At 42.0% G+C, this 144,179-nt stretch overlaps 2 protein-coding genes across 2 annotated transcripts; one reads left to right on the top strand and one right to left on the bottom strand.

Moving 5' to 3' along the window:
• Positions 1-42,371: 42,371 nt before the first annotated feature.
• On the top strand, positions 42,372-71,562 carry gtpbp4 (GTP binding protein 4). The gene is made up of 17 exons (XM_063044390.1): positions 42,372-42,505; positions 46,393-46,563; positions 48,641-48,744; positions 49,566-49,702; positions 50,504-50,604; positions 52,982-53,074; positions 53,764-53,955; positions 54,764-54,829; positions 55,091-55,180; positions 55,991-56,101; positions 58,574-58,648; positions 58,726-58,777; positions 59,653-59,753; positions 61,073-61,273; positions 61,530-61,595; positions 65,633-65,776; positions 67,084-71,562. Exons 1-17 carry the CDS (start codon positions 42,458-42,460, stop codon positions 67,234-67,236), a joined length of 1,905 nt encoding a protein of 634 aa, XP_062900460.1. The 5' UTR covers positions 42,372-42,457; the 3' UTR covers positions 67,237-71,562.
• Positions 71,563-71,779: 217 nt separating this feature from the next.
• idi1 (isopentenyl-diphosphate delta isomerase 1) lies at positions 71,780-86,612 on the bottom strand. The gene is made up of 5 exons (XM_063044391.1): positions 86,139-86,612; positions 84,955-85,121; positions 83,015-83,107; positions 75,421-75,551; positions 71,780-72,504 (listed from the first exon to the last, which is right to left on the bottom strand). Exons 1-5 carry the CDS (start codon positions 86,294-86,296, stop codon positions 72,187-72,189), a joined length of 867 nt encoding a protein of 288 aa, XP_062900461.1. The 5' UTR covers positions 86,297-86,612; the 3' UTR covers positions 71,780-72,186.
• Between the last annotated feature and the right edge of the window lie 57,567 nt (positions 86,613-144,179).

Raw genomic sequence — 144,179 nt, 5'->3', positions numbered from 1 at the left:
TATTTCTGTTTTTGCACATTTTTTAATAATCTATTCAATATACGTAATTGATTTACTTGTTTACTATTATGTTTTATTTCATTTATTATTTTCTCTCTCTCTGCTAGATTATGTATTGCATTGAACTGCTGCTGCTGCTAAGTAAACAAATTTCATGTCACATGCTGGCGATAATAAACCTGATTCTGATTCTGAAATATCCACTCCCTTCATTGGTGGTTATGAGTAATATCGTTTAAAAATGCATTGCAAGCAAATCAAGAAAGCACTGACTTTACTTGTTCCCGCTCTGCTCTCTATATTTCAGAAGGAGCATTACAAGCAAATCAAGAAAGCATTGACTTTACCTGTTCCTGCTCTGTTCTCTACATTTCAGAAGAAGCAATGCAAGATGGCCGTGGAAATCATTTGCTTCTTCGCACATTTCACTGAGGATTGCAAGTCCCTTGACTTCTCCATTCCAGAGCAGGGGTTCCCAACTTTTTTAATGCCATGGACCAATACCATTAGTCAAGGGCTCCATCAATCCCAGGTCGGGAACGCCCGTTCTAGAGTGTTGTGGAGGAAAAATCATTGGAGATAGTGAAAGGAGGAGCTGATACATTCTTGAAGAATCTGAGAATGTGTTAATTATTAGGCTAGTGTGCTGCCCATTGGGCTTTTGTCCATAAGTTCTTCTTGATCTAAGATAAATGAAGGGAACAAAATCAATCTATCTTGTCTCCATTGAATGATCCAGATTCATTAAATCATGAATTGCTGAGATTTAACATCCAGTCACCCTTCATCCGGTAAGATGGTGGAGCACTCAAACGCAGTGGCCACTCTGGGTTCAATCAAATGTGTATTTGTTCATTTTTGTAAGTCTTTCCTACAATTGCAAGTCACTGCTGCGAGTTTATCCACATTGATGGAGCTGGACTTATTGCGTATCTTTATCCGGTTGTCGCCTGGACTTGTTGAATACTGTTGTGCCGAGATGGTGTGCATTCCAACAAATGGAGTGAGTGATTGTCTTGGACATCTTTATTCAGATCACAAGACTCTGTTGGACATTGATAATGCAGAATACCACAAGTGGAGTTCTCTGGGTCATTGGTGAGACCCAATGGCAGGGAAGCTGCATTGCCTTGGTTGTGGCAAGGACTAGGCCGAGGCTGCAGGGTTGCCTCTTGCAGCCATCCAGGAGGTGAGCCGAGGCACGCCGGAACCCATACTGGGTTAGGGGCTGGCCCCTCCCATTGGTGCTGCCCTCTGGTGTTCGTTCAGTGGGAGGACAGGCTGGACCAGGAAGATCGACAGTCCTGCCACTCAGGAACTTGGGCTATGTATTTTTTTTTGGTGACTGCATGTTTTAGTGAAACTGTAACCACGTGCTATGTGTTGTTGGTCATGTGTTTTGCACCTTGGCCCAGGAGGAATGCTTGGTTATATTCATGTATGGTTGAATGATAATTAAACTTGAACATATTAATAATCTGCAAAATGGTGTCAAATTGCTGAGACCTCTGCAGGCCTATATGAATTCCGGTGCCCTGAGTGGAAGGTGCAAGAATGTTGCCTTCTATACCTGGACTGCAGTCAAACGAGTTTGCACGATCTCCCCTATCTTGTTCACCATAGTAATCCAATATCAACATCATAATGATGCTTTTTTACAATGGAAAATTTTCAAATCTTTGTCATTTCTGGGTTAAAATAAAACATCATTAATGATAGCCAGATGTCTGCCATGTGATGGTTCACTCTGCTCAGAGATATTAGATGTCTTCAATATCTGTCTTTGCAAACCTGCCCTAGGCCTGCCGAACTTCTCTCTTGCCATCCATATAGATTGACGTTGGCGTAACAATTATGGTAAGGAGCTTTATTTGTCACTTGTGCACTGAAACATCAAAACTTCAAGTTCAAGGTCAAGTTATTGTTGTCTTACTGTACATATATACAACCAGACGAAACAATGTTACAAACAAGAGAAAATCTGCAGATGCTGGAAATCCTGATGAAGCGTCTCGGCCTGAATCGTCAACTATTAACACTTTTCCATAGATGCTGCCTGGCCTTCTAAGTTTCTCTAGTATTTTGTGTGTGTTGCTCTGAAACAATGTTACTCCAGACTATGGTGCACCCACACAACATACATCACACACAACACAGAAACCAATATATTATAAATATGAATAAATATAATTCAAAATGCATTAGCACAGCACAAGTAAACAGTAAACAGCTCACTGTCCTTGTGATGAGATCTCAGTGATGGCAGGGTAGTCATTAGTCTCACAGCCTGAGGGAAGAAGCTGTTACCCAGTCTGGCTGTCCTAGTCCTGATGTCCTGAGGCTTCTGTACCTTCTTCCTTACGCTAACGGATCAAAGGGGTTGTGGGATGTGTGCTACGGATCCTCAACAATGCTTTGGTCTTTTCATCTGCAACAGTCCTGGTAAATGTCACAAATGGGGGCAGGGGTGGGAGGGCAACCCCGATGATCATTTTGGCCTCCTTTACTGTCCTCTGAAGGGTCTTGTGTTCCGATGCCTTGCAGCTTCCATACCGCACAATGATGCAGCCAGACAAGACACTCTCAATCTGCTCCTGTAGAAATCTGTTAAAATGGGGGAGGGGAGTCTTGCACGCCTCGATCAGGTCAAGAACATGGAATTTTAGACTTTACAATATGTACTTATAGTATAATTGGAGTTGAGAGGGATAATAAAGCAGCAATGATCAAATGGTGGAGAAGAGTCGATGGCCCAAATGACATAATGCTGCTTCTATGTGTTATGGTCTTATGGTCTAAAACAACTGCAATGGTCAGAGAGTGTCTCACCACCACCTTCTCAAGGACAATCTCCTGCAAGTATTAAACACGAGCATCTGCAAATGCTGAAAATCCACAGCAACACGCAAAATGGTGGGGGAATTCAGCAGGTTTGACTTGCCAGGTACAAGTATTGAATGCTGACCAAACATGTCTGCAAAACAGAGATAAGTAATATAATAATACTTTTCAAAGGGTTGCATACAACATGTTAAACAAGATCCTGATTACTTATTCTGAAAATAATTAACCGAACAACAACTAAATGGGGTATATAGATAGGGTAAATGCAAGCAGGTTTTTCTCACTGAGGTTGGGTGACTCTAAAACTAGAGGTCATGGATTAAGGGTGATAGGTGAAATATTCAAGGGGAACATAAGGGGCAACTTCTTCACTCAAGGGGTGGTGAGAGTGTGGAATGAGCTGCTAGCAGACGTGTTGGATGCGGGTTTGATGTCAATATTTAAGAGAAATCTGGATGGGTACATGGTTGGCAGGGATATGGAGGGCTATGGTCCAGGAGCAGGTGGATGGGACTAGGCAGATTAATAGTTCAGCACACACTAGATGGGCTGAATGTTCTGTTTCTGAGCTGTAGTGTTAGCTTTCACTAAAAACATTTTTTGTTCATATCTTTGTCATAACTGTAACAAATACTTTTTTCATTTGAAATGTCACATTGAAATATCCAAAAGCTCTTCACACTACTTTTCCAAGAAAAGTGATGGTTACTTTTAACCTTGAAATCCCTCAATAACTCAGGACACTAGTTCTAGACTTTTGTTCCAAGTTTTCTCTTCTCAAATGCATAAATACACTCCAGACATATTTTAGTTGGTATTTTTGCAGACTGCTGGTAAGTGTGCAGACAAAGTGAGCTTGCTTGGCATATCCTTCTATCCATTTTGTCCAGGGTCGTGGAGTCAGATGTTAGGCTCATTAAAATTCAGCAAGAATGCCAGTTAGAAGTGGCTGCCAGACTGTCTAACTATTGCCAAAGAATGTGGTATAGAAAACACACATTGGATATTGTTCTGGTGCAGCTTAAAATTAATGGTTTCAAAACTCTACCTGTACCCTGCTCAAACACCCTACCCCCTACACCTGCACTTTGCAATCCAAATGTTTGTGCCATCTTCACTGTAAATGAGATAAATTAGATTTGAAAGAAACATGATTGGTCCATTAGCTTCTGTATCTGGATTCCTATTCATGGGAATAGTGTACGAAGAATGCTAAGTCTGAAAGCTCATTTTGCTCTGAAGTTGTTCGTCTTTTGAATGAGATAGGCTGAACACATTTCATTGCAACTAAAAGAATCACTAGGAAGGAAAAGAAGAAATATGAAAGTGAGCTAGCAAACAATATCAAGGTGAACAGAAAAAGCATTTTCAAGTATGTAAAAAATAAAAGAGACATGAGAATGGACATGGGGCCGCTAGAAAATGAGGTCGGAGAAATAATAACGGGGGACAAAGAGATGGCAAATGAACTAAATCTGTGTGCCAGATGTCGAAGAGTGTGAGGGAAGAGAGAGTGCAGTTACTATTACAAGGGAGAAGGTGCTCAAAAAGCTGAAAGACCTAAAGGTGCATAAGTCACCCAGACAGATGAACTGTACCCTAGGGTTCTGAAAGAGGTAGCGGTAGAGATTGTGGAGGCGTTAGAAATGATCTTTCAAAAATCATTGGACTCTGGCATGGTTCCAGAGGACTGGAAAATTGCAAATGTCTCTCCACTCTTTAAGAAAGGAGGGAGGCAGCAGAAAGGAAGTTATAGACCAGTTAGCCTGACCTCAGTGGTTGGGAAGATGTTGGAGTCATTTGTTATGGATGAGGTTATGACATACTTTGTGACACAGGACAAGATAGGACAAAGTCAGCTTGGTTTTCTTAAGGGAAAATCTTGCCTGATGAACCTGTTGGAAATCTTTGAGGAAATTATAAATAGGATAGATAAAGGGGATGCAGTGGATGTTGTATATTTAGATATTCAGAAGGCCTTTGACAAGGGGCCACAGATGAGGCTGTTTACCAAGTTAAGAGCCCATGGTTACTAGCATGGTTAGAGTATTTAGCTGATTGGTAGGAGGCAGCAAGTGGGAATAAAGGGATCCTTTTCTGGTTGGCTACCAGTGACTAATGATGTTTCACAGGGAACGGTGTTGGGACAGCCTCTTTTTATGCTGTATATCAGTGATTTATATGATGGAATAGATGGCTTTGTTGCCAAGTTTGCAGATGATAAGAAGATAGTATTGAGGAAACAGGAAGGCTGCAGAAGAACTTAGATTAGGAGAATGGGCAAGAAAGTGGCAAATGAAATATAATATTGGAAAATGCATGGTCATGCACTTTAGTAGAAGAAATAAATGTGCAGTGTATTTTCTAAATGGGAAAAAATCCAAAAATCTGAGATGCAAAGGGACTTGGGAGTCCTTGTGCAGAACACCCTAAATGCAAGTTGAGTCATTGCTGAGGAAGGCAAATGCAAAGTTAGCATCCATTTAAAGAGGTCTAGGTTATAAGAGCAGGAATATGATGCTGAGGCTTTATAAGGCACTGGTGAAGCCTCACCTTGAGTATTGTGAACAATTTTGGGCTTCTTATCCAAAAAAAGATGTGTTGGCATTGGGGAGGGTTCAGAGGAGGTTCACAAGGATGATTCTGGGAATGAAAAGGTTATCGTATGAGGAGCATTTAATAACTCTGTGCCTGTACTCACTGGAATTTAGAAGGATGGGAGGGGGGATCTCATTGAAACCTTTCAAATGTTGAAAGGCCTAGACAGAGTAGAAGTGGAAAGGATATTTTCCATGGAGGGGGAGTCAAGGACAAGAGGGCACAGACTCAGTATAGAGGTGTGTCCATTTAAAACTGAGATGTGGAGAAATTTCTTTAGCCAAAGGGTGGTGAATTTGTGGAATTTGTTACCACAGGGAGCTGTGGAGGCCAGGTCGTGGGGTGTATTTAAGGTGGAGATTGATGGGTTCTTGATTAGCCATGTTTGCGGGGAGAAGGCTGGGGAGTGCAGCTGAGGAGGGGAAAAAAGATCAACCATGATTGAATGGTGGAGAAGACTTGATGGACCAAAGGCCTAGTTCAGCTCCTATGTCTTATGGTCTTATCATTGATGTAAAAGGACGCAGATCAATTTCAGTTAGAGTGGAACTACCTTCCAGCAATAACTGGTGAATGAGGTAATGTTAATCTATAAAACCCTGGTTAGACCACTCTTGGAGTATTGTGTTTAGTTCTGATCTTTCATTATAGGAGGGAGGTGGAAGCTTTAGAAAGGGTGCTGAGACTTACTGGGATGCTGTCTGGGTTAGAGAGCATGTCTTATGAGGATAGGCTGAGGAAACCAGGGGTTGTCTCTTTCGAGAGGAGGAGGCTGAGAGTTGACTTGATAGAAGTGTACAAGATGAAAAGAGAAGGAGGTGGAGTGGACAGCTGGAGGTTTTTTCTTCGGGCAGAAATGGCCAGTACAGGAGGACATAACTTTAAGATGTTGGGAGGAAAGTATAGGGGCAATTTCAAAGGTAATATTTTTTTTACAGAGAGAGTTACATAGCAAGTGCATGGAATATAATTCCAGGGGTGGGGGTAGAGGCAGATACATTAAGGACATTAAAGAGACTCTCAGCTAGGCACATGGATAAAAGAAAAATGGGGGTCTATGTCGGAAGGAAGGAATAGATTGATCCTTGCACACTTTAAAGGGTTGATACAACATTATGAGCCTGTACTGTGCTGTTCTAAGTTCTATGTTTAACCAGTGAATATTCATTCATAACTCAGATCCTCAAGGTCCACAATTACAATTCTCCTGAATTTAACTGTTTCTTTAGGACAGTTGTGTTAAACATGGGAACAGTGGACTAAATAGTATTTGCAACTTGAGCAATCTGATTGGAGGTGTATTTATTCCAATCATACCTAATTACTGAGGCTAATGAGAATAAAGAAGTATCACAGGTCCAAAATGCAACACATGGACTTCAGTTTCTATCTACACTTCCATAATAAACAACAAAATAATCATTTTGTAGTGTTTGGTGTGAACACACTTAGTTGAACTGAAACCATTCTTCTGATGAAGGGGGAGGGTGGGGAGAGGGTTGCGTTTCTAGGAAAAGTTCAGTATCAGGTTTTTCCGTAACACAAAGCTGCCACATCTGCGCATGCATCAAGAAATGTGATTGGGGAAATTGTGTTTTTTTTATTTAATTGCTTATTGTATGTTTTTTCAAAGACATAAATTCAGTGAGAGAGAAGTTTCTCCATATCTCAAATTTTTGGATTTGTGACTTCTGTAAGGGCAAGTTTCTATGACCGGAAATGTCACAAAGTGGTGGGTTCACTGATACTCACACAATGCTGTTGAGCAAGGAGTTCCGGAGATATGAACCAGTGCATCAGTACATCCGCATTCAATACTATCATCCCGTTAAAACTAATCAATAAGCACCAAGACCTAGCCCTTAATATTTCCTTGTGCAACTGGATCCTCGATTTCCTCACTTGCAGACCCCAGTCATTTCAGACTGGCAACAGCATCTCCTCGGCAATTACCGACAGTACGGGTGCACAAGACTGTGTACTCAGCCTCCTGCCCAACTCGCTTTATGCTTATGATTGTGAAGCTAAGAACAGCTTCAAAGCCACACTTAAGATTGCTGGCAACACTACTGTTGTTGGCCGAATCAAAGGTGGTGACAAATCAGCATCTAGGAGGGAGATCGAAAATCTGGTTGAATGGTGCCACAGCAACCTCCTCTCACTCAATGTCAGCAAAACAAAACAGGGGATTATTGTCCAAAGGAAGAGGAAACCAGAAGTCCATGAGCCAGACCTCATCGAGGGATCACAGGTGGAGAGGGTCAACAACTTTAAATTCCTCTGTGTTACCATTTCAGAGAATCAGTCCTGGGCCCAGCACATAAGTGCCATTACACAGCAGTGCCCTGACTTTCTTTGAAGTTTATGAAGATCCAGCATGTCATATAAAACCTTGACAAGCTTCTATAGACGTGTGGTGGAGCGTATACCGACAGGTTGCATCTGGTATGGAGACACCAATACCCTTGAACAGAAAGGCCTACAAAAAATGGCATGTACAGCCCAGTCTATCAGAGGTAAAGCCCTCCCCACCATTGAGCACATCTACAAGTCATACTGCTACAAGAAAACAGCATCCATCATCAAAGACCCCCCACCATCCAGGTCATGTTCTCTTCTCAGTCTGCCATCAGGAAGAAGGTACAGTAGCTTCATGTTCCACACCACCAGGTTTAGAAACAGTTATTGCCCCTCAGTCATCAGGCTCTTGAACCAGAAGGGATAACATCACTCACCTAACACTGAACTGATTCCACAACCAAGGGACTCGCTTTCAAGAAATCTACAACTCAGATTCTCAAAATGTATGCAACACACATCAAAGTTGCTGGTGAACGCAGCAGGCCAGGCAGCATCTATAGGAAGAGGCGCAGTCGACGTTTCAGGCCGAGACCCTTCGTCAGGACTAACTGAAGGAAGAGTGAGTAAGGGATTTGAAAGTGGGAGGGGGAGGGGGAGATCCAAAATGATAGGAGAAGACAGGAGGGGGAGGGATGGAGCCAAGAGCTGGACAGGTGATTGGCAAAAGGGATATGAGAGGATCATGGGACAGAAGGCCCAGGGAGAAGGAAAAGGGGGAGGGGGGAAACCCAGAGGTTGGGCAAGGGGTATAGTGAGAGGGACAGAGGGAGAAAAAGGCGAGTGAGAGAAAGACTGTGTGTATAAAAATAAGTAACGGATGGGGTACGAGGGGGAGGAGGGGCATTAGCGGAAGTTAGAGAAGTCAATGTTCATGCCATCAGGTTGGAGTCTACCCAGACAGAATATAAGGTGTTGTTCCTCCAACCTGAGTGTGGCTTCATCTTTACAATAGAGGAGGCCGTGGATAGACATGTCAGAATGGGAATGGGATGTGGAATTCAAATGTGTGGCCACTGGGAGATCCTGCTTTCTCTGGCGGACAGAGCATATCCCCTTTGCCAATCACCTGTCCAGCTCTTGGCTCCATCCCTCCCCTCCTGTCTTCTCCTATCATTTTGGATCTCTCCCTCCCCCTCCCACTTTCAAATCTCTTACTAACTTTTCCTTCAGTTAGTCCTGACGAAGGGTCTCGGCCCGAAACGTCGACTGTACCTCTTCCTAGAGATGCTGCTTGGCCTGCTGCATTCACCAGCAACTTTGATGTGTGTTGCTTGAATTTCCAGCATCTGCAGAATTCCTGTTGTTTGCGTTTTTAAATTCTCAAAATGTGTTACTTATTTATTTTGTATTATTATTATTTTGCTTTCCTTTCCCTTTTGTGTATTTGTACAATTTGTCCTCTCTTGCACATTGGTTGTTTGTCCATCTTTGTTGTGAACAGTTTTTCACTGATTTTACTGTGTTTCTTTCTGATTACCCTGAATACCCACAAGATTAATCTCACGGTAGTATATGGTGACATATATGTACTTTGATAATAAATTTACTTTGATCCAGTGACAATGAAGGTTTGCCGATATATATTTCCAGGTTGGGATGATGTGTGGTGTGGAGAGGAATCCGCAGGTGGTGGTGGGCCTATGTGTCTGCTGCCATTGTTCTTCTCAGTTGTAGGGGATGTGGGTTTGGGAGGAGTTGCCGGTAGTCAAATAAGTAACTGCAATGCATTTCATAGATATTAACAATTGTGCATTAGTTGTGGAGTGATCGAATGTTGTTGGGTGTTGGATGGGATGCCAGACAACTAGATTCTTTTGTCTTGACTGGTATTGAGTACCACTGAATTTGTTGCAACTGTATTTATCCACGCAAATGAGAAATAGTCCATTACTCTCCTGAACTAGGCTTTATATATGGTGGAAAATTTGTAGGGTCTTTACAGGGTTCTAGCCCCATTTCTGCTTTGGTAGCCAGATGATTTGTGCAGATGCCAAGGTGAATTTCTGATCAATGATGACTACAAAGTTGTTGATGGTGGGGAGCTTTGTAATGGTCGTGCTATTGAATGTCAAGGCTTGGTGTCTGGACTTTCCTTTGTTGCTATTGCCTGACTCTTTTTTAATTTAAACTTTTTTTTTGCAAATTCTCCACACAAGCTGGTATATTTGCTAGGTTTTTCTGCATATAGGCTTCATTCTCTGAAGAGTTATTCAGCAAGTTGAGTACTACACAATAATTAGTGAAGCTCCCGTTTTGGCCTTATGATGGAAGAAAGTTGTTGCCCTGTGCAATTCCTGCGGTATTGTCATGGGGCTGGAATGATTGACTTCCAACAACCACAACCACCTTCCTTTTTGCCAGGTAGGATGTTTATTGACTTCAGTTTGCCGGGTCTGCTTGATGCCTTCGTCACCATATGCTTCCTTGATGTCACTCTCAGGTCATCCCTGGAATTAGAGTCTTTGGTCCATGTTCAGATCAAGATCGCAATGAGGTTTGGAAGCAAATGGCATTTTGATGAATGTGTACTTATTGATAGCACAGTGAAATCTGCCGTGCATTACTCTCTTGATGTTTGAAAACACATTGATTAGACTGGATTTATCCTGTTTTTTTGGTAGTGGTGACGTGGTAACTTAGTGGTTAACTATTAACACTATTGCAGTACAAACAACCAGAGTTCAATCCTGCTGCTCTTCGTAAGGAGTTTGATATGTTCTCCTCATGACCATGTGGGTACTGTGCTCTGGTTTCCAAAGATGTACAGGTTAATTGGTCACATGAGTAAAATTGGGTGGCCTGGTCTCATTGAGCCAGAAGGTCTTGTCGCCATGGTGTATTTCTAAATAAAATTAAAAATAATAAACAAACAAGGACATATCTGACACTTTTCCATGTTGTTAAGTAGACACCAGCTTTATAACAATGCTGAAACTTGGTTAGATGCACGGTTAGTTCTGGTGTTCAGGTCTTAAAGTGCTACAGCCTAAATGTTTTCTGGCCCCATGGCCTTTGCTGTACCCAGTTCTCTCAGCTCTTTCATGATATCACAAAAATGAATCTAACTGCCTGAGGATTCCCTTCTGTGACACGGTGACTTTTGGAAGAAAACAAGATGGTTCATCTATTTGCTTCTGGCCGAACATCGTTACTAAAGATTTGCGTTCAGCTGGTGAGCCTCACTGCCTCGTCCTCTAGTTGGCTGTTTGTTTATCCACTATCATTCTCAACAAGACCAGGTGTTTATTTTAACAGAGATACAAGAGACTGCAGATGCTGGAAATGTGGAGCAACATACAAAACCCTGGAGGAAATTAATGGGTCAGGCAGCATCTAGGAAGGGAAATGGTCAGTTAATGGTCAGAGGGAGGAGAAGATGGCGGCGCAACGCAGCTCGCAGCAGCCACTCCAGTGGTGATGTCTGTTATCTGTCAAGTAGGGTGCTGTGCACGATCCTGATTTGATGGAGAGAGACGTGAGAGAACGGAGGAACATCTGGTGAAACTTCTGAAATGCCTGCTTCACTGCCGCTGCTACTGTGTGATCCAGAATCTCCGGAGGGGAAGGCCCCGAGTCCTCGGCTTTGCTTGTTGCTCGGCAACTGCGGCGAGGTCAAAGCACTTGGCAGAGGATGGTGCTCGGTGCTCGGTATCGGAGCGCTGGTAGGAGGCTCGAAGTTTTCGGACGGACTCAGAGTCGGCTGCGGTCGGGTGCTTCCAATGGTGCTGCATCGGCAAATTTGCGGCGCTTGGGGGTTCACGGCAAGGAGAGTTTCTCCCTTCTACCGTCTGCGTGAGATGATGGGGCTATCGGGATTTGAGACTTTTTCTTTACCGTGCCCATGGTCTGCTCTTTATCAAATTACGGTATTGCTTTGCACAGTTGTAATTATATGTTATAATTATGTGGTTTTGTCAGTTTTAGTCTTGGTTTGTCCTGTGTTTCTGCGAAATCTTTCTGGAGGAACATTGTATCATTTTTTAATGCATGCATTTCTAAATGACAATAAACGAGGACTGAGTGTCCGCATAATCTAATCTAATCTAAAAAATCTAAGCAACACACATCAAAGTTGCTGGTGAACGCAGCAGGCCAAGCAGCATCAATAGGAAGAGGTGCAGTCGACGTTTCAGGCCGAGACCCTTCGTCAGGACTATAATGTTTTTGGTGGAGTCCTGATGAAGGGTCTTGACCCGAAGCATTTTTGCTTCTGATTCAGAATTTGTGAGTGTAAGAGCGACTTGAACACAGAAATCCCCACTGGTAATGCAGTCCAACATTTGAGATGTTAAAGCGAGGCCTCATCTATCTTGTTAGCTGAATGTAAAAAAATCTGTAAGACTTATTTAAAAGAAGTGCTAGTGACATTATTCCTTGGCTAATAATTTCCTCTCTATCATCATCACAATTGTTTGTGAAAAGTTTGTGTAGGTTGCATGTTCTTTAGAATACAACAGCAAATCACACTTCAAATGTCCTTCAGTGGCCGTGAAGCACATCGGGATAGCTGAAAGTGATGAAAGGCCCTATCTATGCAAGTCTTTTTAGCACTGTTACTGTGTCAAAGGCAAGCTGCAGTGTGAATGGTATTTATCACTGGAAGGTTAACTGAGGACTTTGTCAGCTGAATGAATTAAACCCTGACCTTGTCAGTGTATTCACTGCGAATGCCAGAACTACAATGTATCTTTGTTTATTGCTTTGTGTTTTTGTACAACTATCCAGAGCACAGGCCATTGGTTGTTTTAAAGCTAATTTAAGTGAATAGCAACGTAAAAGCCAAGGGCAAAATTAAACTGCTCAATTAACTCAGCAGGTCAAGCAGCATCTGTGGAGACAAAGGGAAGGTCAATATTTTGGGTCGAGACTCTGCATCGGGACTGTATCGTAGTGAGAAGGAGGGGTCGGAAAAAGGCTGGTGAGTAATAGGTGGAACCTCTACTAGCCTCTGCATTGAGCAATTTGCCATTTACTCCACTTACTATGGGATCCTACCAGCACTCACATCTTCCCCTCTCTGCTTACCGCAAGAAACATTCTCTCCATGAATCCTTAGTTTACTCTTCCCTTCTCGGCCACCCTTCCCCGTACGACACAGCATTTCAAATTCTGCTTGTGTAGCCTACCACCCAAGGGTACCAAATGCACATTGAGTTTTCCATTTTCTGGGAATCCTGGGTTCCCTTCCCACTGCCACTGTAGGTTTTCGCGAATAAAACAAAGTGAGGAGATTTGTGTTTAATGAAACGCATAACACATTTTACTGAACTCCGAAATCTAAACACAAAAGCAGGCTAAGATTCCTTACAAAACAATGTCATCACATCAGACCAGCCTCCTGGAGCGAAACCCCAACTCCATGTTGGTGGTTGTGAACTAAGTACATTTCTCCCAATTACATTACCCGACACCATTAGTTCACCTACTCCCTCTCTGCTTCTTCACCTTTTCCACTCATCCATGGATGAACTACAACAATTGTTCATCCCAGTTTGGCAAAAGAATAAATCAGGGAAGGTAGTGCACCCGTGGCTGACAAGGGAAATTAGGGATAGTATCAATTCCAAAGAAGAAGCATACAAATTAGCCAGAGAAAGTGGCTCACCTGAGGACTGGGAGAAATTCAGAGTCCAGCAGAGGAAGACAAAGGGCTTAACTAGGAAGGGGAAAAAAGATAATGAGAGAAAACTGGCATGGAACACAAAAACTGACAGTAAAAGCTTTTATAGATATGTAAAAAGGAAAAGACTGGTAAAGACAAATGTAGGTCCACTACACACAGAAACAGGTGAATTGATTATGGGGAGCAAGGACATGGCAGACCAACTGAATAACTACTTTGGTTCTGTCTTCACCAAGGAGGACATAAATAATCTTCCGGAAATAGTAGGGGACATAGGGTCCAGTGAGATGGAGGAACTGAGGGAATTACTTGTTAGTAGGGAAGTGGTGTTAGGTAAATTGTAGGGATTAAAGGCAGATAAATCCCCAGGGCCAGGTGGTCTGCATCCCAGAGTGCTTAAGGAAGTAGCCCAAGAAATAGTGGATGCATTAGTGATAATTTTTCAAAACTCTTTAGATTCTGGACTAGTTCCTGAGGATTGGAGGGTGGCTAATGTAACCCCACCTTTTAAAAAAGGAGGGAGAGAGAAACCGGGGATTATAGACCGGTTAGCCTGACATCGGTGGTGGGGAAAATGCTAGAATCAGTTATCAAAGATGTGATAACAGCACATTTGGAAAGCGGTGAAATCATCGGGCAAAGTCAGCATGGATTTGTGAAAGGAAAATCATGTCTGACGAATCTCATAGAATTTTTTGAGGATGTAACTAACAGAGTGGATAGGGGAGAACCAGTGGATGTGGTATAATTGGATTTTCAAAAGGCTTTTGACAAGGTCCCACACAGGAGATTAGTGTGCAAACTTAAAGCACATGGTATTGGGGGTAAGGTATTGATGTGGATAGAGAATTGGTTGGCAGACAGGAAGCAAAGAGTGGGAATAAACAGGACCTTTTCAGAATGGCAGGCAGTGACTAGTGGGGTACCGCAAGGCTCAGTGCTGGGACCCCAGTTGTTTACAATATATATTAATGACTTGGATGAGGGAATTAAATGCAGCATCTCCAAGTTTGCGGATGACACGAAGCTGGGTGGCAGTGTTAGCTGTGAGGAGGATGCTAAGAGGATGCAGAGTGACTTGGATAGGTTGAGTGAGTGGGCAAATTCATGGCAGATGCAATTTAATGTGGATAAATGTGAAGTTATCCACTTTGGTGGCAAAAATAGGAAAACAGATTATTATCTGAATGGTGGCCGATTAGGAAAAGGGGAGGTGCAACGAGACCTGGGTGTCATTATACACCAGTCATTGAAAGTGGGCATGCAGGTACAGCAGGCGGTGAAAAAGGCGAATGGTATGCTGGCATTTATAGCGAGAGGATTCGAGTACAGGAGCAGGGAGGTACTACTGCAGTTGTACAAGGCCTTGGTGAGACCACACCTTGAGTATTGTTGCAGTTTTGGTCCCCTAATCTGAGGAAAGACATCCTTGCCATAGAGGGAGTACAAAGAAGGTTCACCAGATTGATTCCTGGGATGGCAGGACTTTCATATGACGAAAGACTGGATCGACTAGGCTTATACTCGTTGGAATTTAGAAGATTGAGGGGGATCTTATTGAAACATATAAAATCCTAAAGGGATTGGACAGGCTAGATGCAGGAAGATTGTTCCCGATGTTGGAGAAGTCCAGAACGAGGGGTCACAGTTTGAGGATAAAGGGGAAGCCTTTTAGGACCGAGATTAGGAAAAACTTCTTTACCCAGAAAGTGGTGAATCTGTGGAATTCTCTGCCACAGGAAACAGTTGAGGCCAGTTCATTGGCTATATTTAAGAGGGAGTTAGATATGGCCCTTGTGACTAAAGGGATCGGGGGTATGAGGGGAAGGCTGGTACAGGGTCTGAGTTGGATGATCAGCCATGATCATACTGAATGGAGATGCAGGCTCGAAGGGCCGAATGGCCTACTCCTGCACCTATTTTCTATGTTTCTATGTTTCTGTCCTTCTCACCAACAAGACCTCTGCCACTCGGTTACCTCTCCACTCTCAGCCCTGAAGCAAGGTGTCGACCTGATACACAGATGCTGCCTGACCCGTTGAGACCTTCTAGCAGTTTGTTCTCTTTTGCTCCAGATTCCGGCATCTGCAATCTCTTGAGTCCCTTGGCATTTTTAACCCCATAAGACCATAAGACAAAGGAGCAGAATTAGGAAATTTAGTACATCGAATCTGCTGCGCTATTTGATCATGGCTGATCCATTTCCCTCTCAAACCCATTCACATATCTTCTCCTTGTAAGCTTTCACATGCCATGGTATGTGCTGGCAATTATGGAACACAGGTGCAGGGGAAAGACAGACACCCACTTAGAGGCCTTCTGAAAATCCAAGAGCATCCAGTGATTCTCCTTTGTCTATCCCGCTTGTTATTTCCTCAAAAGTATTCCAACAGATTTGTCAGGCAAGATTTTCCTTTAAAGAAACCATGCTGACTGTGGTCTGTTTTATCAAGAGCCTCCAAGTACCCCAAGACCTCATTCTTCACAATTATATCCAACATCTTCCCAACCAATGAGGTCAGGCACTGGCCTATAATTTCCTTCCTTCTGCCTTGCCCCCTTCTTAAAGAGCTGGAGAATGATAAAGTGTGATATGCAATTTTCCAGTCCTTCAGAGCCATGCCAGAATCTAATGATTCTTGAAAAATCATTATTAATGCCTCCACATTCCACCTTTTCCCTTCTCTGGGCTTTTTTGTTGACTTTTGTTGGTTTTTAAAAGCTTCTCAATCCTCTAACCTGCCACTAATTTTTGCTCTATTATATATCATCTCTTTTGCTTTTATGTTGCCTTTGACTTCCCTTGTCAACCACAGTTTTGTCATCCTGCCTTTAAAATACTTCTTCTTCTTTGTGATGTATCTATCCTGTGCCTTCTGAGTTACTCCCAGAACCTCCAGCAATTGCTGCTCTACCGTCATCCCTGCTAGTGTCCCCTGCCAACCAACTTTGGCCAACTGCGCTCTCATGTCTCTATAATTCCCTTTATTCCACTGTAACATTTGACTTTAGCCTCTCCCTCTCCAATTGCAGGGTGAATTCTATCATATTATGATCACTGTCTCCTAAGGGTTCCTTTACTTAAGATCCCTAATCAAATCCATCTCATTACACAACAACCACAAGCTACTCAAGAAAACATCTCACAGGTACTTTTCAAATTCTTTCTCTTGGGATCCGAAATCAGCACCAACCTTATTTTTCCAATCTACCTGCATATTTGTATCCTTCATCACTACCATAACATTGCCCTTTTAACACGCATTTTCATTCTTGTATTGTAATTTTTCGCCCACATTCTGGCTACTGTTTGGAGGCCTGTATATAACTTCCATCAGGGTCTTTTTACCCTTGGAGTTCCTTAACTCTACACACAAGGATTCTACATCTTCCCATTGTGTGTCACCTCTTTCTCAGGCTTTGATTATTCTTTACAGACAGAGCCATGCCACCCCCTCTGCCTACCTGCCTGTCCTTTCGATACAAGGTATATCCTTGGATGTTAAGCTCCCAACTATAATCTTCATTCAGCCATGGCTCAGTGAAGCCCATGTCATACCTGGCAATCTCGAATTGCACTGCATGATCATCTACCTTATTACGTACCCTGTGTGCATTGAAAAATAACACCTTCAGTCACCCTTTTTGATATTGTCCCCCGTTACACTGCAACTCATCCCACTGACTGAAATTTTGCCCTGTCATCTGCCTGTCCTTCCTGACAGTCTCACTACACTCTGCTTCTGCTTGTATACCAATTGCCCATTCTCAGCTCGAGCACTCAGTTTCCCAACCCCTACCAAATTAGTTTAAACCCTCCCCAACAGCTCTAGCAATCATGCCGGCAAGGATATTTGTTCTCTTGGAGTTCAGGTGTAACTCATCCCTTTTGTACTGGTCATAGCTTCCCCAGAAGAGATCCCAATGATCCAGAAATCTGAACCCCCTAACTGCTGCACCAGTTCCTCAGTCCCACATTCATCTGCAAAATCATCCTATACTTACCCGGACTGGCAGCATCCAGAGATTACTACCCCTGGAGGTCCTGCTTTTTCACTTTCCATCAAGCTCCTTAAATTCTCTCTTCAGGACCTACTTCCTTTTCCTACCTATATCATTGGTGCCAATATGTACCAAGACCACTGGCTGCTCACCATCCCCCTTTAGAATGCTGTGTCCCTGACCCTGGCATCTGGGAGGCAACATATCATCTGGGTGTCCCTATCGCATCCACAGAATTTTGTGTATACTCCCCTAACTATGGAATCCCCTACCACTACTGCAGTCTTCTTCTTTCCCTCTTCCCTTCTGAGAGATAGTGCTGGTCACTACAGCTTCTCCCTGGTACCACGTCCCCCCATCAGTATCCAAAGTGGTATACTTATTATTGAGGGGAATGGCCACAGGGGTACTCTGCACTGTCTGCCCGTTTCCTTTCCCTCTCCTGACAGTCACGCAGGTCCCTGCCTCCTGCAACTCAAGGGTGACTGTGGTTCCTATCTACCACCTCCTCAGTTTCCCCGGTGGCCATCGAGCTGCAGCTCCAGTACCTGAACACATTCTCTGAGGAGCTGCAGCTTCGTGCACCAGGTGCAGATGTGGCTGTCCTGGAGGCTGGAGTCTCCCAGAACTCCCATGTCTCATGCAAAGGACACAACACAGCCGCTGGAGCCATTCTCACTGCACTGACTATGCACCTACGGACAAAGAGTGAAGAAGGAAGAAGAAGAAACTTACTAGATACCAGATAAGTACCTCACTCAAGCCTGTTCTCACCAAAGCCTGATGAGCCAAAGCCTCCCCCCTGCTCCACTCCAACAATGGCCACTCTGCTGGTCCCTACCTTGTTTTTATTTGCCCTTGCTAATGAATCGTGACTCGACTGGGCCGCCAGTAATCACCGAAAGCCTGGAAATGTTTCTTTTTAAAATCTCATTCTCAGACCTGCGAGTTGCCTCTCTCTCATTCACAATTCAGTTGGGCTGCTAGAAAAACACCAACAGCCTGCGAACACTCCTTTTTAAATCTCTGTCACAGACCTGTGAGTTGCCTCCTCTTGCTCCTGATTCAATTGGGCCACCAGAAAAATGTAGAAAGTCTGTGGGCGCTCCTTTTTAAATCTCTCTCACGGACCTGTAAGTTGCCTCCTCTCTTGCTCTCCATTTGACTTGGCCACCAGTAAAACCCAGGTTGTCCTCGCAAACTGGCGGAGCAGACAGACCATTACAGCAGTAAAGGATTAATCACTGAGGCTCTCAGCTCTTCTGGCACTTTCTGATTTTAGTTTGCTCTTTTCAACATATGGGATAGACAATTGCTGGAAACCACTGCTGACTTGACCTTATTGACATTGTGGAGAACCAACTATTATTTTAACTGGAGGCCTGCCCACAGATATTGCTGTGACTTTGCTGCAGGCCAGCCAGAAATGCAAGAGGTGTCAGAACCAGAAGAGACCTAAAAAGCTAATGTTTTGTGCATCTAGGGTGGGGAGCAGGAGGATCATCCAGATTCTAAAGGGAAGTTTGGCTTCAACCCACTGACTAGCATTCATTTCTCACTAAATTCACATGGGAGCCTATTGCAGATAAAACCTGCACACAAATCCTTCCAGCTTCAAGTTGCCATGGTTGGGAACATTTTCCTGTCTCCTCCGCATCTATTTACCTTTGAATGAGGATAAGATGTCATAGGAGTATTATTGAAACACACGAATTCTAATTATAGATGACATGATCACTGTAGTGTGATGCTAAAATTTATTTAATCTTCAGTCTTTTCAGATGTTTTATTTTGTTGAAATTAGTCATTAATGTAGATGTGTATTGTGACTTATTAGATAGTTTCTATTTGTTTGCTTCTGAGGATTGCTGACATAGAAGTGTTTCTAGTCTTTTCCCCAGGACAGGCGAGTCCAAAGCTGGAGAGGCTAGGTTTAAAGTGAGAGGGATTTGAGTGGCAAGTTTCTCACCTGGAGGGTGGTGTAGGATCTTGAAACAAAGTTTCCTCGGAAGTCATGAATGATGTGCTCAATCATTTTATTAAATGTTACAAAAGCAAAGAAGAATAAGTATTGCAAGAGAGAATGAAAAGAGAGGAGACTTAAAGTAGTGTGGTCTTCTTGTACCAGACAACTGATTATAGAAATTTCTTTGATAACAGTCAACCAATAAAATAGCCAGATTCAAGCAATGTGACACCTGCCACTGAAATCAAGAAGTTTCCAGAAAAATAGAAGCAATTGTAACCGCTGGAAATCTCACTGAACAATTACGTGTGTCCTCCAAGTGGATCACAAGCTTGTCGTAGGGTTTGGAGGCTTGCGTGCCTCAGTGACCTGGAGCGCTACGCTGGCTGGAGTCAGGGCCTTGTGCTTTGGCTCTTGGTAGGGTCACCCAGGCTAAAGGGTCAAAGGGTAGAGGACAGGCTAAGAGTGGTCCACCAGTCCTCCAGGTCGGGGTTTCAGCTCAAGGCTAACAACCCTGACTGATCAAAAAAAAAGTTATGGAAACAGCAATGACGAACCCTTCTATATCTGTGTGCAACGGTATGGACGGATAGAGATAGAGGACCTTCGCTACTGCTCTAAATGCCAGCGGCATAACGGGCAAGAAGAAGAAAAATTACACATGTGATGGCATTGATATATATATAAAAAAAGAATAAAAAAGTTAAACTACAAGAAAAATAACTACTCTACACCACAATCCAACAGTGGTGAGCATGTGGAATGAGCTCCCAGAGGGACTGATAGAGGCAAGTACAATGATTTAAAATGCACAACAGCAGTTACATGAATAGAAAGGGTTTGAAGGAATATCAGCCAAATGCAAGCAAATAGGACTAGCTCAGTTAGCCAACTTTATAGTGAGGGATAGTTGGGCTGAAGGGCCAAGTTCTGTGCTGTATAGCTCTATGACTCTATAAGACCATGGTCTTAACAACAGGAGGTAGCTCCCAAAGCAGGTCGGTATAAGTTGCCCAGTTTTCTCACGCCCACTGTTTAGAATTGTATGTCAGGTAGCACTGTTAATACTGCAGAATATAGATCCATTGTGAGCTGCACATGCTAGGTTCTTTTTCCCCAGTGAGGCCTATCACAAAATAATCTGATCACAAGATCTGCCCCCGGCTTAGCCAGCTGTCAAAGCAGTTGAAAATTCTACATGTTTCACATGTTTAACAACTCTTCATATGTCTCACTGCAAACCATCATCTGTGAGCTGGCACATTCGTTTCTGAAGCACAGGCATTACGAGTGACACCACTTGCCTAAGTTCTAAGGTTGCATGTGAGAACCAGTGGCTGTGATTGAGAAACTGAGTGATAGTGTTTTTTCGCACTGTCTTCACGCTGTTTCTCCACAACCAGGCAAGGCTGTAGTTCTTGGAGTGTCTGAAAGTGAATAGAGGCAAGATAATGAAAGGACAGAAGAAAATGAGAAGTGCATATGTTATACCCTCACCCATTATGCAATAATTGGAGATTTAGAGAGGAGAAAATAGTGAAATGATAGGAGGAGGGATTATGAGTGACTGTATAGCCATCTTCAATGGATTCAGTCTCATCAGTAATCAGGGCTTCAGCCTTGAGCAATCTTCATTATTGTAAATGTCATCTCTTCAGCAACAGTCAGATCATGCTCTGTGCCATCCTTTCCTGCAAGGTAGCTCAAAGGATATCAAGCAAAATATTTTGGTAATGTTATCGTCATGATTGAATAACGTGCATTCTTTGTGTGTTTTAGTGTAAGGCCTGCCATGGGTAGGATGAAGTGAATGGATGAATGTTAGGTATGAGTCCTTACATTAATATCCAAGAAAGGAAAACTCTCCAGAAAGTGGTGGATAAAACCCTGCCCACCATTGAGGACATCCACATGGAGCATCCCCACAAGAAAGTAGCATCCATCATCAAGGACTCCCACCATCCAGGCCATGTTCTTTTCTGGCTGCGATTGGGAAGGAGGTACATTTAGGTACCTTAGGTCCCACAGCACCAGGTTCAAGAACAATTATTACCCTTCAATCATCAGGCTCCTGAACAACCATGGATAACTAACCTTAACTCTGAACTTGTTCCACAACCAGTGGACTCTCTTCCAAGGACTCTACAATTTATGTTCTCAGTATTATCTATCTAACTATCTATTATTACTTTTTCTCAGTTCAAGCTGGTAAAACCTGAGGTATGGGCATAGCCAAGCACACTCATTTCTCAATTGCCAGGAACTTTCAAACTGTTTTAGTGGTGTTTAGTATTGTGGCTTTCTGGAGATTTACAGTGTATAAATATTGCTGTGTAGGCCTAATTGTTTAATGTTATTGTGTAGTGCCTTTGGGATGATACCAGTTGTAGATATTACTATTGGGACAATGTATACCCTGTTCATGTTCCATAGCCTTTCAATTTCCTCTTTTAATTCAGCATATTTCTGGTGTTTTTCACCAAGTGATTTCTGGATGTTGTGTGTGTTTGGAATGGCTATATCTACGAAGTAAGTTGTTCTTGCTTGTTTATCCCATATGATTATATCTGGATGGTTAGTATGGATTGTCCTATCTGTAATCATGGGTCGGTTGCAATATAATTTGTAGGAATCTGCCTCTAAAACTGGATCAGGCTTGTATTTATAGAAAGGCATAGTGTCTTTTATGAGTTTGTATTTTAAAGCAAGATTTTGGTGAATGATGTTTGCTACTTGATTGCATCTGTGTAAGTAGAAGCATAGAAACATAGAAAACCTACAGCACAATACAGGCCCTTCGGCCCACAAAGTTGTGCCGAACATGTCCCTACCTTAGAAATTACTAGGCTTCCCCATAGCCCTCTATTTTCCTAAGCACCATGTACCTATCCAAAAGTCTCTTAAGAGACCCTATCGTATCCGCCTCCACCACCGTTGCCGGCAGCCCGTAATCAGATTGTGTTAAATTGCTGCAAGATCCTGTGGTGTGTTGGATTGTTTCTGTTTTTCTTGGCATTGTTTGCATTAGTCATCTGAAATTTGTTGGTCTTTTATTATGTTTCTTGGATAATGTTTGTGTTACCCACCTGGTCCTGTATTGCCACAGGCAATCCCTCTGTTTCTGGGAAGAAGTCTCCAACTCTTGAGCCCTGGTGTCTGACACTTCCTCATTGACACCTAATCTACTCTGATCATGGGGATTTCTTTAATGAAGGGCCGTGCTCTTCCATTGGTTAACTTTTTCTTCAATAGCGATAATTTCTTCATTTTTCTAGGTTGTGTTCTGATTTAAGTTTAATGTGATGCGTACTTTTTATCAGAATTACATATGCTTGCATAGAGTGCTGAATCCTGTTGTTGTTGATGAAAGTATATCCTTATAAGTTTTACCTGACTGTTGTATAATTTTTAAATGTCTGTTATTCCTCTTCCTCCTTCTGTACTAGATAATTGAGTGCATTCAAGTGTACGTAGTGTTTTCTAAAATCTGTCATTTCAATTCTTTTCGTAAATTTTCCAGATCAGGTTAAGAGCAAAATATTTTGCCAAAAGAATATTATTATTTTTTATTTGCACAGTTTTGTCTTCTCTTGCTCATGGATTGTTCGTCATTCTTTGCTTGTGTGTAGTTTTCATGTTGATTCTATTGTATTTCTTTGTTCTACTGGAAAGCCTGCATTAAAATGAATCTCGGGATAGTATTTACTTTGAACTTTGAATTAGATTTGAAGATTCATCCATGATTCTGCACACTTGTGAGGGCTCGTTACACTTATTCTTGCAGTTAATCCATAATTCTAGGAGCTGTATTTCTAACACTGACATCCATGGCTCTCTAAGTACCTACAAAACCACCACTTTTGAGCACATAATACCCCAGTGCTTCAGTTAAGGTCACCAGTGCAGGAAAGCCACACTCTCCAATGACTCATTCATCGTTTTTAATCGCAAAACACATTGATGATTTCGGATGAGTTCAGATCCTCTAGCAGACACGGTGTACGTCAAACTTTGAAAGGTTCAGATTAGTTTTAATTAGTATGACACAAGCAGAATGCTGTTGAAGCAGACAGCTAATGAACCACATGGGAGGTGTTGTCTGCACAAGGGTATTGTGCAAATGAGGAAGCAGAACACATTAAGAGTTCTACCTAAATTTCAATCGGGGCTACATTAATCATGCATGAAAATCCTGTACCATTTCTAGTGATAAACCTATAATGGATTGAGGAGGCTCTTCTGAATATCATGCCTTAGGTTCCTCTTGGGGGAGTAATCGTATTTGTACATTTCTCCCCTGCAGTTTGCTCACATATGCCATTTAATCCTCTGAGTTTAGTGTTTCCTTTAATCTGCTTTCAAAGTAAATTGAAGTGGACAATTTACTAATTCCACATCCTTGGGATGTTGGGGGGAAAAGGAGCCACTGGATGAATCCAATGCAGTCACACAGAGTATATGCAAACTTACACAGACAGCTCAAAGTAAATTTATTATCAAAATATGTAAACAACAGGAATTCTGCAGATGCTGGAAATTCAAGCAACACACATCATCAAAGTTGCTGGTGAATGCAGCAGGCCAGGCAGCATCTGTAGGAAGAGGTGCAGTCGACATTTCAGGCCGAGACCCTTCGTCAGGACCCTGCGTCCTGACGAAGGGTCTCGGCCTGAAATGTCGACTGCACCTCTTCCTACAGATGCTGCCTGGCCTGCTGCGTTCACCAGCAACTTTGATGATGTGTGTTGATCAAAATATGTATATGTTTTCATATACAGTACTGTGCAGAAGTCTTAAACACTTGTGTATAGCTAGGGTGCCACAAAAAAAAACATATTTCATGACATATGTGAGTGATAATAAACCTGATTCTGATATGGGTCTCTATTGTGGACTGAGAGTGGGAAGATGGCAGGGGGAGGGGAAATCATTGTTGGGAAAAGTGGAAGGGAGAAGGGAGGAAGTGGGAAGCACCAGAGAGACATTCTGTAGTGATCAATAAACCAATTGTCTGGAATCAAATGAGCTTGCCCGGTGTCTCAGTACTGGGTGTGTCTGCACCCACACCACCCCCTGCCCCTGACACGCCTTCACTGCCACCTGTCCCATACCCCTCACATGGCACCCCTTGCCCCTGGCACGCCTTCACTGCCACCTGTCCCATACCCCTCACACAGCTCTCTACCCTCGACATTCCCAACATCTTTTGGTCCCGCTGGACTTACAAACTCGCTCTGCGCTCCGCGTTGACAAATACTGTGCAAAAGTCTTACACACCCCAGTGAGAGATACAGTATGTGCCCAAAACTCCTGCACAGTACTGTGTTATGGTCAGATTCACTTTCTTTCAGGCATTTACAGAGAAATAAGAAATACAATGGAATTTATGATAAACTACATACAAACAACAAAGACTGACGGACAATCGCTGTGCAAAAGAAGACAAACTGTGCAAATCAAGCATAATGAGAACAGGAGTTGTAAAGATTCCTTGAAAGGTGGTAAAATCACTTCAAAGCAGCAGTGATTGAAGTTATTCATTAGGGTTCAGGATCCTGTTTCTGAACCCGGTGCTGAAGTTCCTAAGGCTTCTGTACTGCCTGGCCGATGGTAGTAGTGAGAAGAGAGCCTGGTCTGGATGGGTGGGGGTGTCTTTGATAATGGACGCTGCTTTCTTGTGGCAGCGCTCCATGTAAATGTATTCAAAGGTAGGGAGAGCTTTGCCTGTGATGGGCTGGATTGTGACCACGGCTTCCTGTAGCCTTATCTGTTCCTGGGCATTGATGTTTCCATACCAGGCCAGGGCGCAACTAGTTTGGATACTTTCCACTATCAAAGTTTTTGGTGACATGCCAAAGTTATGCAAACTTCTAAGAAAGTAGAGGAGCTGTTGTGCCTTCTTTGTGATAAGACTTAGGCACTAGTCCCAGGACAGATCCTCTGCTATGTTAATGACGAGGAATTTAAAGCTACTGATCCTCTCCAACTCTATTACCCTAATGACGACTGACTCACGGACCTATGGCTTCTTCCTCCTGTAGTCGATTATCAGCTGTTAGTTTTTACTGACATTGAGTGCAAGGCTGTCGTTGTGGCACCACTCAACCAGATTTTCAATCTCCCTCCTATATACTGATTTGTCACCACCTTTTTAATTGGCAAACAACAGTGCAGTCATCAGCAAGCTTAAATAAGGTTTTTGGGGCTGTAATTAGCGACAGGATCGTAAGTATAGAGTGAGTAGATCAGGGGGCTGAGCACGCAGCTCCATGTTGCACTGCTGTTGCCAATTCATGCTAAATGGGGTGTGCCAGCAAGTAAGTTGGGGATCCAGTTGCACAGGACAGTACCAAGGCTTAGGTGTTGCAGCTTAGTGATGAGCTCTGTAGGGAGGATAATGTTGAATGCTGAGCTGTAGTCAACGAAGAGGATGCTGATGCTTGCCTTGTCCAGGTGTACCAGAGTGGAGTGAAGAGCCAATGAAAAGGCATCTGCTATTGACCTGTTGTGACGGTAGGCAAACTGGAGTGGATCCAAATCACTCCTCAGGCATGAGTTGCTAGGTTTCATGATGAACCCCTTGAAGCACTTCATCACAGTGGTTCTAGGTGCCACTGGATAATAGTCCCTGAGGCAGGTTCTTCTTGGGTACCAGTATGAGTGAGGCCTGCTTGGTGCAGCTGGGTACCTCCGACCGCCCAAGCGGGAGGTTAAGGATCTCAGTGAGCACAGTCCCCAGTACTCTGTCAGATACACCATCCAGGTGGATGCTTTCCAAAGGGTTAACCCTCCTGAAGGATGTTCTCACATTGGCCTCAGAGACTGAGATCACAAGATCGTCGGGGGCTCTGGGGATTCATGAAGATTCCTCTGTGCCCCATTGGGAAAAAAATACATAAAATAGCTTGAGCTCACCTGGGAGAGAAACCTCACTGCTCTTGATGTTGCTTGGTTCTGCTCTGTAGGAGGTGATAGCATTCAAGCCCTGCTGCAGCTGTCAAGCATCCCTCCAAGATACAAGTTTAGTCCGGGATTGCCTCTTTGCATCTGAGATGGCTTTCAAGAGGTCATTCCTGGGCCTCTTTTACTTCCCTGGATCACCAGTCCTAAACACCACTGACTTAACCCTCAGAAGATTACAGGTCTCTCCGTTCATGCAGGACTTTTGATTGGAGAAGACTCTGAATAATTTTGTGGGGACACACGCGTGCACCTGTGTCCTTATAGACAGTGCCCAAGCTCAAGATTAAATCCGTGTCCTTGAATCGCTGATTTGAATTCCAGCCTATAGATTGGATATCGCTCAGAAATCACACAGATGACCAGAAGACAAGTTCAGCAGTGATTATGGTTACACAGTGGTTAAATTACAAGACCAGTCGCCAAAAATCTGGACTTTAGGTAGTTGCCTAGACACTAGACTACGTAATGTCATGTATTGTGCGTCACACATTTCAGTTTCCATGAAAACTCGTTTCCAAGTGAAGAGCCCTCAAACAGATCATCCCCATTCAATTTCAAGCTATTAGAAACTTGGAATCAAACAAAAACAGATGGGAGTCACAATATCCATGGAGCTACAAGATCACTGAAAAAAAAATCTACTTCCTTCATTAGTGTCCTTTAAGCATTTAATTTCACCATCTTTACATGTTTTCTTTCTAAGTGCCTCTTCAGGTCAGCGGTAATGGGGGATAAACAATAAATGCTGGCAATGCTGATGGCACTCACTTCCTTGAAAGCATTGGATTGGTCTTCAAAACTTTGGGAAATCATCCAGATTTTTGGGCCTTAATTTCTACTTTTTGAAACTGAGTCAAAAGGAGAAATTTGTAGATACATTTTTAAAATGGAATGTGATCAATGATGATCACAAAATATTAAGAAGCTCTGTTGATACAGACACAGGTACAGGGAATAGCTAGGAGGAAATCGATCTTTTTAACCAACTTCAATTTTCAGGAAATGACAGAAGAGTACAATAGTAGTATTATTTGCTTATCAGTATTATTTATTTGCTATTTATGTATTATTATTATTTGTATTTGCTCAGTTTATCTTCTTTTGCACATTCGTTGTTTGTCAGTCTTTGTGTGTAGTTTTTCCACTGATTATATTGTATTTCTTTGTTCTACTGTGAATGCCTGCAAGAGAGTGAACCTTAGGGTACTATATGGTGACATATAATACTTTGATAATAAATATATTTTGAACTTAAAAAAATACAAACATCTTAAAATTTTAGTACAGAATCTGTCTGGCTTGTGATTATGCAGAGGTGCTAAAGATCCCAAAGACCTCCAAAGACCAGAAGAGTTTTCTCCTGATTTCCCATTGAAAATATCTATTAGCAACAACAACTGTTCTTTATTATTTATGGGATGTTGGTGGTACAGAGCATCTACAGTGTTTGCTTACACAGGTATAGGAATTAGGGGTGATTCCTTTCAAAGTTTTCAGAGCTGTTTGACACGAGACGATAGTACATATTTATTAAAAGCTTTGTACTCTACACTTCTGCTTATGTGTTTTTTTCATTGAAACTGGAGTTCATAAGTGGATGATTTAAATTTATTTTATTAATTCACAACAGCATGAATTCACATAAAACTAACTTTGTAAACATTTGCTTTTTGATTAAATCTTTGACATAAATCATAGCTATGCAAGAAAACATGAAAAAGAAAAAAAACAAAACTGAAAAAAAAACAAACCCCATCTCCAAAGAAAAACAGAATTCTTTTTCATTTTTTTTTCAGTTTTTTTTTGATTTGTATTATCCGTTGTCAGTTCCACATGATTGGGAGCTTTGTTAACTTACACTATTTGATTTTATAATTACTTTTCCTAAATGTAACAATATTTCTCCTACTATTTGTATTATTACTATGTTTTGTTTCTATACTTCGAAATTAATAAAAAGATTGAAAAAGAAAGAAATTATAGCTATGCGACAAATTTCAACATTAAGTTTGATGTATATTTATTATCAAAGAATGTATAAACTATGCAACCTTGAGATTTGTTTGCTCACAGGTAGCCACAAAGCAAGAAACCCAAAAGAGCCCAATTAAAGAAAAAAAGAATAAGAAAATAAAAAATAAAAGACCTACACCGGAAGCACAAGAGAAAAAAAGAAATACACGCAATTCATGCAAACAATTGAAGCAAAGATCAACAATCCAAACTAAAAATTGAGTCCTCAAATCCAAACCCCAGAGCAGCCCAGGGTCGGACTAAAGCCTTGCTTTTCAGTTCATCATATTAGCAGCCGTGGAGCACAACAGCTGGGCTGGTCTTCATAGCCTCAGCGCCATAGAGAGAGAGGAATGACCATCGCGGAGAATGAGTGAAATAGCCTCTCACCCTGGATCCGAACACCCTATGTTTTCAGTCTGTCTGGGCTAGCGTTTAAATTGACGAAAATGATGGAACAGTGAAAGGCTTTGGAGAGAGGAGAGAATATTGTGGCGAGCAAGCAAAATTGGCTCTCGCCTCCGATCTGGGCTGGTGTTTAAATTGTCTGAACAGCGTATTGTACCTCGCACTAGGGCCCAGGCACCACTGCAGCGAAAGGCTCCAGGCCTAGACCACACCGCCCAGTGACTCGCTCTGGGTCCAGATTTCATCGGCCAGGCTGAAGCCATCTCAAGCTCTTCAAATCAGCTCAGCGCCCAACCTTGCATCCGGGGCAGTTGTACGGGCACCAAATTTCCTCAGCCCATGCCCTGACTTCCCCTTTCAGCACCCAGAGCAATCCAGCCTTGCTCCCGGGCCAGCTGTATAGGCTTTGGAACTTCATCTGGAACAATTCTGCAACACACCATCTTGACTCACCCTCTGAACTCGCCTCGCCATCGCTCGCCCCTTCACTGTTTATAGCAATAATTTAACATATTGTTGTGTGTCTGGAAAAAATTCCAACAATATTGATTTAATTCAAGTACTTTATCTTCAAACACACAGCCAAATTTTCAATCACACTGAGACAAGTTATGAATTTATTTGTTAAATTTATTAAGAAATTTAACAATGTGGTTTCTAATCAAACATTTAATTCACTTTTTGCCATTTCACTGAATTTAATGAGATATCAGATTTAAGTTGCACTGGATAAATCAAACATGGAGAGTCATAATGAACAGTTCTATATAGAAGCATGTCAATGAGTGAAAGATTGAATACGTACAAAGTCAGTCATCCAGGACATCTTCAAGGAGCGTTGCCTCAAAAAGGCAACATCCATTATTAAGGACATGCCCTCTTCTCGTTGCTACCACCAGGAAGGTACAGGAGCCTGAAGGCACACACTCGATGACTCAGGAACAGCCTGTTCCCCTCTGCCAACAGATTTCTGAATGGACAATAAACCCATGAACGCTACCTCACTTTTTTAACTACTATTTTGCACTGCTTTTTAAATTAAATGTATATATACTCACGGTAATTCATAGCTTTTGTTACTGTGTATCGCAATGTACTGCCTGCTGCTGCGTTTCACAGCAGATGCTGATGATATTAAACCTGATTCTGATTCTGATCAGAACAGGTTTGAAAAAGGTGAGGTCTTAAAATTTACTTTCAAAACTTGGAATGAAACAACTAATCTTTAAAGAGAAGTCGTTGGTCAGAAATTAAACAATGGTACAGTCTGCAGATGCAAGAATTAAAACATCTGCTGGAAGAGCGTAACTAGTTGAGCACCACTTGTGTGGAGGAAAGAACTGTCGATGTTTAGTGTTAGTCCCTGCTTCATTCCTGACTCCCTTGTCCTTGACCTGAAATGCTGACAACTCCTCCCCCTCCTCCCCTACATGGACTACCTCATACCATGTTTCCGTCCCCAACAAAACTTGAATTCAATGACAGATTGACCTCAGGTGGGTGGCCCTCAAGCAGAACATTCATTGCTTCATTAATCCATTGCCCCAAACAGGTACTACTCATTTTCACAATCTGTGAAATGTAAGGGCCAACATAATTCATAGTAGCACAAGTAAATAAATCACTTCCACTCACTTGTTTAGGGTGTGTTCTTTGGTTTTGGACCGCAACCACATTGTGCATGGCAGGGTCCTATGAACAGCAATGTGTAAACAATCTCTTTATTGTGCACCCATGAGGTCAATGCAAACAAAAATTCATTTGCAAAGGGATCTTTTGCTTGCTGATCTGTAGCAATAATAGGGATGGTTTTAACTCCCCTAATACTGACTGGGACTGCCATAGTGTTGAGAAATTAACTACACGGAATTCATTAGTTTTGTCCAGAAATGATTTCTGAAACAATATGCAGATGGTCTAACTAGAGAAGGGACTCCTCCAAACCCTCCTCTTTGGAAGAGAGGACTGATAGTGGGGGAGTACCTTGGGAGCAGTGACTATAACTTTTTATATAGTTTTGGTAAAATTAAGACTGGTCCACAATTTAAAGTCCTAAACGGGGAAAAGCTAATTTTGAAGGCATTATACAGGAACTTGCACAGATTTATTGGGAGAGGCTTTTAGCAGGTGGGAGGATCTTAAAAGTGAGATTGGATGAGTTAAGGACCACACACACAAAATGCTAGTGGAGCTCAGCAAGTCAGGCAGCATCTTTGGAGGGGAATAAAATTCCTTCCATAGATGCTGCCTGATTTGCTGAGTTTATCTAGCATTTTATTTTGCTCAAGACTTCCAGCTTCTGCAGAATCTCTTGTGATTAAGATCTCAGAGTCAACATGTTCCATATTAAAGGGCAAGACTGGCAAGATTAGGGCACCTTGGTAAATGAGGGATATTGAGGCTCTGGTCAGGAATAGGCTACTGTGATTGAGCCCGTCCTTTGGGATGTAGGAATACACTTCAGAATTAACTTAGAAAGGCAAGATGGGTTCATGAGATATCCCAGGCAGCTCAGATCAAGGAGAAGTGTAAAAGATACTGTCAGCAACCAGGGAGCCAGAAGGTACCCTAAAGAAGTCTATGTATGGGAGATCGCTGACATCTTAATACTTCTCGTCCAAATTTATTGTGGAGAAGGAAGCGGAAGCCAGCGAGTTCAGGGAAGAGAACTATGATATCCTTAAACATATCAACAATATGAAAGAGGAGGTGTTGGCAGTCTTGAAGCCCATTGTGGACATTGTGGGGAAAAAGGGAAGAAATTGCTAGGGCTGTGGTGGAGATTAATGTAGCTACAGGTTAGGTACCCAAAGACTAGGGAATGGCTAATGCTGTGCCTTTGTTTGAGAAGGGCTGCAAAGTCAGGCTAGGAAACAACAAGCTGGTGAGGCTTGCATCAGCGGTAGGAAAGCTTTTGGAAGACATTCTGAGAGACAGGCTTTGTGTGTATTTGGACAAGTAAAGACTGATTAGGGTTAGGCAGCATGGCTTTGTGCATGGGGAAATAATGGATCATAAATTTAACATAAGACATAGAACAATACAGCACAAGGTCAGGTTCTATATCCTGCCTTTACTGCAATGACCATAATACCAATCTTACTGAATTCATCTGTCCTCTCATGATCTGTATTATTTATATTTTTCAAACAATCTTTATAGATGGCATGCAAAACCAGGTTTGTCACTTTATTTCAATACATTTGACAATAATATACCAATTTCATTTTCCCGCCTGTTTCTGCTTATTTACTTGTCCAAATGCCTCTTAAACATTGTTATCATATCTGCTTTTTCTCATTGCCGCCAGCAACAAATTTCAGGCACCAACCATCCTCTGTGTAAAAAAAATGCCTCAAAATTCTTCTTTAAACCTTCCTCCTTGCACCTCCAATGTAACTGAACACTTACCCACCCTAGCCATTCTCTCTTCTGCTCCCTGCCGCTGGGCAGAAGATACACAAACCTGGAGACGTAACACCGGGTACAAGGACAACACCTGTCCCACTGTTATAAGACGATTGAAGGACCCTCTTATATGATCAGATGGTCTCTTGATTTCACAATCTACCGTGTAACTTTCTTACACTTCAGTGTCTGCCGGCTCAGCACTATCTCTGTAAATGTAACACGACATCCTGCATGGTTATTGCTCCTCCCTTGTATTAACTCTGTGCATTGATGTGGTGAAACGACCTGTATGGATGGCATGCAAAACAAGGCTTTAATTGTACCTCCTTACATGTGAGAACACTAAACCAACATAACAATGTCATTTCCCAATTTAACAAGCCACGGAGTATCATCTTTTGGATGAGATACTTGGCTGAGGCCTCATCTACCCTTCAAATGGAACCTGTGACACTATTTGAAGGAAGTGTACAAATGAGGTGCAGGGGGAGTGCCCTGAACGGTACGTATTCCTCAGTTATTCCTGGGCAGCACAACTCAAGGATGATCCAAGACTCTTGGAGTTGAATTTAGTCATGTGTTACACGTCACTGAGCTGAATTTCACATGCTTGGACTCATCTGTGCATTATATTATAGAGTCATGGATTTATATACTGAAACGTGTCCTTCATCCAACTCAAATCTGACTCAGACTAAGTTAAGCCAATTGCTTTCACTTGGCGCTCTAAACCTTTTATTTCCATCTACCTGTACAAAAGGAATTTTTTTAAAGAATGTAATCATACCCAATTCTACCTCTGCCTCTGTTCATCCTCTGTGCAAAACAGTTTCCCTTTTAATTTTTCCCTCACCTTAAATCTACACCCTTTAGCTTGGGACTTTCATATCCCGGGAAAAAGACTGTGACCACGTCCTCGAGCCTGGTGCCATGTGCTTTCGTATCTTCTGCCCAATAGTAGTGGGGAGACAAGAGGACATGTGGGCTGGAAGGAGTCCTTGATTATGTTGGCTGCTTTACTAAGGCAGCAAATGTGTAGATAGAGTTCATGGAGTCCTCGTGCACAACTCCATGGAGTTTCTTGCATTCTCTGGCAGAGCAATTGCATACTAAGCTGTGATGTAATAGGATGCTTTAAGCAGTGCATCTGTAGCAATTGGTGAGGGTCAACAGAGTCAGGCTGAATTGAGGATACAGGGGTATACTCTACTCTCTCTACACTAATGGCTGTGTGGCTAGGCACAGCTCAAACACCACCAATAAATTTGCTGTTGATACCACTGCTGCTGGCAGAATCTCAGATGGCGATGTGGAAGCAAACAGGAGTGAAATAGGTGGGTTGGTAGAGTGGTATCACAGCAATGCCTTACAATCAACGTCAGCAAGGACAAGGAACTGTTTGTGGAGTTCAGGAAGGGGAAGCTGGGAAGTACACACCAATCCTCAGTGACAGGACTGTGGTGGAAAGGGTTAAAAGCCCTAACTTCCTGGGCACCAGATGCTTCAGAGGGTTGTAGGCCAAGCCAGGTCCATCACAGTCACAAGTCTCCCCACCACTGAGGACATCTTTTTTTAAAATTTAAATTTTTATTATTATTTATTCTTACTTTACAAAGCAGCACAGCATATCACGGAGAAGATACAGTACAGCATATTTACACAGCCATCCCATGACAGGAAAACAAATAAAACTTAGAGACAGAAAGAAGTTCTAATTTAGGTTTAAATTAACATACAACCAAAATTGATCCCACGCGTCTTCCACTTTTCCCTCGCTGTTAATTCTTCCCAACATGTGTTCATATGATGAAATCTTAATCATTTCCTCAGTCCATTCCTTCACAGTGGGACATCTGGGTTTTTTCCAGTTTTGCAATATAGATCTTGCAACTGTGATGAGACCCACCTCTAAAATAGTAAATTTGTCATTGTTTACATTAGGTATCATTGTCCGACCACCCAAGAGACAAAACCGTGGGACATCTTGAAAAGACAGGTCCTCAAGAATGGTCATTAACCTCATTAAGGTCCCACACCATCAGGGATGTGTCCTGTTCGCATGACTATCGTCAGAAAGGAGCCTGAGGACCCGCACTCAATGATCTAGGAACAGCTTCTTCCTCTGAATTATGAGGAAAGCTTGAACAGGTTAGGACTTTTTCACTGGAGCAGAGGAGAATGAGAGGAAATTCGACAGAGGTTTATTATGAGGGTTATAGATAGGATAACTGCAAGCAGGGTTTTCCCACTGAAGTTAGCTGAGAACTAGAGGTGATAGGTTAAGGGTGAAGGTGAAATATTTAAGGGGAACCTGAGGGGGATTTCCCTCATTCAGAGGAGGGTGCAAATATAGAATGAGCTGCCAAGGGAAACTTGAATGCTGGTTCGGTGGCAGGATTTAAGAGAAGTTTGGTTAAGTACATGGATGGGGAGGGGATGGATGGCTATGGACCAGGTGCAGATCGATGGAACGAGGCTGAATAACAGTTCAGCATGGACAAGATGGGCTGAAGAGCCTGCCTCTGTGCCGTACTGTTCTATGACTCTGCCATCTAGAATTCTGAATGTCCCATGAACCCATGAACACTACCTCCCTATTCTTCTTTTCCACTATTAATTTTTTATGGTAACTTACACTAATTTGTTCTTCCTGCACTGTACTGCGGCCACTGAACAATTAATTTCACAACTAATGTCAGTGGCAATAAACCTGATTTGGATTCGGATTCTCTTGGTGCACTTCCTTGTCGATGGCATGGTCGAGAAAGTTAGTTGGACCTGGGCCTATTCGTGCTGTTTACACCCAGGAACTTGAAGCATTCAAACATCTCAACTTCAGCATCATCGACATAAACAAGACTCTGTGCACTACCACGCCCCCCCCCCCACTTCCTGAAGTTAACAACCGGCTCTTTTGTTTTGCTGACAATAAGGGAAACGTTCTTGTTATGACACCATGTCACTAAGCTCTCTATCTCCTTTCTGTACTCTGGCTCATTGTCATTTGATATTTGGCCCACTACAGTGTTGTCTTCTGATAACTTGTGGATGAAGCTGGAGTGGTATCTGGCCCCACAACTGTTAGTATATCAGGAGGGCAAGGACACAGCCTTGAGAGGCACCAGTGTACAAGATAATCATGGTGGGGGTGTTGCTGCCTACCCTTACTGATTGAGCAAGAAGTCAAGGGTCTGGTTGCAATGGGAGGTGTTGTGTTCCGGGTTTATGAGTTTACTTGGACTTATGGTATAGAAGGCAGAGCTAAGTCACTGAATTGTACTCTGATGTATGGTGTCTTTATCATTCAGATGCTCCAGAGATGAGTGTAGGGCCGGGGAGATGACATCTATAATCGACCTGCTTCGGTAGTTGCTCAAGCTTTCGATGGAGGAGGAATTGGGCAACATATTTTGTCCTGGGATGCTACAAGTATTGTATGTCCACCTCATGATTCATGCATAGAATTTCCATAGCTGAGGTCCACATTACTGTTTGCCGCAGGCAACCATACTCACAGCAGAATTCACAATCAGAATGACTTAATTGTCCACCACCCCACTATGCTCTGTGATAACAAGACAGAAATCCATGTAGAAAGGATGTTTCCCAGAACTGATATCAGCTGTTGCCAGAAGAGATGCATATATTGTTGGCCCACCCTATCTGGCTTCCAAAAGCGTAGCTGCCAAACTAGAATTTCTGGGCTTATGTCTCCATGCAATTTAAAAACTACCTTCTAATGTCCCTTTTAAATGTGGTAATAAAAGACACCTTAACATAATGGAGGAAGTGTTTAACTGAGGAATAGAAAGCTAAGCCCCCTCTCTCTCTATTCGCACTGGAAAAGGGCACAAGGGACAGAACGAAGTGATGTTGGCGCTAAACAGCGACTCTGTTGCTTGCATCTTTGGAAACAGCTCTATTTCTATCTTTAATATCTCTGTTTTTCCCTTTCAGGGTTCTTTTGAAGACCCGGACCTGGAGTTACACGCTAACTACGGTTCTTTGTGGGAAAGGGACCCGCTCTCGGGGTTTCATAACTGGCCGTCGTTTGGCATGCCAAGGGCTCAGCCTTAGAGTTTGGCTTGGATTTGGAAGCCTAGGATCTTGGGCTCTGGAGGTGGACGGATCGAAAATCAGTGTCACGGCAGGAGACCCACGTGTTGTTGGGGGAGTCAGAAAATCTACGGCTGTGTGCCCAGAGACTCGAGATCTTTGGGCACAGAGCTAGATAAAAGCAACGTAATGAACTTATAACATCATAAACCAGTGAGTTGTTTGTTATGTCTCCACACTCGCTGGGAAAATGGAGACATCTCTTTCACCTTTATTAGGGAGAGAGAGAGCCTGTGGTATGTCGAATACTGGGTGAAACGCGAAGTCTTTGGGGTAACTGCAAGTCTGTGTCTTTGCTGTTGCTTTACTCACGCTTGAATGCTCAGCGGCGGGTGCCAGTGCTTTTTTTTGCCGGTGGCGGGGTGGGGGGAATCATTGCTTGCTGCCGCTTACGCATGGGAGGGAGGGGAGCTGGGGGGAACTTTGGGGTTCTAACATTTAACTGTCATTCATTCTTTGGGGCACTCCTCAGTTTTCATGTTTGGTTGCGAAGAAAAAGCATTTCAGGATGTATATTGTATACATTTCTCTGACATTAAATGTACCTTTGAAACCTTTGAATTGACCTTTTTGAGGGGATCGTTTTGGGTTTCTTTGCCCAAATCAAAAATCTAGGCCCAAATGGAAATTCAGGATTTCTGAAAACATTTTACGGCCATGAAATAACTTTGAAATGTGACTTCTATTGTAATATAGAAACCTAATAGGCAGTTGTGGATTCAGCAAGGTCATAGATGGATTAAAATTTATTATCAGACTACACATATGTAACCACATACCAACATGTGATTCTTGCAGCTCTGTTAATAATTTCTTAATTTTGTCTGTTAATAACTCTTTAATTTCTTAATTTGCCCTCCCCCCACAATTCCATTTGTCCAAACTTTGTTCAACAACTTAATGTATGGAAGTTTATTGAGAGCATTCCAAAAATCCAGGTACACCTCTACTAGCTATATCTTCAAAGAACTCAATAAAGTTTAAGAGTGTAATTTCCCTTTAACAAATCCATATTGATTGTGCTCAATCATATTATAATTTTGTAACATCTCAGGCTGAAGACCCTTATGCAGAATTGAGAAAGAGAAGTTGCAGATCTTCAAATAACTTGCTTTTTTCAACAACCTAAGTCTGAATATGAAGAAGAGGACGGAAATGATTGTGGACTTTAGGAAGTTGCAGATGAACCAACCATCCCTGCGCATACATGGCTCCTCCGTAGAGATTTAGTGTACCAAGTTCCTGGGAGTTCACATCATGGATGACCTCACCTGGTCCCTCAATATCACTTCTCTGAATAAGAAGGCACAGCAGCGTTTCCACTTCCTGAGGAAATCAAGGCAAGCAAGGCTCCCCTCTCTCCCCATCAGCTAAACTGAATTTTACAGGAGCACCATTGAGAGCATCCTGACAAGCTGTGTCTCCATCTGGTATGCATCAGGTCAGAAGTCCCTGCAAAGGACTGTGAGGACAGCCGAAAGGGTCATAGGGTTCCCCCCACTATCCAGAGGATACATTTATCAGGAGCACCGTGTACGCAGGGCCCTTAGTATTATCAAGGATCCCACCCATCCATCCATCTAGTATCACCTTTGTGACTTTCTACCGTCAGGCAGGAGACTACGATGCATAAAGCCAAGAGTGGTCAGGGTGGGACACAGCTTCTTCCCTCAGGCCACTAGGCTTCTGAACTCCCTGCCTCATCACATTTGAAATGTTAGTGGATAATTTGTACTGTAATGTATGGATCAATTTCTTTCAGAGCAATGACCCGCCCCCCCCCCACATCATGTACTGATCTGTTGTCTGCGCATGTACATTGTTCTCTCTCTCTTTCTCTCTCTCGCTGCAAGGTGAATACACCAGTTAAAGCCATCTCCCCTGTGCATGCTTTCACTTAATCGATATGTAGCTGTGCACAGACACAACAAATTGGTGACAAGGACGAACCTGAATATCACGAACTGCACCGACAGTTATGGCACGATTACATGGAACAGCGAGAGATACACTGTACAGAGGAGGCTGTCACAGATGCAGGTGAGTTCAGTGTATAGTAACAGTGAAAGACACATACAAACATAGAAACATAGAAAATAGGTGCAGGAGTAGGCCATTCGGCCCTTCGAGCCTGCACCACCATTTATTATTCTCATGGCTGATCATCCAACTCAGAACCCAGCCTTCCCTCCATACCCCCTGACCCCTGTAGCCACAAGGGCCATATCTAACTCCCTCTTAAACATAGCCAATGAACTGGCCTCAACAGTTTGCTGTGGCAGAGAATTCCACAGATTCACCACTCTCTGTGTGAAGAAGTTTTTCCTAATCTCGGTCCTAAAAGGCTTCCCCTCTATCCTCAAACTGTGACCCCTCGTTCTGGAACTCCCCAACATCGGGAACAATCTTCCCGCATCTAGCCTGTCCAATCCCTTTAGGATCTTATACGTTTCAATCAGATCCCCCCTCAATCTTCTAAATTCCAACGAGTACAAGCCCAGTTCATCCAGTCTTTCTTCATATGAAAGACCTGCCATCCCAGGAATCAATCTGGTGAACTTAAAGTGAAAATAACGTGGCGATGGCTTCAGTCAGGAAAGTGACGAATTTGATGGCACAAATGAAGGCTGGGAGTTGTATAACGAGGATTGAACTGTATTGTAACGCGAACAATGTGGAGGAGAAAAAGAAAGCCCCTACACTTCTTAGCTTAATGGGCCCAAGGATGTACTGTATCTTATGCAACTTAGTAACTCCTGAAAAGCAAGCAAGCAAGACTTTGACGAAATTGTTACAATTTTACAAAATCACTTGAGCCCTAAATCACTGGTAATAGTTGGGAGATTTAGATTTTACAAAAGGAACCAGTCAAAAGATGAATACATTTCTGAATACATTGCAGAACTGTGCAAACTTACTCAGTACTTGACTTTAGAGATGGACTTTCTCATGCATTAAGGGATAGGCTAGATGAAGGTAGTGCAGTGGATGTGATCTATATGGATTTTAGTAAGGCATTTGACAAGGTTCCATACGGTAGGCTTATTCAGAAAGTCAGAAGGCATGGGATCCAGGGAAGTTTGGCCAGGTGGATTCAGAATTGGCTTGCCTGCAGAAGGCAGAGGGTCGTGGTGGAGGGAGTACATTCAGATTGGAGGATTGTGACTAGTGGGGTCCCACAAGGATCTGTTCACAAGATCACAAGACAAAGGAGCAGAAGTAGGCCATTTGGCCCATCGAGTCTGCTCCGCAGCTCCCCCATGAGCTAAACAATTCACCCATCTAGTTCCAATTTCTGGCTTTTTCCCCATATCCCTTGATACCCTGACTAATTAGATACCTGTCAATCTCCTCCTTAAACACCCTCAATGATCGGGCCTCCACAGCTGTATGTGGCAACGAATTCCACAAATCCATGACCCTCTGGCTAAAAAAATTTCTCCTCATCTCTGTTTTAACTGGGTACCCTCTAATTCTAAGACTATGGCCTCTTGTCCTGGACTCACCCACCAAGGGAAACAACCTTTCCACATCTACTCTGTCCAACCCTTTCAACATTCGAAACGTTTCTATGAGATCTCCTCTCATTCTTCTATACTATAATGAATACAATCCAAGAGCCGACAGACGCTCCTCATATGTTAGCCCCTGCATTCCAGGAATCATCCTCGTAAATCTTCTCTGAACTCTCTCCAACATCAGTATATCCTTTCTAAGATAGAGGGCCCAAAACTGCACACAGTATTCCAAATGAGGTCTCACTAATGCCCCATAGAGCCTCATCAACACCTCCTTACTCTTATACACTATTCCTCTTGAAATGAATGCCAACACAGCATTCGCTTTCCTTACCGCCGATCCAACCTGGTGGTTAACCTTTAGGGTATCCTGCACGAGGACCCCCAAGTCCCTTTGCACTTCCGATTTTTGAATTTTCTCCCCATCTAAATAATAATCTGTTCTGGGACCTTTACTTATCAATCTATCCTCATGAGGTACACCCTCCAATCCAGGCAACATCCTTGTAAATCTCCTCTGCCCTCTTTCTAAAGTATCCACAAATGAATCTTAAAAGTTTTATGTGGTGACATATATGTACTTTGATAATAAATTTACTTTGAACTTTGGAGAGCTGTCTGTGCACTTCAATATATCTACAGATGCACAGTTAAGAGCATCCTAATGTGCTGCATCACTGCATGGTACAGAAACTGCACTGTGGTGGGCAGGAAGGATCTACAATGTATAATCAGAAGTGCCAAATGCATCTCCGTCAACAGCTTACTGCCCACCACCAGGAGCATATTTGCAGAAAGGTGCTAGGAAAGGGCCAGTAACATCATGAAGGTTCCTACCCACCTGGCTCATGGACAGCATGTCCCACTCCCATCAGGGAGGAGGCTACGTAGCACCCGCACCAGAATCATCAGACTCAAAGACAAGTTACTTTCCCCAGGTAGTGAAGCTTGACTGTGACTCTGTGGCTAGGCACAGCTCAAACACCATCTGTAAATTTGCCGACAGTACAACCATTGTTGGTAGAATCTCAGGTGGTGACGAGAGGGCGTACAAGAGTGAGATATGTCAACTAGTGGAGTGGTGCCGCAGCAACAAGCTGGCACTCAACGTCAGTAAGATGAAAGAGCCGATTGTGGACTTCAGGAAGGGTAAGACGAAGGAACACATACCAATCCTCATAGAAGGATCAGAAGCGGAGAGAGTGAGCAGCTTCAAGTTCCTGGGTGGCAAGATTTCTGAGGACCTAACTTGGTCCCAACATATTGATGCAGTTATAAAGAAGGCAAGACAGCAGCTATACTTTATTAGGAGTTTGAAGAGATTTGGCATGTCAACAAATACACTCAAAAACTTCTATAGTTGTACCATGGAGAGCATTCTGACAGGCTGCATCACTGTCTGGTATGGGGGGGGGGGTGTGGTGTTACTGCACAGGACCGAAAGAAACTGCAGAGGATTGTAAATTTAGTCAGCTCCAACTTGAGCACTAGCCTACAAAATACCCAGAACATTTCCAAAGGCAGATTTATTGACCTCCAGCACCCAGGACATGCCCTTTTTACCTGTTACCATCAGGTAGGAAGAACAGAAGCCTGAAGGCACACACTCATCGATTCAGAAACAGCTTCTTCCCCTCTGCCATCTGATTCCTAAATGGACATTGAACCCTTGGACACTACCTCACTTTTAAAAAAAATATGTAGTATTTCTGTTTTTTGCACGATTTTTAATCTATTCAATATACGTATACTGTATATAGTATGCCTAATAAGATTTACTTATTTATTAATTTTTTTCTTCTATATTATGTATTGCATTGAACTGCTGCTGATAAGCTAACAAATTTAACGTCAAATGCCAGTGATAATAAACCTGATTCTGATTATCAATACCTCCACCGCACAACATCCCGCAATACTTTACCATTGATAGTCAGAGTCGCCTTATGTAAAAATTCTACTACGCCTGGCATTACTTTATGGACACGCAATCAAACAGATGTTTATAAGCTATCTTATGTACGTATTTATATTAATTGAATTGATTTTCTTACATCCTTTATATACACGATGAGTGAAAATCTTTACATTACGTCTCCGTCTAAATGCCTTTTTTAACTATTGTGTTCTTTATCTTGTTTTTTTTGTACTGCATGGAACCTGGTGTAACAATTATTTTGTTCTGCTTTACACACGTTTGTAAAATGAATTAAATGCACGAAATGAAGAATGGAGGGATATGGGCATTGTGTAAGCAGAAGCTATTCAACATTTTGACACCATCTTATGGAGACTAGATTTTTTAAAAAGTAAATGCTGGAAATAAATAATTCGAGGAGTATCTGTGGAGAAAAAAAACAGGTTAATGATATTCCAGCACCGTCTGCTTTCGTTTTATACCAGCAGTTCAATGCTGTATTTCTTCAGTCCAACCAATTGTTTACTACACAATCCCTCGGTTCACCTTGTACAATATTCCATTCTCTGCTGAGGACGCAGATGTTCTTCCTTGGAGGACCGAGGCGCTGAGCCCAGGAGGACCTGTACGAAGCACGTCGCAGATCTTGCCGGGGAGAGCTCCTTGGTATTCCCGGCGGCCTCTGCGGGTGACGGACTGGGACGCATGAGGAAGCGATGGCGCTCTACAACTTCAAGAAGATCACGGTGGTGCCGAGTGCCAAGGTGGGGTTCTGCGCGGAGGGACGGACGGACGAGCAGACAGGGGCAGGACGCCGGGACAGCACCCAGCCCGGCTGCTTGCTGGCCTGAAGGCACCGGTTCTGAGCCGTGAAGCTCCGGACACGTGTGTCTTTCTCTGAGTGCCAGCGGGTGCGAATGGAGATAGGGGCCCGAAAAGTTGTGGGGGAGGGCGGACACAGGGATAGTGCTGGGGTCCGGGTTGCAGACGGACGGAGGTGTTGGTGTGACAGGCGAGTAGGGAGTATGGAAGTTGTTAAAGAGAATGGGGGAAACGAGGACTCGGGGGTTGTGGGGTTCCAGGGTGTTAGAGGGATGAGGTTTTAGGAGAAAGGGGTGTTCGAGGAACGGATGGATGACGACGACGGGGGTGGTGGTGGTAACAAGGATGGTTAGAGGAATTGAGGGCTGCGGATACGGGGGATGATGGAGAGGAGGCAGTGGGAGAGGAACATGAATGGGAGTCACTGGTGTGTGGGCACTCAGGCTGGAGTTGGTGGCATGAGGATTTTGGGGAAAGTGATCACATGACTTCCACTTGCTGAATGGAGTATTAATTCCTAATTCAAACAAGATTTTGAATCCCACATGACTGCAGATATCCTATTCACTCTGGGGTTTAAAAAAAATATTGCAACCTTCCATAATATTCTGTATATTTCTGGGGTTTAAAAAAATATTTCAACCTTCCATAGTACCCTGTATATCTAGGGATTTTCATGGGATTTAAAAGCTAATTTGAAACGTCAGCTGTTTACTCTTTTTCATAGATGCTGCCTGACCTGCTGAATTCCTCTAGCATTTTGTGTGTATTGCTGTCATTTATGGAAGTGGGCATTCATAATTAGGTTAACTTCTTTTAACTATCTCCTTCCTCTGCCAATGTTGGACATTGTTTTTCTGTTAATCATTTGATATCAGTTTGTACTTTGGATCTGAGGCTTCAATTTAAGAAATGGCAGCTGTTTGGGTTTTCTGCTCTGTCACCATAGCATCCTTGTGGTTAAAGGTTTCTACTGCCACAATGATCTGGAATTTGATGAGCTTGTAGTTCCTCTAAAGTTTTCTATGATATCTCAGAATGTTGGTCATTTGTCAATGTGATATTCCAGGCAGCAACTTTAATTTTGTTCCATAGTTCAGCTTTCATTGTACAAAAATAAAATACTCTTGTAGATATAGTAATCTGAAATACAAAGTAAGGCTGGAAATAATCAGGTCAGTTAGCAGCTGCAGGGGGGGAAGCATCCAGTGTTTTGAAACAGATCCATTGCTTATCATCTTAATTGTACAGACTTGCTGGAAAATAATGTTGTGTTTGGATTTGTCAGTGATTTGCATTAACGGTGTAATGTTTGCACTTCTAAGCCACAGTTGGTCATGCAGTCCATTCTCAGTTCAGTACTGTAGATTCAGAAAAACTATTTTGTTGTAGGATACTTAATGTGTAAATGTGTTTAATTTGCCCAAGGATATGACTTCTGAAATAATTTTAATCATTACTATTCTGTTGCTAATTGAACATCAAGATTGATGTAAGTGCCACAGCGTTGACGAGTTTGCATCAATTATCTGAATTTGAAGTTATTGCCAGGAAGTATTTTTAATAGACTAAACTGATCTAAAATACTTAAACATGAGGAAATTTGCAGATGCTGGAAATTCAAGCAACATAACACAAAATGCTGGTGGAACGCAGCAGGCCAGGCAGCATCTATAGGAAGAGGTACAGTCGACGTTTCAGGCCGAGACCCTTCTAGTTAGTCCTGATGAGGGGTCTCGGCCCGAAACGTCTAAAATACTTGGCAGTTTTAGCAAACCAAATTTAATGAGATGGGGATCAAAAGCTTGGTCAAAGAATTCACTTTAAGAAGTGGCTATGTTTCATAAATGATGCAATACAGCTGGATATCTGACATTGCTGAATTCAATTTTGAGTTCGGAATTACAACTTACCTATTCAGAAGCTGATTTCCTGTTCATTGAGCTTGAATGGGGCTTACTTGGAACAGTGTAAGAGGGTTAAGGCAGAGATGTCAGAGTGAATTGGAGAATTAAGCTGACAGACAAAAGGCACTGAGGCTGGCGGGGGCATAAGTGAGTGTAGTTTCTATCACTAAGGAGAAGGTGCTTGAGCAGCTGAGAGGTCTGAAGGTGGATAAGTTGTCTGGACCAGATGGACTGCACCCGAGGGTTCTGAAAGAGGTAGCTGAATAGATTATGGAGGCATTAGTAGTGATCTTTTAAGAATCAGTACATGCTGGAATGGTTCTGAAGGACTGGAAAATTGCAAGTATCGCTCCATTCTTTAAGAAGAGAGGGAGATAGAGAAGGGAATCCTGAGTTAGCCTTACCTCAGTGGTTGGGAAGATGTTACAATCCACTATTAAGGATGAAGTTACAGGGTGTTTGGATGCACACGATAAAATAGATCAAAGTCAGCATGGTTTCCTTAAGGGGAAATCTTGACTGACGAACCTATGGGAATTCTTTGAGGAAATAACAGGCAGGATAGACAAAGAGTCAGTGGATGTTGTTTCCATGGATTGACAAAAGGCCTTTGACAAGGTACCACATGTGAGACTGTTGAACAAAATTACAGCCCATGGTATTACAGGAAAGATGTGAGCAGGATTGAAGATTGGCTGACTTGCAGAAGGCAGAGTGGGGGAAAAAGAGGGCCTTTTCTGATTGGCTGCTGGTGATTAGCGGTGTTCCGCAGGGGTTGGTATTGGGATGGCTTCTTTTCACATTATACGTCAATGATTTGGATAATGGGCGAAGATTGTAGATGATATGAAGATGGGGTAGCACGTGGAAGCTTTTGAGAGGGTGCAGAAGAGAATAACCAGGATGCTGCCTGGATTAGAGAACATGTCGTAAGAGGAAAGGTTGTGCAAGCTAGAGTTTAAAAACGCAAACATGAGGAAAGCTGCAGATGCTGGAAATTCAAGCAACATACACAAAATGCTGGTGAACGCAGCACGCCAGGCAGCATCTATAGGAAGAGGTACAGTCGACGTTTCGGGCCGAGACCCTTCGACGACCTCTTCATATAGTTGCTGCCTGGCCTGCTGCGTTCACCAGCACTTTTTATGTGTGTTGCAAGCTAGAGTTTATCTCTTTGGGATGACAGATGTTGATAGAGGTGTATATGATTGAGAAGGATAGATAGAGTGGACAGCTGGCAACTTTTTCCCAGAGCAACAGTGGCCAATACCAGAGGACATCCTTTTAAGCCTGTGGCAAGGATCGGGCCAGTTCATCTTGCTCCTCTGCTCTGTGCTGAACTAAGGGTCTGTGGCCGGACTCTCTTTGTGAACTTCAGTTCAGAAGTAAGTGTAGGGGAGCCTCTTATATTGGCACATGGATTTAAGAAATATGAAGTGTTCTGGGCTGTGTAGGAGGGAAGGTTATATTGACCATGGAATAGATTTATATAGGTTATAGCAACGTCATGAACCGAAGAGCCTGTACTGTGCTGTACAGTGTTCTGTGACTGATATGAAACAGGCAATGTGCCACAGGAAATGTTCTTGAATACATAATATGTAGCATATGATAGACTGCAGACAACGTGCTTTTGAAGTGAGCACTCTTCATGTATTTCTACTTAGTTCGCTGAAGATTATAGTCTGGCATTCCTTTGTAATAATGCCATTCAAAAATCAAATACAATGTTAAAATCTGATCATGTTGTTAAATGTATTCAAGTGTAACATGGGGAAAATTTAAAACTGCTGTAATCTTTCAAAGGAGCCTTTTGATGTTATTACAAATAAAAGATTTGTGGCTTGCAAACATGCAGAATGTTGTAGTTTCGACTGGAGTTGCTGTTCATGGTCCAACTTACTTTTCTATCTCTGTAATAGGACTTCATCGATCTGACATTGTCAAAAACCCAGCGGAAGACTCCAACTGTGATACACAAACATTATCAAATTAACAGAATTCGTCACTTTTACATGAGAAAGGTCAAATTTACGCAACAGAACTATCATGACCGTCTTTCTCAGATTCTGACTGATTTTCCAAAACTTGATGTAAGTCATCCAGTGTTGTGTGAAGTATTAAATTTAAGCATATTTATGCTGAATGCTTTTTTTTCCCGTAGAAACATTTAGATCAATGGCAAATAAATTGTATTTATTTATCTGCATATACAGCTGTGACATTTACTATGCTGTTATTCATAGCTTTTCGTGAACGGGGCTCAAACCCAAATATGTCTAACTGGTTGTCATATTGAAAAATTGTGGTTTCTAATTAAAAATGGCTTACTTTTGGGAGGTCTGGTGTGAAATATTTCTGCATGCTAATATTAAATATCTATTTATGTTCAACTTAATTGTGGATTATTTAGATCCTGCATGTCATTGAATTTAAAAATTAATTTTGCCATCTAAAGAGTTGGGAAAGTGAATGCAGGGTGCCCAAAACTTGGCTTTTAATTTCTCAAAGTCAAGAAAAGCAACACAAGATGATTCCACGTGTTCCAGAAATGGGGTTGTTTGCTCCATTCACTCACTTAAGGAATAATTGTTCAGGTGCAGGTATTTAGACTGTATAATCCTCTGTGAAAGGGAATTAAGTAATTGCTTGAACAGAGAGTGTTTGCAGAGCTGTCGGGATTCCTGGAGACGGTGCTTGATGTACCTTCTGGCTTCTTCTGCACTGTGTCACATGAGGGCAAGTGGATTTCACACTAATTACACTGAAGGTCAGGGTTCATCCCAGATCACAGGAGCTGATAGGCAGCAGAGCTATTCCAGTCCCTTCTAACTATACTCCCTCATTCCTGGAACCCTTGACCAGTTACTCCCTCTCTGGTGTCTTTATACACTTCCTACATCTCTCAACTGCTCATCAGTTTGTGATTACTCTGAGCTCCTATATTCAGTGATATCCAGACCACGTGCATGGCCATACTTCAGGGTTTGTAGCAAAACTGGATCAAAAAGCTCCATTTGTGTTTCATGTGTAATGCTCGTAAGCAGTATCTGCCAAATGAAACAATTGGAGCCCCAGTTGTGTGGTTTTGAACGACACTACTCATGTATACAAGCTTCTATCAAGATGACCAATGTTTTGTCTGTGCAGATACCTGTTTTACTTTTGTGTTGCTCAAACGTTACATCTCTGCTGATGTACACTTCTGTTTTTAACCTGACCTCTACTGGTGACACTGACAACAGTGAATTGTCCCACAGTTACTGTGTTGACAAGCCATTTTGGATTGAATGATCTCTTTGTCACGCTCTCTTCGATGTGTTGGAAGTTACTATTTCCCCCTCTTTGTTTGCCTGCCCAACTCTTTCCCAGTCTGGCGATTTCTATGCAGGAACAGATTTTATATTGGGTTTTGATTCATTATGGGAGTGCTGAGAGCAAAGATTTGCACTGGGTTCCTTGCACAGCAGTGGGGTAAGCATAGATTTGTGTCAGATTACCAGTAGGAGTAGGGATGACAGATTTAAGTCACATGCATAACCTGAGTGATAACTGGGCTACATTTCTGTGAATGTTCAAACTGAAGGACCAGGAGCATTTTAATAAATTAGTGTTCTGTGGGGTTAACACTCAATGGAGTACCAGCTTAAATCCATAATTAGTGGTAATAGTAATAAGACTAATTACATTATCTTGTGTTTTCTAATCATTTTATTATAAAAATAAAGTTATCAAATCTTGGTTGTGGGTTTTTTCTATGGACTTGCATAGTTTTTTTTGGGGAAGGATGTTCCCTGTGTTATTTAGAGTTTAAAGTGGAAATATATTTTGAACACAGGGTTTCTTATAAAAATGCACATTTGTAGTCATCACGGTTGATGCTTTATAAATCTGTTGTCAATTGGCGATTACTTTGGGTAATGTCAATGAAGTGGAACTTCCAGCAGAAGCTTCTTTTTGATACCAATTGATTTTTTTAATGCATCCAATCCCATGATATGTTTGGTTTAGTAAGGGTGATAAAATTGAAGAATTCATCATTAAATAATTGAGCAATGGCTTGAAATATCCAGAATTTCAAATAACTTTTATTACAAATTTAAATCAGTATAATTTCTGGCAGCTGTTTCAATGAGCTTGTATAAGGAATTGTGAAACTTTTCTCTGTAGGATGTGCACCCATTCTATGCTGACTTGATGAATGTGCTGTATGACAAAGATCACTATAAACTGGCATTAGGACAGATTAATATTGCAAAGAACCTTATTGACAAGTAAGATCTATATTTATCTCTACTTTTCATATCATAAGTATTGTAATAACTTTAGACCATGCATGAGGTTGTTTTGTTAGAAAAACAAATGAATTACTACAATCAGTTGGACAGAATACTGTGCTGCAGTTGAGTTTGAAAGATTCAGAGTTCCTTAAGTCAAGTGAATTTGCACTCTTGTACTAACAGAAAAATATCTTGCTGGGTATTGCACCTTAATAAATAAAACATAACTAACGGCCTTATTCAAGTTTCTGTTATATAGACTTCCATATGGTATGATGTTCGTGACAGAGTTGCTAATTGATTTTTTAAAAAAATAAGACCAAATTGACGAGATCAAATCAAGCATTTTAAAAGTAATTCTTCCATTTATTTATGTAATCTAATTTGTAATCTAATCACACATCAGATGTTTATTTGGCTGCAGCTTTGAAGTAGTGATGCTCCTTCTATCTTTAACCTATGAGGTAATCAGTCTTCCAAGTACACCAACGAAAATCTGGTTTTCTAAAATAGGTTATAAGTAAGGTGTAGGAGGGGAAAGGAAAGAAGACTAATGACAAAGATTTGTGGTTGGAAAAAGGTGCACAACTTTTGGGTCAGTGTAAGATATGCAGGTAATGAAGTAAATGGGTTGTTGCAGCAAACATAATGGACATAATTTATTGGTGTCTCCGAACCTTGATGCATGACGTCTGTGCCAATCCAAGCTAATCCTATCTGCTGTACATAGATTATAGTTTATCCACTTATTAGCTCTTGATTACATTATACAAATTTTTAATTGAGCCTTAATCAAAATCCTATTTTTCAATTAGTGTTGCTAAGGACTATGTACGTTTGATGAAATATGGCGATTCTCTGTACCGTTGTAAGCAGCTGAAGCGTGCGGCACTGGGGCGCATGTGCACTATTCTCAAAAGACAGAAGCAAAGTTTGGAATATTTAGAGCAGGGTAAGTGCCAGATTGTCTTGCACTTGTTTATTATGGCTTGGGATCTTGCAGACTTTTGAGGTAATATTTTGCTTTGTAATGCCCTTTATCAATATTTAGAAACTAAATTTAAGATTTTGTTGGTGCCTTGCCAACACTCAGTCCCAGGTGTTGATGTGTACACAAGTTCTAGCCTCCAAACCAATGAACATTTTCAATCTATTAACCCATCAGTTTCTCTAAGTCCCCTGATTGTGGTGTTTGGTACGCATAATTGTTATCTAAGGTCCACTGGATGAAATGCTGTGCTTTTTTTAAAGCTTGTTTGCTTTTGTTTTAACCACACCATAGTTCACTATTGTAATTCATAAAATGTTATTACTGGAAAATAATTAAATTGCTCATACCTTAATGAGAAGTCATATTATCAAAAGTAAATTATTTTATGAAATATTTTGATGTTTTATTATTGACAAATAACTTATCGTTCATTCACTTGCTCAGGTAGTAGTTATTATAGTGTGACAGTAGTTCTCCAAATTATGTAAAATAATAAAATCTACAGGCATCACTCATGCAGGTGAAATTACCTAGTAATGGGTCTCATCCTGGCCACATTTTTGAAGGTTAATGCTAATAGACCTACCTGCATCTTTCAATAAAATTTCATTTGTTTAAAGTTAATAGCTTCTTACCCAGACAAGTATGATTTATAAGATGGAATTAATTTGAACTCTTCTTGTTCTGACCAGTTTTGTATATTTTAGTGAACAGAATGTCCAGTACCTTAATATCTAATAAGTGCATTAATATTTCTTTCAGTGCGGCAGCATCTTTCTCGTCTGCCTTCTATCGATCCCAACACAAGGACTCTATTGCTCTGTGGGTACCCTAATGTTGGAAAATCCAGCTTTATCAACAAGGTGTGTGCTTTGAAATAAAATCTTAATGGGTGATTAATCATTCCTTAAAACTTCGATTTTAAAATGAAAGTACATTTTCATCATTTGCAAAGATGATGAAAATGTTAAGTCTAAAATGTACAACAGCCAAGTTACTGATGTGATGAATGCCTTGCTGTACTATTTGAAAAGCTGATTTAAGTTTGTTGATAATTAGTTTGTCTACTGATCAATGCCATAACTAAATTATTCATAAGATAACATTGTCACACTAAGTTTGGCATGCAGTCTTATCCCTGTCGGGTAGCAATAAAGAAATGCTATTGTATTACATGCAGGCATTTGTAGTCCAGGCAGCTCTAATTTAATGTTGGGATCATTGGATAACAATGTTAATTACTTAATTATTATTACTGTTGGCGACATGCTGCTCTCCTTTTGCATTCCTCCCCAGCTCTATATCCCAGCATGAAGTTCCCTCAGACCTTGTGGGAGACTAGTGAAGAAATTACAGTGGCCCTAGCAGAGGCATTTAAAATGTCTTTAGCCATGGGTGAGGTACCAGAGGATTGGAGGATAGCTAATGTTGTTCTATTATTTAAGAAAGGCTCTAAGAGTAAGCTGGGAAGTTACAGGTTGGTGAGCCTGACATCAGTCGTGGGTAAGTTATTGGAATATTCTCAGGGACTGGATATGTAAGTATTTGGATAGACAGGAACTGACAAAGTATGGCTTTGTGCATGGTAAGTGGTGTCTAACCAATCTTGGAGTTTTTCAAGGAAGTTAGCAGGAAAGTTGATGAAGGCAATGTGGTGGATGTAGACATGGACTTTAGCAAAGCCAGGACTTGAGGACCTGACCTGTGGGGAAAGGTTCAGTAGGTTAGGACTTTATAACCCGGAGCGAAGGAGAATATGAGTGGCGATTTGATAGAAGTATACAAAATTATGAGGAGCATAGGTTGGGTAAATGCAAATATGCTTTTCCATTGATGTTGGATAAGACTAGAACTCATGGGTTAAGGGTGAAAAGTGAAATGCTTAAAGGGATCATGAGGGGGAGCTTCTTCACTCAGAGGGTGGTGAGAGCATGGAACGAGCTGACAGCAGAAGTGGTGGGTGCGGGTTCCATTTTAATGCTTAAGAAAAATTTAGATCCTTTTTTTACTTTTGCTATTGATCACTTTTCAAAACACATACAAAACGTTAGTTATGTTAGTTTGGTTCAGTTAAGGCATTTCCCATAAGTTGGAAAGTGGCATATACAAATTCCAATTTTAAATGAGCATATTAATTTGCAGCGTTGTTATATTGTGGAGTTGAAGGAATATTGCATCATACATCTGCAATTATTGTAACTGCGGCATTTAACCTGTTTGCCTCTTGAGATTTTGAAAGACCTTGAGGAAGAACAAAGTCTTGATAATTCCCAACAGTAACTGCATCCAGTTTGCTGTTAGTGGAAAAATGGTGCTTCCCATTGGTAATCAGGTTTTTGCTTAAATTTCTTTAGTTTTAGTCACTTTTTAAACTCACTACACCTTCAGTCATTGTTATTTAAAAGGTGTTTTGTAATTGTGTTTTAACAACATATGCCTCACATTTTCAAAATTGTAGTTGGGCAAATTCTCAAAAGTCGACGTGCCTAGGCACTTATAAAATATTAATGGATGTTAATGGAAAATAGCCATGTAGCTTTTATTTACGTGTCTGAAAAATAACATGAGTATACAATACCTGCATTTGAGCCACTTTAACATAGTCATACAGTCAAGGTCACCCCAAGGTCTGTGCATCATTTCTGATCAGTGACATTGTAGTATTGTCACCTTGGTTTGTTGCTCTGTGATATAAAGGAAGGCAGTATCACAAGCATTTAGATTCGTGACTTTTAGGAGTTTGATATTGAATAGCTTTTATGGGACAGTCTGCTTTCCAGGCAAACAGATCATGAAAAGGATATATCCAGTAAAATATTTTTGATACTCTTGAAATACTTTTAACATCTCTTAAACTAATTGATATTTGGTTAGAGTTGAGCTTTATGGGAAAATATTTTTAAGTGAACAACTTCTGCATATTTCATGCATGACCCTGATGAAGAAAGGCATAAATGTTGTTTCTTTTGTTTTTAATTTGTGAAAAACTCTGCTAGACAGGAATTATTTTGAAATAAATAAATAGTGGATTGTTTGGGTTACAATGGTGTGAAACAATGGCAATTTTGCAGATTCAGTAATAAGAATTGGCAAAATTATTCATAATTTATACTGACGTTTTTTAAGGTTAAACATAATTTAATCTTGACTCAATAAACATTTTCATTATTTTTCAAAATATTCTGATTTTTGTTTAAAAATTTGCAGCCATGGATTAACTGGTTTAATATTTACTTGCAGATTACTCGAGCAGATGTTGATGTACAGCCATATGCTTTTACCACAAAGTCATTATTTGTGGGACATATGGATTACAAGTATCTGCGTTGGCAGGTTAGTTTCCACAAACTTGTCTCATTTACTTTATAGTATAAGTGATAGGCCTAGCCCAGCAGAGAATCACGACTCAAGTCGTGTCCTTCAAGATTTACATGAAAGTTCACATATAAACATATTCTGAATTCCTTCTTTGAATTGCAAAGTATTGGGAATTGTGGTTGACATTGGCCTTTCTGACCCAAGAAATTGTTAGCAATTTCAAAGGATGTCAGTATGTTCAAAGTAAATTTATTATCAAAATACATGTGTCACCATATACAGTAAGTACAAAGAAATGCAACAGAATCAATGAAAAACTGCACACAAAGATGGACATACAGTCAATGTGCAAATTGTGCAACATCGAAAAGGAAAAACATCTTGATAATGTAGAGAAATGCTGACTCTTTGATTGGCTTTGGATTGTAGCTGCTGATAATTCTTGTGGACTTAAAGGGACACTTTGATCAAATGATTAATGTATTGAGTTTGATAGATGAGTACAATTCTTACTTAGCAACATCATATCAATAGAACAGAGTGAAGGACATCTTTCCCAACTGGATTAGAGTCAAAGGTTTGCAGTTAATTCAGTAAATGTAGTGGGAGGTTTTCAGAGATGATTAATGCTGTACTGTATTCTTAAATGAGAAACGAAATAATCTGAGATCAGGCTGGTGCTGTGTGATATCCTTCTGGTTCAGGTGGTTGATACTCCGGGCATCTTGGATCATCCACTGGAAGAGCGGAACACGATTGAGATGCAGGCGATCACTGCATTGGCTCATCTCCGGGCTGCTGTTCTGTATGTGATGGATGTGTCTGAACAGTGTGGCCACACTGTGGAAGAGCAACTGGATCTCTTCAAAAACATTAGACCTCTCTTTGCCAATAAGGTAAAGCATTAATTTTGAGTATGCAACATTTAGTTGGATATTTTAGATGTGATGACATATACAAAGACTGTGCCTGTTGTAATTTGATTAAAACATTAAAGCAAACCCTTGATATTTCTTGCTGTCTCTGGGTTAATTCCGTTGCTTTAATTTGAAAAAGTTTATGCAGTTTTTAAAATGTTAAGCAAAGAATACACATGTACAAAGTTTAACTTCGATAATTTGAATGAAAAATATTCCAACAATGTGCAAGGAAGAGAAGAAATTTATCTCAAATTGTAGCAAATATTATCTTGCAATCAGCATCACTAAAGCAGATTAATGTCTTATTTAATTGTTGTATGAGAGCCTGTTGGTGAATACAAATTAGCTGCTGGATATCCTATTTATGACAGTGACCACAATTCAAAGCAATTCTCAAGCTGTAAAACATCTTGGGACATTGAGGCAAGGTTATGAAAGGCATTCCATAATCTGTTTGGAGCAAAACTAAACACTGGAAATGGAAACGTGAACATGGTGTTTCTGTTCTGTATGACTAAAACAGCTTTCCACAAGTTAGCTTACCTTTTACTTGATCAAGTAACAAGGGGAGGCAAATGGAATGTGGAAATTATCAGCAGCTTTATTCATATGTTTAAGCATAACTTGGGAAAATTGTATTGACAAGAGTATGCCTGTTAATGTGGAGACAGTGGTGGTTTTGTGAAGCTCCATTGTTCATTTGTGTTGGTCTTTTAAAAATTTACATGTGATCTTACAATTGAGGAAAACTGGCACTTAATTTTATTGATTTTCTTTGTTTCAGCCCCTGATTATTATTGCAAACAAATCTGATATAAAGAGAATAGAGGAACTTTCTGAAGAACACAAGGTTAGTGGTTTTGCTAATCATATTGCAGCATTAAAGCCAAGCCTCGCACCTGATCGCCTGTAATATCTACTTTAGGAAGTATTACTTTACCTTTGAAGAAGTTGTTATCCATATTTGTACTCAGTTTGATTTTCAACCAAAGCAGTTTGACATTTTCCATTTCTGGAAGACATACATACATTTGAAAATATTTTGATATTTACATTTCTTGTTCAGTTTCAACTGTGACAATTCAATCACAATTACATCTTATTCTTGCAGAAAATCTTTGCAGATTTGATGGCAGAAGGAATCACTGTTACAGAGACAAGTACTTGGACAGAGGAGGGTATCATTAAAGTGAAAACTGAGGTGAATGCATTTGCGTTTCTCATTTTAGTTCAGTTGTGATTTGCATTTGAATCCTTTTGATACAAACTTCCTGCATCATTATGACTTAAAGATTAGTTTTTAAGTATAATGTAAATGTATTCAGAGGAACTTGGAGTAGATTTCAATTGCAATTGAATTCTGGGGTAATTAGTTTTCTTTGCTGTACTGTAATCTTATTTCAATACCTCTTAAATTCTTTAGAAAAAGGATAAAGTTAACCGGAATGAATTTGTTAATCTTGAAAGGTGGCAGCAAGTTTTAAAAGTCACGCTGCAAAATGTGTTGGTTTCAAAATATAGAGGAAGCTACTTAGAATTATAGTATCATACAGAATAAAAATGGGCCGTTTGACTCACTGAGTCTGTGCTGACCATCAAACATTAAGTTGCAATATTCCCATTTTATTCTCCTTCACATTGCCATCAATTCCCCTCAGAGTATACCACTAATCTACCTAAGAGGCAATATTTAATACACCAACCCAGAAATAGGAGAAGATTAGGGCACTCAAGGGGAACCTCTAGTCACAAGGCGAGCATGCAAACTTTATACAGGAGAAGTTGGGATTGAATGTGGGTCACTGGATCTGTGAGGCAGTAACTTAACAGCTGAAACATCTTGTTGTCCTCCTATTTTAGGTTAATTTAGATTATTCCACGGGATTAATTTAATGTTCTGTGTTGTTACAATGATATCTAAGATTTCTGTTATTTATGTTATATATTTTTGTCTTAGAAAAAGAAATGTCATTATTAATTTATTGAAATTGGTCGACATATTCCCTGCCAGGCTTGTGACAGATTGCTTGCACATCGTGTTGATACCAAGATGAAAGGTAAAAAGGTGAATGATTTATTGAACAGACTCCATCTAGCTGTCCCAGCAAAGAGGGATCAGAAGGTGAGTTAAAATACTCCTGCCATTGCTATGATATAGACTTGCAATTTAACACATAATTAACAACTCTAATATTTTTCTAAGAAATGTACCAGTATTACAGTGAAGTAAATGGGAACCACAGATGCATGAGAGAGGAGCTTGCCAAGGTTGATTGGAAGGGGTCACTGGATAAGATGATGGTAGAACAGCAGTGGCTGGAGTTTCTGGGGGAAAATTGGAAGGTGCAGGATACGCCAAGGATGAAAAAGTATTCTAAAGGGAGGATGAGACAACTGCAGCTGACAAGGGAAGTCAAATACACCATAAAAGCAAAAGTGAAGGTATATAACAAAGCAAAAATTAGTGGGAAGCTTTTTTTTAAAAAAAAGGCAGCAGAAGCCAACTTAAAAAAAAACAGAGAAAAGATGAAATAGGAAGGCAAATTAGCCAATAACGTTAAAGAGGATACAAAAAGTTCCCTCCCCCCAGATATATAAAGAATAAAAGAGAGAGAAGAGTGTTTATCAGACTACTGGAAAGTTATGCTGATGAGATAGTAATGGGGGACAAAGAAACAGCAGATGAAACTAATAGGTATTTTGCACCTGTCTTCAGTGTGGGAGACACTAGCAGTATGCCAAATACTTGAATATGTCAGGAGGCAGAAGTGAGTGTAGTTGCTATTGCAAGGAACAAATGCTTGGGAAGCAGAAAGATCTGAAGGTAGATAAGTCACCTGGACCGGATGAACTTCACCCCAGGGTTCTGAAAGAGGAAACTAAAGAGATTGTGGAGACATTAGTAATGACCTTTCAAGAATCACTAGTTTCTGGAATAGTTCCGGAGGACTGGAAAGTTGCAAATGTCACTTCACAGTTAGCCTGACTTCAGTGGTTGGGAAGATGTTAGAATGGATTATTAAGAAAGAGGTCTCAGGGTACTTGGAGGCACATGAGAAAATAGGCCAAAGTCAGCATGATTTTTTTTTAAAGGGGAAATCTTGCCTGACAAATCTATTGGAGTTCTTTGAGGAAGTAACAAGCAGGATATACAAAGGAGATTCAGTGAATGTTGTTTACTTGGATTTTCAGAAGGCCTTTGTCAAGGTATCACACTTGAGACTGCTTTACAAGATGGGAGCCCATGGTTTTACAGGAAATATACTAGAATGAATAGAAGTTTGGCTGACTGGCAGGCAAAAAGTGGGAATAAAAGGGGCTTTTCTGGTTGGCTGCCAACGACAGGTGATGTGCTGCAGGGGTTGGTGTTGGGGCTGCACATCAATGATTTGGATAAAGGAATTGTTGGCTTTGTGGCCAAGTTTGATGATTGGAAGCAGTGTTGAAGAAGCAGTTGCAGAAGGACTTGGACAGATTAGGGGAATGGGCAAAGAAATGGCAGATGGATTATAATGTATGGAAGTGCATGGTGGTGCATTTTGGCACAAGGTATACAGGTGTGTACTGTTTTCTAAATGGGAGAGAAAATACACAAATCAGAGGTGCAAAGGGACTTGGGAGCCCGCGAGCATGATTCCCTAAGGGTTCACTTGCAGATTGAGTCAGCAGTAAGGAAGGCAAATGTAATACTAGCATTCATTTGGAGAGGACTAGAATACAAAAGCAAGGATGTAATGCTGAGGCTTCATAAGGAATTGTTCAGACTGCACTTGGAATATTGCAGGAGAATGGGGCTGAGAGGGATGATGGATCAGCCATGATGGAATCGCAGAGCAGGCGCAGAGGGCCGAATGGCCTGATTCTGCACCTATGTTTTACGATCTGGTATACCTGGTGATGGCAGCTGCTAAATTCAACTTCCTACCACCCTTTTGTGTTTGACATAATTGTAATTTATAAATTTTTAATTTTATTTCTATCGATGTCAAATATAAGGAGCATAGGATTAAGGTGAGAGGGGGGAAAACTTCAAAGGAGATTTACAAGGCAGGTCTTTTTACATAGTTGCAGAGGCCTAGAAAGTGCTGCTAGGAGAAGTAGTTGAAGCAGATCTCTTACCAATGTTTATGAAGCATTGCTACTTTATCATAGTACCATTTTTTTGATTAATCAAATATTATATCAGGATCATTTACCCAATGGTTCAGACTTACTTACTCAGCTCTGGTAGCAGGCAAACTATTTTAGTGTAGAAGCACGATTTTGGATTCATTTGGAATTAATACTTGGGTTCTTCTGCAGAAAATACTGTATACAAAAACTGTAGGAGTTCTTCTATTTTCTCTCTTGCCTACTTTTTTGGCTGACATGACCGGTTGAGATTTTTACCCAGGCTGAATTAGATTTTTTAGATTAGATTAGAATTACCACGCAGAAGTCTTTAGTATTACTGTTTGATTGAGTTACTAGAAATTGATATATTGGTTATCTAATATAAAGCACCACTTGGTAAATTTGCACAACATAAATTAGTATTTTCTGGTATCTTCTGTTAAATTGATATTAAACATAGTTTTATCTTGTACTCTTGCAGGAGAGACCACCCTGGATTCCTGAAGGAGCTACCACACGCAGAAAAATGGAGGTGGATATGCCAAAGCGAAAAACGGTTGGTATGATTTTCAGTTGCAAACAATTGATTTGCGTTTCTCAACTATGTTTTCATGAAAGACTCTCATCTGACAGGAGCGGGACTTGGAGTTGGAGATGGGCGATGATTATATTCTGGATCTCCAAAGTAAGTACTTTTCTGGAATAATAGATGTTCTGTAGCATTTTAAATTATAATTTTAAAAAAAGTGACGTAAACAATTTGAGAGGCCTTATTCTGATGAATAAAGGTAACCTAAACCAAGTAACAAAAGTTTAAATTAGAAGCGTATATGAACATTATTCAATGATTTTTTAGAAGTAATTTTATGTCCACTTGTTCAAAGTAATTTCTTTATCAAATGACCTTATGTCACCATACATAACCCTGAGATTCATTTTCATGCGGGCATTCACCGTAAATTCTAAGGAACACCTTAGGATCAATGAATGACCACATGACATGAAGAGCCCTTGAAAGTGAGTCCATGGGCTGTGGGTGAAGTCAGCCTCAAGAGGGTTAGCATAAATTTAGCTTTTGCATCTTAGTAGGCCTCTGATTACCAAAATACCCAGGTAATACAAAATTCAGCTGAAGTGCATAACCTTGTTCTAAATTGGCAATGAGCTCCTTCCATATTGTTTTGCCAGGCAAAACATTGATTCTCCATTGTTAATTTTCTTACCCATTAGACTGGCATCATAGCTATAACTGTCTTGTTCTGTCATATTTTGAGCTTCTTTCAATGACCCATTTGAAGCTTGGCACTTACATAACATTTGTGCAAATAGAAAAAATATATAATTGAAGACCTGACATGCAGTCTTGATTCAGCTTTGTGACTTCGAAGGGAGGTCAATCTAAGCCTAAGTCTTTTCCAGAAGTTTCCAACAGCAGTGGCAAAACTTACTTTGCAGCCAAACACAAATGTCTGGAAATTATACTTTAGTTTGTCATCTCATTAGTGGTAGCTGGTATCTATTATTGATGTACCAAGATATCTTGTTTTTTTTCTCATTTAGAATACTGGGATCTGATGAATGAGTGTGAGAAGCAAGATCTGATACCTGAGATATGGGAAGGTCATAATGTGGCTGACTACATCGACCCTGATATTATGAAGGTGAGTTAAAATTTAGCATTTCAATTTTAATTTGGCATCTTGCCAACACTGTTTTGTAGATCAATAAAAAATTTACTAAAGAAACATCAACATTGTAGTTTTACTGTGGTATAAATTGAAGCGTGGTGGACATACTGTCAACATTCTACTTGTACATTAACATTTGTAGTTAAATTAATTAAGCAGAGGGTTAGGCTGTGATCTAGGTGCATAGCTGAATGTTATCAAGTTGAAGCATTAAATATAAATCCTGTACGTTTACAAAAGCTAGTATTAGTAATGATCATGAAACTATTGGGTTATCATGTTTCTAAAAGGAAAATGCATCTAGTTTACTAATGTCTTTCAGTGTGGTTGATTTGTAATTGTAAACCACCAATGTAATTTTGTATTTAAGGATGGAGAAAACTGCTGGTCTTACCAGTGACTTCTAATCCCTCAAGACTTTTATCAACCTTCAAATTTTATTGTTCATTTCCACTCTAAATGTCATCACAAAAGGCCTATACTGAATTTTAATACGAGATGCAATTCTGTCCTTAATACAGTTGCACTGGTTGCTTAATCAATATGTTTAAAAATTCTGAGCATTCAGTGTTTTCATTCACTCAAGCAGTGCAGTCATAAAAGGGGAAGCAAGCTTCATCCTTGATGGAAGTAGTTCTTCAGTACATATCAGTGCTCATAGTAATTTAAATTCAAATTCTTAATGTTAATGGGGGAAGAGGTTCCTTTACAATTCTCAACCATGTAAAGATTTTATAGATAAATAATATATTTCAAATTTTTAGTTCTACTCTGGCTGATTCTGAATGGGGAAAATTGTTTGAATGTTTTGAGCAGAGGAAGCCGTTTGGTAGAATCCCTTCAATACCTTAAGCCTGTGTTACTAACTCATCTGCCAAAGGGAAGTTTATCATTAGTTGTGGCTGATCAAATGAATAAATAATTAATACCTAGCATTTGTCCAATCCCTTGGTTCTTCCTTTTCCTGAAATTTTCATGCAGTAGCCGTCATTGCAGTTTTGATCAACAGTTCACAGTTTGTAAACTAGGATTATGCTTTTTTCCACTTTATGAAGATCAATTATGTTATATTTAGCTGAATGAAACAACATGTGTTATTTGTGAATTATTGACTAGATCTAAATGCTTATATGGAATAGAATTGTGATAATTGTTTTTAAAACTTACTGATTTACGACAATAGCTTCAGCATTGGAAGTTCTTTTCGGTGTATATTTTAACATGTGCTTTTTGTCCGTCAACTATTTTGGAATTGAGGCTCAGTTTAAAATATTGTAACTGTACCTTTTCAGAAACTTGTAAACCTGGAAAAAGAAGAAGAATTGAAACAATTAGCAGGGGAATATGATTCAGATTCCGACAGCGAGGATGAGGAAATGAGAGATATCAGAAAGTTGGCTGCTCAGATACGAGAGAAGAAAAAGATGCGAATATTGCTGTCGAGAGAAAAACAAACAAAAAAAGGCCCCAAAATGCCCAGAACTGCTAAAAAGGCAAGTACTTAAGCAACACAAGCAGTGTTTTGAGGAGTTAGTTATGTGCTTTAAGATGCACCCTGCACGTGAAATTTTGTGCTTTCCTAAAATCCAGCTACTCTCATCTGGTGGAAGTTCAAATCCTCTATTTTTCAAGGAGACACTGTTGTGATTTGTCGTTTCAAATAATGGATTTTTGTGTATACTGACAATGGAGCTCCCTGATCAATTTTAGTCATTTTTGAGTTTTGGTTTCTTTCTGAATATTTTGCAGGTTGAAAGAAAAACTTTGGAAAAGGAGATGGGATCCCTTGGTTTGGATATGGCCAACAAAGATGAGGTAAAGTTGATTTTAATGAATATTACTTAAAATACATTTTGGTTCTGTGGCCAAATCCACTGTATATCAACACCTCCTTTTTGATCTGCTGAATTTTATATAAAAATGCCTTATGCTTACCCAGGGGATGCCTTCTTCTCATGGTTACTGTCATGAAGGAGGTACAGATGCTTTAAGGCACACACTCAGCGATTCAGAAACGGCTTCTTCCCCTGTGCCATATGATTCCTAAATGGACATTGAATCCATAAGCACTACCTCATTTTTTAAAATATACATATAATTTCTGTTTTTACAGCATTTTTAATCTATTCAATATACATACTTATTTTTTCTTTATATATTATTATGTATTGCTTTGAACTGCTGTTAATAATTAACAAATTTCATGGCACATGCCCGTGATAATATACCTGATTCTCATTCTGCCTCACAAATCAAGTGAAGGATCCTTGGCACTTCTGGACTTGATTACAAAGACAAGTTTTGTTGATTCTTGAAGTACTTGTTTTAGAAGATCTTGTGCAATAGGTATCTCTGTGACTAGCATGTAACTGTTGGCACTTTGAAAATTTGCATTTGAGATAACTATACTTGCAGTCCCTGTGTTATGTAAAAGCTCTGTTCCCGAAAAATGTTTAGGTCGATTTTACCACAAGTCAGAACCTCCATTTCTATATAACATATTACTGTACAGACTTTGCCACAATTTCATGTCATTGAATAGTCACCCGAACACTGTCTTTCATTAAACTAATGGTATACATGCTGTATCCAATCATTGGTGTATTCAGCCATGAGACATAACTTATTATAGCTTGAAAAATGTTCTGCTGTGTACATACATCTATTGATGCTTCTGGACACATCTTCAGTGATGTTCCTGGAATCATCGGGTGTTTTGGGTCTTTCAACATCATACAACCTCCTCCAGGTGACCCAGCCGGGGCTGATCAGACCCCAGCTTCTGTCCAGATGGCTAGCTACTTATGACTCCATGGCTCCCCTCTTTTGAGCCACAGCCATCTTGAGGCCCTCTCTGCCGCATCGATGGTACTGCGGATGGCTCTCCTCTTCTTCTGTCCCTCGATGCCCAAAATGCTGAAGGCTCTAACTAAAGAACGGGCTACAAATCCCCTACAACCAACCTCCACTGGGAGACACCTCACTCTCCATCCAGCCTGCTGACTGTTGCTGACCAGTCCTGCGTACTTGGAGAGCTTCCTTTCAAAGGCCTCTTCCAAGCTATCTTCCCATGGGACTGTCAGCTCCAGCAGCACCACTTGCTTAGCAGACTCAGACACTAGGACAATGGCTGGTCGTAGGGCGGTGGCTGCGATATGGTTGGGGAACTTCAGCTGCCGTTCGAGGTCCACAAACAGCTGCCAGTCCCTTGCAGAGGTCAGAATGCCTGCAGATGTTCTTTTGGCGGGTATTGGCTGCTCCCCAGCTCTGACAAAGGCAATGGTCTGCTTGGAGGGTCAGGACCGCTTCGCCCACTCAACTCCTGCGCTAACGGCTTCAGCGATGGTCTTCAGGACCTGATCATGCCTCCACCTGTACCGTCCCTCACCAAGTGCCCTTGCACAGCCGCTGAGGATGTGCTCCAGGGTTCCTCACTTGGAGCACAGTGGGCATGCAGATGAGTCTGCCTTGCCCCATGTGTGCAGGTTTGATGGGCTTGGAAGCACATCGTACACTGCCTGGATGAGAAATTGGATGCGGTGTGGTTCGGCTTTCCAAAGATCAGCCCAGGTCACTTTCTTCTCAATCGCATTCTCCCATCTTGTCTAAGCTCCCTGTTGCTTCATTCCCACCGCCTTGCAGGCTCTCATCTCCTCCACTACTGCTCTCACCTCCTCCTGAACTAGATGACGCCTTCTCTTCCCTCTGGTGTCCATTTGGGGAGTTAGAAAGGATCCTAGCCCAGCTCGGCCTCATGTGACCACTCCCACCAGCCTCCTGTGACGCAGCCTGGCCTCTGCCTCCAGAACAGCTTCCTCTGCCCTCCACTTCCTGCCAGTACTTACTTGGATCCCTGCTCTAGCCACCTTCGGGTCACTTGAGTCCCTATATTGTGGCCCTTCTCTGGCTCTTGTTATCTTGAATTCTTCCTCCAAGGATTTGACGGGCAGTTGCAGTTTGTTGTGGTGTCCATAGAGTGCGATGCTGCTCAGGCTCTTTGGCAGCCCCAGCCATCTCCTGAGGTAGTTGCTAACCCTCCTCTCTAAGGTTTCGACTGTCGAGATCAGAACTGCATAGACGAGGAGGGGCCACAGGATTCTGGGAAGAATGCCATGCTGATACACCCAGGCTTTAAACTTCCCAGGTAGACCAGACTTGTCCACAGATTTCAGCCAGCCATCCAACTCAGTGCAGGTTGCCTGAATGGATGTTGTGTCCCTTAAAGAGCTGTCAAAAACTTTGCCTAAGGTGACTGGCTTTTCTGTGATGGTTGGGATGGCTGTGCCTACAATGCTGAACCGGAACTTGTTCTCCACCTTCCCTTTCCTCAGCACCATCGATCTTGATTTGGCAGGTTTGAAACGCATCCGGGCCCACTCCACCAGCTTTTCGAGACCTTGCAGAATCTACCGGCAGCCTGGGACTGATTCTGTGGTGACTGTAAGGTCATCCATGAATGCCCTGATAGGTGGTTGCCGTTGAGCGGAATTCATTCTGGGCCCTCTGCACTCTGGTTCAGCAGACTTAGTGAGCATGTTCATGGCGAGGGAGAACAGTGTCACTGATATAGTGCACCCTGTGATGATGCCCATCTCCACCTTGTGCCAGGTTGATGTAATTGCTCCTGAAGAGACCCTCATCCTGAAGTTGCTGTAATAATCAGCGATAAGGTCTCTGATTCTGCTGGGGACGTGATATTGGGTCAGCGTGAGCTGCACCAGCTTGTGTGGAATGGAGCCATATGCATTTGCCAGGTCGAGCCACAACACTGACAGGTTGCCCTTGTTCTCTCTGGCCTCCCTGATGAGCTGTGTTACCACACCGATGTGCTCCAGACAGCCCGGCATCCCTGAAATGCCACCCTTCTGGACTGATGTATCAATATAGGTGTTCTTTGCTAGGTAGGTGCACAGCCAGTTAGAAACGGCACTGAAGAAGATCTTCGCCTCGACACACAGCAGGGAGATGATGCGAAACTGATCTATCTGGGTGGCATTTTCCTCCTTCGGGATCCACACCCCTTCAGCCACTCTCCACTGTTCTGGAATCTTCCCCCTTCTCCAGAAGATTCTCAGGATCTTCCACAGACGCAGCAGGAGTTTGGGGCAGTTCTCGTACACTTTGTACGAGGTGTTGCTTGGTCCTGGAGCCAAGTGTATGGGAGAATTTGCATTGAGATTTCCATAAATTGTGTCAATTTTAATCCAAATTATAGGGGATTATTTATTCTACATTCTATAATTTTTTTGATGTAATTATCTCAATGCACTAATATAATGAAATGATCTGTATGGATAGCATGCAAAACAAAAAAAAAATTCACATCTTGGTACTTGTGACAATAATATATGAATTTATCTAAGTCAATATAATTTTTCAATTGATAAAATACTGGAATATGGTTGTTCACTTATACGATGGCTTCTGTTACATGTTAACACATTAGAGTAACAGAGACGTTTCGAAACCCAAAACGTGACCAGTAGTTATGCTGAGGACAGGAGCTATTGTAACTCCTGCCATTCTTCCTCCTTTTGTTTCCTGTTACGAGTGAATATATTGCAAATATTGAAAGAAAACTGAGTATATTCTATTTTGAAATCCAATGCCTTTCAAAGTCACAAACTATACCGTTCTTTGAAAATAATGCCAATTTGCAATTAGCATTCTTTGGGATTTAATATTTTTGTACACTGCAGAAAGTTGCTAAAAATTAGAATATTCTTATATTTGGTTTGCGTATGCAATAAAGGTAATAAATTTAGTTGTTAATGCACTGTCACTTGTATATTGAGTGTTTCAAAGCTACTGAAGTGTGGATAACATTTTATTTTTGTTTGCATACTGTTTAGACACACTACGCAGAACAAGCTCGGCGGTCTAGAAGTGTCACCAGGAAGCGCAAGCGCGAAGAATCTCAGCCACCAACGTCTAAAGCGCGCAGTCGCAGCACTTCTCGTACTCCCCGTGATGTGTCTGGTGTGCGTGATGAAAAGGTTAGTTCCCAGTTCATACCCAAACTGACTGTAGTGTGGAGAAGCAAAAGTGGTTCCTATCCGTTCTACTGAAATGAGCACGTCATTGAACTGACCATTAACATCAGTGGATCTACAAGTGATAATGTGTTAAAACCTGATCATTTAGGGCAGGAATCCCAACCTGGGACATGGACCCCTTGGTTAATGATAAGGCATAAAAATAAAGGTTGTGAACCCTGATTTAGGGGATATGTCCGAGAACTATGATGAATAATTTCTTGGTTGGAACTTGATCACTTTTGGAATCAAGATCTGTACACTTTTAGGTTGGGATGTTTTCAAGATTTGGGCTTTATTTTGCCTTGTCACCTTTTGAGGAAGTCTCAGTTGTTTTCATGTTAGGAATTTTGATAATTGCCGCAAGATCCTCAGGAAACAGGATAAAGGATGTTGTCAGTAAGATGGCTCATCATCGTTAATTTTAGTGTAGTAACTCGATACTGAGGACGTCAATGGAATAGGGGTATATAGTATTAGTACAGCACTTGTTTTGTGGGCTTTAATCACCCATAAAGGAAATTTTAAAAATGGAGAAACAGACTATTCAGCCCCTTGAGCCTACTCTACCTTGTAGTAACTTCATGGCTGATCTATGCACACCTTATTCCTGCCCTATTCCACATCCTTGCGTTATCTAATACCTATCAATTTATCAATTTCAATCTTGAAAGAAATGAATAACTAAGCTTGCAATGAATAAATACTATTTCAAAGATCCGCCACCTTTCTTTTTGCAGGTGTCATCTCATTTCAGTGTCTAATGGCATACCCAACATTTTAAGAGTTCGTGATCCCTAGTTTTTTTCAAATTCCAGTGGATTCATTGAAGTTCCAAAGCTATTCCATGGTGATATTTGCACTTGACTTGGATTGTTAATCTTGGTCTCACTTTGGTAAATTGACCCCAGCCATTCAACACCACTGTATCTTGTACAGTGGGAGCAGTACCTCTTTGCCTTTCAGTAATGCATTGGGAAGTTGGTTATTTGGTTTCAAACCCACCCTGCATATGACATTTTGTTTTTTCTCAAATCCAAATACACTCCTGCGCAGAAAGTTCAAAATCACTATTTTTCGGGAGATTGCTCTGAATTGTAGGATTTAAGTTTGTTTATTTTAAAGAATGGTAGCTTTAGGGTATAAAATCAACCCTGGTCCATCTTTTAATTTTGTTTTTTTTTATATAGCTTATGCCTTCAATAATGTTGTGTAAAGCAAGTGTTGTCCCACTTCTTTTGACTTGAATGTCTTTATTCCTTACATAGATGTTGAAGAAGGTGAAGAAGATGATGAAGAACTCTCAGCAGGATATGAATCGCATGGGCAAGAAAGGAGAAGCCGATCGACATGTATTTAACCTTAAACCCAAACATCTTCTCGTTGGCAAGAGGAAAATGGGCAAAACAGACCGTAGATAAAGTGGCATTGTCAATCAGACTGTAGGACTTCCATATTCAGTTTTAAGAGAGCTCTCAAGTGACTTGTGATATGATGGTGAAGTGTTACATCATTTCGAAACTTTTAAGTTCAGATTGTTCATCAGAACATAACTGTGCCTTTAATGATTCCTATATCAAAAGAAATTGAATACTAAATTCTACAGACTTTTTATCTGTTGAAGTGCATTTCCTGACACTGTCTAAGAAATATGTACAAGATACATTAGGGCAACAAATGTCTGTTTTGAAACGGGCATAGCCAGAGAATAACTGGCAGGATTCTACCTTGAAGTATGCCTAATACTATCGCGTGATAACTTTTGATAGAGTTTTGATTTCCTGCCTATAGTTTTTAAATGTACGTGGTAAACATGACTATAAATTCTTGCATTGGTAAACTGAAAATGTATGAAGAGACTGGAACCCACTCAGTGGGTTTTTCAATAACCAAAAGTGAGATATTAAATAATTTTGCCCATTTGTTGCATTGCATTATAATTACAAGATTCCTTTTTGTGCATTTCAATAGCTTTTGTTGTTCTGTTTATTTTAAGAGTGCTTGTTTCTTTTTAACCCCCTTCTGGAGTTGTAGACATGGGCAATGCTGTTTTGTCCAGGATGATAAGCTCTTTGAATTGTTGGAGCTGTACTCTCAGGTGAAGACTATTCCATCACATTCATGCCTTGTTGGAAAAGGTCTTGTGGTCTCAGAAACTGAGTCGTTTGCTACAGAATATTAAGTCTCTGATCCAGTCATCACTGTTATTGTTTTTGTGTGATTGGCCTAATGAATTTCTGGTCAGGACTGAACTCCTAGGACTTCTGGTTATGACATTGAATATCAAGCTGGTTGGTAGTGATTGGATTAGTTTATTGTCAGATGCATCAGGATACAGTGAAAAGCTTTTGTTTTGCTTGCCATCCTCAACAGATCATGTTACTCAAAATTACATTAAGGGTGTAAAAAGAAAAGCAATGTAGTGCTGCGGTTACAGATAGACAAATACTGTGCAACAGCCAGAGTGGGATTGGGAGATCAAGAGTTGGTCTTTACAGTGTGAGAGATCTGTCCAAGAGTCTGATAACAGTTGTTCTTGAATCTAGTAGTTGGTACTCTCAAGCTTTGGTATCCTTTAATAGGAGAAAGGAGAATGACTGAAGTGTAAGGAATCCTTGATTATGTTGGCTGCTTTCCCCAAGTGAGAAGTTTAGATGGAGTAAGGGAGAGGGGTTTGACTGGGCTACGTTCACATCTTCAATTTCCTGTACTCTTACCATACCTAGCCGTGATACATCCAGCCTGGATGCTTTCTATGGTGTATCTATAAATATTGAATTGGTGTGTCATTGAAGAAATGCTAAATTTCCTCACCCTTTCTGGTGTGCTTTCTCGGCAAACCAATACAAATTGTTGATGACATTTACACCTTCAAACTTGAAGCTCGCAACCATCTCTACGTCAGCATCAATGACCAGCTTCTTTGTTTTACTGTAATTGAGGGAAAGTCGTTGTGGAGCTGGTCACTGTCTAGTAATTCTGTGGTATGAATGTTGTTTGGCACTTTTCAGGCCATGCTTGAATGTTGTTGTGATCTTGCTTGAGGAATTGCAAATGATACTGATTTTGGAAAAGGTGTCTGCAGTAATGTTTATAGTACTGTATATATGTGTGCCGCAAGCTTTAGTTATTTACTGCCTGTTGTTTAGTGAACTCTTGCCTTTGAGTTGCAATCAGGGGTTCAGCTTTCAGCTCAAAGATAATTGAAGAATGCAGAATTCCAAGAACTGTAAGAGGTGCATATTATGAGATAATGTTAGATCCTTAATTCTGTTAGGTACTGTACAACCTCTATGAGGAGTTGTGGAATTCTTCCATTTCCTGGCCTGGCAGTTTGTCCTTCAGGATATGGGAGCATGATCACTAAGCTGGCCATTCTTGGTGGGCATTTAAAATCCCCGTCCAGAATAAATTGTTGCCCTTCAGAGTTTGAGTATTGTTTAACGTGGAATTCAGGAGTTGGTGATTAGCTGGTTTCCTTGCCTTATTGACAAGATGCAATGCCCACTGGGGATTGTGAATTAGTGTTGAGGATTGCACAGGCTGCTCATTTCCTGATATTTCTTGTACTCTGACCTCACTTCTCAGAATCGGGTTTATTATCACTGAATTAGATGACGTGAAATTTGTTTTGTGGAAGCAGTGCAGTGCAAGGATGTAACATTACAAAAATAAATAGTGAAAAGGAATAATGAGGTGGTTTTCAGAGACTCCAGAAATCTGATGATGAAGGGGAAGAAGCTGTTTCTGAATCACTGAGTGTGGGTTTTAAGGCTCCTGTACTTCCTCCCCAATAGTAAAAATAAGAGGGAGTGTCCTGGATGTTGAGGGACTTCAGCGATGCATGCTGCCCTCTTGGGGCACCACCTCTTGAAGGTATCCTTGATTGTTGGGAGGCTTGTTTCAATGATGGGGCTGGCTGATTCTACAACCCTCTGCAGCCTCCCTTGATCCTGTGCATTGGAGCCTCCACAGCAGGCTGTGATGCAACTCGGATAACTGCATATCCATGGAAATTTGGAAATCCTGAATGTACCAAATTTCCTCAAGCTCTTAAAGTACAGCTGCTGGCAATTGGATTAATGTTTTGGGCCCAGGAACTTGAAGCTATTTATGCTTTCCACTGCTGAGCCCTCAGTGAGGACTGATGTGTGTTCTCTGAACTTCCCCTCTAAAGTCCACACCCTGTTCCTCAGTTTTACACTCAATTTTAGCAGGGTCGTTGTTGCGATACTTCTCAACTAGGCAATCTACCTCACATCTGTATCCATCTCAGATTCTGCCAATAGTGGTTACCACAGGTGGCTGAGAAGGCCAGGTCACTGGGTGGATTTAAAGTGGAGTTTGATAGGATCTTGATTGGTCAGGGCATGGAAGTTTATGGGGAGAAGGCAGGTTAACGGAAATGGATCAGCCATGATGAAATGGTGGAGTAGACTTGATGGCCTAATTCTGCTCTTATGTCGTATGATTCTCTGTATATTTACAGATGGCACTTCAGCTGCCACACAATCATGAGAATAGAGAGAACAGTGGGTTAAACATATTGCTTTAAGCCTATCATTTGGAGAGATGTCATTAATGGTTTGCACTGGTCTCCCAACGTGGAATTCAGTGATAGTGTTGCAGAGAAAGGAACAGATACCAAGGTTTTGAAACCTGGTTATTAATACAGGTTGTACAGGTGAGTCTGTCTTGGCAATACGCCCATATGTAACACTGATTATGGTAGAGTGACTGGAAATTGGTTGAAAGATGTGATTTTTTTTTTGGATGCATCTCCTTTAAAGTTGTTGTTTGACATCTGTGGGACATGATCATTTCTCAAGCACCTGAAATTTATAAAATGTGTAATATTTTGCTTTCAACTTGCATATAAATTTAGCATGGATCACTTGTTGACAGACATGTCAGAATGGGAATTGAATTGAAATGGGTAGCCACTGGGAGATCTTGCCTTTTGTTGCAGACCGTGAAGGTGCTTGGCAAAACAATTTCCCAATCTGTTGGATCTCATTGAAGTAGAGCAGATAACAGTTTAGTTTTTGAGCCTAACTGTTGTATCCAGTGCTCTTGAGTATGGTTTCTACATCAATGAGACTCGACAGACTGGGCGACATGTTGAGCACCTTTTTTCTGTCTGCTGCAAAAGGCAGAATCTTCTGGTGGCCATCCTCTTCAGCTGGACTTCCTATTCCCATTCTGACATCTGTCCGTGGCTTCCATGATGAGGCCAATTTGGAGGATTAAGTTCTGTTTGGGTAGCCTCCAACCTAAGAGATGAACATCAATTTCTCCAACTTCCGGTAATTAACCCCCTCGCTATTTTAAACATTCTCCTTTCTGGTTACCCTCCCAGTCTTTCCCCTTGCCTCTTTCCTTTTCTTCCATGGTGCACTTTTAGTCTGCTATGGGATTCCTCCTTTTCTCAGCCTACTTACTTCAACCTGCACCCACTCCCCTCGCCTGGTTTCACCTATCACCTTCTAGCTTGTACTCCTTCCCTTCCCCCTTCCTTTCTAGTCAACTGTTTATTCCCCTCTCTAGATGCTGCCCAACTTGCTGAGTTTCACCAGTGTTACAGCTGTGTATACTGTCAAGTATTTAATAATATAACAGCTGATTTACCCTTCACCTCTTATCAATAGTCAAAAATTGATTTCAATTTTCTTTGTACAATTTAGGGTCTTGAACCATTATAAGTAACACTTTCAGTAATAAGTGGATCACTTAATAAATGGCTTGTATCAGAGCAACTTGTATCTTTAAATGTTTAGCTATTGTTTCTGACACTGACAACCAGTATATTGTAGCATGAAGACTTAGTCATTAAGCTGTATCTTGCTCCTAGTGTTTCCATTCCTTATCTATATTTTTTTTTAAAAAGGACCTTAAACAGTTTGAGCCTAGTTGTGCAATACACACAGTCCTAAAGGAATGCAGCATCTATGGAAGGAAATGAATCTTCAAGATCTGTTATGATAGGTTTCAATCATTTTATTTAATTTATTATCAAAGCATGTATCCACATACAACTGAAATCATTTATAGAGCTATTTAACTAAACAGGGTACTCATAATTGACAAACCTCTTCAATACACTAAAAACAATTACAAATTTATAACTTGCATGTCAGTACAACCATGCATATGGCTGATACATAAACAGAACAAACCTAAACTACATTTAGAATAATTACCTTAGACAATTACTACATTTTCCTGAAAACCAGTACCCCACTCGGGTTTTATTTGCACAATACTGAGCACAACAGCCACTTCTCTGTAAATTCCAGTGTGAATGATTTACAAAAATTAGTGTCTTTACTGATTAGTTCTCTTCAAGGGAATTCAGTAACCAATAAAGCATTTTACATTCGGTGAATTTCCTCATGGTTTATGAACTGCTTAAGATTATGCAGACTATCCCACCACGTAAAGAGAAACTTCTCAGCAATAAGTTTGAACCACGGTGTGATTTTCACTGCCTTGTTTTCTGCTTTCTCCAGTAGATCCTTCAGTTCCTCTTTTGTCACGTAGCAGTAACTTTTGATCTCATTTGGGTCGGGTTTCAAAGTTACATCCTTCTGTATAAATATTATATAGTCAATTTCGTGTTCTCCCCAGATCCCATCAGACTGAGCCTTGTAGTGAATACGGGTCAAGTAATTCATCTCTTCTAACGGGACCTATTAAAGTTAAATACAAAGAATATTAAATTGGGAAGCATGAAGTCATAGATATACATATTGAGCTGTTGAATTAGTAAACATTTATTACAAAACTGTTAGTTCATTGTTAAATATTATACTATTGACTGGTTAGGTTCGACCATAGGAAACCACACAGTACTCATTTATTTAGGTAAAATCAGTCATGTTAATTTAGGTTATTCTCTGAAAAATTACATTTGTGAACTGATTGTTTGGCAACTCATCTAGTAGGGAGTTTGCCAAAGAATAAGGAGTGAACAGTGGGGGCTGGTGGTGGTGGATACATGGGAGAAAATGTTAGCCATTCACCTCTGCTCCTGTGCTTTGTGATCATGGCTGACTAGAATCTCAGCAGCTCTTACGGCCTTCTGTCTAACAAAAACTTCTCCCCAATTATCTGCAACACAGCTTTGTTAACAAATTCCACATTCTTATCCAGAGTGAAGCTTTCTTAGATCCTGCCCCATATATTGAGACCAAACCCATGTTCTGGACATCTTGGCCTGGAGCAGCATCTTCTCCATCTGATCTATTGTAGAATTCTGCAATTTGCAATTAAATCTTTCATTTATCCAAGTTGATCTCATCACCCCTTCTCCCAAATACAGTCGCCCCGGCAAGCATTTTTGACTGGCCTTCCCTTGTGAGAGCACTTTTCTTTGGAAAATATATTTAAGTTACACAATACTCTAGGTGTAGGCAGAAAGGCATATTTGGTCCTGTAGGAAGGTTTCCACCCAAAATCCAACAACTACACCATACATATTGTTCAACCCACTAGTTCCTCCAGGAGATTGTTTGTCACTGTGGAGTACAATATCTGCAATCTCTTGTATCTCCATTCTCAATCCAGCACTCACATCCTTCTCAGAAGGTCAACGTAACCTTTGCCTTAACTGCTTGTGTGCACATTTGCCTTCAGTGCCTGGTGTAGAAGGGCAAAGTCTTTCAACAAATACTTCTAGTCTAACACTACTTAATTCTTTTCTGTGGTAATAGATGACAACACATTTATCTAGGTGATATGCAACCTGCCTCTACTTTTCCCCACTTGTTCAGTGTTGAAAGTCACCTTGGAGACTCTATGCCAGTTTGTTGTTGGTAACATGAAAATTTTATTCTCTCCTCCAAATCATCAATGCCATGAGCCGGGAGTCAAGCACCAACCCCTGTAGATTTTCCACTTATCACCTTTCCAATAAAGACCCTTGTTCCAACATTGTGCACAAACCAATGCTCAACTCATGTCAATATTATCCCATGTTTTTTTGAAGAGAGGGAGAGTTAGAAAGTGGACAAATGGGGGTAGGTGCTGGCCATTCAGCTGTTTGTGATCATGGTTGATTAGTATCCTGTCATTTCATGTTCACAAAAACTCCTCCATCATCAACATGGCCTCAACATCAAATTCCACAAGTTTGTTTGAAGGAAAGGATGCTCATTACCATGCAAGACAGTCATTTGCCCATCAAATTCATACCAGCCCCCAAAAGGACAATCCTATCTGTTCAGCTCCTATTCCCTCAATCAGCAGCCTATTCCCCATCATTTGCCTTTTTATTTTCCACTTACCAACCTCAAAGTCAACTTTTCAGAAGCCAATTAAGAGCACATCTTTGGGATGTGTGAGGAACTGGGTTGCTGCAAGGCACCAGTGTCCACTGAGGTGCCCTAATTTCACACCAACTTTTGATGAGACTGTCAGAACCTTCCCTAGAATCCAAGTACAACAAATGCACTTGTTTTCGCTTCTCTTATGTCACTAGCTATATACCAAAAGCATTCTAGTACCTTCCTTAAACCATTTTCCTTCTGGAAATCTATGCTTTGAACAATCCAGATATTATTCAAGTGTACCATTAAACCTTTACCATCTTTCCCTGCTGAGGTTTGACTAATTGGCCTGTAATTTCCAATTCTGTAGAAATCTGAGGTTACATTGAGAGATGTTGGGGAGTGTGGCTGGTGGGATGGAAGGTGAAGGTAGAGGAACCCCTACATGGTGCTGGTAATGAGGGGAAAGGAAACAGACATCAAAGACTGACAAGTGGAGAGGAATCAAGCAGAACAAGAGGCATAGGGTTAATGCTTCAAGTTCATTTCCGTATTGTCAACTGTTGGTAGTGAAATGTTATTCAGCTGGCTACCCCCAACCTTCAGAAACATGCCTGCTGAAGAGAAGTACTTAATGGTAATGCTTGAATCTGTCCAGCCTCCTAAAGAGATGACAAACAATGCTCCCTCCAAATAGAAGACAAACCTGTCAATCAGCCTGCTTTCCTAACAGGAAATGGGTCGCTCACAACAGTGGTCCCCGACCACCGGGCCACAAAGCATGTGCTACTGGGCCGCAAGGAAATGATATGATTTGGTGATATGAAATGATATGAGTCAGCTGCACCTTTCCTCATTTCCAGTCACGCACTGTTGAACTTGAACACAGCACCGCACCCCCACCAGTCAGCCGGTCCACAAGAATATCGTCAATATTAAACCGGTCCGCGGTGCAAAAAAGGTTGGGGACCCCTGATTTACAAGAAGAGTTCCATGCATAGGTGATTGTTTAATACAAATTAAAATTAGTTAAGTTTCATAACACAAATAGGAATGGCCACTTTTAGAAGTGGGAAATGAAGATATTTAACTACAAACAGAAAGTGCTAGAAACACCACAGAAGGAGTAACAGAGATATCGCCACAGGTCCAAGATCCTTTTTCATAAACTTTAACAGAGCAAATCAGACTCTAAACCTCAACTGTACCCCTATCCACAAATCCTGCCTAGCTTTGTCTCTGGCATCTTTTGCTCTCCTCCCTCCTCAAATTTCCAGCCATTTGATTTTTTTTTTAAATAAAAAGATTATTTGTAAGCATTGATGCAGAGTGTTTTACCTGTTGCACAGGGATGCCAAACTCTTCTTTTAACCTGCGCTGGGCTGCTCGTCTTACGCCAATTGCATCTTTTTCCTCCATTTCTGCTGCTGTGCTAAGTGGATGACTGCAGCAAGTGTTTGTAAAACAACCTGGAAAAGAAACATCGCAAAACATAGAGTTAACCAAAAATCTAAAGCTTTACTACAGCCTAACCTCAGGAACTTCGATTACTTTACAAGGAGACTGCTGCAACAAAGCAGCATCCATTACCAAGAACCACCGCCACCCAGGACATACTCTCTTCTTACTGCTGCCACTGGGAAGGAGGTACAGGAGCCTTAGGTCCCACATTACTGGGTTCAGAAACAGTTATTACCCTTCAACCATCAGACTCCTGAACCAGTGTGGGTAATTTCACTCACCTCAACACTGAGCTGGTTCCACAACCAATGGACTCACTTTCAAGGACTCTACAACTCATGCTCTCGGTATAATTTTATTTACTTATTTTTTGTATTTGCAGTTTATCATCTTTTGTACATTTTTTAAAAAGTTTGTCATTTTACTTTTTTTCTGAAGTACAGTGGCATGCAAAAGTTTGGGCACGCCGGTCAAAATTTCTGTTACTGTGAATAGCTACGCGAGTAAAAGGTGACGTGATTTCCAAAAGGCATAAAGTTAAAGATGACATATTTCTTTAATGTTTTAAGCAAGACTACTTTTTTTATTTCCATCTTTTACTGTTTCAAAATAACAAAAAAGGAAAAGGGCCCAAAGCAAAAGTTTGGGCACCCTGCATGGTCAGTACTTAGTGACACCCCCTTTGGCAAGTATCACAGCTCGTAAACGCTTTCTGTAGCCAGCTAAGAGTCTTTCAATTCTTGTTTGGAGGATTTTCACCCATTCTTCCTTGCAAAAGGCTTCTAGTTCTGTGAGATTCTTGGGCCGTCTTGCATGCACTGCTCTTTTGAGGTCTATCCACAGATTTTCGATGATGTTTAGGTCAGGGGACTGTGAGGGCCATGGCAAAACCTTCAGCTTGCGCCTCTTGAGGTAGTCCACTGTGGATTTTGAGGTGTGTTTAGGATCATTTAGAATACCTGTTGTAGAAGACATCCTCTTTTCACCTTCAGCTTTTTTAAAAAAATATACAGACAGTGTGATGTTTGCTTCCAGAATTTGCTGGTATTTAATTGAATTCATTCATCCCCCTACCAGTGAAATGTTCCCCGTGCAACTCAAGCCCAAAGCATGATCAATCCACCCCCATGCCTAACAGTTGTAGAGGGGTTCTTTTCATGAAATTCTGCACCCTTTTTTCTCCAAACAAACCTTTGCTCATTGCGACCAAAAAGTTCTATTTTAACTTCACCAGTCCACAGGACTTGTTTCCAAAATGCATCGGGCTTGTTTAGATGTTCCTTTGCAAACTTCTGACGCTGAATTTTGTGGTGAGGACGCAGGAAAGGTTTTCTTCTGATGATTCTTCCATGAAGGTCATATCTGTGCAGGTGTTGCTGCACAGTAGAACAGTGCATCACCACTCCAGAGTCTGCTAACTCTTCCCAAAGGTCTTTTGTAGTCAAATGGGGGTTTTGATTTGCCTTTCTAGCAATCCTACAAGTTCTCTCGGAAAGTTTTCTTGCTCTTCCAGACCTCAACTTGACCTCCACCGTTCCTGTTAACTGCCATTTCTTAATTACATTACGAACTGAGGAAACGGCTACCTGAAAACGCTTTGCTATCTTCTTACAGCCTTCTCCTGCTTTGTGGGAATCATTTATTTTAATTTTCAGAGTGCTAGGCAGCTGCTTAGAGGAGCCCATGGCTGCTGATTGTTGGGACAAGGTTTGAGGAGTCAGGGTATTTATAAAGCTTTGAAATTTGCATCACCTGGCCTTTCCTAACAACGACTGAACAAGCCATAGCCCTAACAAGCTAATTAATGTCTGACACCTTGATGAAAGTTATCTGAGCTCAAATCTTTTGAGGTACCCAAACTTTTGCATGGTGCTTCTTTCCATTTTCCCCCCCCACTCTAAAATTGTACAAAACAAAAATAATACACTAATCTTGCTTAAAATGTTGAAAAGAATGTTTGATCTTTAACTTTATGCCTTTTGGAGATCAGTTCATCTTCTACTCACTTAACTGTTCACAGTAACAGAAATTTTGACCAGGGGTGCCCAAACTTTTGCATACCACTGTATTTCTTTGATCTGCTGTGAATGGCTGCAAGAAAATGAATCTCAGGATAGTATGCGGTGACATATATTGATGCAAGAAAGTTTATGAACCTTTTGCAATTACCTGGTTCTCTGCATTAATTACTCTAAAATGTGGTCCGATCTTCAAATAAGTCACAACAATAGATAAACACAATCTGCCTAAACTAATAGCACACAAACAATTGTACTTCTCGTGTCTTCGTTGAATACATTGTTTAATCATTCAGTCGAGGCTGGAAAAAGTCAATGAACACTTGTATTTAATAACTGATAGAACCTCCTCTAGCAGCAATATCCTCCAAACATTTCCTGTAGCTGCTGATCAGACTTGCACCATAACAAGGAGGAACTTTAGACTATTCCACCACACAAAGCTGTTTCAATTAATCAATATTGGCACACAGAACAATCTTTAAAAGTTGTCATGATAATCCAAAGAGGCTCTGGTGGGATCACTTGCATGCAAATTGATGAATTTTTTTTTTGGTAAATAAAATGGCAGAATATAGCATTAATGGCAAGACTCTTGGCAGTGTGGAGGATCAGAGGGATCTTGTGGTCTGAGTCCATCGGACACTCAAAGCTGCTACGCAGGTTGACTCTGTGGTTAAGAAGGCATACGGTGCATTGGCCTTCATCAATTGTGGGATTGCTTTTAAGAGCCGAGAGATAATGTTGCAGCTATATAGGACCCTGGTCAGACCCCACTTGGAGTACTGTGCTCAGTTCTGGTCACCTCACTACAGGAAGGATGTGGAAACCATAGAAAGGGTGCAGAGGAGATTTACAAGGATGTTGCCTGGATTGGGGAGCATGCCTTATGAGAACCACATGAGCCATCTGTTGTTGGCCCCCAACCAACACATATTCCACTCCCCCCTCCTACTCCTCCTCACAGTCCCCCACCCTGCTCCCATGACTACACCCCTTCCCCACACGAAACCACCACGGTGAGCTTCACAGCTGAACAGGTGAGAAGACAGCTGAAATGTCTCAACCCAAGCAAGGCTGCAGGACCGGATGGTGTCAGTACCAGGGTGCTCAAAGCCCGTGCCCCTCAGCTATGTGGAGTACTTTACCATGTATTCAACCTGAGCTTGAGGCTCCAGAGGGTTCCTGTACTGTGGAAGACGTCCTGCCTCATCTCTGTGCCGAAGACGCCACGCCCCAGCGGCCTTAATGACTACAGACCGGTGGCATTGACCTCCCACATCATGAAGACCCTGGAGAGACTGCTGCTGGAGCTGCTCTGGCCTATGGTCAGGCCACACTTAGATCCCCTCCAGTTTGCCTACCAGCCCCGACTAGGAGTTGAGGATGCCTTCGTCTACCTGCTGAACCGTGTCTACGCCCACCTGGACAAGCCAGCGAGCACTGTGATGGTCATGTTTTTTGACTTCTCCAGTGCATTCAACACCATCCGCCCTGCTCTGCTGGGGGAGAAGCTGACAGCGATGCAGGTGGATGCTTCTCTGGTATCATGGATTCTTGATTACCTGACTGGCAGACCACAGTACGTGTGCTTGCAACACTGTGTGTCCGACAGAGTGATCAGCAGCACTGGGGCTCCACAGGGGACTGTCTTGTCTCCCTTTCTCTTCACCATTTACACTTCAGACTTCAACTACTGCACAGAGTCTTGTCATCTTCAGAAGTCTTCGGATGACTCTGCCATAGTTGGATGCATCAGCAAGGGAGATGAGGCTGAGTACAGAGCTACGGTAGGAAACTTTGTCACATGGTGTGAGCAGAATTATCTGCAGCTTAATGTGAAAAAGACTAAGGAGCTGGTGGTAGACCTGAGGAGAGCTAAGGTACCGGTGACCCCTGTTTCCATCCAGGGGGTCAGTGTGGATATGGTGGAGGATTACAAATACCTGGGGATACGAATTGACAATAAACTGGACTGGTCAAAGAACACTGAGGCTGTCTACAAGAAGGGTCAGAGCCGTCTCTATTTCCTGAGGAGACTGAGGTCCTTTAACATCTGCCTGATGATGCTGAGGATGTTCTACGAGTCTGTGGTGGCCAGTGCGATCATGTTTGCTATTGTGTGCTGGGGCAGCAGGTTGAGGGTAGCAGACAACAACAGAATCAACAAACTCATTCGTAAGGCCAGTGATGTTGTGGGGATGGAACTGGACTCTCTGACGGTGGTGTCTGAAACGAGGACGCTGTCCAAGTTGCATGTTATCTTAGACAATGTCTCCCATCCACTACATAATGTACTGGGTGGGCACAGGAGTACATTCGGCCGGAGACTCATTCCACTGAGATGCAGCACAGAGCGTCATAGAAAGTCATTCCTGCCTGTGGCCATCAAACTTTACAACTCCTCCCTTGGAGGGTCAGACACCCTGAGCCAATAGGCTGGTCCTGGACTTATTTCATAATTTACTGACATAATTTACATATTACTATTTAACTATTTATGGTTCTATTACTATTATTTATGGTGCAACTGTAAGAAAAACCAATTTCCCCCGGGATCAATAAAGTATGACTATGACCATGACTATACACGGACCTTAGAAAAAATAGAGGGCTATGGGTAATCCTAGGTAGTTCTAAGGTAAGGACATGTTTGGCACAGCTTTGTGGGCCAAAGGGCCTGTATTGTGCTGTAGGTTTTCCATGTTTCTATCTCAGGTAAATAAAAACATCTAGTTTGGCAGCTGATTAACTTACATTTAACATTATGAACCATCAGTCAGCCCTGGTAGTTTTTCCTCACTTAAATTAGTGAGGTTCAAGACTCAATTAAAAATTTGAATATATAATCCCAGCAGAGATTGGTATATTACTGGAAGTAAAACAGTGATGCAGGATCCAGCTCTCAATCTGAAGCATTTACGTTACCATCTCAAAGCCAAGATCACTAAAGGTCTGACAGGTATCCTTGGCCAATCAATGATGCTAAAATCATTGGAAGCATCTCTTCCCTACCAGATGGTTACGAGTAGCATCTTGCCATAGTAAGAATTCATTTCAACTCTGAAGCCATGAAAATGATCCAGATTTAGTATTTCAAAGACTAGCAAATATTTACAGATGTATCATGGTGAACATTCTAACTTGCATCACCAGCTGATGTTGAGAAGTGTACAGGATCAGAAAAAGCTGCAGATATTTGTGGACTCATTTTCATCATCAGCTCTAGCTACCCCACCCCGCCCTCAATTAATGCCATCTTCAAAAGGCAACACCTCAGAAAAGCAACATCTATCATTAAAGACCCCCATCACCTAAGATATACTCCCTTCTCATTACTACCGGAGAGGAGAGACAGGAGCCTGAAGACATGCTCATGTTTTAGGAACAGCTTCTTCCCCTCCACCATCAGATTCTCAAATAGACGGTCTTTGCACTACTTAATATTCTTTTATATTGTAGTTTATAGTATTTTTAATGTGTTGCACTGGTGCAGCAAAACAGTAAGTTTCACAACACGTCAGTGATAATAAACCTGATTTTGAACTACAAAAAATAAGGTTGAACGTTCCAAAAGGTGCTAGACAAACAAACTCAACACCAACCAAATATTGCAAAGAATGATAAGATTGCAAAGAATGATGTTCCTAATTCACATGTTCCAGTGTTAAGCCTCATGTTGATCGTCCCTGTTACTCAGTATTGGTAGGTACCAAACAGAGGACTTAAAGGCTGCATTCAAAAAAAAAACATAAATCACCCCTAAGTACAATGTAACAGAGTACTGTGCAACACTTAGATATTTCTCCATCAGTATACAGCCCCCTGACTGCAGTAAATGTCCCTGAGGAATCAAATCTGTTATAGCACAAGTGCCCATCGCCCAAAAAGTCCATGCTGAAAGTAATCCAGTATTTTCAATAAAACAGAACTAAGCATTCATGAAGTTTCAAACAACTTTTGGTTTGATTTTAAAATCCCATCTACCATTGAGAGTTTCAATTCATATCATTGGATTATTCTTCTCTACACAGCTTTCAACCTTATAACATCCCAGCAACACATAGCCCTGCCAAAAATCTACAAGCAAAAGTGCCCTGGCAGATCAGTTTTAGCCTGCTCTTGCTCCAAATGCATTTCTTCCTACACTGACTCTAAACTGGTCCATTCCCACCCAATGACCCATGACCTCCAAGTTTCCATTTCCCTAATCCCAGAAGGCTCATCTTTACCATAAACGTGCAATCTCTCCACTATCAGAATGGTCTGAAGACCTCCGCTTCTTCCCTGAGCCCGACATAGGAGCAGAATTAGGCCATTTGGGCCATTAAATGTGTACTACCATTCAATCATGGCCAAGGGTAACCTTTGATACCCTTACTAATCAAGAATTTATCCACAGCTGCCTGTGGCAATGAATTCCTCAATTCAACGAATTCCTCTGGCTAAAGAATTCCTCCTCATCTGTTCTGAAGGGATGTCCTACTCCGAGGCTGTGCCCTTTGGTTCTAGACCCTCCCACTATTGCAAACATCCTCATCATGTCCACTTGGCGTTTCAATAGCCAAGCTGAAGCCCAAGAAGCTTCCCTCCATTAACACTCATTCGCCTGGTGGAATTTCTCAAATTGAGCAATCTTTTTCCAACTTCTGTTTGGTTCCCCCAGACCAAAGGCTGAAGCTTTTGTTTTAATCCTACATGAGCTCACTCCAACTCTTCTCCCCAGTAATTCCATGATAGCATCCCTACTGTTTCCTACGCTCCTGCCGGACACAACTTCATCACTGTCAAATTCCACCCTGCCCTCACCTTCTTGTGGTAAAGGTCTGGCTCTTCCCATCTCCATCTCAGAAGATGGATTTGTAATTGATGTTAGTAGCTATCCTACCACCACCAACCCTAACCCCAGCTTTCCGTCTACTCCTCCCTACCCTACCCTGTCTCTTGCAAGGACACTACTGCATTCTCCCAGTTCTTTGATCTCCATCATATTGTCTGATGACAGTTTCTAATGGGTTCTTCCAAAATGTCTTCCTTAACTATGGCTCCTCTTCTACCGTTGCTAATAAAGGCCTCGACTGCAACTCAACCATTTCACGTGCCTCTGCTTTCAGCCATTCTCCTCTGCGACAGAACAAGGCTGGAGACATTAGTCCTCACATTCCACTCCGTCAAACTCCACATTCTCAAGATCATTCAGCACAATTTCTGGTAACTTAATTTCAGTCTGTATCAGTCCCCCATCTGTGACATTGTCAGAATCACCGGCACATGTTGTGAAATTTGCTCGTTTGATTTTATTCACCCCTCTTAAGCTCCCTATGAGTAGAAGGCATGCCCAGCCCAACCAGACGGTCCATTTCCACCCACAGATGCTGCTTGACATGTCAAATTCCTCCAACATCATGTTGCACGACATAACTTTGACCTGAGCAAATGCAAATGTTACGTACCAGGAAAAGTGATCTTCGCGTCGGATCGCTGCTGCAGCAAAAGTTTCCCCTCACTGTTGAAGATGAAAACACTGAAGGCTCTGTGAAGCAAACCTGGAAAATGAAAGATGTAATTTCCAGTACACAAGTTTACTCAAGTGAGCTGATAGGTAATTCTTAGTAGTTTCACTTCCATCATATCATTGCCTCAGTCCTAGCAGCCTAAACCTAATCACTGCAGCTGCATGCTAACATTCCTCATGAAAATGAAGTTAGACCATTGTATTAAATGGTGTTGTGGGAAAGGAGAGAAAGAACTAAATTTTACAGTGGGATTAATCATTTGAAGTAGGGAAAGGTTTTGTTAGAGGTGCTTGTAAATTCGGAGCACGACAAAGTACAGGCCCTCTTTATCCACACCAGCTGTCAGTTATCAGCCTATGATAAAAATTTCCAAAAATCTGCCACCAAACCATTCGGAAATCCCAGTGGCTTGGCATCTGGCTCAGTGGATGTGTTTGTAGTTTCCCCACGCTGAAGGATGGAGAACTGAGACTTTCTCTAAACTCACCTGGTTCTGTTGGCCTGTACACCCTTAAAATGTACAGGTTTCACCTAAATGTTACAGCGTACAGACACTGTAGATGTGAACTTCCCACTAATCAGAACATTTACAAAGACAGGTGTGTAAAAAGGGCCCAAAGGATCACTGGGGACCCGAGTCATCCCAACCACAAACTGTTCCAGCTACTACCACCCAAGAAACAATACTGCAGCATAAAACCAGGACCAACAGGCTCCAGGACAGTGCTTCTTCCACCAGGCCATCAGACTGATTAATTCATGCTGACACAACTGTATTTCTATGTTATATTGACTGTGCTGTTGTACATACTATTTATTACAAATTACTATAAATTGCACATTGCATTTAGACGGAGACATAACGCAAAGATTTTTACTCCGTTTGTATATGATGTAAGTAATAAAGTCAATTCAAATTTGCTAGTCCAGTTTCAATGGATTAGTGGCCTTTTATCATATTCCAATCTCATTTTGATTACTTGACTCAACCTTCTAAACTCTCATCTAAATAGTTTAATGTAGGATTATCTGCTTCCGTCGATCTGGACAGTGCACTCCAGGGTTTCCACCTTGCAGGCGAGGAAATTCCCTCTCATATTTCTTTAGTCTCCTTACTCTCACTTAATCTGTGCCCTCCAAAGGAGGGGTCTCTCATTATCGATTGTATTCACGCCCCTTAATTCTGTATACCTCAAATAGGTTATAAACCTGGTCCTTCTCTGCACCAAGAAACGGAACAGGAGCCCACCCAGTCTCTCCCCATGGCTGAAACACTCAATTCTGCTGAACCACATCCTTGCTCTACAACAGAGATAAGAATTGCATGTGGTCCTCCTGTGAAATTTCCTGAGAAACCTCGCATTCTTTTTCCTTCCTGCTGTGCCAACAGAACAGCAGGTCCAGCGGGGATCTCACTGTACGCACAGCAATTCTGCAAGAATAGCGAAGACAAGAAATGCAACATGGCCGTCCTGAAAGGATAACGATTGGGCACGAGATCTGGGCCCATGTGTTTCCCTCAGTTTAGGCAATATCCCTCATATACCTCACATTACTGAAGGAACTTGGATACAGCACTTTATTGCATAAATGCTTGGTTAACAGTTCCAAACAGCAAGGTTCACAAAGGTACCAAACGCAAACCCACACCATACTGTTTGGCAGAAAGAAGAGAGAGAAAATGTAGACTAAATGGCAAAGTTAAAAAGATACGTGGCATTAAGTACACATGAATGTACACAAACCCATACTTCAATGGCAATCAGTTGTCCAGGTTGACACCAAAATAGTTTCCACAAATGGAGAACTTTTCCCAAACAATTTCCTACTGACTGGCTCCTCATATTTGCATTCAATATATCTGAACATTCATTCACCTTTATTAATGTTTTCATTGAGGTGACAATTCCTCTTTGTGTCTGCTCCAGTTTTAATGTCATTCTCGTTGATCAGGATGCACATTTCAGCCAAGAGCTGGACCTGTTTTGCATCCAGGTTGTCAGTGTTTATTACCGGCATGGCTGCTGTGCTTTTTCCAACGGCCCTAAAGTCAGAAGAAACAGATAATCAGGGAGAATTTTTTTCAATGTTATCAGGATTAGGATTAGCATCACTATCGTGAAACTTGTTTTATGACATCGGTACGTGGCAATACATAAAAATTAGTGCAAATCATAAGAAATGTTAAAAAAGTGCAAAACAAGAGCAAGTAGTAAGGGAGTGTTCAAGGTCCATTAATAAATCTGATGGCAGAGGGGAAGAAATTGTCCCCGAAATGTTGAGTGTGAGGTTTCAGGTTCCTGTATCTCCTTCCTGTCCTGGGTGAGGATGAATGATGGATGCCACCTTCTTAAGGCATCGCCTACTGAAGATGTTCCAATGATTTGCATTGTTAAAAAGGTTCTCTTTACAATTATATACCCAAAGTTGACAACAGCGATAGCAGAGAATCACTAATCTTCTCAATGCAACCTTTTCAACCAAAACATCAGAAAACTACCAAGTTCTACAAGCAGGTCCCCAAAGAATGATATTGTGCCTGACTACAAAGATTTTAAAGATCCTCCAAATTCAAGGAGTCTAAATTGCAACCAAACTTACACAGGGGAATTCCCCGCCTCCTCTCACGTTTTAGGAGAGGAATACCAATGAATTAAGTTTCTCTTCCCCAATAGTATAACTATTAATATAATTCACACCCTATTTTAATTCTGATTAGAACTGAAAGGACAAGCAACAGCGCGCCTAATGGCCGATAATCATCGCAGTGAAGATACAGTTATATTGACTGATGTCATGCATCCTGGGGTAAAAAAAACACATTAATACTGGATGTCTAAAGTAAGAACTCGCGGATAATGTCCCGCATGATCTGTGAACCCAAGTTGTGTTAGAAATATCACTACACTTCATGCCCCGCTTCAGCGACTCAGGCCACAAAGCAAAGGTGACTACAAGTTTATCCATTTCAATAAACGATGGAGAGCAAAACCCAAAATCGCGGCATGTGATAACTGCGCGTTCCAACTTAACACAAGTTGTTTACGAAACCAATATTTACCAGGAATGCTGGCTTGCTACCGAACTACGGCGAGCCTGTCGGCACCAACTAGCCGCTCCCGGCCGCGCAGCAACGGCCCGCTTCCACCACACGCCGCCCGTCACTCCACGAGGCGAGCGAGTCAGCAGCGCCCGCGTCATCACCCCAATCGACCCCATCCAATCAGCTTGCAGTCTCCTGTTCACCTTCGCCAATCTTCCGATCGGCCGGCCAATCAGCGGAACGTCCTTCCAGCTCGCCACCGGCCAAGGCAAAGCTCGAGACGAGACGCGACGCTGCACGCCCCGCCCCCGCGCCCAGCCGTTCACTCGACCCCTGCCGGCGGCAACCGCGGTCACGTTCTGATAACGTCAGCGCAGCTGCTCAGCCGCGCTCTACCGGGACCGGGACCGGGACCGGTACCGGGACCGAACCGCTGCCCCGCTGCACTCCGCTTCCGCGCTGACGTCTCACGCTTCCAGCCGAGAACGCGAAACGTTCGTCACTTCCGCCAGCTGTAGAGGAGTTCCGCCACCACTAACCTCTTTCCCACCCCCTTTTATTTGCTTTCGATCTGAACGGCTCCATATAAGACCGTAAGGTATAGGAGTAGAATTAGGCCATTTGGCCCATCGAGTCTGTACTGCCATTCATCATGAGTGATCCTTCCCCCCCCCTTCAGCCCCACTCCCTGTGACTGTCTGGTTCGTTCGTTTCACCCCAAGAAATTGCCTGCCCTGGCACTGTCCTCTGTAACTGTAGGAGATTCCTGCACCTGCTCCCTCACTGGCATCACCCTTCCATGTGAGGTGAGGATTTGCATGCACTTCCTCCAGCCTTTAATGCTCTCTATATACTCCCATCAGTGAGACCAAGCGTACACTAGACACCTGACCTGCTGCGTTCACCAGCAACTTTGATGTGTGTTGCTTGAATTTTCAGCATCTGCAGAATTCCTCGTGTTACCGTTTTTGCACAACACGCTTACTCTGCAATGTCATCAGGACGAGATGGAGGGTCTTGACTAGAAATCTTGATTGTCCATTATCCTCCGCAAATGTCGCCTGGCCCACTGAGTTCCTCCAGTAGTTTGTTTTTTTTTGAAAAATTGGATAAATTAGTTTATTGTTGCCACATGGACTGAGGTATAGGGAAAAAAAACTTGTCTTGCATGCCACTCGTACAGATGATTTCATTGCAATAGAATACCGAGATCCAGAAACCAGCATCTGCAGTCTCGTGTGCCATTTTAACTCCCATTCCTGTCTGTCTTCAGCCTCCTCCACTGCCAGGGTGAGGCCAAACGCAAACTAGAAGAGCAACACCACATATTCTAAGTCATCCAATAGAATGAATATTGAATTTTCCGGTTTTAGGTAACCTTAAGAACCTTAAGTTATCTCTCCTTCTGATCCAACCAAGTTCTCTCACATTCCTTTCTCCACCCCTGGACCCCACAGGGGTCCAACTGTCTATCATCCACAAAATCTATTGGGTCTTCTGTCTTCTTATACTCCTCAATACCCAGAGCCTGGACTGACACCAATCTACGGCCCTCTACTGAGCATATTGTCTTGTTTATTATTCATTGTAATGCCTGCACTTTTTTGTGCACTTTATGCAGTCCTGGGTAGGTCTGTAGTCTAGTGTAGTTTTGTGTTTTACGCAGTTCAGTATAGTTTTTGTATTGTTCATGTAGCACCATGGTCCTGAAAAATGTCTTGTTTTTATTGTGAGCAGAATTATCTGCAGCTTAATGTGAGCTGGTGGTGGACCTGAGGAGGGCTAAGGCACCGGTGACCCCTGTTTCCATCCAGGGGGTCAGTGTGGACATGGTGGAGGATTACAAATACCTAGGGATATGAATTGACAATAAACTGGACTGGTCAAAGAACACTGAGGCTGTCTACAAGAAGGGTCAGAGCTGTCTCTATTTCCTGAGGAGACTGAGGTCCTTTAACATCTGCCGGATGATGCTGAGGATGTTCTATGAGTCTGTGGTGGCCAGTGCTATCGTGTTTTCTGTTGTGTGCTGGGGCAGCAGGCTGAGGGTAGCAGACACCAACAGAATCAACAAACTCATTCGTAAGGCCAGTGATGTTGTGTGGATGGAACTGGACTCTCTGACGGTGGTGTCTGAAAAGAGGATGCTGTCCAAGTTGCATGCCATCTTGGACAATGTCTCCCATCCACTACATAATGTACTGGGTGGGCACAGGAGTACATTCAGCCAGAGACTCATTCCACCGAGATGCAACACTGAGCGTCATAGGAAGCCATTCCTGCCTGTGGCTATCAAACTTTACAACTCCTCCCTTGGAAGGTCAGACACCCTGAGCCAATAGGCTGGTCCTGGACTTATTTCCATCTGGCATAATTTACATATTATTATTTAATTATTTATGGTTTTATATTGCTATATTTATATTTTTGGTTGGTGCAACTGTAACAAAACCCAATTTCCCTCGGGATCAATAAAGTATGTCTATCTAGCTATCTATCTATCTAAAAACGCAAACAACAGGAATTCTGCAGATGCTGGAAATTCAAGCAACACACATAAAAGTTGCTGGTGAATGCAGCAGGCTAGGCAGCATCTCTAGGAAGAGGTGCAGTCGACGTTTGAGGCCGAGACCCTTCGTCAGTGACTTGACTTGACTCTTCCCCAACTGGTTGCATCAGCTATCCTTTATCTGCTTCCAATTATCATATTCTTTATGTATCAGGTTCAAGCATCTACAGCCTCTTGTGTCTCCACTTATCACAGTCCAGCCTCTGTCTCTACACTCTCATCCACCTGGCTCCGTTCATTCTTCTATTGTTTCTGTCTCCTTATTTGTCTCTAACTATCACTTCACCCTCTTCCCCCAGGATTGTTAGAATTTAACACAAAATGCTGGAGGAACTCAGCAGGTCAGGAAGGATAACTACTCTCTTCAAATTTCGAAGTACATTTATTATCAAGGTATATATACCATATTTTGATAACCTTGGGATACATCTTCTTGCAGGCAGCCGCAGAACAAAGAAACACAATAGAATCCAGTCTTCGTCAGAGGGGGAGAGGGTCACCTACCTTAAATTCCTCGGTGTTATTATTTTGGAGGACCTGCCCTGGGCCCAGCAGGCAAGTGCAATTACGAAGAAAGCAAAGCAGCACCTCTACTTCCTTAGGAGTTTGCGAAGATTAGTCACTGCATCGAAAACTTTGCCAAACTTCTATAAGTGTGTAATGGAGAGTATATCGACTGGCTGCATCACAGCCTGGGATGGAAACACCAATGCCCTTGAATGGATAATTCTACAAGAAATAGTGGATATGGCCCAGTCCATCATGAATAAAGACCTCTCCACCATTGAGCACGTCTCCACAAAACACTGTCGCAGGGAAGCAGCATCCATCATCAGGGCACCCACCACCCAGGTCACGCTCTCTTCTCTCTGCTGCCATCAGGAAGGTGGTACAGGAGCCTCTGCTCTCAGGAACAGAGGAGATAATTTCATTCAACTTCACTTGTCCCATCATTGAACTGTTCCCACAATCTATGAATTTACTTTGAAGGACTCTTCATTTTGTATTCTTCAAATTTATTGTTTAGTTATTCATTACTGTTTTTCAAATATTTTCACAGTTTGTTGTCTTTTGCACACTGGTTGAACACCCAAGTTAGCACAGTCTTTCATTGATTTTGTTATAGTTATATTTCTATTATGGATATATTGAATAGTAATAATAATAGGTGTCCGTTAGTCTCGTGAGACCATGGATTTGCGCCTTGGAAGGTTTCCAGGGCGCAGGCCTGGGCGAGGTTGTATGGAAGACCGGCAGTTGCCCATGCTGCAAGTCTCCCCTCTCCACGCCACCAATGTTGTCCAAGGGAAGGGCATTAGGACCCATACAGCTTGGCACCAGTGTCGTCACACAGCAATGTGTGGTTAAGTGCCTTGCTCAAGGACACAACACACTGCCTCAGCTGAGGCTCGAACTAGCGACCTTCAGATCACTAGACCGACGCCTTAACCACTTGGCCACACATATATTGAGTATGTCCACAAGAAAATGAATCTCAGGGTTGTACATGGTGACACATATGTACTTTCATAATAAATTTACTTTGAACAACCCCAGACAATCAAGCATCCAATGTGCGCAAAAATAACAAATTGTGCAAACAGTAAAAAAGTAAACAATTAATACACAGAACATGAACTACAGAGTCACCGAAGGTGAGTACACAGCCACAGCGCCAGGACTGCGCTGAGGTGACACAGGAGCCCGATGGCTACAGGCCACAGCCACTGAGTCAATTCAGCTGTGAGGCCACCCAGGAGCCTGATGCTGCAGGCCACAGGGCAGTCAGTTCAGCAATGAGGCGACCCAGGAGCCCGATGCTACAGGCCACAGCCACTGAGTCAGTTCAGCTGTGAGGCCACCCAGGAGCCCGATGACTGCAAACTATTACGGTGAGCCTAAACAGTCAGCACCTAGTGGTCAACTGAAACCAACCCCAGGTTAACTTTCACTGACTGGGCGTTGTCCTAGTCAAGGACTCAGTTGTCCTAGGGTAACCATTTAAAGAGTTGTACTCGGGAGTGACTTTGAGATGGGTGTAATTTTATCGAATAAAGGGTTATTTCACATTCCAGCTTGTTCTATTGTCTGGCTTCAGACCTCGTCAGTAGTTACAGTACTATATTGGCACGGTAATTTCAGCAGAAGAGTTACGCGCAATTTTACAACAGCTGCAACTTTAGTTTGAGACGCACACCTGAAGTCAATCGAAACTTTGACCAGCAGGGTTATCAGAACATCCAACAACGTGGAAGTCTAACACTCATGTGAGTCCGTTGTTCCAATTTGCAGCTCAATGTCACTTCCGGAATTACGTTTGAATCACGGTTTAAACACGACGAAGATGTCATCAGTGTCAAGTTCATCAGTCAAAGTGACATCCGGAAAACACGCACTTCGCTCCGAAAATTGGGTACTGCTGAATATGAACACTTTTTCAACTTCATTCTGCTTAAGAACCCGCAGGACCTATCGTTTGATGAAACTGCCTGACAGCTACAAGCAGTTTTGGAGAACAGGCAGTTTCCTTCAGTGTTCGCCACCGCTGCCTAAAGCTCATTGTCAATAACTTGCTCACATGTGACGGTCTGGGCAATCGCGAACGTGAAATGTTCATGCTGGGTAACACGACTGAATCTCAGTTCAAATATCTGATTTTTTATTTGCAGACGTCAGGCACCGGGCAATGCAGACATTCACAAACAGCTCCTGGCCAGACTGGAGCAAGACCCTGATACGACTCTACAAGCTGTCGCTCCAGGACGCCAGCCCGAAAAACGATCCAACCCGGTCGAACAGACCAAGGTCAACGCAGTGTCCAGTGGCTCAGAAATCATCACTCAGCAAGCCTCTAACCGGCCAGACACAGCTCGTTGGAACTGTGGAGTGTGGCATCATGCAAAAAAAAACTGCCAATACAAGAAACACATTTGCGGGAAACGCCATCATTGTGGTCACAAAGAAGGCTTTAGCCATCCTTCACTGAGTTCAAGGCCAGTGGAACACAAGGACAAGAAGTTTCGAAGACAATCAAAACCCACGCGGAATTTAAAGGTCATATTCAAAGTTGACTTTGCCCCCAGGAGACGCTACGTCAATGTATTTACCAACAATCAGTTGGTCAAGCTACAGCTCAGCGTGGCGTCAGACATCACCATTATTTCCAAACGCAGGTGGCGGAAACTTGAGTCCCCACCCGTCAAATCAACCCATCACTCCACCTGGAATGTGTCAGGGGAACCCTCCAGCTGATTGGCAAACTGCACTGCATGGTCAAGCTGAACAGTACTTCGGTCAAGGCTTGACCCAAACGCAGAGCCGTGGAAACGGCTCAGCCGTGAATGATGATTTTAACGCTGAATACTTCAAAGTTCAAATTAAATTTGTTCACCGTATACAACCCCGAGATTCATTTCCTTGTGGGCAATCACAGTAAATACAAGAAACACAATAGAATCAATGAAAGACTGCACCCAACAGGAATAATAAACCGCAAAGTAACACACCACGAGGGGCCACAAAGCAAGCGAGAACTGATACTATACTAACAAAGTAACTGAAGGCTTGGAGCATCTGGCTGAGGCTGGCTGGTCCGATGGGTGAACAAGGACTTGGATGAGAGCAACACACACAAAATGCTGGAGGAATTCAGCAAGTCAGGCAGCATCTGTGGAAAAGAGTAAACAGTTGACGTTTCGGGCTGAGACCCTTCGTCAGCACTGGAAAAAAAATGATGAGAAGTTAGACCAAGAAGGCGGGGGAGAGGAGGAAGAAGTTTAAGGTGGTAGGTGATAGGTAAAACTGGTTGAGAAGGAGGGGTGAAGTAAAGAAGAGCAGGGAAGCTGATAGGTGAAAGAGATAAAGGGCTGGAGAAAGGGGAATCTGATAGGAGAGGGCAGAAGACCATGGAAGAAAGGGAAGGGGGAGGAATACCAGAGGGAGGTGATGAGTGGGTAAGGAGATGAGAGAGGGAAACAGGATTGGGAATGGTGAAGGGGGGGGAGGGCAATTACTGTTATTTCCTCCAGCATTTTATGTGTGTTGCTCGGATTTCCAGCAACTACTGCAGATTTTCTCGACTGTAGACAAGAGCTGGGTTTAAATAGGTTGCAGGTGATGAGTTGGGAACGAGTGGCAGGGAGGTGACTCCTGTTCATTGGGCGGAGAATGAGAGGTGCCTACCTGTGCAGGCCTGGTATCTCCACCTCAACACCATTGAAGCATACAGGCAAATGTACTCTGCCCCACTTCCTGAAGTCAATGACCGGCTTTTTTGTTGACATTGAGAGAAAGTTTATTCTCTTCACACCATGTTACTTGGTTTTCTCTTCCAGCTTCTGTTTGCTTGTTGTGCGAGCTGCAGCCCACTAAGGTGGTGTTGTAGGGTTTCGTAAATAAAACGGCAGAGGCGTTTTAAGTTTAAGGGAAAACGTAAAAACTCCTTTATTGTAAACCAAACGCAGAGCATAAAGTGCGGTTTAAAAAACTTCACGTCATTATGTCATCACGTCAGACCAGCCTCTTAAAGTGAACCCCAACTCAGTTAAGCATTATTTCCACCTACTACATCACCCTACAGTCCCATCTGCGAACTTATGGGTGGAATTAGAGCAGATTCTGGCAATGCAATCGCGAGTGAATAAAAGTAGGGGGTCCGGATACAGCCCTGTGGGACATCAGCGTTGCCGCCTTTCCTTACTGATTGTGGTCTATTGGTCAGCAAGTCAAGGATTCGTTTGTTAGAGGGGGTGCTGTGACCTGGGTCTAGGAATTTGGAGATGTCAGCCACTATGTCCTTAAGGTGATAACTCCCCACCCCCATATCGACTCCCGTACCTCAGTAAAATAGGACATTGTCCAGCTTTTGGGTAACAATGTGCTGCATGAACTCAGTGGAGTCAGCTGCATCTGTGGGAGGAATGGAATCGTCAATGTTTAGGATCTACACTGGGTTTCAATGTGACGCATCGACAAATCCTTGCTCTCATAGATGCTTGATCCACGGAATTCCTCCACCAGCATTTGCAGACTCTTGTGTCTCCTGTCTCGAGAAACTTCATTTACAGGAGAGCACTAGATTAGTAGAAATATTTTCCTTTTAATTTTAATCTCAATATGCAGAGTGTAGCGAGAGAGAAAGAGAGTAAACACTCCAGACGCTGGAAATTCGAAGCAAAAACATAATAAATTGCGTGAAGCATTCATCAGGTTACGCTGAATTCGCCGGGAGAGAAACACATTCAGGACAAGAAAACTCATCAGAGCTGATGATGAGTAGTCAAAATAAATACATTTTCGGAGGCCATCCAGCGCTGCAGTTGTAAGGCAACTATGTTTAATCTGTAAAGCGTAATTTCGCACCTAAATCCAACGCGCTCCCAGCCTTGGAGCGCACGTGGCTGGAGCTCGACGTCAGGGGGTTCCCTTTGTTTTGATGACGCGATGCTCGTAGCTAAGCGACGAGCCTCCCGAACAAAGGGGTGTGCGCTGGCGCTCGGTGCTGGGGCCCCGGGGTCAGGGAGGCGCCTGTAGCCCAATTCACCATGATAACGGCTGGGCTCCATTGATCCAGTGACAGCAGCAGCCAGCGTCCGCGGGGGTGGGGGAAAAACCGAGGGAAGACGGCGAGCCGCGCTGCCCCGCCCCAAGAGGGGGGCCGGGATCTTTATTTATGTTTTATTTCAGTGACTGGGGCCATGAGGAGTGAGTAAGATGGTGGGCGGCTTTGGCTTCGTGACCCTAGCTTCGTGCCTCTTGGTGCTCTCGGGCTGCATGGAGCCCAAGAGGCCGAAGGTGATGCTGCACCACAACGGCTCGTGGGAGGCCGAGCAGCCCGCCGCCTGCCCGCCTATGTGCCACTGCTACATCAACATCCTCTCCTGCCACCCGGAGATGCCGCTGGGCTCGCACGCCCACGGCGGGTTCTCTTCCAGCTCCGAGTCGGCCGCGACGACGGCGAGCAGCAACTGGAACGCCACGGGCGCCCTCACGCAAGTGCCCACAGGGATCAGAGGCACCATCTCCGGCAATGTCATGACGCCATTCACTGTATTGTACGTGTTAATAATTGTTCCTTTTCCCTTTTGGCAATTTCTAAATAACCGGGATATTTAAGTTTCTTTTATATCTAACAGCGAATATTTGTTTCCACCTGGACACGAGGCTATGCCTCCCAACCATTCCCCTTTCATCAGGACACACTTTCCCATAATACTTTTTAGGTGGCAGATGATGCAAGATGAAGGTGAATTAAAATACAGATGCACGATTTGTGAATACTTTCTCAGTTGGTATAGCAAGCTATATTGCAGAATAGCAAACAGCAAAGATTCTCATATTAGGACAGTGGGATTGCCTTCAACGTACCCTCACTGCCTTTGGTGTAGAAATTAGAGATTTGGGACAGGCTGTCAGATTAGTCAGAATGAGTAAATGCAATGCATTTTGTAAATTGGGTCCACTGCAGCCACTGTGATACAGCCACAGGGGTAGCAATCTCCTTTTGTCTTGAATGGCATCAAACTTCTTGGGAGGTGTAGGAGTTGCAGGCAAGTGGAGAATGCTTCAAGACACTCCTAACCACATTGCTAATTACTGCTTAAAATTTCAAACCAATGAAAACAGTTTCTCATTACACAGTCCTGCTGAAGGGTTTCGGCCCGAAATGTCAGCTGTACTTTTTTCTATAGATGCCGCCTGGCCCCCTGAGTTCCTCCAGATTTTCCAGCATCTGCAGGTTTTCTCTTGTTTCTGTCTGTACTATGAGTTCTGCTTAATCTCTTGAAAGCTAGCCAACCTTCCTTCCATGGAAATGCATTCATTTGTGGAATATCTCCTTGCCATTGAAAGCTTCGGAGTTTGGGCATCATTCTGGTAAATCTGTCCTTTACTCCCTCCAAAGCCGATCTTAGCCTCCTCAGGCTCAACTCACAGAACTGTTTTGTTCTGGATACTACTAGGAAAGGGCTATATGCACCATTAATACTTTAAGTTCTGTCCTATCATAGGCACAATGCACTGCACTCTGCAGTAAAATGAAAGAAAAAATCACGGAATAAGTAAATGTTGTAGCAACAATGACAAAAGAAGAACTAGAAAGTAATTTAACATCAATTTGTAGTGATGGCTTGCTATTTCAAGGGGGTGGTGAAAGGATGCTGGCTGATTAATCAGTTGAGGAAGTAGAGGACGATGGGGTTGGGGATTGTCCTGACTGGCTTCACAGCTTGTTCAGGGAGGACTACATGGTGGTCTTCTTTAAATCATACACTAAAACTGTTAATCTGGCATGCTTGGGATTTTGGTAGTGCTGGCCTGGCAGATTTTCTGGACAATAGTTGTTATTACTTTTAACTCACTTTATTTTCAGGACATAATGTTGTGATGCAATACATTTTCTAGTAAACCCAGTAAGTTTAAAGAGAATGTGGAAAATAGGGCCCTACTGAGTTTATAAGGAATATGGGAAATGGGGCCCAAGTGAGCTTAAAAGGAATCCAAGAAACATTAATCAACTATCAGGACTTCAGAGTAATTGAATAGTTGATTAATTGAAGAGCTTATAGTAGCTGCCTTGTACACTTGGATAATTCTGTTGATTTCCATGAACCTGCTAGCAATGGAGTCCAACTTCTGAAGACTTTGCCATCCACATCTCTATGTCTGAATGCTAAAGCAAAGTCTTTTACTGTGAATCTTGAGCTTCAGTCTGGGGTGCATCATCTGCTTGGGTGTTTTCAGTGAGTTTTTTAAAAAGTATCCAGTTCCATTAAATCCTCATAATTTGGCTTTTGAAGATGAATGCCACCAAAATTTTGATGTTGCTTCCTTTTGCTTCAATCTCAAATTGATATGTCAGCTCAACTTTATTGGCCACTTCCCCAATTGTTCCCTCAAGCTACGCATTTTTTTCCAAACCCCTTTCAAAGTTATTGACTTAATGTCTGTCAAGGTGGATTTTGATGACCTGTACTCATTGTAGTTAGGTTGTGCTTCTTTCAAAATTTCTTCAAAATTTTCCCATTCTTCCCTTCCATTACCAGATAGCATGAGTGAATGTCCCGAAAGGTGCAGTAACCTCTTTAGTCTATTGGTTGCAACAGTGAGGCTATGTTTGGTGGCACCTATGAGAAAAGAGTCTAAGTATGCAGGGTGCCTGGAGCTTTGTCAAGACTCAGAAAGATATTTAAGGGTACTCTTTAGCTTGACAATTCTTTTTTCAACTGACAGATTAAGAGGTGCCAAAACTAACCTTGAATATTGGCAATGTTAACCCAGGTCCTGCAGTCAGACATTCATATAGAGAAATCTCCTTCAATGCTTGTGTTGATTATAATTATTTGAGTGTGATTTCTCCTCCTCTCTGCAGGTGCTAATTACGATGGTGCTGAGCTTTTCACATGTTCTTTAACCAATCATAGTGAACACGGTTAAATCAAGAGCACACATCATAACCATATAACAATTACAGCACAGAAACAGGCCATCTCGGCCCTTCTAGTCCGTGCCGAACTCTTACTCTCACCTAGTCCCACTGACCTACACTCAGCCCATAACCCTCCATTCCTTTCCTGTCCATATAGCTATCCAATTTAACTTTAAATGACAACATCGAACCTGCCTCAACCACTTCTGCTGGAAGCTCGTTCCACACAGCTACCACTCTGAATAAAGAAGTTCCCCCTCATGTTATCCCTAAACTTTTGCCCTTTAACTCTCAACTCATGTCCTCTTGCTTGAATCTCCCCTACTCTCAATGGAAAAAGCCTATCCACGTCAACTCTATCTATCCCCCTCATAATTTTAAATACCTCTATCAAGTCCCCCCTCAACCTTCTATGCTCCAAAGAATAAAGACCCAATTTGTTCAACCTTTCTCTGTAACTTAGGAGATGAAACCCAGGTAACATTCTAGTAAATCTTCTCTGTACTCTCTCAATTTTGTTGACATCTTTCCTATAATTCGGTGACCAGAACTGTACACAATGCTCCAAATTTGGCCTTACCGATGCCTTGTATAATTTCAACATTACATCCCAACTCCTATACTCAATGCTCTGATTTATAAAGACCAGCATACCAAAAGCTTTCTTCACCACCCTATCCACATGAGATTCCACCTTTAGGGAACAATGCACCATTATCCCTAGATCCCTGTTCTACTGCATTCTTCAATGCCCTACCATTTACCATGTATGTGTTATTTTGATTAGTCCTACCAAAATGTAGCACCTCACATTTATCAGCATTAAACTCCATCTGCCATCTTTCAGCCCACTCTTCTAACTGGCCTAAATCTCTCTGCAAGCTTTGAAAACCTACTTCATTATCCACAACTCCACCTATCTTAGTATCATCTGCATACTGACTAATCCAATTTACCACCCCATCATCCAGATCATTAATGTATATGACAAACAGCATTGGACCCAGTACAGATCCCTGAGGCACGCGACTTGTCACCGACCTCCAATCTGACAAACAGAATCATAAACATGAATGCTTTCCTTTTTTTATATCAGGGCACTATGTCAAGTAATGCTTCAGAGATTGTTTAATACTTCAATCTGCTTTTGGGCATAATTGCAACAGCAATATTTCAAGTTGCTTCATTATCAACTTATTATATATGCTGATATCAACAGACTATAGATTGTACCAGGTTATGCACAAGCATGGCTATAAACTTAGACAAGTGATGATATTTTTACGTAAAGCTGAATCGCTAGATGAGTTACATAACCTGGAGAGTACCTGCATCCAGAAGTAGGGTAACTAAAATCCACATTTAGTCCTTTGGATAATAAAGATTGGTATTGAATGAGCTATTTTGATCAGTTTCCATCGCTGTCCATTTCATTTTAATGATTTTCTTTCACACAAACTTTCCAAATCTGTATTAAAATCCATTGCTTCTAACTTTTTACATTTAGAAAACAAGCTGTCCACTACTTTTTAGGTCAATATTTCCAGTTACATTGAAAATTATGCTTTTATCTCTACTATTTCTAGTCCCGCTGACGGTATTTTGTACCTTCATCATACTTGGCTTTTAATAAAATATTATAAATTACAGATTTATTATTTCATGTCATATGGATATTGCAAGCAATGCAAATGTTTACTAAGATACTTGGCAGTTAAGAATCAACCATGCTAGTTAGGCAAGGATGACAGTAAATGTAAGCGTCTTTAGGCATTCCACAGTTTTGTGTTTATTATTACTGAGATATTAAACATTTTAAAAGACCAAAAAAGATTTTGAACTCCCAGTTTCACTGTGAAAACACAACAACTCCAGACATTTCTATTGTATTTATCTCAGCCTCATGGTAACTTGTACCTGCCACTTCATCAATCATCTTTTTCTGTCCCGTTACCTGTCTGTGTTTTAGAACGACATCAAACAAGCCCTACTTGTCATGTAAATACCATAAGTGATTCCAAGAAATATATTGGAGGCCACCAAAGAAAATAGAGAAGAAGTGATAGCACGCCTAAGGACTTTGAGACTGGGTTCCTAATTCACTGATTGAAAGGGCTTCTTAGACTAGCATGCTGAATGTAAGTGTACAGGACTCTACAATTGCATATGTGGGTAATTTCTTGAAAAGTTAGGCCAGGCATTTCACTGCTCTGAAAAACTTGAAGATTATCTCTATATCACCTTTTAAAATTCTGACCCTGAGCAATCCTAACAAACACCAAAGGCTACTGAATAAATTTGACTGGCTTACAGGATAACACTAATGGTAATTGAGTGTCCGACAGTTGTATTGTTCTTTTTGAACAATCATATACTTGTTCAATTCCTAGAATAATTGTATAATTTCTCATCTTGAATTATACTAATCAATTTTCTGGCATGTAGCATCGTTTCCTAGTGTTCAATTGTTCTGAAATGACTTAGTCTACCTAGACATGAATTATTCTGGCATGTTCCATGGTACAACACCTTTGGAGTTACTTAGCAGTTATAGAAATACTGATTCAGTTTTCTTCTTAGAAACCAAACTACAATTTGTACCAAAGTGACAGAAAGGTACTTAATAGGCACCTAATTTTATTAAATGAAAATGAGAGTTGAATGAAAATCCTCTGCTTTCCCTTCCCTTGAATTTAATGTTTCCACTTTTCATTACAGCACAACCAATTGGGCTCATATTTGTCTTGGGCATAATAGATGTTCCATTGGAGTTGAATGATCATAGTTTGTTTTCATGCCATTTGTTCATGGAAATGTGTTATGTTTATTTTAAAATATATGATTTCTTTGTGTTTGTGGCATTACAATTTTTGGTCATTAGCTGGCGTGGAGATTTTTCTAGAACTGTTACTAACACTTGGGCTTTTTTGTTGAATTTGTTCAGACTATCATGAGTGCTGAGATATTGCTTATTTTATTTTCCCATTCTTCAAGGGATGTGGGCTTGACAGCTGAGCCAGCATTTAATTACCCATTTCTGGTTGCCCTTGAGAAGGTGGTAGTGGTGGGCTGCTTCTTGAACTGTTGCAATCTTTGAAACCTAGCTATGCCCACAGTGCTCTTAGAACTGTCATTCACTGTAACTGCTGTGAGGGACTCTGTATGCTTCTCCAGTCAGAGACGACTGCCTTGCGATTTCTTATCTCTACTCAGATTTATTCCACATCTTTATCATGAGAGCCAAGATGATTTCTCATTACTGTGCAGATCTTATTCCTTACTAAATAACTCCTTTTTATTGTTTTTGCTTAATTTTCTGAATGTCCATTACCCCAGAATACTTACTTCTAAAAGCCAAGAGATTCTGTAGATGCTGGAAATCTTGAACAACACACACATAATGCTGGAGGAACTTAGCAAATCAGGCAGCATCTATGGAAGGGAATAAACAGTTGATGTTTTGGGCTGAGAGTCTTCATCAGATTTGGAAAGGAAGGGGAAGGAGTACAAGCTTCCAGGTGATAGGTGAAACCAGGTGAGGAGGAAGGTGGGTGGGTGGGAGAGATGGGTTGAAGTCAAAAGGTGGAAGGTGACATGTGCAAGAGGTAAAGTGCTGAAAAAGAAGGAATCTGAAGGGAGAGGACAGTGGACCATGGAAGAAGGGAAGAGATGAATCAGAGGAAGGTGATGGGAAGGTAAGGAGAAGAGAAGGGAGCAAGAGGGTAATTGGAATTGGGAATGGAAAAAAGTGAGGGGAGGGGGAGTAATTACCAGAAGTTGGAGAAATCGACGTTCATGCCATCAGGTTGGAGGTTACCCAGATGGAATATGAAGTGTTGCACCTCCAAGCTGAGTTTGACTTCATCATGGCAGTAGAGGAGCCATGGACATTTTCATGCCTTACCCATCTTACAACTACATAATTGTAACAGGTATCAAATCATACAAATTTTTTTGTATTTATGCCATTAATTCATTTTGTAACAAGTGTCACTTGTATTCAGCTCAAATGCTTTTAATTTTATTATTTTCCAATTTTGCCTCCTCAGATTTTATTTTGTTGGTACTTTCTTTTGTTTATTCATTTTTTTTGTTACACTCTGGTTATTATTTTTATCCTTTTTCTTTTTATAGAGAAAAATTAATCATGAACATTATTTCAAATTAAGCCACAACTTTTGGGCAAGTTAACTGATTTAGAATGATGAAAGCAAGAATGGTTTTTCGGGTCAGAGTGGAGCTAAAACGCAAGTCACTCAAAACTCAGACAGTTGTGTTGTTTTCTGTGGAAGTGACATGAATGGGAAAAATTAAACAAAACGTATGTACAGTACAATCAGTTATCCTGCACCTCTTCTTTCTCAGAAGACAAAAGAAATTTGGCATTACCCTTTGACCCTCACTGATTTTTATTGCTGCATTCTCGCTGGACGTATTATGGCTTGGTTTGGCAACTGCTCTGCTAGTGACCACAAGAAAGTGCAGAGAGTTGTAGATACAGCTCAGCATATCATTGAAATTAGCCTCCCCTCCATGGACTTTGTATACTTCTCGCTGCCTAGGTAAGTATAATAAATGCCCTTTTACCCTGGATATACTCTTTTATCTTCCCTCCCATCACGCAGAAGATACAGAGGCCTGGGAGCACATATCATCAGGTTCAATGACGGCTTCTATCCTGCCGAAAGGCTTCCTATCCTGGGGCAGTTCCCTAGTACAATAAGATGCACTTGTCCTCAAAATTTATCTCAGTATGGCTTAGTACATTATTGTCTATCTTCACTGCGCTTTCTCTCTAACTGTAACACCTTATTCTGCCATTTTATTTTCTACTATCTCAGTGCATTATGTAATGAATTGATCTGTACAAATGGTATATAAGACAAGTTTTTCACTGTACCTTGGTAAATGTGACAATAATAAACCGAATTACCGACTTATTTATCATTTAATTTTGTGATGCGTTTGGGGCAGAGTTTGTAAGCCTTTAGTCTTGCTATTACAGCCGTAAGCAATAGCTTGTTTTGCTTTGTTTAGACTTTTTTTTGGACCACGTTAAACAAATTCTCAAAATCTTTGAAAAACATCTCATTACTTGGTGGTCTGGTAGATAGAAAATTCAAATAGTGTGATAATGAACCAAAGAAAGAAAAATCAACACTATTAACTCATTTCATTAGTGATGATAGAGCATTGCAATACAGTATATTGGAATGGTCCTAGACTGGGGTGAGTTAGGGTGAAGAGGAGAGTGGAAACTGACTTGAATATTTGATCTTCATGACTATCTGAGTATCTTTACAGAAAATACATGTACATGGATGAACGTATGTACAAAGGGTTGAGTTTGACAGCAATGCTGAATTATTATGATCATGAACAAACATTGTTTCGGTTCACAAACATTGTTACCCTGGCATGCATGTGTGGCTTACCTGGCTAAAAAGGCACATTATGTGAGAAATCTCTTTGGATAATTGAGATTACTAACATGAGAAAAATTAATTAAAATATGTTCTTTAGCAGTTGTCTTCATGAATAAGCGAAGAATGTGCTATAATGTTTTACAGTGTTTATTTTCACTTCAGGGATTTTCGAGATAACAACATTTCATTTATATGGAAAGACAACTGGCTTTTATTTCCAAGAGTAGAATATCTGTAAGTATGCTTGTGATTCATAATATTATACTTAGTAGAATTTATTTTCTATTTATTGTTCCTTAACTTTGCTTAATTGGCAGCTAAATAATTGAATACAAATCTTCACATAATCAACAGAACATTATGATTATTTATTAAAACAAAATGTCAAAATAAGTTATTTTGAAGTACATGAAGGAGCCTTGACTCTCCCATCCTCACAATAAGCAGTTAATGAGAATTGTGTTAACCCTTGCATCACTCCATTTTTCAATGCGTTCTGTGTCATAAAGCTTTCTGTTGTTCTCAGCCTAGTGATCTTTTTGCTCTTTTTAGCACTCACTCAGAGTTTCAGATTTTGGATTCCAGTCATACCTTTAATTTAGAAAACATTACAAGAGCACTTTATAACTCTTGTTGGCATTCTTTGAGGAGATTACAAGTAGGATAGATAAAGGGGAGGCAGTGGATGTTGTATATTTTGACTTTCAGAAGGCCGTTAACAAGGTGCCACACATGAGGCTGCTTACCAAGTTAACAGGTTATGGTATTACAGGAAAGTTTCTAACATGGTTAAAGCATTGGCTGATTGGTAGGAGTCAGCGAGTGGGAATAAAAGGATCCTTTTCTGGTGGGCTGCCAGTGACTAGTGGTGTTCCGCAGGGGTTGGTGTTGGGACCACTTCTTTTTACGCTGTATATAAATGATTTGGATGATAGAATAGATGGTTTTTTTGCCAAGTTTGCAGATGATATGAAGATTGGTGGAGGGGCAGGTCATGTTGAGGAAACAGGTAGGATGCAGAAGGACTTAGACAGATTAAGAGAATGGGCAAGAAAGTGGCAAATGAAATACAATGTTGGAAATGCATGGTCATGCACTTTGATAGTAGAAATAAATGTGCAGACTATTTTATAAACAGGGAGAAAATCCAGGAATCTGAGATGCAGAGGGACTTGGGAGTCCTTGTGTAGAACACCCTGAAGGTTAACTTGCAGGTTGAGTCAGTGGTGAGGAAGGCAAATGCCATGTTAGCATTCATTTCAAGAGGCCTAGAATACAAGAGCAAGGATGTGATGCTGAGGCTTTATAAGGTACTGGTGAGGCCTCACCTTGAGTATTGTGAACAGTTTTGGGCCCCTCATCTTAGAAACGATGTGCTGGCATTGGACAGAGTCCAGAGGAAGTTCACAAGGATGTTTCCAGAAATGAAAGGGTTATCATACGAGGAATGTTTGATGGATCTGGGTCTGTACTCACTGGAATTCAGAAGGATGAGCGGGGATCTCAATGAAACCTTTCAAATGTTGGAAGGCATAGACAGAGTAGATGTGGAAAGGATGTTTCCCATGGTGGGAGAGTCTAGGACAAGAGGGCACAGCCTCAGGATAGAGGGGCGCCTTTTCAAAACAGCGATGCGGAGAAATTTCTTCAGCCAGAAGGTGGTGAACTTGTGGAATTTGTTGCCACAGGCAGCTGTGAAGACCAGGTCGTTGGGTGTATTTAAGGCAGAGATTGATAGGTTCTTGATTGGACATGACATCAAAGGTTATGGGGAGAAGGCCGGGAACTGAGGTTGAGGAGGAGATAGAAAAAAAAGTATCAGTCATGATTGAATGGCGGAGCAGACCTGATGGGCCAGATGGCCTAATTCTGCTCCTATGTCTTATGGTCTATAACATGCTCCCCTCCATGGACTCTGTCAATAAGCACTTTAGACAGAAGGTTTAACAGCGGATCCAAATCAGATTGAGAGAATGGGGGTGACAAAAGGTTAGTTTATAATGACTGTATTGAGAAAATGTTGAAAGCGTGGTAGACCAAAAGCTAGGGAATAAAATAAGGTAAGAAGCTGTGAGATATCAAGATGAGGATTTCTTTATTTTCTTGTAAATGCCTGAAAGAAAATGAATCTCAAAGTATATGGTAAAATATACATACGTACTTTGATAATGACTGACTTTGATTTTAAATGTATGTAATCATAGTTTGGGAGTCAATGCATCTCAATATTGATAGGAGTGATGTTGGAGGATGTAGGCAAATTGAGGTCACACATCACTAGTCTCTGGCAGCCAACCAGAAAAGACCCCCTTTATTCCCACTCTTTGCCTCCTGCCAGTCAGCCAATCTTTTATCTATGCTAGAATCTTTCCTGTAATATATATCTTGTTAAGCAGCTGTGCGAGGTACCTTGTCAAAGGCCTTCTGAAAATCCAAATAAGCAACATCCACTGACTTCCCTCTGTCTACCCTGCTCGTTAATTCCTCAGAGAATTCCAGCAGCTTTGCCAGGCAAGATGTTCCCTTTAGAAAACCATGCTGACTTTGGCCTATTATATCCTGAATAATAGATTCCAAAATCTTTTCTACCACTGAAGTCAGGGTAACTGGCCAATAATTTCCTTTCTTCTGCCTTCCTTCTTTCTTAGGGAGTGGAGTGCCATTTGCAATTTTCCAGTCCTTAGGAACCATTCCAGAATCCAGTGATTCTTGAAAAGTCATTACTAATGCCTCCACAATCTCTTCTGCTACTTCTTTCAGAACCTTTGGGTAGTATCCGTAAGTTACAGGTGACTTAACTCCTTCAGGCTTTTCTGCTTCCGAAGCACTTTAGATAGATAGATAGATATACTTTATTAATCCCGAGAGAAATTTGGTTTCGTTACAGCCGCACCAACCAAGAATAGAGCATAAATATAGCAATACAAAAAACCCCAACGATCAAACAACAAAATGCAAACTATGCCAGATGAAAAATAAGTCCAGGACCAGTCTATTGGCTCAGGGTGTCTGACCCTCCACGGGAGGAGCTGCACGTTCGATGGCCACAGGCAGGAACGACCTCCCGTGCCGCCAAGTGTTGTATCACGGTGGAATGTGGCCGAAGTCCAACAGTAAAAAGTTCAATATCCAGTCTGCAAACATGTTCCTTGATCGTAATATGCCCCGGATTGCACCATCCATTGTTAGCCAGAACAGTAAGCACCCAACTCCTTTACGCTTACCGCTCTCAGTGCACTTCCGGTCAGTTGGAACGGTATTACCCACCGAACTCCTCTTCTCCAAAAGTCTCTGTCGTCTCGACCCGGTCCTCTTTTCTCGGCTTTGTGATCCCCCTCTGTGTGTTTTCCTCCGGATTTCAGCAGGGGTGTCCGCTGCTCTGTTCGCTAAGCTGACCGGAATTTGCTGGTCCGTGGAATACACAATGCGACCTTGCTTCTGTCCCGCGTGTCGGGATGTAACCATTTCCAGTGCTAAAGAAAACCCAAATAAAACTCTCTCTACCAGCATGTTAGAGAGGGTGCAGCTTCGATTTGTTACCGTGAGAAAAAAAATACAAAAAATAACGTAAATTAAAAAGTAAGAAGAAGAAAGTAAAGGAATAGATCGGAACGGCTGTACCAGGCTGCATGCACGACCGGCGCATGCGGTCTTCTTTGCCTCCTGGCATTTCTCTTTAGTAATGACAACGACTCTTACTTCTGAGCTCTGACACTCTTGCATTGCTGGCTTTCTGCTAGTGTGTTCTACAGTGATGACTGACACAAAATACTTGTTACGTTCACCTGCCATTTCTTTGTTGCCCATTACTACCTCTCCAGCGTCCTTTTTCAATGGTTCAATATTCACTCGCATCTCTCTTTTACTCCTTATATATCTGAAAAATGTTGTGTATCCTTTTATAATACTGGATATTGCTTCCCTTCATATTTCACCTTCTCTCTCCATATGGCTTTTTTTGGTTGTCTTCCATTGGTTTTTAAAAGCTTCTCAATCCTCCGCCTTCCCCTAAATTTTTTTCTGTATTATATGCTCTGTCTTTTGCTTTTATGCGGTTGTCGACTTCCCTTGTCAGCTACGGTTGCCTCATCCTGCCTTTAGAATACTTCTTCATTGTTTGGGATGTATCTTTCTTGCACCTTCTGACTTTCTCCCAAAAACACCAGCCATTACTTTTTTGCTGTCATCCCTTCTAGAGTTCCCTTCCAACCAACTTTGGCCAGCTCCTCTCACATGCCTCTGTAATTCCCTTTACTCTGCTGTAATACTTTTACAATTGACCTTAGCTTCTCCCTCTCAAACTGCAGGGTGAATTCTGTCATATTATGATCACTGCCTCCTTAGGGTTCCTTTACTTTGATCTCCCTAATCAAATCTAGTTCATTACCTGACACCAAATCCAGAATTGCCTTTCCCCACTTGGGCTCAACCACAAGTTGCTCTAAAAATCATCTCAGAGATAGTCTAGGAATTCCCACTCATGGGATTCAGCACCAACCTGATTTTCCCAATCTATACCAGCATATCGAAGTTCTCCATGAATAGCCCCCTCATTACATGCTTTTTCTATCTCCCATTGTAATTTATATACCACATCATCCCTAATGTTCGGACGTCTGTAGATACAGTAACTCCCATCAAGGTCTTTTGACTCTTGCAGTTTATTAACTCTACCCACAAGGATTCTGCCTCTTCCAATCCCATGTCACCTCTTTCTAAGGATTTGATCTCACTTTTTACCAACAAAACTACCCCACCCCCTCTGCCTACCTACCTGTCCTTTCTATACAATGTGCATCCTTGGACTTTTATCTAACTATGATCTTCTTTCAGGCGTGACTCAGTGATAGCTGCAACATCATAGCCGCCAATCTCTAACTGCAATACAAGATCCTCCATCTTGTTTTGTAGACTGCATGCATTCAAATATAACACATTCAGTCCTGTATTCATCAACCTTTTTGATTTTGCCCCCATGTTACACTTCTCATCCCACTGACTGCAATTCTGCCCTAGCATCGGCCTATTCTTCCTAACAGTCTCACTGTATCCACTTGTGTACCAAATGTTCCGTCCTCAGTCCTATCACTTCAATACCCATACACTTGCCAAATATTTTAAACCCTTACCAACATCCCTAGCAGATTTGCCTGCCAAGATATTGGTTTCCCTCAGGTTCAGGTGTAACCCGTCCTTTTTGTACACAAGAGATCCCAATGATCCACAGACCCTGCCTCCTGCATCAATTCCTCAGCCACTCATTCATCTACCAGTTATTCTATTCTTAACCTCGCTGGCATGTGGCATAGGCAGCAGTCCAGAAAATACTAGCCTGGAGGTTGTGCGTTTCAGCTTTCAACCTAACTCCCTAGAGTTATTTCAACACATTATGTGGATAGGAATTTGGCAAGCTTTGTTGGGCTGAATAGCCTTTTCTTGTCAAAAACTTTCTAATGTTCCATTATTCTCTTTTCAGGACGTCCACTCTTTTCGTACCTCTGTCCCAATATGACCCACGACTTTGGCTGCTCCCCCTTCCCCTTTGGAATGCAGTGCACCTGATCTGAGACATTACTGCCCCATTCTGTAATTAGCAGTAATAAGTGTGTTAATCTTGAACATGGTTGGAATTCCTATGAACTTCCATGCAATTACGTTAGTCTCATGCACGTTGAGAAATCTCATTATTGTCGGTTTTGTAATTCCTGGAATGCAAGGATTTTATCTTAAAAATAAAAGTTAGTTTACCTATGTAAAATATCTAATTACTATCATCATGTATTTAGCCTTTGTGATAACAGTTCCGTTGTAAAGACCTTTGTTGAAAATCTCTTAGTTGTCTCATGAACCTATGCGATTTAGGCAGAAGATTGGCTGAAATTGGGCTTACTCATTCTGTCAAGTATTTTTTGTATGAGATGATTCGAGCTTCCCCAATTAAATTTCTGGTTCATGAGTAAAATGCCAAACCTGTTAAAGTAAATTGCAAAATAGCAATTTTGCAATTTTCCAGCAGTAAAATTGGTAGAATCTAAAATATAGAGTTTAGCAATTGAATTTTTTTTGCCTATCCGTTAATTATCACACATTGACTTCACATCCTCTAAGCTATGATGACTTAATAATATAGTTCAGCCAAAGATCAGAAATGGAACTGTAAATGCACAGGTAAATTTTTAAGATCATTAACTCACACCATCACGTTCAGGAGCAGTTATTACCCCTCAACCATCAGGCTCTTGAACCAGAGGGAATATCTTCCACTCACCCCGACACTGAACTAATTCCACAACCTATGAACTCGCTTTAAGGACTCTGCACTCTGTGTTCTCTATATTATTTACTTATAATTTTCATTTTGTATTTGCACAGTTTGTTGTCTTTTGCACATTGGTTGTTTGTCCGTCTCTGTTGTGCAAGGTATTCATTGATTCTATTGTTCCGTCTGTTTACTGTGAATGCCCACCAGAAAATGAATCTCATTGTATGTGGTGACATAGATGTACTTTGATAATAAATTTACCTTGAACTTGATGATCTTACACAATTTGAACCTTATTTTAAAATATATCAACTTTCAGAAATTTAAAGGGAAATCGTTTAACAGATCTGATTCCAGATACTTTTGAAGGTCTCTCGCTATTGAAATACTTGTAAGTCTCACAATTTATTTACTGCTTTTAATACTTTATGAACTATAGTGATTTTTGGGTTTTGCTTTTCAGCAAGATGAAAATGGCTATCTGTGCCACTAAAACTGCTTGCTCAGAGCAAGCAGAGTTTTATTGATTTTTTGATGAAATAAGTCATTTGAATTGATTGTTTCATTCCAAAATGAGGTGGGAAGAGGGAAATTATTTTGCAGTTTAAACTCCCTTTGGTTAATTATCAATGATCATTAACAGTCATTGAGTAATAACAAACCAGATTGCTAGATTTACTAGTTGCAACAAGTAAACTTGAAACTGAATGAGGATTAAAGATGTAAATAGATGATAGATTCTTTCTCCAGTGATACCAGAAGAAGCTATGAATAATGAAGGTGTGAAGATACATTGTGGTAGGTATTTATCCTTCATGATCCTTAACAGCTTGATGATGATAGTGAAGAGAGAGTCTGCTGATTCTCGAGTAGGGGGAACTTGAAATAAGGACGCTACAGACTGTAATAATGAAACAATGAATTGTGGGCCTTCCCTCTAGCTGTGGCAGGAGTGATATCTCTCTCTCCCTAGTGAGAGAGAGGGAGAGGTGTCAGGATGGACAGTAGTTTTTGATCATGGTCTTTGGGGGCTTACTGTTGCTTGGTGGGTGATGGAGAGGTTGATGTTTTCTGTTGGAACAAATGGGGGAAGGCGCGGGTTGATGCTTTGCTGCTGCTTGTGCAAGGGAGGGGGAGGGGTGTTGGTTTTTCTGTTTTATTTTGTTTTATTTCCCACTATGTTTTGTGAATGTCTGCAAAGAGTAAGATTCAGTTTGTATACAGTATTCACTCTCTAACATTAAATTGAACCATTAAAAAACTACAGTAAATTCAATTGCGAGCAGTAACAAAAGGATTTTATGTTTGGCAAGTTACAACCAAGTCTTTAATTCTGCATTGCTACCACATTCCATTTGTAGTACAGTGTCCTGAATTTGAATGCTGGGGAAATTAAATATAACTTTTAAACTCTTACTAATGTAAAAAGATGCTAATGGGCCACTGGATCCATGTGCTGGCTCGCAGGGATTCCTTCTGTCCTTATTTGCCTGTACCCATCATCATCATCAGGTGCTGTGCCCAATTTGAGCTTTGACTGCCATGCCCCACACACTCCTGTTTCGGGTCAAGTGGATCAATTCATTGGTATTCATTTCCAATTCTCTGGCTGCTGTCCCCATCATCGTTTGTCTTTGTCTTCCTCTTGCTTTCTTCCCTTCCATCTTTCCCATAATTACCGTGCATTCTAACTCCTCTTTCCTAATCACATATCCAATGAAGTTACGTTGCCTTTTCATGATCTCATACATTATTTCTCTTTTTGTGTTTGCTCTGTTCATGACATCCTCGTTAGGTATTCGTTTCGTCCATGATATTCTTTGCATCCTCAAAAATCACATCTCTGCTGCTACAATTCGTTTCCTTATGTTACTAGATATTGTCCAACATTCTGAGCCATATAACATAACTGGATAAACATAACATTTCTGTACTCTGAGGCGGGTTGTTATGCCTAGTTTAGTATTGGTCAGTATACTCTTCATTCTGGTAAAGGTGTCTTTTGCCATCCCTATTCTTCTTTTGATGTCCAAGTCGCACCTGCCATCTGATGTCACCCAGCTTCCTAAGTAGCAAAAGTTCTGTACTTGTTTTATGTCTTCCCCATTTATTCACAGCCTGCAGATAGGATTCTCCTTCTTTTTGGATATCACCATACATTCTGTCTTTTTGCAATTGATAGATAGACCCATTTTTACACTTTCTTCAGCAATTATATCAATTAAGTTTTGTAGTTCTTCCTCCGTACTTGCAATTAACATAGTGTCACCTGCATATCTGAAATTATTGATGTTTTCACCGCCAACTTTGATTCCCAAGATGTTTCTTATTTTTGTAATATTGTTTCACTGTACACATTAAATAAATCAGGGGAGAAAACACACCCTTGTCTAATGCCTCTCTTGATTTTTGTAAACTGACTCAATTCTCCATCTATTCTTACAGCGGCAGTTTGTTTCCAGTACAGGTTTCTGATTAGGTGAAGGTCTTTCGAATCTAGATCTAGAGTTTTCAGTAATATTTCAAATAACTTATTGTGCTTCACTTTATCAAATGCTTTTGTGTAGTCGATAAAACAAACAAACAAATCTTTTTGCACTTGAATAGCTCGTTCTGATAGTATCCTTAACATCAATATTGCGTTTCTTGTACCTTTGTCTTTCACAAAACCATATTGTTCTTTGCCTATTTCAGCTTGTATCTTACTTTTAGCTCGTCATCAAAATTTTTAGAAGTATCTTGGTGATATGACTCATTAAACCTATGGTCCTATGTAATTCACATTCTGTTGCTCCAGGTTTCTTAGGAAGAGTGATAAATACTGAGTTTTTTCTTCTCTTCTGGTATTATTCCAGTCTCATAAATGTCATTGATTAAATCAGTAAGTTTTTCAATTCCATAATCTTCAAGGGCAAGAATTTGTTCTATTACTAATTCATCAGGACCTGCTGCCTTTCCTCTCTTCATCTTATTTATTGCATTACGAACTCCAGATTTTAAAATACTTGGACCTTCAATGTTTTTCTTAATTTCTGGTTTTTCGCCTCGATCGTCTTCAAACAATTCCTGAATATATTCAGTCCATCTGTTCATAATCTCATCTTTTTTCATGATAATGGTACCATCCTTTGCTTTCAAACATCCACCTGAAGAACAGATGAGCTTTTTACCAGTGATATTCCTGATTTGTTGATGTAACCTTTTTGGATCAGAAATAGGGATTCTTTCTATTTGCTCACATTCCTGGTTTAACCATTTTCTTTGGCTTTTTGACATAGGCCTTTAACTTTTTAATCTAAGGATTTATATTCTATAGGATTTGCTTTCTTCCGTCTCTTTTCTTCCATTAGATTTTTGTTTTCATCTGTCTTCCATTTATTCTTTGTGCTTTTTTCTTTTTTTAGGAATCATTGACTTTGCTGATTCTACCAAGGGGCATCCTTCAGAGAATTAAATTTCATTTCTACATGATTGCTATCATCTTCAACAGATTCTATTTCAAGACTTTGAAATCTATTCCTTACCTCAATTGTAAATTTTTGTCTTATGTTTTCTTCTTTAATTAATTGCAAGTAGTCAAGGGATTGTTCAGGTATTTGCTTCTTTAGTTTTTTAAATTTTACTTTTACATGACATACTATTGGGTTATGGTCACTATTATAGTCTGCACCTGGATATGTTTTGCATTGAGTCACTGAGTTTCTAAATCTTTGGTTTGTAGTAATAAAGTCAATTTGATTTCTAGTGTTATCACCTGGACTTTTCCAGGTCCACAAGTGTCTTGGGATGGTTTTTAAAGTAGGTATTCATAATGACCTGATAGTTCATCTTGCACCATTCTACCCATTTCTCACATCTTTCATTTCTTTCCCCTAGTCCAAATTTTCTTATGGTATTTCCATCAGCACCTTGTATACTTTAGCATTTAGATCTCCCATGACAATAACAATATATTGAGGTTTGCATCCATTCTTTGCTTGTTCAAGCTCTTCATAGAATTTATCTATATCCTCATTTGTTCCATCTGTTGTTGATTCATATACCTGTATAATTACTAAATCAAATAGTTGTCCTCTGAATCTAACAAGGAGCATTCTTTCTGATATTGCCCAATGTCCTAAAACAGTTTTTGCCATGTTTTCATCCATAAGAATTCCTACTCCATTAGTATGGGATGTTCCACAAGAATAAATTAGTGTTTTATTTGTAATCTGACATGTTCCAGCACCTATCCAACGAACTTCGCTAATTCCCATGATGTTAATCTTTAGTCTTTCCATTTCATTTATCACATTGTCCAATCTTCCTGCTCGATATAGGGTTCTTACATTCCAAGTGGCAATAATTTTCTTTTGTGTTACTTTAATTTTATGAGCAGTAGCTTGATGACGGTCGGGGATCCCCTGCTGACCAGAATCAACCCTACCAGGCGAAGCATCTTCAGAATTGTCTTGAAGATCCTCTTGATGCTGTTGTTGTGTGATACATTTTGTGAGTTTGACTGTGGTTTTCTTAGCAAATTGCAACGGTGGTTTGCTATTGCCTACTGTTGGGTGAACTAAAGAAATCGCCATTTCTCTTCCCAAGTGTTCATCCGCCTGTACTATAGCCATTGACATTTGAGGTCGTAGCTCATCCGCCTTCTCCGTCATAAGTTCAGTTACTGAACCTGCCGGATCTGCCGTGGGCCTTCGCTCGTATCCTGAGCAGGAACCCTTGCAGGTGCTACCGTTCCGGGTCAGAGCGGCTCTGGGAGCAACGAATGACTAAGGGGTAACTCCACTTTCCCCAAAGCTCTGAAAGTCCCCAATCAGAGCCACATCGCCGGTTGCAGTTTAGAGTCATACCTATGCCTGTACCCATAGAAGTTATTTGTTTTCACATGCACCCACCAGTACCTCTTTTGATTCATTTAGCCACTAACTTACACTAGGGGGTAACTTACAGTGGTCAGTTAACTTCCTGCATGTTTTTGGGACATAGCAAACCACACAGTGGTGAAAAGAACAAGTGAACTCCACACAACAGCACCTGACTTTGGGATCAAATTCTGGTTCATGAAGCCATGAGGCAGCTGCACTTACGTGCTACCTTCAACATTATTACACACATAAACTTAGATTTAAAATCTGATATTACTGTTTACGACTAGAACAATTGGGTTGCTAGAAACACCCATTTGGAACACAAAAGGAAGCAAATCTGCCATTCAGACCTTTGATTCCACATTCCCTATGATGGTTCAGTCTTAACTATCCTTTGAAATGACGAGGAAATCCGTGCAGTTTAATAAGCAATTAGTGTTGGATGGTAATATTATCCTTGTTGTGATATCTACATCCTGTAACCTAATTAAAAACTTCCAATAGTTTTGAATCAGTAATTGAATTGAATTTGGTTTATTACTGTCAAATGTACCAAGGTGAACAGCTTGTTTTGTGTACTTTTCATAGAGATCAAATCATTACATGGCACATCGAGGTAATGCCAGGTAAAACAATAACAGAGTGCAGAATAAAGTGCAGTACAGGTAAACAATAAGGTGCATGAATCTAATGAGATTGATTGTGAGGTCAAAAGTCCGTCCTACCATACTGCGTACCGTTTAGTAGTCTTGTAATGGTGGAGTAGAAGTTGTCCTTGAGCCTGGGGTATGTGCTTTCTGGCTTCAGTATCTTTTACCTGATAAGAGAGGTGAGAAGAGAGAATGTCTGGGGTGGGTGGTGCCTTTGATTATGCTGGCAACTTTACAGAGGCAGCAAGAAGTATAGAGGTAGTCCGTAGACAGGAGGCTGGTGTCCATGATGTACTGAGTTGTGTCCACAACTCTGCAGTTTCATATAGTCACAGGTAGAGCAGTCACCATACCAAGCTGTGATGCATCTGGGTGGGTTCACTTAAAATTTGGTAGGGTCAAAGGGTAATGACAAATTTCTTTAGCCTCCTGAGGAAGTAGAGGCATTGATGAGCTTTCTTGGCCATGGTATCTGCTTGCTTGAACCAGGACAGGACAAGTGATGTTCACTTCCAGGAATCACAGCTCTCAGCCCTCTCAATCTCATTACTGTTGTGCACTGCTCCCCTTCCTGATGTTCATGCTACCAGTCTTAAAAGTCCTACCTGCAAATGTCCTTTAAATTTCCCTAACTTAAATCTTTGCCTTTTAGTATCTGACATTTCGACCATGGGGTCTTACCTACCCATCTGTGCCCTTCATGTTTTTATAAACTTCTATTTGATTGCCCCTCAGCCTCCGATGCTCTAGAGAAAACAATCCAAGTTTATCCAACCTCTCTTTATAGCTAATACTCTCTAATCCAGGCAATATCCTGTCAAACCTGTTCTGCACCTGCTCCAAAGCCCCATATTCCTTGTGTAGTGTGGCAACCAGAACTGCACACTGTAGTCCAAATGTAGCCTAGCTGAAGTTTTATACAGCTTTAACACGACTTCCCAACTTTTATACTTGATTCTCCAACCAATCGAGGCAAGTGTACCATCTTTACCACCTATCTACCTGTGATGCCACTTCCAGGGAACTCCAAGACATGAATATTCCAAAGGGTCCTACCACTTACTCCATACTTTCCCCTTGTGGTTCACTTCCCATTGTACAATACCACACACTTGGTCAGATTAAACTCCATTTGTTATTTCTCCATCCATATTTCCATCCTATACTGCTATATTCTTTGACAACCCTTCTTCCATAACTGTACCTTTATTGTGTTATCTGTAAACTTATAATTATCTCAGCTGCATTTTCCTTCAAATCATTTATATGTACAGAGTCTCCAGCACTGATCTTTGTGAAACACCGCCACAGATTTTCTGTCAGAATAATATCCTCTACCACTGCCTTTTGCTTTGTATAGTCAAGCCAGTTTTGAATCCACAGTACTAAGTTTCCATAAATTTCATGAGCCTTAATCTTCAGGATCAGTCTCCCATGAGGAACCTTGTTGAATACTTTACTGAAGTCCATATGGACAACATCCATTACCTTACCCTCATCAGTCATCTTCATCACCTCAAAAAAACTCAATCAAGTTTGTAAGATAGATTTCCCCTGCATATACGAGGGGTGATTGATAAGTTCATGGCCTAAAGTAGAAGGAGACAATTTTAGAAAACCTAGCACATTTATTTTTCCTACATTTACACACTTAGTCCAGCGGTCGTGGAGCATACGGATCCCTTCTTTGTAGGAGTTGGCGTCTTGGACCTCCAGAAGTGGTCCACAGCAGCGGTGATTGATAAGTTTGTGGCCTAAGGTAGAAGGAGATGAGGAGAAACTTCAGACTTTCTGCATTTTCACTCAAAGATTTGAACTGCACGTGCATGTAATGAGAGCTGTATAACTCATCTCTTTCTCCCTTAGGCCACGAACTTATCAATCACCCCTCCTGTGGACCACTTCTACAAAGAAGGGATCTGTATGCTGCACGACCACTGGACTAAGTGTGTACATGTAGGAGGGGATTATGTTGAAAAATAAATGTGCTCGGTTTTCTAAAATTGACGATGCCTATCTTAGGCCGCAAACTTATCAATCACCCCTCGTAGTTTTGTTGGCTATCCGTAATAAATCCACGTGTTTCCAGATGTAAGTAGATCTTCTGTATGAGAATCTTCTTCAGTAATTTCTCTACTACTGAAGTAAGGTTCACTGGCTTGTAATTTCTTGGTTTATCCTTACTTCTTTCCTTGAACAAAACAACACCATTGGCTTTTCTCCAGTTGTCTGGGACCTCACCTGTTGCAAAGGAGGGCACAAAAGCTCTGCCTAGTCCCCAGCAACCTCCTGTCTTCTGTCTCTCAGTAGTCTGGGGTAGATCCCATTTTATCGACCTAATATTCTTTCCTGCTTCTTTCATTTTCCTTAAGAGCCCTGTATGATTTCAGCTTCCCAAACCATACTTGTGTTTCCTCTTCCTTTTTGACTACATCTCTCATCACCCGAAGTTCTGGAACTTTCCATTCTGGTCTTCCTCGTAGGAACATATTCTGACTGGTGGCCACATGTCAGATGTGGACTTATCCAATAACAACTGCTCATAATCTATTCTCTCCAACTCCTACCCAACACTGTTGTAAGCAGCCTCCTCCACTTCCCCCCTGCCCAGTTTAGCGCATATGATAAGAAATGCTACAAATTACAACAGAGTACCACGCACAGCTGCAGCTTTTAACTCCTAACTAACGGCAACTTCATCTTCCATGTAATTAGTTTTATAACTCTGATTCCGGACTCAACTCACCCAGTGTGGCCTTATTTATAGAGGTTGATCAGACCTGCCCACAGTCTCTTTGCAAAACTGCACTAGTTTGGCTGTAAGCCCTTCTCTCAACATCCTGTTTTTCTATTACAATAAAAAATGAAAATTGATGACAGAGAACTAATTAAGATGCATGCGATCCATGGTGACCTGGCCAGTGGGATTCAGAATTGGTTTGCCCACAGAAGACAGAGGGTAGTGATTTCTTCTGCCAGGAGGTCCGTGGCCAGTGGCGTTCCACAGGAATTATTACTGCAATCTCTGTAGTTTGTGATAAATGGCCTGGATGAAAATGTAGATGGGGACTTATTAAGTTTGCAGATGATACAAGGGACGGTGGTGTTGAGAATAGTGTAGAGGATTGCAATGGATACAGCTGGATGTAGATCAGTGGTAGGCGGAGTTTAATCCAGCCAAATGTGAGGTGTTGCCTTTTGGGAGAAGAAAGAAATAGTAAACTGTTAATGGCAATACCTTTAGACAGTGTTGATGTACAGAGGCATCTTGAGGTTGAAGTTCAAGGCTTCCTGAAAGCAGCTGCACAAGTTGCTAAGGTGGTAAAGAAGGCATGTGGTTGGCTTGACTTTATTAGTCGGGGCAGTGAGTTTAAGAGTTGAGATGTCATGTTGCATTTTTATAAAATTCTAATTAGGCTAGATCTGGAATATTGCATTCAGCGTTGGTTGCCCCATGAAAGGAAGAATGTTGAGACTTTGGGAAGGGTACAGAGGAGGTTCACCAGGATGCTGCCTGGATTAGAGAACATGTGCTATAAGGAGAGCTTTGATACACTTGGGTTATTTTTTTTCTGGAGAGGCAGAGGCTGAGTAAGACATGATAGAATTTTATAAGATCATAGATAGAGTAGGCAGCTGGCATCTTTTTCCCAGGAGGAAAATACCTAGTATTAGAGGGCATGCATTTAAGATGAGAGGGCTAATTTGAATGGAGACCTGCAGTGAAACTTTTTGTGGTAATAGTGGAGACAATTAGGACAGAGGCATTTAAGAGGCTTTTAGGCAGGCACATGAATATGCAGGGCATAGAGAGATCTGGGCATTGTGTCGGCATTTAGTTACTAGTTTAACTTGTTTGGACCAACATCATGTGTAGAAGGGCCCGTCTTGTGCTGTATGTTGTACTTTCCATGTTCTAACTAGGCTTAGCTTCACAGACTTTTGTAGAACAAACTGCGCATAGTCAAACCAATCATGCGCTGTGATCCCTAAGTGTTATAAAAAGAGGAAGAGGTGGTTGAAGGCAAACCGAGTAGTCATTTAGAAAAAACTTCCAACAGACGAAAGCCAGCACCAGTGTGAGCCATATGTAAATCAGAGGTAAAGCTTACTGCATGGGATTGAATTGCTCACAAATGAAATGCAAAGTCTTCACCGCAGTGGTCTGAATGTAGAAAACAGCTATCATAAAGTTTACCCATGGAGTAGTGTCCAACATGAGGCCCTCACAGGGGGAATATTTACTCTGCTTGGAAAGTTTAGGGCCAAATGCAGATAGCAGGTGCCAGGGAAGAAAACTGATGGTGGCCCAAGCGTTTCTTGCCAAAATACATCTGAAATTTATGTACAATTTGCTGCATTTATGAAAGGTTGAAAATCATAATATCCCCTGTGTAACAATCAGCAGAAATACCATTCTTGATTTTATGGTCAGTGATTACTGTATTTTCTGGTGTAAGTGCCTGTACTGTGGCTATACTGGCCTGTCTGGGCTGTCAGCACAGCTAATTCTGGACTGCAGCATGACAAATCAGATATGGTCACGGTCCATGTTATATCCTGTGCACTCAGCCATTTCTATCATGAGGAGTCATTTGAATTAGCTGAAGGCTAGCTTCAGTAAGAACATGAGGAAGAGGTTAAGATCCATTCAGCATGGCTGTAAGAAATTGTAGCAAGTACTTCAAGCTTGACTTGTTTTCTATATGCTGGTCTTTGCTGTCATTTGATTGTGGAATATTCATGCACTTCACTATAATTTATTTTGTCTTACTGCTTTGTTCAAGAAGACTACATGTGGCAGGAATGTACAGTAGTAAAGCGCCTTGACTAATTAGAAAGTTAAGTCTGAAATCTTAATGCAGTTCCAACCTTTCATGAGACAGGTCAATCTTAATAAGACTGAAAGATTACTGCCAAATCTTTTCCAACTTTTTTGTGCTTGGAATAATTTTATTGTACACCTCTGTCTCTCTGAAGTATAGTTACATTACTACTACATTTAACTGGGCCAGCCTGACTCCTGTGAACCTCTAAATCAGCAATGATATCTCACTCTTAAGATTCGGTGCTTGAAATGCACTGTGGGGGAGATAGTAGAAGCAGATACAACGGGACCTTTTAAAAGGCATTTAGACGGAAACTTGAGCAGGCGGGGGATAGATGGATACAGACCTTCTGCAGGTAGATGAGGTTATCTAGATTGATCTGCTAGATTGATGGGTTGAAAATCCCATTTCTTTGCTGTTATCTCCTATGTTCTCAGTGTTTGTGTATCTAGGTCAGTACTTTATAACCTTCCAAAGTGGTTATATTTGTTTCTGAAATGAATTTGAGCTCTGCTTTTGAAGAGTTGCCCATTGCCCACCTACTCATGTACAGTATATCACACAAGTACCCACTTCTGACATGAACTAGGGTGTTCACATCTTTTGCCTGTGTACTTGAATGTGATCCAAAGAAACACATGTTAAGAATAGGTCACGGATGAAATTCAAAGTCTGCACCGCAGTGGAAACATAAACATGGGATTCTGCAAATGCTAGAAATCCAAAGCAACACACACAAAATGCTGGAGGAACTTAGCAGGTCAGACAGCATCTATGGAAAAGAATAAACATTTGACGTTTTGAGCCAAGACTGTTCTTCAGAGGAAATATTTACATTTACATTTTTGTTTCGTGATCTGAGCATCACTTGGAAGGCCGGCATTTACTGCCCATCATAATACACCCTATCCTCGTTATATGCGTCTTCAGACAAAGGGGATTCACAGTTATGCGAGGATCCTATTTCTACCTATGTCTCCTTATATGCGTCCAAAACACAGTTATGCGAGGAGCACTGCTTTCCCGCCAATACAAGTCACGTGCGCACACCTCACAGTCTCACTGTTGGGAAGAGAAGCACCGCTTTCCCGCCAATACAAGTCACGTGCGCACACCTCACAGTCTCACTGTTGGGAAGAGAAGCACCGCTTTCCCGCCAATACAAGTCAGGTGCGCACACCTCACAGTCTCACTGTTGGGAAGAGAAGCACCGCTTTCCCGCCAATACAAGTCACGTGCGCACACCTCACAGTCTCACTGTTGGGAAGAGAAGCACCGCTTTCCCGCCAATACAAGTCAGGTGCGTGCGCCTCACAATCTCACTCCCGCCACTCTCGCATTGGTTTTGGCAAGGTGTGGATGCGCGATCTTTCGCTCTTAAACTTTTGATGGCTTTATCTATAGTGCAGTGATTTTGTGCTTGAAATATTTAACTATGCCTCCTAAGCGTCCGATGTCATGTCCTGGGCCGTCAGCCGAGCGGCAGAGAACCGCTTTAACATTTGAAAAAAAGTTGGAAATTATAAACAGCACGGCATCAGCTGAAGGTAACACAGCTGTGGGACGCTACTGCCGGGAACGGAATCATGCCTTTAAAGTTCTTTTGTTGCTTGACAATGCGCCAGCCCATCCTAAACATTTGGACAGCAATCATCCTAACATAACAGTGCGTTTCTTGCCGACTAACACAACATCGCTGATTCAACCACTCGACCAAGGTGTAATCCACATTCAAGGCGTGCGTATTTTTTTTTACGGTGAACTATCTCTCAGATGCTGCAAGCAACAGACGATTTTGAAAATCCCGTGAGTTTACCAACTGTGAGAGAATGGTGGAAGTTGGAACACTTGGCACAAATGGCGATGGACGTGGACCCAAGTTTAGAACAGAGTCAGCATTTCAGTCATTCCCTGCCGTCAACCCTTCTTCCCTACAAGCAGATTTATGTTGAAAAACAAAATGCTGCCAAGGAAACAACCCTCACCATTTTCTTCAAATCGGTGTCATCTCCTGCTGCCGGCAGTTCTAAGAGTTCTGTGAGTCTTCCTTCACTCCTTGCTGTGCTTGATATTATCCTGACGACCACAACCATCCACCTTATCCGTGTAAAGCTGCCTGACACCATAACGACCACTCATCTCCCGGAGCGAACACACCTGCCACTGTTGGTGAGTACTGTACACCCTCGGTTGTTAACTTTCTATGATTTATTACATTGAATATTACCTTAAATTGATGAAATATAAAACAAATTATTTTCACCATGGATGCCTATCCAAGATCCACAAACCTACCTGTCCTGGCAGACCTATTGTCTCAGCTTGCTCCTGCCCCACCGATCTTGTTTCTGCATACCTCGAAACGGTTTTATCCCCCCCTTGTTCAATCCCTTCCTACCTATGTTCGTGACACTTCTCATTCTCTTAAACTTTTCGATGATTTTAAGTTCCCTGGCCCCCACCGCTTTATTTTCACCATGGATGTCCAGTCCCTATATACTTCCATCCCCCATCAGGAAGGTCTCAAAGCTCTCCGCTTCTTTTTGGATTCCAGACCTAATCAGTTCCCCTCTACCACCACTATGCTCCATCTAGTGGAATTAATCCTTACTCTTAATAACTTCTCCTTTGGCTCCTCCCACTTCCTCCAAACTAAAGGTGTAGCTATGGGCACCCGTATGGGTCCTAGCTATGCCTGCCTTTTTGCTGGCTTTGTGGAACAATCTATGTTCCGTACCTATTCTGGTATCTGTCCCCCACTTTTCCTTCGCTACATCGACGACTGCATTGGCGCTGCTTCCTGCATGCATATTGAGCTCGTCGACTTCATTGACTTTGCCTCCAACTTTCATCCTGCCCTCAAGTTTACCTGGTCCATTTCCAACACCTCCCTCCCCTTTCTAGATCTTTCTGTCTCTATCTCTGGAGACAGCTTATCTACTGATGTCTACTATAAGCCTACTGACTCTCACAGCTATCTGGACTATTCCTCTTCTCACCCTGTCTCTTGCAAAAATGCCATCCCCTTCTTGCAATTCCTCCGTCTCTGCCGCACCTGCTTTCAGGATGAGGCTTTTCATTCCAGGACAAGAGCGATGACCTCCTTTTTTAAAGAAAAGGATTCCCTTCCTCCACCATCAACTCTGCTCTCAAACACATCTCCCCCATTTCATGCACATCTGCTCTCACTCCATCCTCCCGCCACCCCACTAGGAATAGGGTTCCCCTGGTCCTCACCTACCACCCCACCAGCCTCCAGGTCCAACATATTATTCTCCGTAACTTCCACCACCTCCAATGGGATCCCATCACTAAGCACATCTTTTCCTCCCTCCCCCTCTGCTTTCTGCAGGGATCGCTCCCTACATGACTCCCTTGTCCATTCGATCCCCCTCCATCCCTCCCCACTGATCTCCCTCCTGGCACTTATCCTTGTAAGCAGAACAAGTGCTACACATGCCCTTACACTTCCTCCCTTACCACCATTCAGGGCCCCAGACAGTCCTTCCAGGTGAGGTGACACTTCACCTGTGAGTCGGCTGGGGTGATATACTGCGTCCGGTGCTCCCGATGTGGCCTTCTATATATTGACGAGACCCGATGCAGACTGGGAGATTGTTTTGCTGAACACCTACGCTCTGTCCGCCAGAGAAAGCAGAATCTCCCAGTGGCCACACATTTTAATTCCATATCCCATTCCCATTCTGATATGTCTATCCATGGCCTCCTCTACTGTAAAGATGAAGCCACACTCAGGTTGGAGGAACAACATCTTATATTCCGTCTGGGTAGCCTCCAACCTGATGGCATGAACATTGACTTCTCTAACTTCCACTAATGCCCCACCTCCCCCTCGTACCCTATCCGTTATTTATTTATATACACACATTCTTTCTCTCTCTCTCCTTTTTCTCCCTCTGTCCCTCTGACTATACCCCTTGCCCATCCTCTGGGTTTTTTCCCCCCTCCCCCTTTTCCTTGTCCATGGGCCTCCTGTCCCATGATCCTCTCATATCCCTTTTGCCAATCACCTGTCTAGCTCTTGGCTCCATCCCTCCCCCTCCTGTCTTCTCCTATCATTTCGGATCTCCCCCCACCTCCCACTTTCAAATCTCTTACTAACTCTTCCTTCAGTTAGTCCTGACGAAGGGTCTCGGCCTGAAACATCAACTGTACCACTTCCTAGAGATGCTGCCTGGCCTGCTGTGTTCAAATTACGGTACTGCTTTGCACTGTTGTAACTATATGTTATAATTATGTGGTTTTTGTCAGTTTTTTTAGTCTTGGTTTGTCTTGTGTTTCTGTGATATCATTCTGGAGGAACATTGTATCATTTCTTAATGCACGCATTACTAAGTGACAATAAAAGAGGACTGCGTGTCCTCATAATCTAATCTAATGTAATCTAGCCTCTGACTGTTCTTGCATGTATGTGTACATATGTGGCTGGGATACTTTAGTTTCAGTGGTGGTCTTTCAGCATGTTGATGAGAACCAGATTTATCATCACTGACATATGTTGTGAAATGTGTTGTTTTGTGGTAGCAGTGCAGTGTAATAAAAAAATTACTGAAAGTTACAAGAAGCATATATAAAAAATAAAAATTAAATAATGCAAAAAAAGCAAAATAATGCGCTTGTATTCATGATTTCGTAGACCATACAGAAACTTATTGCTGATGGAAAGAAGCTGTTCCTAAGACACTGAGTATGTGCCTTCAGGCTCCTCCTGCCTGAGAGTAGTGACGAGAAGAGTGCATATCTGTGGCTGCAACCTTTTGAAGGCATTACCTTTTGAAGATCTCCTTGATGTTGGAGAGACTATTTTGCATGCTGGAACTGGCTGAGTCTACAGTCCGCTGCAGCTTTTTTTGATTTTGTGCATTGTGCCTTCATACAAAGTTCAAAGTAAATTTATTATCAAAGTACATATATGCCACCATTTACAATCCTGAGGCTCATTTTCTTGTGAGCATACTCAAATAATCCATAATAGAATAATAACCATAATAGAAATAATGAAAGACTGCACCAATTTGGGCATTCAACCAGCGTGCAAAAGACAAAACTGCACAAATACAAATGAGAAGTAAATAATAATATTTAAATAAGCAATAAATATCGAGAACATGAGATGAAGAATCCTCGAAAGTGAGATAATAGGCTGTGGGTACATACTAGGTATATAAGAAATACTCAAAACTCCTCTGGAGATTGTGGAAGATAATGAGAAAGATTTGGACCAAAGGCTGTATTCCACCAAGCTAGAAAATCGCTGAAGGATGTTTTGTTCCCAAGGAAGAAGATTCCTCCACAATCATGCAGTTTAGGACAATCTCCCTCCTTAGCATGGAGTGGAAGATATTCTTCTCGGTGCTTGTGAGAAGGCTGACCTCTTACTTAATGGAGAACCACTATATCAACACATCCATCCAGGAAGGTGGCATCCTGGGTTTTTCTGGGTGCTTTGGACACACCTCAATAATCAGCCAATTAATCTGCAAGGCCAGGCAGAAGAAAGGTGGCTTGACAGTCATCTGTTTAGACCTAGCCAACGCCTATGGATCAGTTCCACAAAAGCTCTCATCCAGGTTGGCCTGGGCCACTACCATCAGTAATTTGAGACATGATCACCGGCTACCTAGGAGGATTTAAGCTGTGCTTCACTTTAGCCCGTTTTACAACCAGGCGGCAAGATCTCCAGAAAGGAATTCCAACTGGCTGTACAATCTCCCCCATCCTGTTTGTCATGGGTATGAACCTCCTCATATCAGCAGCAGCAGACGTAACCCAAGGCCCAGTGTTGGAGCCCAGAATCCCACAACCTGCAATATGGGGGTTCGTGGATGACATCACAGTAACCATTGTAACCCATGTCCAAGCAAGATGGGCATTGGAAACCCTGGACAACGTAGCTACCTGGACGAGGATGACCTTCAAGGCCAGGACGTCCAGATGCAGGTTGATCAAAAAAGGCAAGGTTACTAGCAAGATCAGGCTTCAAGTACAGGGAGAGTTATTCTATCCATAGAAGACAATCCAGTAAAATGTCTTGGAAGGTGGTTTAATGCAGGAATGACAGATAGTGCCAACGTCACCGACACTGTGAACTAGACAGAAGAGTGGCTGAAGAAGATTGACAAAACCAGACTCTCTGGTAAATTTAAGACATGGCTATACCAATATGGTCTTTTACTAAGGCTGCTCTGACATTTCATGGTGTACGAGTTCCCATGACCACTGTAGAAGGCATCGAGAGACAAGTTAACAACTACCTACGGAGGTGGCTGGGGATCCCCACAAGTTTTTCTTCATTGGAGCTCTACATAAGATCAGGCCAGCTACAACTCCTGTTGTCATCGGTAGTGGGGGAGTTCAAGGTGGCAAAGTGTAGAATTGTGTTAACACTGAGGGGCTCTGATGACAACCTAATAAATCAAGCAGGAGTCGCAACAAGATCGTGCCAAAAGTGGGCCGCTAACTCGACCATAGACCAGGCAGTGAGCTCCCTGCAATTGAGAAATATCATCGGCAACCCATGCCTGTGACGGCAAGGCCACTTCCAATGATGGGGGATTGCAAGTACAAGCAAAAGGGGTGACATGGTCCAGGCAGAGGTCCAGAACCGCGAGGATGAAAGGTGGGTTTAGAAGGCAGTGGAGTTGGGGGTCACAGAGCACTTGGACAAAATAGGATCTTTCCAAACTCAAGATCACTTGGGCAGAGCTTTGGAGGCTGGAGTCCTGCACTTCTTTACTTCTGTGGTCTGTGTATGACACTGTTCCCACACTATCACAGCTGCACACATGCTAGCTGAGAGAGGACCCTAACTACAAGCTTTGTGGCTAGCTCAGTTCACTGGCACGCATACTATCAGGATTCAAAACAGCTTTAATACAAGGTCTTCCTGTCCCTTGCTGACACACTGGAGGTGTAAAAGGAGACCAGCTGGCAGAGAGGCAAACAGGGCAGTCATTTTCATTAAGGAGAGGGCCATGCCAGTCCTATCAAAGAGGCCTAAATCTAATCTGCTGCAGACTGTTAAATCATGGGAGATGAGGGTTGATGTGGGGAGGAAGCTGCGGTTTCTGGAGGTAGGGCAAGCTACACTTTGACCAGACATCGTACTGTGGTCCACCGAAGACAAGAGAATCATCCTGGTGGAGCTCACAGTACCACTGAGGAAGGATGCGAGGAGGCTCACGAGAGGAAGGCCCTGAAGTACCAGCCCTTAGTCCAGGAGAGCAGCGACAAAGGATGGCAGACGTGTTATTCCTCGTGGAGGTCGATTGTAGAGGGTTCCTGGCAAGGTCAGGTCAAGTCAAGTCAAGTCAAGTTGCTTTAATTGTCATTTCAACCATAACTGCTGGTACAGTACACAGTAAAAACAAAACAATGATCCTTCAGGACCATGCTACATGAAACAACACAAAACTACACTAGACCACATGAAACAACACAAAACGACATTAGACTTCAGGCCTACACGAGACTACATAAAGTGCAGAAAACAGTGCAAGACAATAATAAACAAGACAATAGGCACAGTAAAGGACAAATTACAGTATAATAATGATGTAAATGTAAACAATGTTTTATCAGGAATTGAGCAAAAATTGCAAAGGGAGTGGAGTGGTGTTCAGTTGAGTGTATGTGAGTGTGTGAAGGTTGGTGTCAGACTAGACTCTGGGAATTGAGGAGTCTAATGACTTGGGGGAAGAAACAGTTACATAGTCTGGTCATGAGAGCCCAAATGCTTCGGTACCTTTTGCCAGATGGCAGGAGGGAGAAGAGTTTGTATGAGGGGTGAGTGGAGTCCTTCACAATACTGTTAGCTTTGCGGATGCAGCGTGTGGTGTAAATGTATGTGATGGCGAGAAGAGAGACCCCGATGATCTTCTCAGCTGACCTCACTATCCGCTGCAGGGTCTTGCGATCCGAGACGGTGCAATTCCTGAACCAGGCTGTGATGCAGCTGCTCAGGATGCTCTCAATACAACCTCTGTAGAATGTGGTGAGGATGGAGGGTGGAAGATGGACTTTTCTCAGCCTTCACAGAAAGTAGAGATGCTGCTGGGCTTTCTTGGCTGTGGAGTTGGTGTTGAGGGACCAGATGAGGTTCTCCACCAGGCGAACACCAAGAAATTTGGTGCTCTTAACAATCTCTACGGAGGAGTCGTTGATGTTCAGTGGAGAGTGGTCGCTTCATGCTCTCCTGAAGTCAACAACCATCTCTTTTGTTTTGCTTACATTCAGAAACAGGTTGTTGGCTCTGCACCAGTCCGTTAGCCGCTGCACCTCTTCTCTGTATGCTGACTTGTCGTTCTTGCGATGAGACCCACCACGGTCGTGTCATCGGCGAACTTGATGATGTGATTCAAGCTGTGTATTGCGAATACACAGCCGTGTATAGTCGTGGATCAGCAGTGTGAACAGCAGTGGACTGAGCACACAGCCCTGGGGGGCCCCCGTCAACAAGGTCAGCATGGAGGTTGCTGTCTGCACTGGGCCTTGATGAAAAGAGCAAGAACCAAGCGGCTCGCAGGTTGGGGGAGGAAGCAGAAAGAGCCTCTTGCTGGATATGGAGCAGGCGAGAGGGGTTGAGCTGGAAGTCAGGAACAGATGAGCAGTGACTTGGCCACCACTGCTGACCCACCACTGGAGAGTGTAGCGGTTAAGGGTTGAAACACCCTGAAGTTTGGGCATCACCTGACAACATCTGCCCTTGGTCAAAGGTTATGGTTACCTCATCAGTTAACTGAAGAGAACACCCTGTTATATGATGCAAGCAATGATGGGGCAAATGAAATTGAGTGAAATTATCCCCTTTGGTTCAAGAATCTGATGTTTGAGGGGTAACAATTGTTCCTGAACCTGTTGGTGTAAGTCCTGAGGCTCCTGTACCACCTTCCTGATGGCAGCAGCAAGAAGAGAGTATGTTCCTGGGTTGAGGGGGTCCTGATGATGGATGCTGCTTTCCTGCAATGACACTTTGTGCAGATGTGCTCAGTGGTGGAGAGGGCTTTACCTCAGATGGACTGGGCTATATCTATTACTTTTAAGGTTTACAAGATCCCTCTGTAACCTTTGATATCCTTCTTTGGTATCAATACTTCCTAATTTTGTGTTATCCACAAACTTACTGATCAAGCTTGTACATTAAATAATAAATAACAAGGTTCTCTACAGCCAGTCCCGCAGAACACCACTAGTCACTGGTCTCCATTCTGATAAACAACCTTGAACCAGCTCCCTCTGCTTCCTGCTTCAGAGCTTCTTTTCACTAATAAAGGAAAGAAATAATACCATAATCCTCTCAAAACTAATCAGTAAACTCCAAGGCCTGGGCTCAATATCCCTTTGTGCAATTGGATCCTGGATTTCCTCCCTTGCAGACCCCAGTCTGTTCGGATTGGCAAAAACATCTCCTCCACAATCTCCATCAGCGCAGGGATATGTACTTAGTCCTCTGTTGTACTGGCTTTACACCTATGACTGTGTGGCTAAGTACAGCTCCAATGCCATATTCAAGTTTTCTGATGACACCACTGTTGTAGGCCATATCAAAGGTGATGAATCAGCCTTCGGGGGGGAGATTGAAAATTTGGCTGAGTGGTGTCATAACAACAACCTCTCACTCAATGTCAGCAAGACCAAGGTGCTAATTGTAGACTTCAGGAGAGGAAAACCAGAGGTTCACTAGCCTGTCCTCATCAGAGGATCAGAGGTGGAGAAGGTCAGTTGCTTTAAATTCCTGCATGTCACCATCTCAGAGGACCCGTCCTGGACCCATCATATAAATATAATTGCAAAGAAAACACAAGAACCTCTACTTCCGCAGAAGGCTGTGAATAGTCAGCATGCCATCAAAACCCTTGACGAACTTCTACAGATGTATGGTGGAAACTGATTTGACTGGCTGCATTATGGCCTCTTATGGGAACACCAATGCCTTTGAATAGAAAACCTACAAAAGGTAGTGGGTTTGGCCCAGTACATTACGGGTAAAACCCTCCCAACCATTGAGCACATCTACATGAAATATTGCCGCAGAAAAGCAGCATCCACCATCAAAGATCCTCAATCCATACTCTTTTCTCACTGCTGCCATCAGGTAGAAGGTAGAAGAGCTTCAGGACTCGCACCATCAGGTTGAAGAACAGTTACTACCACTCAGCTATCAGGCTCTTGAACAAAAGAGGATCATCAATTGAGATGTTCTCACAACCAGTGATCTCACTTTAAGGACTCTATATCTTGTTATTTATTGCTATTTATTTATAGTTGTGTTTGCACAGTTTGTTGTCTTCTGTACTCTTGCTCTTTCATTGATCCTGTTTACAGTTACTATTCTATAGATTTGCTGAGTCTGCCCGCAGGAAAAAGAATCTCTGGGTTGTATGTGGTGACATGTAAGTACTCTGATAATAAATTTTACTTTGAGCTTTGAACAGTAAACAATAATAAGCATTTATAATAAATAACTTTCTCCTTCTTGAGGGACCACTCAGCAGCATGTTTACATTTGAGTACTCTTGTGAAGTGTGATCTGGAGTAGAGGAAACCAAAATTACATCTCTCAGTAAAACTTCTTCATCATATGTTTACAGAAGCAGGGAATGCCAGAATAGTTCTTCTGATGGGGGTTAATTCTAAGCATATTAGTTACTTTTCAAACTTCAAAGTTCAAAGTAAAATGTATTATTGGAGTACATACATGTCACGATATACAACCGAGCTTCTTTTCCTGCAGGCGCACTCAGCAAATCTATAGAATAGTATCTGTAAATCGGATCAATGAACAACAAACTGTAGAAATACAAATATAAATAAAAAGCAACAAATAACAAGAGCATGAAATACAAGATAAGGAGTCCTTAAAGTGAGACCATTGGTTGTGGGAACACCAGAAATAGAATGAGTGTCATCCCTTTTGTTCAAAGCCTGATGGTGAGGGGTAATAACTGTTCACAAAATCTAGAAAAAAATCAAAGTAGCTTTTGCTGTCTACCAAAACAGCTATAGCAGGGGTCCCCAACCTTTTTTGTACTGCGGACCGGTTTCATATTGACAATATTCTTGCGGACCGGCCGACCGGGGGGGGGGGGGTAGGGTTGCCAACGTACAAGAGTAGCAGTCAAATGCGTTGGGTTTACCCCGAGAAAGACTACAATGACCATGAAGCCTTGCACGGGCACCAGTACGCATGCGTAACTTGCGCATGCGTTTACGTGCCGATTTCTTACAAATTGTTTTTGCCGATTCTGTTGGCGGCGGCGGGGGGGTGTTAATCACGACCGGAATATAGGTGATAAGTGGCTAATACACTCAATTTCGTTTCTAAAAGGTTTTATCTAACGAATTTAATATTAAACACATAGCGCATATTTTCCTCGCATGAATATAGTGATAAGTCAATTATCAGGGGAGCTTGAAGTAAGTGTTGAACGAACTTCCAGTAGAAGTGGTAGAGGCAGGTTCGATATTATCATTCAAAGAAAAATCGGATAGGTATATGGACAGGAAAGAAATGGAGGGTTTTGGGCTGAGTGCAGGTCGGTGGGACTAGGTGAGAGTAGCGTTCGGCACGGACTAGAAGGGCAGAGATCGCCTGTTTCTATGCCGTAATTGTTACATGGTTATATAAGTCACTTATAATAGCATCATAACATTTTAAGTAACGTTTGGATATCAAACACACAGCGCATATTTTCCTCATATGAAAATATAAAATCATTGCAATGCACCAATATCGCTGAATCAGTGGGAGCCCTGGGCTTGTTTTCCTGCAACAAGGCGGTCCTATCGAGGGGTGATGGGAGACAGCGATACTCGAAGGGGGTTCTTTATGTCCAGTCTATTCCGCGATTTAGTTTTCGTTGCATTCATTGCAGAGATGTGTTGGAAATGGAAGCAAAGTTCTCAGTGCTTTCCTGACTATCTCAGGATATTTAGCCTTGAATTTGATCCGGTATGCCGGCAGAGATGTTATGTCAAACATACTTTTCAGCCCGCCGTCATTTGCAACCTCGAGGAGTTGATCTCCTTCCCGCGCTGACGTGGATGACGCGTGCGTAATGATCTCGCGTGCATAATGGCTCAACAATGGGCGTGACAGGGAATGTGGAAAGGTGCAGCTGACTCCTATCGCCAAATCATATCGTTTCCTCGCGGCCTGGTAGCGCATGCCTTGCGGCCCGGTACCGGTCCGCGACCCGGTGGTTGGGGACCACTGAGCTATAGAATTACCTCTATCTATAATTCAAACATCAACCTCTGTGTTGTATCTTGGAATGGATACAGCTGTGTTGGTTTCTAGGCCAAAAAAAGCTTAAAAACCAATTTAAACGCAAACAACAGGAATTCTGCAGATGCTGGAAATTCAAGCAACACACATCAAAGTTGCTGGTGAACGCAGCAGGCCAGGCAGCATCTCTAGGAAGAGGTGCAGTCGACGTTTCAGGCCGAGACCCTTCGTCAGGACTAACTGAAGGAAGAGTGAGTAAGGGATTTGAAAGTTGGAGGGGGAGGGGAAGATCGAAAATGATAGGAGAAGACAGGAGGGGGAGGGATGGAGCGAAGGGCTGGACAGGTGATAGGCAAAAGGGGATACGAGAGGATCATGGGACAGGATCTCTTTCACCCTGCGCTCAAGTTTACCTGGTCCATTTCTGACACCTCCCTCCCCTTTCTAGATCTTTCTGTCTCTATCTCTGGAGACAGCTTATCCACTGATGTCTACTATAAGCCTACTGACTCTCACAGCTATCTGGACTATTCCTCTTCTCACCCTGTCTCTTGCAAAAACGCCATCCCCTTCTCGCAATTCCTCCGTCTCCGCCGCATCTGCTCTCAGGATGAGGCTTTTCATTCTAGGACGAGAGAGATGTCTTCCTTTTTTAAAGAAAGGGGCTTCCCTTCCTCCACTATCAACTCTGCTCTTAAACGCATCTCCCCCATTTCACGTACATCTGCTTTCACTCCATCCTCCCACCACCCCACTAGGAATAGGGTTCCCCTGGTCCTCACCTACCACCCCACCAGCCTCCGAGTCCGACATATTATTCTCCGTAACTTCCGCCACCTCCAACGGGATCCCACCACTAAGCACATCTTTCCCTCCCTCCCTCTCTCTGCATTCCGCAGGGATCGCTCCCTACGCAACTCCCTTGTCCATTCGTCCCCCCCATCCCTCCCCACTGATCTCCCTCCTGGCACTTATCCACTTAAGCGGAAGAAGTGCTACACATGCCCTTACACTTCCTCCCTTACCACCATTCAGGGCCCCAAACAGTCCTTCCAGGTGAGGCGACACTTCACCTGTGAGTCGACTGGGGTGATATACTGCGTCCGGTGCTCCCGATGTGGCCTTTTATATATTGGCGAGACCCGACGCAGACTAGGAGACCGCTTTGCTGAAAACCTACGCTCTGCCTGCCAGAGAAAGCAGGATCTCCCAGTGGCCACACATTTTAATTCCACATCCCATTCCCATTCTGACATGTCTATCCACAGCCTCCTCTACTGTAAAGATGAAGCCACACTCAGGTTGGAGGAACAACACCTTATATTCCGTCTGGGTAGCCTCCAACCTGATGGCATGAACATCGACTTTCTAACTTCTGCTAAGGCCCCACCTCCCCCTCGTACCCCATCTGTTACTTATTTTTATGCACACATTCTTTCTCTCACTCTCCTTTTTCTCCCTCTGTCCCTCTGAATATACCTCTTGCCTATCCTCTGGGTCCCACCCCCCCTTGTTTTTCTTCCCGGACCTCCTGTCCCATGATCCTCTCATATCCCCATCACCTGTCCAGCCCTTCGCTCCATCCCTCCCCCTCCTGTCTTCTCCTATCATTTTGGATCTCCCCCTCCCCCTCCAACTTTCAAATCCCTTACTCACTCTTCCTTCAGTTAGTCCTGACGAAGGGTCTCGGCCTGAAACGTCGACTGTGCCTCTTCCTATAGATGCTGCCTGGCCTGCTGCGTTCACCAGCAACTTTGATGTGTATTGCTTAAAAACCAATTTGTTTCTTTTTGCCAGAACAATGTGTGATACAAAGTAGATTCAAGCAAGGCCGTGCGTAATTTGTGACTGCCTAAGTATTCACAAAAGTTCGCTGTAGTCTGATGCCACTTGAAAGCATTGTACTAGGGGTGATTGATAAGTTCGTGGCCTAAGGTAGAAGCAGATGAGTTATTAACTTCAAACTTTCTGCATTATTACTCAAAGAGTTGAACTGCACGTGCATGTAACAAGAGTGTCTTGGACCTCCTGGTGGTCCACAGCAGGGTTGATTGATAAGTTTGTGGCCTAAGGTAGAAGGAGATGAGTTATACAGCTCTCGTTACATGCACGCGCAGTTCAACTCTTTGAGTGAAAATGCAGAAAGTTTGAAGTTTGAACTCATCTCCTTCTACTTTAGGCCACAAACTTATCAATCACCCCTGCTGTGGACCACTTCTGGAGGTCCAAGACGCCGAATTCTACAAAGAAGGGATCCATACGCTCCATGACCTCAGAACTAAGTGTGTAAATGTAGGAAAAATAAATGTGCTAGGTTTTCTAAAATTGACACCTACCTTAGGCCATGAACTTATCAATCACCCCTTCCTATATACATTGTGGCTTGATATTTGTTTTGTTCTATTTTTGATCATTTCAAGGGTGTTATTTTTGACAAAAATCAGATATTTTTGTTTATTTAAGGAAGCTTAACAAATGTCTCAGCTTGTTAATTAGATTGAAAATCTATGTTCACACATCTGCATTTTGTAAAGAACATTCTTAAAGCAAGATGGCAAGATGGAACGTAAAATTAATTGCCAATGTCGAGATGTATCATAGCGTGAAAAAGGAAACTTTATCCAGTTAGCTCTCGGGCTTTTTAAAATTAGTTATGATCATGTGAAAGCAAAAAATTCAACACCTACTTATGGATGATTATGTCACCTTTCCTGCAGGTTGTTTTGTGTATGATTCCAAGGATCAACAAATCATATAAATCATGTTTATTTTTGAAAAAAAGTTCTTTCTAAATAGTTCAGGGTATTTCAGGAGCATTTAAAGTAGCTGCCATTTCAATGATTTCCATAGCAGCCTTCATCTGTAATGGATTTCAAGGTATATTCCTTTATATCATCTGGCTATGTGATATTATTAACAACTAGTTAAATGAGTGATTGGCATTTCTGTTGCACCTTTGAAAAGGTTAGTACTTACCATTAGTCTTGCAAGACCATGGATCTGCACCTGGAAAGTCTTCACTCTCCAGGGCGCAGGCCTGGGCAAGGATGTATGGAAGACTGGCAGTTGCCCATGCTGCAAGTCTCCCCTCTCCACGACATCGATGTTGTCCAAGGGAAGGGCAAGGGCCGATACAGCTTGGCACCAGTGTCACTGCAGAGCAATGTGTGATTAAGTGCCTTGCTCAAGGACACAACACGCTGCCTCAGCTGGGGCTCAAACTCACGACCTTCAGATCGCTAGTTGAATGCCTTAACCACTTGGCCACGTGCCCACACACTTACCAAAGTGGGAGGTACTTACCAAAGTTAATGATTTGATTTTTGACTTGGGGTTATACAAAAATACACTATCTACTTTGCAAATGGCACCTCCCACACACTGCAGTCGAGAATGACTAATCTATTGTGATGATGTTGAGGGATAATGAATGGTGAGAGTGTATAATTCACATGCTCGTCTTTGAAGTAGTTCCACAAGGTCTCTTGTGTCAACCTGAGGCTCCTCAGTGAGAGCTCATGGTAATGATAGGAACGGGAGTCTGCTTGCATGGACGCAGAGACATCTTCCTGGGCTACAGCCAGACATTCTCAGCAAGTGGTTGATTGAGAGGTGTCTGTCAGGAGTAATGCTAGACAGTAAATGAATGTTGTCACTTTGCCCATGCCTGGGTGCCTCTGCCTGTTTCTATAGTCCGAAGGACAGGTGATAGGTTGCAGTTGGAAGTAAATTGTAAGATGAGGCAGAGATCGATAACCGTGGGATGAAAGGATCCTGATGGCAGGAAGCTGAGAGTGACGATGACCTTGTCTCACGTGTAAAGCCACGTGTACTTGTGAGGCTGCATTTAAGGTTACAGGAAGTCACAGATCTCTGTAATGATAAATAATAATTTGAATGTTGGCTCTTTAAAGAGGATTTTGGGGAAAATGAGTTTAGCAAATTTGATTGTTCTGTCTTGAGACCAATTTTGAGCACAGAAGCATGTTATTAGAGGGGGTTTTATACTAAGAAGGTGTGATTGTGCAAATGAAAACCCCGCCAAGAAGCCAGAAGTTGGATTTCCTGACCAGTGCAAACACTTTGAGAAGTGTGCGCAATTTTGTATCATTTTCACATGCATCTTTAAGGCACTATGTTTGGAGTTGAGTGGGTGAAGTTGCAGGCCGTTGTGTTTTTTGTTTATCCATTGACCTAAAGGGCCACATTTTATGTATGATTTCACTTTTCTTCTCTGTTTATATTACAGGTTTTTATCTTATAATTCTATTAGGTTTATCGCAGATTATGTCTTCCAGCCTACTCCGGAAATTGAACTGATGTAAGTTTTTTTAAAATATTAAAATCAATTTAAATCGTATTAAGATATAGAAACATTATATATTAAAGCACATCTTTTCTTTCAAAGTGATATAAGCAACAACAAGTTGCTTGCAATACAAAGGGATCTCTTTCGGACAAAACATGGATTACGCTTTCTGAAAGTCTTGTAAGTAATTTTTAAGAGTGTGTATTTTATGCCATTTACCAATGACTAACTTACTGCCCATTACATCGTTGGTGTTTAGGGCAGCCGTGAAGGTCCTCCATCTCTGTCTGTCCATGCTATCACACACAGATGAAGAAGGATTCTTCATTGCTGTGCCCGTAACAATTTCTTTCTGACCAGTCAGACCTGGAGGACCAGCGGACCCCTCTTAGTCTGGCCTCTACCCTTTGACCTGTTTGGCAGGGTGACCCTACCAAGAATCAAAGCACAAGCCCTTGACTCTACCCAACAGAACTCTCTGGGTCATTGAAGGTCTCAAGCCTCCAAACCCTACAAGATTGTGGTCCCCACGGAGGCATTTACCAACTATCTCCTTAAAAAACGTGACCCAGCTAAGAATATGGTTTTAGAGGCAGTATCAGCTTTCCTGTTCTCCTCTCCTCTGTAGTAAACCATACTCTCATGAGGTAACGTAACATTAACAGGACATTTTAGGGAATTTAACATATATAATTCCCTTTCTGAGCATTGATTACAAATGTATTCTCAATGTTTTTAGTTTTCATGAGATATTAAGTTAAATATTTACATGATTTTTGTTATCTCTTAACACATTCATAAAGTATTTCTTTTTCTATCAGCATGAAGTTAGTTACAGAATTCTAGAAACTATAGCATGGAAAGAAACTTTTAGCCCATCAGGTTCATGGTGTCTCTATGTAAGAACAATTCTACTCATGTATTAGAGATATTTTTTTCCATATTTTTCCTTTCAAAGTTCTAATCCAGTTCCTTTTTGAACAGCATAATCAAATTTGCCTTCTGCTGCTGCTTCTCAACATTCCAGATACCAGCTCCAAATCTTACATTTGGATTTTTTTTTTGCTAATCACCTGCATTCTACATTTTTTTGTTCTTGACTCTTCTGCAAAGTATTTCTCCCCAGCTGGTCTTTTCTAAACCTTTCCTAATTTTAATTATCTCCATTAGATCCCATCTTACCATCCCATCCTGTATTCTGAGAGGAAAACCCCTAGCTTTTTCCAGTCCTCCCATATAATTAATATTTCTCTTCTCTGGAATCATTTCGATGAATTTCTCCTGCATCTTCTCAAAGACTTGTGCTTATTTCCTAAAAACTCTGAACATATATTGGTTGAGCTAGTGTTTTAAAAGTGGTTATTTTGATGAACTTTTTTATAAAGTCCAGCATCCCATATGCAATTTTAATCACTTTCTGTACCTGTCTTCCCCCTTTCAATGATTTCTGTGCATTTATCCGAATCATTTGGTTACTGCACCTCTTAGAATTGTGCTCTGCATGCCACACATCACTTGGAGATGTTGGAGTGAGCATGGCAAGAGAAAAATTTCGAAAGAAATGTGCAGGGGCAGTCAGGACACTCTGCGTGCTGCACATCACGATGAAACATTGGAGTGTGCATAATCAAGCTCTTGGCAATAAAAAGTAATTAAGTTTAATTGCAAGAAGAGTCTCGGCCCGAAACATTGACAGCTTATTCATTTCCATGGATGCTACCTGACCTGTTGAGTTCCTCTAGCATACTGTGTATGTTGCTTTAGACTTAAGCAGAGTGGTTATTTTGTGAGTGGGATGATCAGACTTTGGCTCATAGAGGCTTTGATGACAAGAGAAGGAGGTTGTAGGTAAATTTTTTTTCCATTTAACCTTTCTTTCTTTTTTCTTTCCTTCCTTTTTTTCCAACCTTCCTTTCCTCCCCCGCCCCCCCCCCCATGTGTAAAAGGGCTGGATGGGATAGAGTTTGTTAAGTGTGTTCGGGAAAGTTTCCTTAAACGTTACACAGAGGTCCCATTGAGTGAGAGTGTGATACTAGATCTCTTATTAGGGAATGAGGCAGGGCAGGTAACAACAGTTTGTGTGGGGGAACACTTGCACCTGGTGATCATAGTCTGGTTTCAATATAATTATGGAGAAGTATAGGTCTGCTCCTCGGGTTGGAATTCTAAGTTCAAAGTAAATTTATTATGAAAGTACATACATGTCACCATGCAACCATGTACAGTCCTGAGATTCATTTTCTTGTGGGCATACTCAATAAATCCAATAACCGTAATAGAATCAATGAAAAACTACACCAACATGGTGGATAACCAGTGTACAAAAGACAATAAACTGTGCAAATATAAAAAGAAAAAATAAGCAATTAATATCAAGAATGTGAGATGAAAAGTCCTTGAAGGTGAGCCTATAGGTTGTGGAAACAGTTCAGTGATGGGACAAGTGAAGTTGGAGAAAGGCCAATTTTGATGGTATCAGAAAGGATCTGGCAACTGTGGATTGGGGCAGTTTGTCTTCAGGCAAACGTGTGCTTGGTAAGTGGAAGGTCTTCAAAAGTGAAATTTTGAGAGTACTGCGTTTGTATATTCCTGTCAGAATAAAAGGCAAGAATAACAGGTTTAGGGAACCTTGGTTTTTGAGAGAGATTGAGGTCCTGCTTAAGAAGAAGAAGGAGGTACATAGCACATACAGGCAGAAGGGAACAAATGAGGTTCTTGAGGAGTATGAGATATGCAAGAAAACACTAAGAAGGAAATCAGGAGGGCAAAAAGGCATGAGGTTGCTCTTGCAGACAAGATGAAGGGGAATCTCAACGACCTCTACAGGTATATTAGGCACAAAAGGATTGCAAGGGACCAAATTTGTCCTCTTGAAGATCAGAGTAGTCATCTATGACTAGAGCAAAAACAGATGAAGGAGATCTTAAATGGATTCTTTTGCATGTGTATTTACTCGGGTGGTGGACACAGAGTTTATAGATGTGAGGGAAAACAGCAATGACATTTTGGCCTATATATATAGATTACATAGTAGGAAGCATTGGCTCGCTTTGATGGGAATCATCAAATATTATCATTTAAGACTACTACAGCTGAAATCTACAGTCACAGGCATAGGTACTTCAGTAAGCAACATTATTTTAAGACATTTTTAAAAAATCGATTCTCGAAATCGACGGTGCCTGGATGGCTGACTAGGGTGCAATCCCTTTTCAGAAAACAGAAGTGTGAAAGGCATGCTGGGCTACAGTTATGATTGAAATGGACAGGCTATAGATCCCCCACTCCTGACTGTTCTGCTGGGCGAATGTATAGACTCTGGAAAATAAAACTGAAGACCTCAGAATGTAAATGCAAGCAGGCTTTTCCCACAGATGTTGGGTGGGACTACGACTAGTGTCATGGGTTAAGGATGAAAGATAAAAAGTTTAAGGGAAACATGAGGGAAAACTTAACAGGAATTCTGCAGATGCGGGAAATTCAAGCAACATACATCAAAGTTGCTGGTCCTGACGAAGGGTCTCGGCCTGAAACGTCGACTGCGCCTCTTCCTATAGATGCTGCTTGGCCTGCTGCGTTCACCAGCAACTTTGATGTATGAGGGAAAACTTCTTCACTCAGAGGGTTATGAGAGTGTGATGTGAGCTGCCAGCACAAGTGGTGCATGCAAGCTTAATGTCAATGTTTAAGCAAAGCTTGAATAAGTGTATGGATGGTAGGGGAATGGAGGGTTATGGTCCCAGTACAGGTTGATGAGAGTGGACAGTTTAAATGGTTTTGGCATGGACTAGATGGGCCAAAGGGCCTGTTTCTGTGCTGTTCTTTTCTGTGACTCTATGACACCTAACAAGATTGCAATACGAAAGGAACATCAGGGACTGCTATGTACTTTGTTTCACAGAAACATGGCTCACCTCTGCCATTTCGAATGCAGCACTGCAGCCGGACGGCTTCACCATTCTCTGCAAAGATAGGTTAGTTGAGTCTCTTAAAACTAAAGGAAGAGGAATATGCTTCATGATTAAATCATTGTGATACGCAGACGTGACGGCACTGTTTCAGTTCTGTTCACCCAACCTGGAATATCTAGCAGATTAGTGTCTTTATCTGCCAAGGGAGTTTTCTGCCATCGTCTTGGTAGTGGTGTACATTCCACATCAGGCCAATGTCAGGCAGGCACTGGAGGAGCTGAGTACCATGATCAGCAGTCATGAAACAGCACACCCTGATGCCTTCCCTATCATTGCGGGAAAGTTCAACCAGGACAGCTTGAAGAAGTCTCTGAACAATTAACACCAACATATCACTTATGGAACTAGAGGAGCCAAAGCCGTCATAGTCTGCTGAGGGCTAGGTCTGTGGCATTCAAGGCCAGTGATCCGGAAATATACAAGAAGTCCAAGTATGACCTACGGAAGGCTATTTTAAGAGCGACGAACAATTCTGTTTGAAGTTAGAAATGGAACCTGATGCACATAATCTCTGGCAGGGCATGCAGGCCATATCTTTCTACAAAGCGAAACTTGACATCATGAATGACTGTGATGTTTCACTTCCATATGAGCTCAACAACTTGTATGCACACTTTGAAAGGAGTAATCAACCACACCTCGCAGCATCTGGTGAGCTTGTCTTGGAGGCCAATGTTGGAACACCTTTCATGAGGGTGTACCTGATAGGGCTCTGAGAACCCATGCCGAGCATCTGGCAGGAGTTTTCAAGGACATCTTCAATCCCTCACTGTTGCTGCAGTTGGAGGTTCCCATCTGCTTCAAAAGGGAACATAAGGGGGAGCTTCTTCTCATTCAGACGCTGGTGAGAATGTAGAACAAGCTGCCAGTGGAAGTGGTGTATGGAGGTTCAATTTCAATATTTAAGGGAAATTTGGATTGGTACATGGATGGAAGGGGGATGGAAGGGGTATGGAGAGCTATGGTCTGGGTGCAGGTTGATGGGACTAGGCAGATTAATAGTTCAGCATGGACTAGATGGGCCAAAGGGCTTGTTTCTGTGCTGTAGTGCTCCATATTTAAGAAGGGGGCAAGGAAGCAAGAAGGAAATTATCGACCTGTCAGCTTGACATCGGTGGTTGGGAAGTTGTTGGAGTCGATTGTCAAGGATGAGGTTACGGAGTACCTGGAGGCATATGACAAGATAGGCAGAACTCAGCATGGTTTCCTTAAAGGAAAATCCTGCCTGCCAAACCTATTGCAATTTTTTAAGGAAATTACAAGTAGGCTAGACAAGGGAGATGCAGTGGATGTTGTATATCTGGATTTTCAGAAGGCCTTTGACAAGGTGCCACACACGAGGCTGCTTAAGTGTGGGACGGAGAAAAGGAGAGCTGTCGTCATTGGAGAGTCTATAGTCAGGGGAGCAGACAGGAGATTTTGTGGACGTGAGAAGGACGCCCGCATGGTTTGTTGCCTCCTGGGTGCCAGGGTCCGGGATGTCTCTGACCGGGTGCACGACATCCTGGTACGAGAGGGAAAGCAACCAGAAGACGCAATACATGTTGGGACCAACGACATAGGCAGGAAGAGGGATGAGGTCCTGAAGTGTGAGTTTCAGGAACTAGGCAGAAGGCTGAAGAGCAGGACCACAAGGGTGGTGTTCTCAGGATTTCTGCCAGTGCTATGTGACAGTGATGGTAAGAATTGGAGGAGATGGCATTTGAATGCGTGGCTGAGGAGTTGGTGCAGGGAGCAGGGTTTTAGATTTTTGGATCATTGGGATCTCTTCTGGGGAAGGTGGGACCTGTACAGATTGGATGGGTTGCACCTGAACTCGAGGGGGAGCAATATCCTTGCAGGTAGGTTTGCTAGCATGGTCCGGGAGGGTTTAAACTAATTTGCGAGGGGGATGGGACCCAGAGTGATACAGCGGTGAAAGAAGTGCATGGAGTAAAGCCAGATCTAACATACTGAGAGGCTTTGAGAGAAGAGAAACAGAATAAACGGTGTAAAGACAGTAAGGTAGAAGGGCTGAAATGTGTGTACCTCAATGCAAGAAGCATCAGGAACAAAGGTGATGAACTGAGAGCTTGGATACATACATGGAATTATGATGTAGTGGCCATTACAGAGACTTGGCTGGCACCAGGGCAGGAATGGATTCTCAATATTCCTGGATTTCAGTGCTTTAAAAGGGATAGAGAGGGGGGAAAAAGGGGAGGAGGGGTGGCATTACTGGTCAGGGATACTATTACAGCTACAGAAAGGGTGGGTAATGTAGCAGGATCCTCTTTTGAGTCAGTATGGGTGGAAGTCAGGAATAGGAAGGGAGCAGTTACTCTATTGGGGGTATTCTATAGGCCCCCTGGTAGCAGCAGAGATACAGAGAAGCAGATTGGGAGGCAGATTTTGGAAAGGTGCAAAAATAACAGGGTTGTTATCATGGGTGACTTTAACTTCCCTAATATTGATTCGCACCTGATTAGTTCCAAGGGTTTAGATGGGGCAGAGTTTGTTAAGTGTGTCCAGGATGGATTCCTGTCACAATATGCTGATAGGCCGACTAGGGGAAATGCCATACTAGATCTAGTACTAGGTAACCAACTGGGTCAGGTCACAGATCTCTCAGTGGGTGAGCATCTGGGGGACAGTGACCACCGCTCCCTGGCCTTTAGCATTATCATGGAAAAGGACAGAATCAGAGAGGACAGGAAAATTTTTAATTGGGGAAGGGCAAATTATGAGGCTATAAGGCTAGAACTTGCGGGTGTGAATTGGGATGATATTTTTGCAGGGAAATGTACTATGGACATGTAGTCGATGTTTAGAGATCTCTTGCAGGATGTTAGGGATAAATTTGTCCCAGTGAGGAAGATAGAGAATGGTAGGGTGAAGGAACCATGGGTGACAAGTGAGGTGGAAAATCTAGTCAGGTGGAAGAAGGCAGCATACATGAGGTTTAGGAAGCAAGGATCAGATGGGTCTATTGAGGAATATAGGGAAGCAAGAAAGGAGCTTAAGAAGGGGCTGAGAAGAGCAAGTGGGAGGCATGAGAAGGCCTTGGCAGGTAGGGTAAAGCAAAACCCCAAGGCATTCTTCAATTATGTGAAGAAAAAAAGGATGACAGGAGTGAAGGTAAGACCAATTAGAGATAAAGGTGGGAAGATGTGCCTGGAGGCTGTGGAAGTGAGCGAGGTCCTCAATGAATACTTCTCTTTGGTATTCACCAATGAGAGGGAACTTGATGATGGTGAGGACAATATGAGTGAGGTTGATGTTCTGGAGCATGTTGATATTAAGGGAGAGGAGGTGTTGGAATTGTTAAAATACATTAGGACGGATAAGTCCCTGGTGCCTGACGGAATATTCCCCACGTTGCTCCACGAGGCAAGGGAAGAGATTGCTGAGCCTCTGGCTAGGATCTTTATGTCCTCGTTGTCCATGGGAATGGTACCGGAGGATTGGAGGGAGGCAAATGTTGTCCCCTTTTTCAAAAAAGGTGGTAGGGATAGTCCGGATAACTATAGACCAGTGAGCCTTACATCTGTAGTGGGAAAGCTGTTGGAAAAGATTCTTAGAGATAGGATCTCTGGGCATTTAGAGAATCATGGTCTGATCAGGGACAGTCAGCAAGGCTTTGTGAAGGGCAGATCGTGTCTAACAAGCCTGATAGAGTTCTTTGAGGAGGTGACCAGGCATATAGATGAGGGTAGTGCAGTGGATGTGATCTGTATGGATTATAGTAAGGCATTTGACAAGGTTCTACACGGTAGGCTTATTCAGAAAGTTAGAAGGCATGGGATCCAGGGAAGTTTGGCCAGGTGGATTCAGAATTGGCTTGCCTGCAGAAGGCAGGGGGTCGTGGTGGAGGGAGTACATTCAGGTTGGAGGATTGTGACTGGTGGTGTCCCACAAGGATCGGTTCTGGGACCTCTACTTTTCGTGATTTTTATTAACGACCTGGATGTTGGGGTAGAAGGGTGGGTTGGCAAGTTTGCAGACGACGCAAAGGTTGGTGGTGTTGTAGATAGTGTAGAGAATTGTCAAAGATTGCAGAGAGACATTGATAGGATGCAGAAGTGGGCTGAGAAGTGGCAGATGGAATTCAACCCGGAGAAGTGTGAGGTGGTACACTTTGGAAGGACAAACTCCAAGGCAGAGTACAAAGTAAATGGCAGGATACTTGGTAATGTGGAGGAGCAGAGGGATCTCGGGGTACATGTCCACAGATCCCTGAAAGTTGCCTCACAGGTGGATAGGGTAGTTAAGAAAGCTTATGGGGTGTTAGCTTTCATAAGTCGAGGGATAGAGTTTAAGAGTCGCGATGTAATGATGCAGCTCTATAAAACTCTAGTTAGGCCACACTTGGAGTACTGTGTTCAGTTCTGGTTGCCTCACTATAGGAAGGATGTGGAAGCATTGGAGAGGGTACAGAGGAGATTTACCAGGATGCTGTCTGGTTTAGAGAGTATGCATTATGATCAGAGATTAAGGGAGCTAGGGCTTTACTCTTTGGAGAGAAGG

Source organism: Mobula hypostoma, chromosome 3 (assembly GCF_963921235.1).
Source record: "Mobula hypostoma chromosome 3, sMobHyp1.1, whole genome shotgun sequence".
Classification (NCBI taxonomy): Eukaryota; Metazoa; Chordata; class Chondrichthyes; order Myliobatiformes; family Myliobatidae; genus Mobula; species Mobula hypostoma.
This window is presented reverse-complemented; position numbering and strand designations above follow the sequence as displayed.

Coding starts and splice junctions, on each gene's coding strand:
- gtpbp4 (XM_063044390.1), top strand. CDS start 42,458: ATGGCGCTCTACAACTTCAAGAAGATCACGGTGGTGCCGAGTGCCAAG. Junction 55,181..55,990: donor TCATTAAAGTGAAAACTGAG/GTGAATGCATTT, acceptor ATTCCCTGCCAG/GCTTGTGACAGATTGCTTGC. Junction 61,596..65,632: donor ATATGGCCAACAAAGATGAG/GTAAAGTTGATT, acceptor CATACTGTTTAG/ACACACTACGCAGAACAAGC.
- idi1 (XM_063044391.1), bottom strand. CDS start 86,296: ATGGGGTCGATTGGGGTGATGACGCGGGCGCTGCTGACTCGCTCGCCT. Junction 75,552..83,014: donor CGCGAAGATCACTTTTCCTG/GTACGTAACATT, acceptor TTTCTTTTCCAG/GTTGTTTTACAAACACTTGC. Junction 72,505..75,420: donor TTGGCATCCCTGTGCAACAG/GTAAAACACTCT, acceptor TAACTTTAATAG/GTCCCGTTAGAAGAGATGAA.